Source organism: Melospiza georgiana, chromosome 1, assembly GCF_028018845.1.
Source record: "Melospiza georgiana isolate bMelGeo1 chromosome 1, bMelGeo1.pri, whole genome shotgun sequence".
Classification (NCBI taxonomy): Eukaryota; Metazoa; Chordata; class Aves; order Passeriformes; family Passerellidae; genus Melospiza; species Melospiza georgiana.
Window position 1 is genome coordinate 111,587,915 of NC_080430.1, and position 144,179 is coordinate 111,732,093.

General features: G+C 41.8%; 1 protein-coding gene across 1 annotated transcript; it reads right to left on the reverse strand.

Moving 5' to 3' along the window:
- Nucleotides 1–29,038: 29,038 nt before the first annotated feature.
- Nucleotides 29,039–85,624, reverse strand: KLHL14 (kelch like family member 14). Its single transcript, XM_058036954.1, has 8 exons — nucleotides 84,687–85,624; nucleotides 70,598–70,719; nucleotides 43,632–43,721; nucleotides 39,091–39,169; nucleotides 32,854–33,044; nucleotides 32,533–32,691; nucleotides 29,648–29,805; nucleotides 29,039–29,179 (listed from the first exon to the last, which is right to left on the reverse strand). Exons 1-8 carry the CDS (start codon nucleotides 85,622–85,624, stop codon nucleotides 29,039–29,041), a joined length of 1,878 nt encoding a protein of 625 aa, XP_057892937.1.
- Nucleotides 85,625–144,179: the final 58,555 nt, after the last annotated feature.

Sequence of the window (144,179 nt, forward strand, 5' to 3'; positions counted from 1 at the left end):
AAATGCTCAGTACTAAATCACTGCTCGTGTCAAGATTACTCACTGAATAGATTCTCTTAAGTGACCAAAGTGGAACTTTTTGCTTTCATTCTGAGTGGACAAAATTGAGGTAAATTACTCATGATAGGCCAAACAGGGTTCACTAATCCTTAAATGAAATTTCTAGGCCAACTCTAAAGTATTTTAGTTATTTAGGAGACAGGATTCTCTGTCAAACCAGTATATAATTTTTAAGATTTCATCAGAGAATAGGACATCTCTCTTTACACATCAGAATGACAAATGTGTGGTTACTGATAAAACCAGCTGAAAAGTGATTGCAATGAGTTACCCATTGTAACAGCTCATGATCCACTTTGGATTTGCCATAGGTTTTAATTTTACTTCCTTCAACAGCACTATATTCTGCCTTGGCTTATTTTCCTCAGTTCATGTATCCCTTGATATCTCTCAATTCAAAGCCATGTTTCTCAATATGTTTGAAAGAGTCAGTGCAGTGGTCACAGTAACAGGCAATTTCAGCTGACTGAAGAACAGCAAGGAGAATAAATGAAAGATGTGAGGATTTCTGTAATCAGAGGGAGAGGTAATTGAGGCTAAGAGAAATATTTTAGTTATAAAGACAGTAAGAAGGATTCTGATACATTACAGAGAAAGAAGCAGGATCACAAGTCCTGCCAGAAGCTTGCTCCAGTGCAGGCTTCCCATAGGGTCACGGCCTCCTTCAGGCATCCACCTGCTCCAATGTGGGTTCCTCCACAGTCTCTAGGTGGATTTCTGCTCCACTGTGGATGTCCATGGGCTGCAGGGACACAGCTACCTTACCATGATCTGCACCACAGGCTGCAGGGGAATCTCTCTCTGGTGCCTGGAGCTCCTTCTCCCCTTCTTCTGCACTGACCTTGGTGTCTGCAGAGTTATTGCTCTCACATATTCTCACTCCTTTCTCTGGCTGTGGTTGCCCAGGGGCTTCCTTCACCCCCTGCCTTCTTGACCTGGACAAGCTAGGGAGTACTGTGGTTGTTCAGCCTGGAAAAAAAGAAGGCTTCACAGACACTGTTCAGTACCTCAAGAGGCTTTATACAAAGGATGGGACTTTTTACATGAGCAGATAGTGACAGGACAAGGGGCAATGATTTTAAACTGATAGAAGGCTGGTTTAGTTTAGATGTTAGGAAGAAAAAGAGAATAGTGAAGCATTGAAACAGGTTGTCCAGAGAAGTTGTGGATGGCCCATGTCTGAAAGTGTTAAGGTCCAGGTTGGATTATTGCCAGGAGCAACCTGGTCTAATGAATGGCAGCCCAGCCAGGGCAGGGCTTGGAACGAGAGGATCCTTAAGGCTCCTTCCAACCCAAACCATTCTGTGGATCTGTGATTAACGCTGCTGTCCCAGTGTGCTACCACCATCGCTGATGGGCTCAGCCTTTGCCAGCTGCGGGTCCATTGCCAGCTGCAGGTCCATTTTGGAGCAAGCTGGCATTGACTCTGTTGGATATGGGAGAAGGTTGTATCAGCTTCTTATGACAGCCACCCATGTGGCCCACCCCACCTACAAAAACCTGGCTTTATGAAAACAATACAGAAGATATCTTGGTAAACGGCATCCACAGGAATTGCCACAGGTATCTCTATTATTTGAAAAAAAAAACAAACTTGGGAAGCATCCTCGCATCACAGAAAGAGCCCTGTAATAGGAAGAGGAGTGAAAAGAAATGTTATTGTTGAGATATTAGGAGTAGGAGGAAGACACTAAGTACATGTGCTTATTCTGATTTTTCTTAGCACCTGTAGTGTCAGGAGCAGTGTGGACTAAGGGAGATGATTGATCTCTAAATCAGGGGGATGGAGAGTAGAAGATTAGAGCAGATGTAGAGGTGAAGGACTGAATTCATCCTCGCAGGGGCCTTTAGGTACAATTTATGGGAATTACTTCCTACAGCAGTTTTAGAGGATCTAAATGGAGTATGTGGCTTAGAGAGGTCACAAACTAAAGGCCAAGCAGCCGTGACAGTCATCTTTGAAGGTAAGCTTTGACGTACTCTTCCAATTACTTTTTTTACCCAGTGATGGAAACAAATAGGAAACCATGGAAGCAGACTGCTTATAGATGAGCCTGAGAATACACAGGCTACATCTGTATCACCTTCAGTAGAAATATCCATATTTCAGTTCAAGTTCACCAAGCGAAGTTGCTAGAGGTGTAAACCAGTGAAAATGTCCCATCTATCCTGTAGGCATTAGCTCATTTCCCCTGGCTGTCGCTCACTGGCTTGCTCTTGTCTCCATGTGTTGGGCCACAGCTGGTCCTGCTAACTCCCATGCCACATGCTCCTCTTCTATGTTCAGATTTCCTATTCCAGCTTTGAGGTGGCTGTCAGCCCATCACAGACAGTTGAGGACACAGCCCTGCTGCCTTTGGTGGAGAGCAGGGCTTTTTGAGAGGAGGTGTTGGTAGTTGCTGATGGTGGTGTTTAATCCTCTGAACCTTGATCAACAAACTGTAAGGTAGCTGGCAGCTCTCCAGACAATTCAGCTTTCCATGTCAGGAGTCTTCATACATGTCCAAAAGCATCCAGCTACCCCAAAACTACATACAAATGGCAACATGAACTTGCATCCTCTCCTTTTCATCCTGGTGAGGAGCTCTCTCATCTGGACTGTACCATTCCCCTGTGAAATTGCCCAATTCCTTTGACCTTCCAATCTGATGGCTCCATCTCCAATCCCCACTAGTTACGGAACACAAAGCTGGGACTGGGTTGGGTGTACTCAGAACTGGGCATTTTTTAAATGCTCTTAACATTTGAAGCCTTCTTCTCCAAGTGGCCTCGTGGTTTTGGTTAGGGGAGGTTATCTGAATCACTGTCTGGAGCGGGCAATGGTTTTTAATTTATTTTTTAGTGACTGTTTTCTGATTTAATGGAGGTTGCTGGGTTTATACTTGTTGTCACTAGTCTGACTATATCTTCCTGTATATCAAAAGCATGCAGAGTTGCAAATAGACATTTTTATGTATCATATAAATCTATTTAAGTGAATAAATAAATAAACACTTCCAGAATGGAATAAGAGTGAAAGATTGCATTGATGCTATTAGGAGTAGAAATATTTTGGGAGTACCACTATCAAATCATCTGTGAAAATGCCACATAGGCACATGCACATGCATAACCCCCAGAGAGTATGTTTTCCTTGGAATAAATGTCAAAAATTCAGGCGTCCATTTTCATTTAAGAATCTGACATACTCTTCAAATCCACAGTGCTTGACAGATACCAAGAGCATCTTCCACTAATGGTAAAAAGGTTTAAATTGCATTTTATTTATATTAGCCTTCTGAAAGCAAAGTAGGGAATAGTAAGATTATTTGATGCCTAGATCCTATAGACTTTTTTTCCTGGAAAAGTTTGGTAGAAGAATAAGGCTAAATCAGTAGCACCCTAATCTGTTGTAGATAATCTAATTTATGTTGCTATGTATCATGTTAATGACTCTAAACCAATGTGCACATTATATTTCTTTTTCATTTGCAATTTGGGATTCCCAGAATAGGAGATGCAAAGACAAGCATAACCCATGTTTTCCATGAGAGATTCATGGAAACTGAAAAATAAGGTCTTTTAATATCTTTCATGATAACTGTTTTTCTTGGCTTAAGTGTAGGTTTTAAAAAATGGTGCTCATTGTTTTGCTTGTAGTTCTTTCATGCATGAACAATCATGCTGATGATGCATTTACTTCAAGTGAATTTTCCAATTGAAAAAGTGCTCTTGAGAAGTTTAAGTACTATGAATCACCAAAACCTCATCTAAGTCCCATAAAAGCACTGGCTGCAGAAAACAGCCTTGGAAAGAAGACATATTGGGATTGTACTGCATGATTCAGCTGAAGGGAAGTATATTTGGTCAACACAGAAGAAGCTGAGGAACCTGACAGTTCTGTAAAAATGAAATTATAATATTCTAGACAGACAGAAATGAACTGCTGCAGCCCCCTCTTATATGCCTCACTTGTTCCTCACAGGTTTAAAGCAGTGATTCTAAATGTGAGAACCTCAGCCCTTGAAACACGAGGGTTTTGTGGGGCATATTTCATTCCTTTCCTCTTTCTTAGCTTGTTTCACTATTATCTTTCTTTCTCCCTAGTTTCCCTTGTAGTCTGACTGCTGGAAGTATTTCTGATACAATGTTTTCTTAGTATTAGCAAATGCAGTCTATTTATTTCTTACATAATAACATGTTGACTGAAACAACTTTGAGTCCTAAGTATTTGTCAGGGAAACATTAGTGATTTTTCAGTTCTTATTCAGCTTTTATTTAAGGCTACTTTTGAAAGCAGATAAAACTATTCAGTAAACTACAGTGTTTGAAAATTGTAAACTGTTTAATGATAACTTCAAAATATTAAGCTATTGCCTTAGATTTTTTTAAAATTTATTTATGATATAACTTAAGGTTACAAGTTCTTAACAGTATCTTAAATATGTTGGGAGAAATATGTTGGGAGTTTAAAAAATTTAATGTAGCTTTCTGTATCTTGCGTAGTGATGTATTGTCTTAAGTGAGCAACACAAGTGCAGTGGGTTTCCTTATGCTTGGAATTTTTGTCAGGATCCAAGGCTTTGGGGCCCAGATCTGGTCACAGACTGATGAGCCCTCTGGTGCTCCTGTAAAGGCTGAGAGGGTCACTGTGGCCACACCACCTCTTCTGCTTGCTGCCACTTATGCAGATGCAGTTGCTTGTTGCTGGAGTAGATGGCTTCCATGTTGCCCTGGTGAAAAAAAGTATTTTTGCCCACATGAAGCCATGTAAAACATCTACATTTTGGTTGCTTTTCCAAGAAAATTTGGATACAGTTAAAGATGTTTAGTAAGAGCCTAGAGGACTTTGCACAGGAAGTCTAGCCAGCAGTTCTGACAGGCTGACCACTGATACCCAGTATCCATTTGTGATTGGCACTGCTCCTTGGGAATCTGGAACCAGAGTGCGTGAAATGCACCTTTAGGGTAGAAGATGCCTGAGAAAATTTGATGGTTTATCTCATGTGTTATTTTTTGGTTACATCATTGATGCACAAGCCTTACTTTAGAGATTAGCATTCTTGTGCTGTTCTTTGAGATAAAGCACTTGGTGAAAGTAAAATGTAATTAATGTAATCACAACCTCTGATGAATTATCAGAACAATAACTGTAAAACAAGAAAGAATAAATAAATTGCCTTTTGGTCTCTACAGCTTCCTAAGCAACAGGGATGGTATCTTCCCCTTCCTGTCTAAAAAATATTAAAAATGCCTTGAGGGTGGTATGCAAGGGAGGGAACCTATATGAAACATGAATGCTTACTACCCATTGAAGAGAAAAAAAACCAGAAGGTGCAGTTTTGCCACAAAGGTAGGAAATAATCAATGCTCACTTCTAACTCACTCTAACCCTTTTAAAGGCATGCCTCCCTTAAGTAAAAGCAACATCTAAATCAAGAACATTTTCTTTGATTTAGAGTTAAAAAAACCCCAAACTTTCATCCAGGTCCCCACACACACACAAAGGTGAAGGAGCGATTGTGCACATCATTTGAAATATTGATCAAGCAGTTGGAAGTTATTTGGAGAGAGAGTAAAAAAATGTTGAGAATAGCAAAACAGACTCTTGCAGTGGGACACACAGGTTGTACACCTGTGCATGACAAGCTCTCTTCCATTCCAACAGAAAGCATATTATCAGTTTTGCAGTTCTGTATTAATTCATGTTCACAGTTTGCCTGGAAACCTTTAATAGAGAGAACAATCCAATGAAAGTGGTGCTTTCTTGGGCAGCAACATTCTGCTCAATATTATTATTGCTAACCTCCTCTGGTTATTTGTACACCAAAAATTCTGAAGTCACTGCTAGGACTTTTTAAAGGAGCATGGCTGAGGAAGCTGATGTTGTTCTGCCCAGTGTGCCACAGACAGAGCATTTTCCCCATATGCTGCTCTTGAAAACAGGTAGTTTGGACCACTAAAAAAATCATCACCAAAGGTATTAGAAAAAGCAGGTTTTAATATTGATTTACGAAAGTATGGCTGAACAGAGTTCAATGGCAAGGGTCACTCTATTACTCACTACAGAAAAGAAGAATACAAAGGAAATTCAGTTTAGAATCAATTTAGAATGATTTACACTGAAACTGAGGATACAAAAGGGTAAGACTGCAAATAGGGTAAGGGAGACCCTTCTGTTAAGTCACAAAGTTCAAAGAGGACCCCTTTGCTTTCTAAACTCCTGAAAGATCCTAGATGTTGCTAAGTCAAATCTAAGTCCCATATCTGACCAACAATTCTAAAGGGCTTAGCAGCACATAATTATTGATTAATATTTATAAAGTGATACAACAGGATTTACTACACTCACAGCAACTACTTAATTACAGATTGAGGATGGCAACATTCATACTATGCATGTTAGAAGGAATTTGGATCAATTCACAAATGCATATACACAGATGCAGATATATATTTGTGTAGGTATATAGGTACCTGTTAAAAATCCCCCTTAAGTTCAGTGAAATGCTCCTGTTGAATGTTTATGCACTGCACTTCTCAAAGAGCTGAGCATTGGAAGAGTGGAGGGTATCAGCCCATGCCCCATCAGCTTTTTGTGATGGCCCTTCAAGTATCACAGACTTGAGAGTTTGTGGGCTCTGAGAGGCATCCCCGTCAGACAGAGGTACTGTCCACTACAGTCTGTCAGAGTTCAAAGGACTTCATTTGAGTCCCCTGTTTATAGGGTCACAAAATGAGTGACTTTATCAATATGGCCATAATCCTGGCCACAACCCAAGTCAGTAACTACTGAAGTTTTTCAAAAGTCTGATAACAATGGTGCCATTCCATTTTGGCAACAATTCAGCTAAGTAATGTTCCAATGCTGTCAGGGCATAAATGATTGTCCCTTGTTCTCCACCTTGGTCAGGAAATGGATGTCCTCTGTATGAACAGGGCCGCTCCCAGCTGTGCAATTCAAGTAATTCTGGTCTGGTCAAGGAATGCTTCACTGCCCAACTTGTACAGTCAAGGGACGCTTCACTGCCCAGCTGGTATGGTCAAGGCTTAATGGCAATTGCTGAAGTCACAGAGCAGGTCCAAGGGGACCGTGAGGGTGTGGGAAATGCACCACCACAACCCACACCACGACTTAGAGTCAATTCGTCTTGCTCCACAGAGTGGTGATGGGGTCACCTCTTGCTTCTGGGCCTATAAAGGAATTAATGCCATATTCCAGTTGTAATTTGAGGGAAACTTTTGGTTGTTACGTAATTATTTAGGTTTTATTAAACAAGATTGAGTAGTATTTCATATGTAAGGAGGACTTTGCAACTGTGCCACCCATCTAGCTATTTTCCACACTCTGTTAAATAACAAGTATAATATGAGATAAATAAATAAAATTACAATGGTATTCAATTTAGGGCTCCTGTTGGCGATGAGAACCACCCAAATAAAGTATCCTACTAGTGATGTTCTCCATCCTTCTCTGCTCTTTCTAGGGCAGAGTACATATCTTATGTGGAGTAAGGAACAGTGCTTAGATTCCTATGTCGATGGTTTTAGACATATATGTTGTGCTTTTTGACTCAGGTCATCATTTTCTAGTAGTTTCTTCACCAAGGTAAAATTCATGCCAGTGGGGGTAAATCTTGATGTGAGATGCAGTTAATTTGCAACAGTTGGTGGGTTGTGACAGGAGCTGAATGGTTAAAATTGCATTTAAATTTGGTAAAATTACAGACACAGATATTTGACTGATTGCTTGTGTCTACAGTGGTGTTGTCTGTAAGTACAGAATCACAAAGAGTTCTCAAAATACCCAAAATCAAATTCTGACATATACAAGTACAGTTTTGGGGTTTCATCAGAATACATTTCAAAATAACAATTTGTTCAGTGTCAAAAAAATGTCTTGGGTCTTAAGGGTATTACTTTCACAAATAAATCCCTGTTGTTTCTGAACAACAGAGGCACCAACATCAACAGCTTTGTGCCCATTTTGTTGGCCCCATAGTCTATGTTCTATCAGATATAGTTTCATGCTGGTTTAATCTCATCACAATGATTGACTTTATGGTGTATTCCAAAATATTGTCAAAATGATGTCTCCTTTAGGTCCATTTAAAGATGGAATTTGTTGGTTATCATTTCTATCTGTATGAATCCATTCCTGCCTACAAAAGGAGATGTTATTATGTAGTCCTACTGCTGATATATTTAGATCAGGCATAGCTACATTTAGAATTACATATGCATCAACCCACAGACACCCTCTTGAACACAAATTCCACATTTTGTGCTTAACAATAATGAAATCAAATAATAGTTCTACACTATGTTTATCCAGAGGCAAAATGTGAGTATGGGTTGTGTAAAAGTAAAATTGAACCAACGGTCTAGTTCTGACAATTTATAGAAAGATTTCTCATTATTTCTTGGTTTGAAAAAATCAGTATAGTGTGTATTAATCTTGATGGGACTTTCTGGGGTAATAATTGATTACTCAGTACCCTATTTTTATTTTTTCTCTCCTCTTCTAGTGTTACAATTTTTATTATTCCAATTATTTTCCCATGAAATGTCTTCCATCTTCACTTATCTTCTAGATATACCTCATTTCAATGTATAAACAAAGTAGCAAGGCTTAAGCTTGCCTTATCTTTTGGCAGGATCCCCCAATGTTCCAGTATAATGCAGTGCAGGATCCCAAGGCTTTTGTGTTTGATCTGGAGGGATTATATTTTCTCAATCAAGTGGAAAACCAAGACAGTATTGGGGCTATATAGCTGTTTTCATTGCTATCAATATAGATTATTTTTCTGCTGTAAAAGAAAAGAAATAGAAGGTTTTGATGAGGAAAGTAGAATTGGTTATCCCTTTTGTGATGCAGGATAAATCCACTGTGCATTGATTCTGTATTTTTCAACACTCCTATCAGTAGCTTCCCATGCAAGTAAGCCATGGGGCCTAGTCAGAGTCACAGGCACAGTTCCCATTTGTGGAAACTTTACCATATTGGGTAATGGTAAAGTTGGGTCCTGGCTGTAATGCTATCTGGTATTTTCTTTCATTGGAAGGTAAAGCATCAATTTCAGCTTTTGAGAGAGAGAATGCTTGACTCACAGATTGCCGATTATTCAATTAATGAAGCACTTTGGAAAGTCAGGTATCACACTGAACATTGTGTGTCTTTGAGCTCTTTTACAATAATCCCTTAGGTCTTTCTACCATCTCATTTTATTTGGGGTAATTTGGAGTGTGTAATATCCACTTAATTTTATCCTGTTTGGCCCATCTTTCCACCTTTGTACATGAGAAGTGTGAGCCAGTATCACATCATGGGGAGTAAGTAGACTCAAGAACCAAGATCATAACCCCTGCACTTTCATCCATCAGCCTTTCAGCACTTAGTCACTGTAGGTAAGCTGGAAGACTACTGCTACACTCTGTGAGGATAGGTTGGTATCCTAGAGAGGATTTGAGTGGCCTGATCCAATCAATTTGCCATGTAGACCATAAAGTGTTCGCTTGATTGATGCTTTAGCAGGATGATCTGGTTGTATTTTAAGCTGCATTGATGACCTTCTATAAGAGTAGCTCAACAAGTTTTTCAGCCTTTGGTCTGTGCAGCAAAATAATGTGCTGATTTGCCATTGTGACCTCATTTCTGATGTGACTGTTCCCCCAATTGATGCCACTCAGGATTTAAAGAGTTCCCTATTTTTGTCTCCATAATTTTAGTCAAATCATCCACCTTTTCATAACAGTTTGTGCCTGGTTTTTTACCCTTGGCATGAGCTTTCACCCATCCCATTTTGAATGATGTTTCCTGTATATATCAAAAAGTGATTGCCAGTCTTGAGTACTCCAAACTGAAGATCTGCCTACTTCCCAGTTCAGATATTTCCATTGACTGAACCATTGTGTGATGCCTATCTACACAGCATAGGACTCCACATATATAATTTTTCCTCCATTTTGTGCTTCCAAAATAATTGCCCTTAATTTCCCTACTTGTGCACTACCTTCACCTTCCTCTATTATTTGTTTGCCAGTGTTAATGTTTAGTGCAGCAGCCTTACATTGCCATTTACCATTTATCTTTTTTGCTGAAGCATCAGTGAAACACTTTGAAATAGGTTACTGGAAGTACCCTGTTCAGCAAATCCCCATTCTGTTATGACAGGGTCATGGAGGTATACTGGTCCTAGTGATTGATGGTTTTAATTCCTGCATTAAGGTTTTGACTACCTCTTCATGTTCCAAATTCCACCTCCACAGTTTTCCCACTCATAAAAGCGAGTATAATGTGCAAGCAGTGGTAGAAAACCCAGATACTTGTTTTCTCCCAAGTTCTCATTAACTTTAGTAACTCTTTCCTAGACTGGGACGACTGCAGCTGTTCTGTTTTTCTTAAGGTATTTTCTTACTGCGCTGCCTGCTATCCACCAAGTACCCAGAGTCTTTGCTTCTTCACTTGGCCCTTGACGTGTGTTTCTAGTGAGGTCTCACCTTCTTTATGCAGGGCTTGCACTGTTGCTGATGCTTCCCCATCTTTTGAGGCGAATCTCCTGCAATTACAATATCATCTATATTAACATAATTTCACATTTGAGGAAGTGAGACTGTCTGTAAAAGTTCAGCAAGTTCAGCAAGCACAGCATGAGCAATGGTGGATGAATGTTTATACCCCCATGGGAGTCTGCTGAAGGTACATTGGACACCTTCCCAAGTAAAAGCAAATTTCTCTTTATTGTCTTCCTGAAAGGGGACCATAAAGATCATATCTTTTCTATCCAGTGCTGCCATCCATGGATGTGTGGCTACTTGCAGTGTGGCTGCTGAGTTTGCAGCATTGGGTACTGCAGCTTTTAGTGGGGCCATGTTGGTATGTAAGCACCAATAATCCATAGAAAGTCATCATCTCCCATCTTGTTTTTGAACTGAAACCAATGGTTCTGGAGACAGTCTGTCATTTTTTCAAATAAACTATAACTTCCTAAATTCTACTTCATGCTGTAACAGAAATTGAATAGGGAGGCCGGGGTGGGGGCAGGTGGGGGTGGGCTGTGGGTGGAATGCACCACCAGAGATGTTGCACACAACTCTTCTCTTTTCACTGCTGCCTCATCCATCATCTTCCACACCCTCCTGGGTTTTCCACCTTGCATATTTCTCCAACATTGTCCTTCACAAGGCATAGATAGGGCCTGGTGAAATGGAAAGACCAAAAGGGTGAGAAGAGCCAGGATGGGAGACACAGGGTCTGGTGAGTTGTTAGAAGATTGAAGCGGACTGTGAAACTTAATCCATCTGTCCTTTACAAACCACACTTGTTTGTGCTACACTGGTGGCATGACATTTCTTAAATTAGATCAAAATCCAAGAGGTCACCTGCCTCTTCCAAGTCACCAAGATGACTTGGAAATTTGGAGTTTGTGGTTTTTAAGATGGAGGAACAAAATTACTGTGGGCTACTGCAGGCTATGGCTAAGCAAAGGAGAGCAGTCAAGTGGTGCCGTGGTTGTGGAGACTAAGGCAGCTGTGGCTGTAGTTTATCCACAAGCGTGAGCCCTGATACCTTCTGTGAAATAAGGATAGTTAGCACTGAGGGAGTGCTCCAAAGCTCTTCTGGAGCCATTGATCATGCACATTACAAAGTGCACAGGAGTGTGTCAGCTTAAAAGAGTGCTGCTTGATGACCGGTGAAGTTGACCAAATCTCACCTTCAGAGGAAGCTGGAGAAGAAAACAAGTAATGAAATGTGTGCCAGATAAGTTACACAGGATAAGCCTGGAAAATGATAAACGTAAAGCTTATCTTTAGAAAGCAGGGAAAAGAAGAGCCAGAGACTAAAGGAACAAATAATCAAACAAGCTTCAAGGACAAATGGGATTTGTCAAGTACAAATTGTATTAAACTAGCCTAATTTCTTTCTGTGACAGGATAACAGGCCTGGTGGATTAGGGAAGAAGGAATAGGAGTCTGTAAATCACAACTTCAGGGAGATTTTTTTCATGGCTACACATGGAATTCCCATAAGCAGGCAAGGAAAATACACTCTGGGTACATCAGTCCTAAGCCTCTTCAAAAACTAAAAAGAATAATTAGTAGATGGCTGTCACACTGAAGCATGTTTCAAGAGAGGATGTCCCAGAGATCTGTCATTGACCTGGTATTAGTGTTGAATATTCATTCAGGGTAAATTTCAGCGAAACATGGGTGATGAAGTAAATAACGAATTTATTAAATTTGCAGAAAACACCGAGCTAAGAGAGCTGCACACAGTTTTCAGGACAGAGCTAGGATCTAGATTATTCTTGGTGTCTTGGAGGAGATAAGAAAAAAACACTGGGTGAGTTCACAAGGAAAAACCCTACACTCAGAAATGAGAATCTGCATTTCAAACCCCACAAACCTGGAAATAGCTGCAACAGCATAAAAGCCATGGAGATCTGGAAGTTACTGTGAATATGAATTAATTATATGGCAAAAATGCAAGTATTGTACTGAAATGTATTTTTAAAAAATGCCCTTTGTCTTAAATGTAGATGAAGTTTTCTTGCTCTGCTCAGTGCAGGTATGGTGTTCAGCTGGAGAATGGTGTCCAATTTTGAACACATTTAGCACTTAAAGAAAGATGAAGGTGATGGAAGTAAGGTGGATCTGAAAATTTTCTTTATTTTCCTCTAAACAAGATTAAGGAAACAAGGCTTTTTTGATCTAAAGCTCACTTCTTCAAGAAGATGTTGCCAGTTCTGCAGAAGAGTGAAATGCCATTCCTGATAAGTGATAAATTCTTTTCTCTCTGTGACTTTCTCAGCTGCCAAAATTTGGCGATTCTTTTATTTGAGTCACCTTTATCTGATGAATACAGACATGTCAAAGGACAACCTGAGGATGTAGGGTGTCCTTCCCTGTGATCATGTGTTAAAAGCCAACAAGGATTGTGAATTGAAGATAATTGTACCCACAAATGAGCTAAAGACCCGTGTGACAATTACTAATTCTAATTAAGTAAAGCTCTAATTCAATATTTTTGGTAATGGAACACTAAATGCAATAGAAGAAAAGAATATTTTCTTTCTCAGGTTTTCACAGGTGAGTTAGACTAACCCTGCCTGCAAGCTCAGCTTGACCTCAGCAAGGCAGTTGGCAAGTATGCAAATTAAAGGGGATGGACAAGCATGGATTTACAAGAAGCACTAAATGGCACTAAACATTCCTTCTAATAAGGAAAACAACAGAAGTGGAGTAAAACCAATACATTCTTGTGCCATGTGATGTACCAGCACTCTTTTAACTGCACAGTCTCTTTGGATTCTCTCATTATGATCAGAGTTGCAGGTAGGCAATGGTGCAAGTCTTCATACATACAGTATATTTCTTTCTTGAAGTCTAAGACCACTGAACATTGAGTCTCTCTTGTCGTTACAAGTAGAGGCTTTTCAACTGGGTTCCTTCCTGTTTTCTGGAGGCAGAAACATTCTACATTTATTACAATAATATGGAACTCCCTGGGGCAGAAGTACCACAACAAGGAAGAAAAAAGCAGCTGAACCTTTGTGGCTCCACTGTGTCCCTGGTGGAATCACAAGAAAAATTTCAAACCCCAAATTGATTTCAAGTTTTTTGAAGAATCTATTTGGTGATGATTTCAGGTCTTCACTAAAGCTTTTGACAATAGTTTTAATATCAAAACTCTCTCAGAAACATGGATGTATAACATCAGCAAGAGGAATGATTTGCAGATTGCAAACCTGTTCTTTGCAGTCATAATTTAAAGGTGAAATGCAGATATTTTCTGTCAATCTTGTCAATTCTGTCAATTTTGAAGTACCTAGCCTCCAAGAAGCCAGTTATCTTTGCTGCTATCCTATCATTAGTTACATGTTATATGTAATAGTTATATGTAAAAAATATAGGTGCTTCTCTCATGTAAAAAAGAATCCCAATAGCATGTTAAGACTCTCCAGGCTTCAGTTTCAATGTTCTACCAGTTTCCATGCTGTGTAAATAAATTCTGGTGTCTGTAAAGGTCAGTTTGAGCATATACAGGTTGCAATTAAAAAATGGTTTGACATGCACTTGTGGCTCTTGGACAGCATTTCAGCAGGCACAGATCTGCAGCTCACACTGAATGGCATGTGCTAAATTCCGAATCATGATGTAGCTGTGATACATATCTACAGATATGACAGACACAGATTGCATTAAGAAATTAAACTTTTTTTTTTTTTTTTCTTGGAGCAACTGATATAGCTGGGAAGAAATACATTTTCAGGTACAAATTTCTCTGCCGATAAAAAAAGCTAGGAAGCTTTTCTGTGGTTTTACAACCAAGTAATGGGTCTAACAAAAAATATAATTTCTCCTCACAGATTTGCCCCACTGCAGCCTGGGCAGCAGGACTTGTCAGTGCTTGCTGACAGTCTGTGCTGGGGCTGAGCTGGGAACTGCTGTGGGACTTTTCATGGGAACTGTGGTCCTCCCCACCCAGTGGAAGCAGGACAAGGCAGGGATGTGGCAGCAGCCAGTGAATGAGGAGATAGAAGGAAAAACCTCATGTTTGCGTCCCCAAACCCCGTATCTATCCTGCAAACCCCATCAGGCTTTAATTTCCCCTCAGGTGCCCCAGCTTTGTCCCATGTTTAGACTATGTCCTGCCATCTCTATCCAGTCAGGCTTTAGCCCTCTTGGTCTTGTCCCATCTTTCCAGAAAGCCCACTCACCACGCCAGCAGCAGCCACCTGCTCCATCACTGCCAACAAGCAGCCATCACTTGCCACAGACACCAAAGGTGAAAAAGGAGGAATGCCACAGCTCTTCACTGAGTTCAAGCGCAAAGCATTGCTTTCCAGGGAGAGGAATTATAGCAGAATAATCCATACATATGCAAGATTGATTCAAAAGTGCTAAGAGAAGCAACACAAAATATGAATGTTCCCTCTTAAAGTTAAAATAAGCAATTTGAAATTATGAAATGGGTCTAAGGAGCCACTTCTACAAAGGGCAAATATTTTAAGTCACATGCTGCTTTTGCAGACTTGCTGACTTCAACTTCTGAATGCTTTACTGAAATCCAGAAGTACTTAATGTCCTGCATTAACTAGACTCTATTTCCACAAAATGTAGCCTAAGTACTGTTTTTTGAGCCTCTTCATATATTTACTTAGACATTAACTTGTGGTAAATGCAGAACTGCGAAATTTTTGAATGCTGAGTCAAGCTTCTAATGAGGAAAACAACAGGATTCATAAAAGGACTGGTATATACAGAGAATCTGTTTCACCCTGGAGCTGCTTCCACCTCTCTCTGTCCCTGTGTATGAGTCTGGGAAATGGTGTCTATTCAAAACCATCTATTTCTACAGCAAGCTGGTGTTGAGCGAGTGAGGCGTTCCACAAGGCAGTGCTGGTACTCCAGAGGCTGTACGCACTGGGGGCCAGTTCTTGTGGAGCAAGAAGTGTCATCCTGTGCCCAAAGTAAGAGCTTTGCCCTGCAAACAGCAGCTCTGTGCCCTAGCTGGTGCCTCCATCCCTTTATTCAAGGAAGCCAAACCAATATTGCCCTCCACTGGTCCTGAAACTAGTTTAACTGCTAATGTGAGTTGGACAAAATCTTTGTTGGTACCATCAGGGGCACTTTGAAACCAGAATTTGACTCAGATTTCTGGGGCACTGGTGTTGTCCCTTCTGTGCCAGGAGCTTTTTTGCTTTTCAGTCCCAGCTGTGGAGGCACAGTCATCACAAATGGCACTGGCTGTGCAGCAGGAGGGGGGTACAAGCAGCATCACCTCCTGTGAGGGATCTTTGGTCAGGGGATCTATGGCTCAGCTTTTGCTCAAAGCAGATAGAAACTTCACTCAGCACAACCTCTGGCACTGTCCAGACTGAGCCTGCCCAAAGATTGGATTTGCTCTTGACAGTAAACAGTGACATTGCCATCAGGTCAAACCTGCAGGTCCACAAAGCATTTCAGATTTCTGTAGTTTGTGAGGCTGTGGTGAATACCTGTGTTTTCAACTATGATGTCTGCTGCTTCTCACTGCTGGCTGAGGAGGAGGGGAGGTACAGATGTTACAAAACATTAAGGTCTTGCAAGCACCAGAACTGGCTCTAAGGCTCCCAACAAAGCCACTTAAGAAACCCAGGCAAACACCAGCATCCAACAGCTTCATGCTAACAGCAAAGGGCTTCAAATACTTCCCCTCATGCTTTGAGGATCATCTGAGGATGATGCAGGCTGCAGGTTTATTCCTTGGGTGTGAAGGTGTGTGAAGGCATTGGTGGGTTTCACCTGTGTGCTGGTGGCACAGGAGAAGTCTGTTATATTATAGGGATTTCTGGTGTGGTGAGCAGCAGTGGAAAGATTAACTGTCCTAGCATTTAAGTGACCAAAATTAGGCTTCCAGGAACAACCCTTTGAAATAAATAATAGAAATTCACACCTATCTGGGTTCTATAGCTTTTCAGACTATTTGGGGCAGACTGAAATTGCGTGTGTAAATCTCCTTGAGTACCTTGGGCACTCTGCAGTTGCCTTAAGGAGCTCTGGCAGTTGTTGGCTTTGCCTCCCTAGTTCAGTCTTTTAACCTGCTGTTCCCAGCACCACCTCCATGAATAAAAATGTTCCTGGTTTGCAAGGCATGCTTCCCAGAAAATTACTCTTCTAAGCACCCACAAATCTTACTTCTGTCTTGATACATCTAGAATAGCTGTGGGAAATAAATCCAAGACCACTGTGAATGGTTGAAGTATGAAAGATTTTAATATTGATACATTTATTGTGGCTTATCACACATCAGAAAAACTTATTTCATTTCCACCATTGATTTCTTTCAATGAAGTTAGAAGAGATGCATGGGAGCAGCTTGGATGTCAGAGAGGTTTTTGCAGACTTAAGGACTTAATTTTAGAATAATTTTCAATAAGTTGCTAGGAAAGATTATGGGCTGAGGGTTTTTGCAGGATATTAAGAATTATATCACCCCTTCCAGAGCTATCTGCAAATCCCATGCTGTTGTGATAAATAACCCCACACTTGTCAAAAGACAAGGAGCAACCAATGTCCTTGCAGACTAAAAGAGGTCTGTTTTCCAGACAGAGAGGTAGTGAGAGCTACAGTTGTTGTTCTAATGCTGTTAATGGGTGACTGTATGCTAATTAGTCAGATTAACTAAGCGGGTGAGTCATGCACTAACCCTTCTTGAGAGAAAGTGCCCATTTTGAGATGCTAAATGAGAACATAAATGCAATCAGGTAGAGAATTCTTGAAAGATAAGACGAGAGCAGACCTGCTTGTTAATGGAGTTAGTGAAATTAATTCTGCTCTGGAAAGGGGTGCACATTTTCATGTTCAGGGTTCATTTTAATTGGGAAAGTTTCAAAACCTTCAGATCTATATAAAGCATTTTGCCAAGCGGCTTTCATGACCTAACATAATCAAGGAGATTTCAAATATTCTCTGTTATGTTTGCACCTTCGGAAAGATTTCTTTCTTTTTTCTTTTTAAAATTTTTTTATAATTAGAGGCATTCAGATGTTTCAAATGAAATCAAAACCATAATATTGTGAAAAAACACAAAGCCCTCTCATCTGTGATTGATGGAAAAGTATTAAAAATGTTTATTGTGAATGCTCAAGCTATTATACAGAAAAACTACAGCCTTGCTACATTTGAGAAGTCGGCATCAATGCTGACAGGGATCACAGCTGTGGTTCTGCTGTGGTGTTGGGAATCACCACTGAGGGTAAGGGAAAGAGGGCCGGGGTGCCCTTCTTTGGAGAAGATCTTCATCCTTTCTTTGGTGTATGTGATCCCTTCCTGTCACTATGTGTGTTTGCCTAGTTTTACATTTTTTTTCTTCATTGCTCATAACACTGCAGGCATCAAGGAAGTGTGGCAGCAGTGCTAGCAGCCATCCCACACTGCGTGGGACGCTTTAGGTCCTGAGCCAAACAGGGCTCAGACAGCCAGGGAGCCCCAGTCTCTGCTCTGAAATCCCTGTCAGGGTCCCAAGTGCCTGGCCTGGTGAGAGGAGGAAGCACCAGACCTGGCTCCCAGTAGCTGTTCAGTGGCCCAGCCTGTGCATGGCATTTATTCATGGCAGCAGCTGCAGCAGCCCTTTGGGCACCGTGAGGCTTGTGGGGACACGCTGCACGTGTGCCATGGAGCCAGTGAGGAGGTCAGTCAGTGCTGCAAGGAGGCTGATGCTGGGCTGAGGTTCTGAGGGAATGATGCTCAGGAGGTTCCTGTGGTCTTCAGGACCTCCTGAAAAAAACACAGGCCTTGCCACAGACCTTGGGCACTGAATTCACCATGAAAATATTTTGCCTGAAGCTTGCCTTTGAACATATTCTGTTGACTCATTATTTGCCAGAAATGGTCTTTTTTTTCTTAAAGTTTTTTGACTCTTTTAGTCTGATAGTAAGGCAGCAGCTTGGCAGTAGATCTGCTGGAAGTGTTGCTTCCACAACCCTGCTTTCTTTTCTAACCCAAACTCTTCCCAGTGCCACTGCAGCAGCCACCAGTTTCTAGCCCAGAGGTGGCTGCACTGAGGTGATTGGTGAAGTGATCCTTATATATATTTTCAACTCTCTGAAGTGCCTTGAGGCTTGCAAAAGGCACTATATAAATCAATTAATAACAGTATCAGAGGTCAGTCAGCCAATAAGAATACAATTTAGTTTAATGAGAGATAAATAAGACAGACAGAGTGAGAGGGAAAGGGAGCTACAGTGCTACAAGCTGGCTCTAAGTACCGCAGCTCCTGGCTTTATCACAGCGATCATCAGAAACACCAAAGATAATTGTGTCATTGCCATTTCTTAGTCCAGTGTAATATCTATTACTGGTTTTGATGTCTTACTCAGCTCTGTACCAGTATGATTTTAGGAAGAGTGTACATTATTTTCATGAAAACAAATATGAGCATGAGGAAGCATTTTTCCCTTGCGTGCAATTCCTACTAAAGAATTTACATTCTTCTAATTTACTGGTTTACTGCACCACTTAGTGCACTCCTGAGATGTGCAGAATGTCCTCGCAGTTAAGAATGTGCAGATGAAATTTACCCTTTTTGCACTGAATCACTCACTCTTCCCTTGGAAGTCACCATGCTCTTTCCTCCCTCTAAATCTCCTTTAACCACTCTAATAAAAGAACAGATTATTCTGCACAGTTACAAAATGGATCCAAAACGGATGGTTGGCAGTTTATTTGGGTTTTAGGGTACTTATATATTTTTGTAACCAGTCTGGTACTAAAAAGATGAATGGAAAGACACTGTTTTACTTTGATTCTTCCATTTATAAGAGACTGTGGATGTTGGAATGAAAATTCTCCATTGTAGCCCCAGACAAAATGCTGGGCTACACCACCATCACCAAAGCACTATTTGTTAAGTTGCCAGAAGGTGCAGAGAACATGGAATAATAACCCTGAGGGGGCAGGAGAGAGGATTGGGGAGCCCTGTGTGGCTAAACAAGGAGGTGTTCCATGTTTGTGCCACAGCAGAACACAAGCAGCAGAGCCCATCGCTGTGTCTGTGTCCGCATGGAGCTGTTGGAATGCACTGAACATTCCTTGGGCCCCACTGCCTGGGACATGAAGCCTTAAAGCTGTCAGGGAAGGCAGCAGCTCCTGTCCAACCTCTGCACATGCCCTTCCTGTGGGTCTGGAGGGAGCCTGTGCATTGGTACACATTGGCACGTGGAACACTGCTAGGGAATGTTCCAAGGCTCAGTATTATAGAAACTGCCATTAGCAGCAGAGCATGAAACATGTATCTAAAGCAGATTTAAGTGCTATGAAGCACTCATGGTGAGCAAGTCCATAGCTGTAGGGCAAGGCTGACTTGGGTTCAGATTTGACACAGTTTAGTGTAGCATCATTACATGCAGAATTGTCTCACCTGGTTATTCCTAGATTCTCTTTTTTCCCCAGCTGTGTCTGCACTCGCTGTGTCTCTCTTTGTCTGGCATTTGCCTGCATTGTACTCCAGGGGGGATGGGTGCTTGTTCAGACCTCAACCTGCAGCCATGGCAAGGGGAGGCAAAGGAGGAAAACAGACCTTCCTAAAGCTCTTTCACAAGAATCCAAAGCCAAACAGTGCTGACTTCAAGCACATCAGCACTTCCAATGCTGTGCCCCCAAAAATCCCACTTGTTTTTTGAGTCCTTTCACGTGCCTCAGAACAGCAGCCTGTGGGGCTGTCGCCTTCACACTTAGGTAATCCATTTTCAGCCACTCAGACCTGGACATGAAAACATTTCTTCTGCAAGGACTGCTCTTTGTTCTCTCTCCCCCATGCCAAAAAAATCCAGCCCTGAACACCGTGACAAAGGATTAGCTCAAGCTGAGGCCAGGCTTTAATGTAAATAGCCAGACAGAGAACAGAATGGCTTCTTTTATCAAACTTAACATCCCAAAGCTCTACTGATTTCATTGTCATTATGGTGGTGATTAATTTGACCCAGAGTACTGCCACCCACTGTTAAAGCCTTCGCTGCATCCCTGTTGATAGCTCTCATGACAGAGATTACAGTCTGCCACTGCGTTGTCCATAATTAGTACTTGTCAAAATGAGATTTGCCTATGGTAGCCCACTGCTCATGAGAAACCCATTCAAAATTAAACATGCTTTAGAAAATAGAGGACAGTTCATCCTCTAATTGGAACCAACAAGTATGGAATGACAACTCTTTCTCTCATCTGTTAAATGTTGTTCAGTTCTTAAAAATTATTTTTTGAGTTATCTCCATAGCTACCAATAAGTGCCCTCTGGTAAAGTATGAAGGTGTCAATTCTGTTCTGGAGCCGGGTCCTAAAATGTTTGCACAGTTAATTCCCCAAAGCAACTTAGTTTAATTACTTCATCTGAAACAGGAACATGGTCAGGGTACAGTGGCAGACACTGACACATGGCCAATGCCAGCCCTGCTGCCCATCCATAAGTGACAGTGAGCTCTGGGAAAGGCCAGGGCTGGGCACAGCCTGGGGAATACCAGGAGGGACAGCAGGGAGAGGGCATTTGGAAAGAGCTGAAGCTTATCTGCAGGGAGTGGAGGAGAGAGGAGGGAGTGAAGCCACACAGCCCAATGGGCTGGCATGGAATGTGGTGTTTGCAGTGACTGGGGTGTGGGCAACTCCAAGGCTTCATTCACTGATGTTTTGGGTTGGACTAGGCATGGAGTATAATACACAGCTTCACTTAGCAGACCAAAGCTACAGCGCTTTGGGGTTTTGTTCCTCCACTGTAAGAGGAACGGCCAATGTTACTGCAACCCTGAATGCAAAGACTTAGTTACTACATCCAGTATCACTAAGGATTGCAACAAAACGTTTTCTGATTAAACTCTGAACTACAGGGCCAGGGATGGAGTAAGTATCCACACTGGAATCAACTGAAGTTGATGTCCAATGACATTTTTTAGAGGACAAGCAGGAGACCTGGTGTTTTTCAGAAGCACGAATCCATCAGTCTATGAAAACAATTGCCCTGAGCAACTGCCTAAAAACAAGAGCAAGCAGTCCAGAGCATGAAACCCTTGTGCTAGTCAAACAGACCATTGTTGGAGAAATATATCTTTTCAGTTCAGGTACCAGAAGTGCTCAGCAGCTCTTGAAAACACTGGAATATATTGTGGCAAAAGTGAATGCTCGGAGAATAATTCACAAGAGGTGATGATGTGCCAGACATAATTCTTCACCAATATCTTTCATTTTATTCCACCAGAAGAAGCAAAAGAACTTAAAAGATATCAGTAATTTTGTTCTGAATGCCCACTGATTAAAGTGCCACACTTTGTTACAGCAGGTTAATTAATCACAGTCCTGTATGTAAACTCCATTCACTAAAGTTTACTGGATTCCCTACTTGAACCTTGCACAGCCAGATGACAGCTTTCATCCTTATCTTCAGTGGAAGCGTTGGCAAGAGGGAGATGTTTTGTCTTGTGCCAAAATATCAGTCTGATCAGATGCAACCTGGGCAAGTTATAGGGAGGTTTCCTAGGGATGGAAGGACCTCATTGCAAAGCTTCAGTCCATTGCAATGCTGGGCTGCATTACTCCAAGTTAGACAGAAACCTCCTGGTGAGGATGTGGGCCAGGTGGAAATCAGCTAAAAGTAGAAAACCAGAACTGCTGGTGGATATAAATTCCATAGTTAGGGAGAGATTGAGTCACAGGCTTAGAGAATAGTGAAGATTGGTAGTCTTTGGGTTTGCAAAAAAAAGCTGTTGCAGAGTGAAAATAAACAGTTCTCCTGTTTATTCCACTGAAAGCAGGAGAAGAAAAAGCATCCTTAAAGATTCTGTCTGTTGTGAAAGTTTTAGATTATTCAATTACGGACTTGGACTTTTGGAAAATATTTGTTTTCTATTTTAGGTTTTTCCAGGAATCACCTCTTTAAACTAATGAGACATTGAAGCGAGCCATTAGGAGGCGTTTTGTGATGATGACGGTGACTCCATCCCGTCACACATGGCTACGAAGGTTAGGCGAGTCAGCAAATGTCTGCTGGGAGCGCGCCGGACACCGCCGGCCCCGCCGCGCTGGGGGAGGCAGCGATGACCTTGGCAAGCCCCAGCCAGTGCTGTTCCCTCTCACTCCGGCAAGTCTGAAGATTTACTTTCACCCTGAAGGTAATCAGTCAGTCGTGATTTTGACCTACAGTTTAATGTGCTCTCTTGCTATAGTTACAGACATCCTCCTTCTGGTTATGCTCCCTGCTGTGACTAATGGCATCTTCGCAGTTAAAGAGGTGGTTTTTAAAGAAAAACATCCAAGTTTCAGTGCTGTTACTGAGTTAACAGTTTTAGCAAAAAACAATGTCACAGCAGTCCTCGCTATGGCCTATGCACTTGTCATTTTTTGGGTGCAAATGTATACATGTATATTTATATACTTTTTGCAAAACCCCTACATACACAGGAAGCAACAATTTTTTTTTCTGCTAGTGATCATCAGCCTTGGTATTCTCTATTCACAGTGAAGAACCTCTTAAGTTCAGTTGCCATTCATATAAAACAGTCTTGGTCAGTCAAAGTTTTTGAAAACTGAATTATTTTGCACAAATGGCAACAAAAATGGAAATCAGTTTTTTTCAAAGATCAGGAACTGAATACCACACAACATACCAAGATATTAAGGACATTTTATAAATCTGATCCTACAAGTGTGATTTTTCTGGAAGATGTTTAAGGGTGACATGAGAAACCATTTTTTTAAAGATAAAACCATAAGGATTTTCACGATATTTTGCAAAATACCTCAACCATTCATAACTACTCCTTTTTAAAACACTGCAATGTTTGAAGGTTATTCTCCAAACTGAAGAACACATTCTTGGATTTAATGACAGGGCCCCTTTAAATAAATAAAACTTTTTTTTTTTTTTGTCTGTGTAGATGCTCATGAAAATATTGGGGAAATGTTACATTCATTTAAATCTCTTTCTCCTTTCCAAATAGGTTCCCTGTATCTGTTCACCTCTAAGCCCAATTAGATTCAAGGGCAGCAGATCACAAAAACTAATGCTACTAGACCAAAATTTCTACTCTGTGTGGCAAGAAAATCAGTAGAAAGTAGCTCAAGTTCTTTTTTTCTTTGCCATATAAAACTGCAGATGTCATTTGGATACTAATTGGAGTCATTGTACAATCATGTTGGATGCCCTGTTCTCATTCAATATGTGGCAGGTAACATAGCACCTATGTTCTTCAAGAAAAGATCAATGACAAAAAGGTAGTTTTCTGCTGCAGGGAGAAGACAGACAATTAGAAAATCACTATTTGTATTCAATCTCTGTTTACACCGGTTGACCACATCTCTCACAAGTGCACATTTCTCTCCAGCTTCAGAAATACACAAATATATCAGCACCAGAAGTCTCCTCTCGTTTTAGTTTGCAATTCAGGATTGCTTTATTAATCAACGCAAGATGCATTCATTGAACTGGATTAATCCTGCATAAGTAATTTTGAAATTTCCTGCTGAAGTTATTTTTCATTTCTGGGAACAAATCATTTATTTGGATTTTCATATATCAGGATCACAGAGATTTGCCACAGTCAGATTTTAATTTTAGTTACATCTGAGCTGGCTTATATATTAGGGTGCATAGTTTTGCATGAGAGCATCTTCTAAAATCTGTAATTGGTGTGGAACACTGACATGCACAGAATACATCTGACAAGGTCCAAAGACTTAGGTTCAGTTTTGCTGATCAACATCTATGCTGCAGATTAACTGAATCTTTTATGGCATTACAAGCCCTCCAGAATTCATTAGTGTGCTTTCCCTTCCTGCAAACCCCCCTGACCTCCAGTGCTGCTGTCACTGCTTCCTTGGACTGGAGAGGCTGAAACACTGACTCCTCTCCACTGCTGCACTAATAACAGAAATTAAATGTGCATCTTAAAACTGCCCTGGAGTGTGTGCATTGGCACTTACCTTGGGACTTTTAGCACTGCTGGGGATTTCTTTCTCCTTTGTCTGTACCAGAAAGCTCTATTTAAACTGAAATATGGCCTCTCCCTTAAAAGCAGGGGAAGTAGAGTACTTTATTGATGAGTGATTATAATACAATAGAAACCAGTATTTATAATGAGGTTTGGCATGGATTTTTTTCTCACAAATTGGCTCACAGATGTAGCTAGCAGAGGAAATCATTGTATTAAAAGCAGAAAGAGGGATAAGCGCATGAGAGAAAGCAATGCCAGCTTTTGGGAGGGGGGTGCAGAGTACCTTCAAAGACAGCACTGTAATTATTGAAAAGCATATTTTTCAAATGCCCCCTTTGGGCATTCTTAAGGGCATGGGTACAGGCTGGAAGTCACCAGCAAATCATACTTCTCACACTTGTCACCCAGTGGATGGGACCATAGCTCAAGATCAGGAAAACACCCTCAGTCACCAATCTGTTGTTTTCCAGGTCCCACTCTGCAAAAGCACCTAGGCAAGTTTGTCATGCTGAGGATGAAATGGAGAAGATTAAGGTTTGGCAGGAAGGGCAGCAGAGAAAGAGAAATAGGGAACAATCCATGTGTCCAGCTCCCAAATAGGATTCTCATCAGAGAATCAGAAATGGAAAGGGCTCTCAATGCAGCCGGGACCAGGAATTGTGGCTCATCTGCTGCTCTTGTGCTTCCCACCACCAGCATCAGCTCTCTTCCCTTGTCACAGGGGCTGGCTGTGGTTGGGTGTTTGCCACAGCCCAGGCCCTGCAGAGAGGTGTCACTGGGCAGCTCTTTGATAGGTTTTGTTGTGCTGAAGTCTGTGCATTAAAACTTGAACACTGCAACACCTAAGTACTCTGCTGATTTATCCTTCTGCTTAACAGCAGGACCACTGAAAATGATTAGCTAAATACTATCACCCAAGGGCTTTTTTAGTTAGTTTCATGTTTATCTCATATTATCTTCTATTGAATTTTCTTATGTTTCTCTTCTGCCCTTTGTATTGCCTTTCCCCTAGTTTTTTTCCAGCCTTGTTCTAATATGTGCTTCTCAAAAACCATTTTTGCTTTCCTCATTAATCCTGATTTTTTTTTCTGTGCCCTTGATTCCCAAAAACATCCCACCTTCTCCTTTCACAGTATCGTTTTCTATTTTTCCTTTTGTTTACTTTGTTCTCTTACTTTCTAAATCATATCTCTGCCAGTTTTTCCTCTTCATCCTTCTCCCAAACTACTTAAAAAAAACCCATAAATCTCCCTTCCTTCCTCTGCTGCAATAAACTCATTAATGGAACAATTCTATTCATTGTGCTATCTTAGTGCTACCCAGTACAGCCCACACCTGCTTTAAACACAGGGGCCACTTTGCTCAGGGCACCCCTCTGGTTTGCATAGGCAGATTCTGGTCTCTGATCAAGGTCTGTAGGCACGAATAAAGAATGCATGAATAGTAACTGGCATTGATGATGCTTCTGCTTCCTGGTAGAACCTTCTGCTTTTATCTTATCTTAGCCTCACAATACCTCTTGCCCTTTACAGCACACCCAAGCCAACACTTTCCCTCCAAGAACTGAAATACCCACAGTCAGAAGGGTCAATTGTCATAGGAGGAACATTTTGAAGAGGTATGAAGTTGCCACAAGCACTAAATTCCCCAAAGCAAGACTGGGCTTAACAAAGCAGGGTCCTTTTCACTTACTGTGGGACAGAGGGACAGAGGAAGCATTTCACAGGCATGCAGTGACATCTCCAGTGAGAGCAGGCACAGGGGTGGAGCTTTCCCTGCTGGAAAAAGGTGCTGCTTTCCCAGGCCAGGCACTGGGCTCTGGGGAAGACCGACTCACTACAGACCCGCCTTTTACTGCGGTCACTGCACTGACAAGCACTGAGTAATGACACTTGGAAAACAATGAGGCCATTATGTAACACCAGAAAATAAAGGAAGTTCGCACATCTACATGATAAAAAAAGTTCCAAAGAATTTAATGTAGATATTATTTATACATACACTTTATAAGTAGGAATATGGCAGACAGTTGAATTAGTACATAAAGTTTTATTTCAAGTTTCCCCCCTACAAGCAAGCTTCATTTACACAGTCTAGTACTGTACAAAATTTACATTCTTTGTGTGACTTATTTAGTTAGCATTGTTTCCTTGGTCATGCCTTCCTGATAGATAGAAAGATTTAGATACAGTCCTCATAAATCTTTAAATTATCTTGGTAAAAAAAAGGAACCATTTAAAAGGACAAGAAGTAGCCTTTAAAAATGGTACATTTTAGTAGAGACAGGTGACAGACAATGTTCAGTGGCAGACCTTTTAAATGTCATACAAGGTTTCCTCATTTAGTATCTTAACTGTTTAGTTTTTTATATATATTTATATTTATATACTTTCAACAGGAAAGAAAAAAAAGTCATGATTGCACCAAATATATTTTACAAGGGATCCCTTGGATCTGAACAATATAAATAAATACAAAACCAACTAAGATTGCACTATGTAGGAGAAATGGATTGAGATTTCAGGATATACACTCCACCTTTATGAGTTCCTTAGTGATGCTCACTGGAGAACTCCCCAAGGGCACATTCAAATATTAGCATCTTCAGATAATTATTTTGTTTAAACATTTTTTCCCAGGCGTGCAGCTACCTCATCAATTGGATTATTGCATTTGTGTGGTACCAGTCTTTACTGCATTACTCCAATTTTACAAGTTGTGTAATTCTGCTGCAAGCAAGGGAGTTGCAATAAAATTGGACAGACGCCAGAGAGAAACAGTCCCATGATATTTGCTCTCCGTTATTTATATTGCTCTCAAGCATCAATATATAGTGTAATTTCTGTGTACATTCACCCTTTTTCTATTTTGCAAAGCAAATAATGAAGTCTTTTTCCCATCTATTGCCTCTGCAGCTGAAACCAACCTCCAGGAGCTGCCTGCTCCTTGTTTAATGCACTAGCATGAAGTCCTCTCATGAAAGATATGTGCAGGGCTAAAAATGCAGGATTGCAGTGTCCTTTGCCTTTATCTGGAGCAGCCAGCTACAACTAGGCAAATTAAAGGCCAGATATTTATCTGACATAAAGTACATCCATTGGCTTGGATGGAGCAATGTCACCAGTAAAGAGGATGGTCCTGAGAGTGATGGATGCAGCACTAGTAAACCACAGTGGAAGAATTATGTACATACTTTAATGAGGTGCAGATGATTATGTCTGTTAGCTGCAAGGTGGTGAAGAATCAGGCTCAGATTTTGTCACTGCTTTTGCAAAGCCAGGACAGAAAGACATAAGCTTAACACACAGACAGTCTGATTTGTGCAAGCAGCTATGACTTCATGAAGCAAGTCCTAAATGCTGCTGGTCCCATGTGGTCCCATTCTGAACCCGCTTTGCAGTGTGTAAATAATTACACAGCCTATAAGGCAGTGGAAAGTCTAGCCTTATATTACTTTGGATCAATAGTAAAACTCTCTCAGAGTGCATCTTAAGATCAACCACACAGGACTACTTTAACTACTTACCAGTGTCTCTCCAAAAATGTGCATAAGCATTTTAGAGTCCAAAGCAATAAATTTATGATTAAATGCAGTCTTCTTGTCTTTGGAAAGAACTTGCACATATCTTGCACATAGATGCTGATATCTAACAGGTTAGTGAAAAGGAAGTAAGGTTTCTGGTGCTTCGTTAAGTGGTCATAGAAATAACTTACTTACTTTTCAAAGCCAGCTTTTAAGCTGTAGGATCCAAATTCTGTTATACTAATGTAGAACCAGTCATTCCATGTGATTTCAGCGAAATGGTTCTGACTTTACACAAGTGTGATTAGCAGAATTTGATCCTAATCCCTAAGCTGCTATTGCAAGAAGTGCTCTGTAAAGCATAGCTTTCATTGTAGTCTGCTTTCTGCTGCACTTGCACATGGGGACTTTGAAGGCAGAGTGTATTAGTTGCCAAGCTGTGCAAAAACTGAATGATATTTCTTTACCTTTTATAATCTTCTGATGCTGTGTTGCTTGCAGAGCATATGAAGTAGTTGTAGGTTAGGATTACAGAGGAGGAGACAATTCTGCAATGCAGTGTGAGCTTTTCACTATCTGAATTCTGAAACATTCATGAAAACAACATCCTCATGACTTCAACACAGATCACATGCAGGTAGATACAATGCACAATACTGATCTTGTCTCTTCAGGCTCTATTTGAACAGTTAGCCATCATTTTTTTTTTAAGTTAAATTTGATGTGAGGAGTGTCTCTGCAGCAGGAAAAGTTTAAATCAGTCTGAAATGGCAGTCTGTCAGCATGTAATGTTCGGTGTGTTTTAGCTTCTCGCTTCATAAGACACCGGCACCTATCTGAGATGGGACAACGCTTGGTTTTTCTTTTCTTTTAGTTTGCTCCTAAAGCATAAACATGGAATGAGGGGTCAATTATGGTAGCTTTGTTTTACCAGGAACTGTGTTCTAATAAAATATTTACGTCACCCGTCATTATTTTCCCAAATGCACTCAGTGTTCGTGTCAGTGCTCCTGGCCCATCACTTGTTGTACGGGACGCAGGCCGGCAACACCACAGTCGAACACGCAGGTCCTGCCAGGGGCTCCGCAACGTCACCTTCCAGCTCTGTCCAAGTCCCCTTCTCAGGACTGTAGCAAATGGTAGAAGATTTGTAGGCTCCCTGGTAGTAGAACAAAATGTCATATTAAATGTGGCTTTGGTAAAATCCAAGTCACACATCAGCCCTAATGATGTTTGAAGTGACTTGGGGTCACTCAAACTTAGAAGCTCTTCAAGAGGTTTTGGTTGTTTCAGCACCCAGCCTCTGAAAATCAGTCTCCTTTACAAGCACCTCATATGCAGAGCTGTAAGCATACAGTCCCAGCATATAGTCCCATCAACCACTTTTTCAAAATTCCTTCTGATTTTTAAATTACTCCATATCAGTGAATAGAGTGCAATAATTACTTATCTAAATAGAGAAGCACAAAGGTGAAAAAACACTCCATGTTCTCCATGAGCTGAAAACCAATCCAAGCCTGCCCCTGAAACTAATTCCCCTCTTCCCTCAATCCCATCTGCATACTATGTAGACTGGCCACAAAACTCAGAAGGAATAGGAAGGTGATTGTAGAAAGCAGGTACACACCATACTCCAGCTGTAGCCTCCTACAAGGTAAATACTGTCATCAAGGACTGCACAGCCAGGGCCACTGCGACCCTCCAGAATAGGAGTCTGCAGGATATTCCACTGGTCACCTTTTGGATCGTAACATTCCACAAGCATTACATCGAGATGGGAGAAACCTGGATGAGGGCATTCAGGAAATAGAACATGTGTTATGACATGCTGTTTTACTACTTATTTTACTGTTAAACGTATTAAATTATAGTTACAATTATACTACTACAATTATAACATAATTGTAAACATTTTAAAGAAAATATTTTCATATACATTTAAGCCAACTTCTGTAACATTAATGCTTTGTTATTTCAGTTCAAATAAATCTGTTGAAGGTTTTTACCATTAGTTCTACAATCTTCTACAAATCATGAGTGCATATAAAATCTGACCACATCAGGAAACACTCAGTAATAACTTATCAGTGACACAAGCAGATTCAAACAAAATTCCTCCTTGTCTATCAATGCTAATACAAGTTTGACCATGTAGGAAAAGATTGTCCTGGCAGTCTTTCTCAAAATTCAGCAGATCCAATCTATTCAAAATTGAACAGATTGAATTTTGCTCAGAAATCAATGTCTAACAAGTCCAGGGAGAGCTTAGACAGCTGAAGCCACTTGGTTCTAGAGGGACAAAGTGCTTAGCATGATGGACATGATGTGCAGGACCAGTTTCAATTTTCCAGCTGACTTAAGGTATACTCTAAAGCACACAGCTGGGTTAAAGTCTTTAAGGCAACAAAAAAATGTAACCACAAAAATGGCGGTCCCATCTTTCCCTGGTAAGCCAAAAAATGCTCCAAGCAACTGCTGCTGTTTGATCACCAAAGGGCAGAGGGATCTCAGCTCAAGATTCTCTAGCTGTATCAGTTAATATGAATTAAGAGAGCCAAACACAGACATTGAACACAAGAGTCCTGGTTCCTGCTCTAATTTTAGGCAATTCCCTATTTCAAACTACCTTCTTTATCAGAGCACTGCAGTAAAAGTATGGCTTTCTTAATATGCTGAAGTGCTTTTCTTAACCCATCTGTCTTCTCTTCAAGGTATGACAGCAAAGAGAAGTAAGATTTTCTGTAAAAAAGGGTATTTGGTGATATTGGCACTTCACAAGGGAGCTGTTTGCTTGAATATTATTTATGTCTGGAATGAGTATGAAATAAGAGGATATAATTCATAATAATATGAAATAATTACTTGCTGCTTTAAGGTTTTCAAGGCACCATAAAAAGGCCACTGCTGTGCACCCAGAAGCTGTCAAAAGCTCTGTAGCAAACTGCAGTATGCACATGACTGCTGTGATGTGGTAAATGCACAGCTAACACTACTACACAGTTCAGCTTCACAAAGGAGGGCTTTGCCATGGAGCCCTGCTATTCGGCTGGTGGAGAATTTGTAACATTTCATCCACATTTCAGTCCCCTCCCTGCCCTTGCAGCTCTTCCTTTTGTTTCACTGTACAGGAGAAACCATTTTTTTCCAAAAAGTTCTTTTACCAGAAAGCCACATCTTTCCAGAAGCCTGGATGTTAAATACCCCTCACAACAGTGAGCAGTTCAAGCATAACAAAGGCACTCAGACCACAGTTGCAGAGGCAAAACTGCAAGGCTTATTAGAAGTAGGTGAAACTACATGGAAAAAAAAAAAGAAAAGAAGGAGGCAGAATAGAAGCAATTCAAGCCTCTGCAAACCAAAGCATGTGCTTTAGCTTGAGAAGAGCTGTGATAGGTTTTACTTTTGTAGGAGGAAAAGTCAACACTGGGAAGCACTGAAACCTGGCAGCTGATCATGTGCAAGCAGCTTTTGCCCTCTTCACCTTATAAGGTCCAGTCCATACCCACCCATCCCAGCTGGGGTGGGGAGGAGAGCACAGCAGCACTGAGCCTGCCTGCAGGCGTTTATGCACCAGCACTATTTATCAGGGAAAATTTACATCTGGGACTGTCCCTGGCATGCTCCACAGACACTCAGCTCTCCAAAAGCAGCATGTGACTTTACAGTGTCATGGGGACCCAGGGACTGGAGTCAGACATGACCTGGTACTACTTGCAGTTAACACGTTTTTTGACTTTTTCTTCTATATTATGATTTTATCTTTTGTTGTTGGGAGTATTTTATTTTTTTGGTTTTCAACATTAAAGGAGAAAGAATTAAAAAAGTGAATATAAACTATCAAGTATTATCACAGGAGAAAGGAGCAGGAGGTGTGCTTTTTGTCTAAGTGGCTGGATTAAGAAGCATCTTTAACATCAGTGACATACAGGTATTAAGATAAAATTACCAAATGCCTAAGCAATAGTTATTTTAATAGGAGACCTTTTCAAAAGATGAAAACAAGAGACCTCTAAAAAGAATTATAATAAACAAGCTGCATTTAATACTAAAAAGGGATTTAAAGAGCCTAGTCCTATTATTTAATGGCTGGAAGTTTGCTTTTTTTTTTTCTTCATTAAATCAGGAGCTTGGGTTTTGTGTGCTGCTCTGAATAAAGCTCTCTTTAACTGCACATTTTGGAAAATGATTTACAGAGGAAAATATTGCTGGTACTTTCGGGTCAAAGAATAATCTGTTTGTTTCATTGAATTCTTGGTAATGACAAATTGTCCATGCCTTTGAGTAATGGAAGCTCCCATTTTTATTATCTAAAGCATTCATTACTCATATATTTAATGTACTGTTATAATTTTAAAATAATTTGCATAAAATGTTTTTAAAATTGCTGGCTCAAGTGTCCTGTTAAATTGTGTTGCTTGGCTTTCAATGTATTTAACAGTGACTGTCTAACAAAAATATTCTTTATCAGAGATGTGGGACACTGAGATACTTTTTTGCTATTAAAAATGTGACCTTTCAAATGGTTCCCTCCAATTGCATACAGTCGATCATTCATTACAGCCAGAGTGTGGATTGCTCGTTTTGTGTTCATGTCCTGTTTTCGGGCCCAGACGTCCATCACAGGGTCATAGCAGTACAGCCAGGGGACGTATTCTCCATTGTGAACACCTCCTGCACAGTAAATACACATCAGCTCATTAATAGAAATAAAGGCATTGTGCTGCAGCAGGAATTTAGCTCTCTGGTTTTGGGGTTCTGCCATTTGTTTATATTTTTATGGTGGTTTTGGGCTGCTTTTCTTGTCATACAGCAGGAATTACTCAAGACACTGGCCTGAAATATATATCTTGCCATTGTGGACGGCTCCTGCGTGGGCTGCCAGGGGCTGGGGTAGCGAGGACACGTAGCGCCACTCGTTTGTCTCCAGGTTGTAGCACTCCACGCTGGACAAGTAGCCAGTTTCGTTTCTTCCACCGATGACATACAAGTTCTTGTCGAGGCGGCAGGCGTAGAAACTGGCTCTCCTGGAGGACAGGGCAGAGCAAAACAAACAAGCCAACAACAAACCAATTAGCCATGTCAAACATTTCGTTCCCCTCTCCAGCTGACTCCCTGAACTAAGAGAGCTGCTCCTTCAAATGCTACATCAGGGAGAAGTAGCTTCCAGGAAGCTTCATGTGCTTACAGCTATCCTAGAGACTGTGGCTGCTTTGCTAATCAAATACACAATACTCCACATCAAAAAACACTTCATTTTTTTGTGTCAAAACAATTAGGCACACATAAAGCTGCCAGAAAATACCCCTTCTCAAAGCTGTTTGTTTCTTTTTCACACCCGTGAAAGATAAAAAGGTGCTCATTAATGTATGGGGCATTACCTTGTAAGGGATATAACAACTCAGTAAGACAAAGTGAAAAATGAGGTAGATAATGTAACAATAATAAATTATCTTGACATTCACTTTCTTTATGGTCCTTCAAGGGTCATTGTTCCCAATTTACTAAGAGAACCACATCATCAAAATTTTTCTTCAATTATCATTTTTTTCTTCCTTCTGCAGTACTGCAAATAGAACAATTTTCCTCATGCTAGCCACAACACTACATTTCCACCCTTTAACTCAAATGAGGTCTGTCTCCGTCCAACTAACCCCGATGAAAGTTTTAGCCACCTGTCTGCTTTTACATGCAGCTCAGGTGTGTAGGAAAACAATTAAGTTTTCTGGCGAGGACTGTCTGGCTTATATTAGTTTGTCTTCCTCGTGCCTCCAAAATCAATGGTGAGTGTTTGTTGCTGAAGTAAAAATTGAGCAGTAGATGATTTTGAGAGACCTTGGTTGGTGTAATCCACTCCGGGGAAAGCTCCCTGGATCATTCAGCAACAGGAAGGTTTGCTAGAGTAGAGACCTTTCATTTCAAGCTGCAATAACATGAGAAAGAAAATTGCAAAAGAGCACAGCTGGGCTTGGATGAAGAGCTGAACAAAATATTGAAGGAGAAGAGTTGTCAGTCCCCAACATAAAGTTTTCTCCTGGGTGAAACCAGAATGACATGGGAGCCCAGAAATGAGCAGGCAGGCCAGGCACAGCAAAGTGTAGCTCTGACAGCTCCTGCAAAGCAGGCACTCTGGAGTGTGGCTGTAGCTTGCCAAAACTTGCTCTGTGGCTGATTCAATGCATTCTGGTGCCTGCTCAGATGCCTTAATTTGAATCTGGGAGCAGCTGCAGATTTCACTCCTGAATCATGCACTAAATCTTGGGGCCTTGATGGTCAGCTGCACCATCAAGGACTTGAACCTGCAGACCTCCAAAGCATTTGGATGAGCAGTGGCACACACAGCATCATCAGTGAACAGCTTCCATGTCCAACTCCTTCCCAGGCTTCCTGACAGCCATCCTGTGACCAGGTGAGCTGGCAAAGTCTGGTGTGCCCTGTCCCTAACCTGGCATCTAGCCGGGCATGTTCAGGAGCCTTTTCTTCAGTGAATGCAGGAATAAGATCTTGCTCTTTTGCACAGCTAATTATTTTCACAAAATTTGTAGCATCCTTTAACCTTTTGGAGAAATTTTATCTCTTAGTTAAAAGTCTGAGACTGGCTGGTGGTTTATAAGTTGGAAGAGAAGTCAGGCAGACACCAAGGGATACAGCCATGGAAACAGCAGGGCTGGCTGGGCATCCAGGGAACAGATTTGATGCATCACTGCCAGTTTCTGGCCTTACTTTTTTGGATTTGGTGCACACCTGACAGGGCTCCTCACCAGCCAGGGTGACTGGACATCTCCTGTTCACTTCTTTGCTTTCACCCTGCTTGCACATGGGCAACTTGGATGGTGTGGGACAGAACCCCTTTCTGAGTGGGGCTGGGAGCTCCACCATAGGGAAGACGTCTGAAAAAAAACTCAGTGGAAATAGCAGGACAGGAATACTGGCAAGTGTCTCCAGATCAACTGATGAATTAAAAAAGACTATTTAATTTATCTGTCAGTGGGCAGATAGAAGCTGATGGCATATTCTGCTCTGCATGGTCGGGCAGCAAATTGTGCATCTATGTTTTTAGCCTGATATTCTATGGAAACAAAGCTAATTTGATTACACTGTACATGTACCCATGTCTGACTACTGTTGTCTCTTAAAAAAAACCCTTGCTGACTGATTTCACTCTAATTTGACAGAGGCTATAGGTGTTACAGGCAATCAAGTGTGTATAAGCTTTCTGAGAATATGTGATGGGCCAGAGGCATACAGTTGCCCCAAAAGTAGGAAAAGCTGCAAAGGTCACCTCCTATTAGATATGAGAGTGCCTGCATAGTCAGGTACCCATTTTTCCACCCTCCTGTGTCCAGCAACCACAAAGCACAAAACCAGAGGGTGCCTGTTGTCAGCGCTCCCACATCCACTCCTCTGACCTTCTCTGCTGAACCCATTAACAAACTACTCTCATCATGTTTTGCCTTTTTTTTTGGTCAGGTTTAATAAACAGAGGTAGAAACAACTTGCATGCATTATTCTCTTAACTAGGGTTTCACTGACAATATTCTGTACATGTACTCCTGGTTTCATCCACACAGTGTCACTATAAGGAGCAAAAATGAAAGCATCAGCATACTTCACTCTTCTGCTTGGATGTGAACATTCACTCAGTGGCTTCTGTCACAAATATTTTAAGCTTTTTGGCTTTTTTTAGTTTACAATGATACAGTGTGTAAGGGCATGCTGTTACAGCATGCAAAGGCATGCTGTCAAATGATGACTTTTAAACTGCTGTAAAATATGATTCAGATTAAACTGTAATACAGCAATCTTTGCATGACAATGCAAGACACTATCCATTCTAATCAGGTAACTAGAATATACCTCAGGATATGAATATGGACAATAAGACAATTATTTTGTGATTCTCCTCAGGACTTGAAAGTACTCGATGTTCACTGTTCTCCTAAATGCTTTTCCTTCACACCCAACCATCAACCCAACCAACTTCTTTCAAGTATACACATATAAAAGGGAAGATTTTCCTCATGATTTTCACACATGATGCATTTATGCCCTGAAACACCAAACAGATCTACCAGTCTGAGATTTAAATTTACCAGTGCTGCTACTGATTGTCACAATATCTAGACCTGATATCAGAGTAATTTATAGAGTGCGTGCTTTGCTTTTTAAAACATAAATAATCTTAATAGGGGTTGACATTACTATTATTAAAGTCAAAAACAAAAATAAAATGTGAAATTTTTGTATTTCTTTTTCTGTGCCTTTTCTCAGCCTCAAAGAGTATACTGACTTCCCACTTCCACCTGCGCTTCTTCAGAACTTGGTAAAATGCCATGCTTTTAGCTGGTCTTCAAACAAAAATTTTAAACTCAGAATATAAGAAAAAGCAAGATGTTTCAAATGCTGTTTTGCTCCACACACCTTGAAAAGCTCTGTGTTGAGCTGGCAAGGTGGAACAGTTCTGCCTGAGGTGTCCAGCTGAGGCTAGCACCTCAAGCTCAGATACAGCTACTACAAAGACTGCTCCTTCAGTAGCCAGCATAGTCTAACTGAACTGTTCTCCAAAAACCTTCCAGTTGTTATGGCATCATCAGGCAGATCTGTATTTCCAAAGCTTATGAGTCATTTGCTGATTCTCTAAACAACAAGCTCCTGAAAATAGTATGTATTTTTCAAAAGTGCTTATATTTGGGGTGTTCTTCAAGGGAAAAGGAACCAAACTTAGCTTTAAAGAAAATACACTGGCAACATTGAATCCATGATGGGATTAGATTTTTCTTTATAGCTCACACAGTAAAATCAATCAGATATGGATTTTGGCATGTGAGATAAAAGTTTACTTATCAAATATTTCATACAGATTTTTGACTTGAGAATATACTGCCTGTGAACGAGTCCCACATTTACCTGGCAGTCATTTCAAAGGAGCTATTATAGTCTATGCAGCCAATTATTCTCAGACTAAAATTCCTAAATAGGTTTTGACTTGATGGACCATAATGACTCACAAAAACCCATTTAACAGTCTGTCTTGTCAATGGTGCCTGCATTATGCCAGCAGAGACAGGGCATGACCCTGTACTCCTTCCAGGGGGAAAATAACCTGTTGACTTTAATGGGAACTTTATCTCACTAAAGGAGCTAGGAAAGAAAACTGCATAAAAGCTCTCTCTTATTTGCATGATCTTCTACAAACTGGGCCAGTCCATACCACTGGAAGCAGCAATAACTCTGAGGAAGTCATTAGGACTGAGCAAACAAACCATCAAAAACATTTTAGAAAGTGAGTGTAAAATCTCTTTTTTTCCAACAATAGCCCTAATGCTTAGGAGCCTTTAAAGAAAAACAAGCCCATGAGCTATGTATCCTGAACAAAAGAGGTGACAATTAAGGTTGTCATAGCAAAGCCCCTTGCAGAAGGAACTATGTATGAGTGGACCATTGTATTCCAGTCCCTCTGTAGGGAGCTGTGGTGTTCATACATTACAGTTTACTACAGGCAGGAGCGCGGGGCACAGCTGAGTTTTGGCCTCTTGGCTGAAGGCAGCACCAGAGCACAAGGCCAGCCACCTGCTGCATGGTTTTCCAGGGAAACACAACTGGCCAATGTGGAGGTGGGAAAATTCCTACTGCCTCCTTTCTCTGACCCTCAGCTCCCTACTTCTGCTTTCTGAAGTTTGTCAGCCAAATAAAGCCAACTGCTCAGCCAGCTGCCAACGCCCCTCAGGAATCTGGCTCGGAGGTACCCAGAGGGCCTGATCAGACCTCAGATTAGGCTCCACAGAAGAGCTCCAGGCTCCATACAAACACCAGCTGGTCTCCTAGTCAGTCTCCCAGCTCAGCAAGGATGACTTGCATGGTGATGCCCACTCTGATGCTCATCTCCTTCCTCCCCCATGCCAACACCTAAACTGGTGGTGACTCACTCTAGGAAGCTGAACCAGAGGGGAAGGTGTCCCTCTGTTTTAAAGTAAACAATCACAGCTGTGAAGGTTATCCCACAGTGCTGGTGGGAATGAGGGAGAAGGCTAGGTGCTGCCAAAGCAGGGACTTAGGTCAGTCAAACTGAATCTTGAACAAAGGTCCTTCAAAAATTCTGCAGACTGACATTTTACCCCTGGAAATTTGAAAAAACAGTCATATTTCCAAGCATCTCATACACCTTGAATCACAACACTGCATTTAATTCAATATATTTCTGACTGATAGACATCTGAATAGTGTAGACAGTCAACAAAAAAAAGAACTGTAATAGTGGCGTGGAATAAAGAAAGCATTTGAGGGGGACACTGTGAGATCTTTTGAACATGGGATCCATGAGAAGATGGGTGTTTAACTGAAGGAAGGACACTGAATATTTTCTTCAAATAACATTGCAATTTTGGATCTTCTGCCTTTGAGATTCTTCTTACGAAACATGAACAATTCTGTTCAGGTTTATGGAATTTTTTCCTGTGAGGGTGGCATTTGGGATCCACAGTTCAGTTTACATCATCTTTACAAGTCATTGCTCAAGTCCACATCCACCTTTGCTCTGGTACACAGCAAGATTAAAGCATGAGCTACTCTAATATGCATTTACTGACAGCAACTTCACTCAAAGACCACCTAGGACTGAGAGTCCTCTGACAAGTGGAGACATGTTCAGGAGAGCTTTTCATAGCTGGTGTGGTGAAACAGGATGGAGTCAACATGTGAAGGTTTCAGTTCCCTCTAAGATATCTGACTATAATTACTGCTTGTTTACTGCCAAACTCATCATGACACTTCAGTCAGGGAACATGACAGGACACTATGGAGACTTCAGAAAAATCCTTCAGACCGTACTCAGGCAACCAGTAATTGCATAAAGTCCATGGCTTTTGCATGAGTTAGCACTGCAGGACTTGGCAACTGGAGTTCCAAATTTGGAAAGTTTTAAAAATTAGAAGCAAATGGGACACAACTGCATGCTGCAGTTTTGTCTGTGCTTTCAATGCTTCTACAGGCCTCCTTATTCCCAGAACTAAGCCAAACCTCAGCTGCCCCTAGGATGAGAAAACAGAAATTGAAAAACACATAGCAGGTTTTTACCTCTCTTGCATGGGTGGAAGTTGTATCCAGCTGTTAAACCTGGGATCGTATCGGCTAACAAAGTTTGTACTGTGTTTCCCTGTAAAGATAGATTATTTTGACACTCAGCTGTTTGTTTCATGTATTTAACATCATGATTGTAATATATATTACATATACTTCACAAGTTGACACCTTTTATGAAGGGTTCCCCCTTTTACAACAATGTATGATTACACTGTGTGTACAGTAATAATTCAACAAATGGGGCACTGCAAGGCTTGAATTAGCAGTCACTAGCAGTAAAAGCAGATAGCGATTATTCTTGGTCTTTGTAATAAGATCTTGAAAATGTGTATTTAAATTTACTTACACAAGCTGTGGTATTTTCACAGCCACAATAAATCACAGCACTAAACAAAATTACTGCCCAAAGAGGGCATCCCCACAGTATTTTTATGACTAGAATTTTGTCAGGTAAAAAAATTAGAGAGAACACGTTCTTTTCTTTCTCCTTACATTCTCTCTGTGTGGAACGTGGCAAAAACCCATTGTGCAAATAACCAGAAGCTGCATAAGCCATCAGCATGGGGTATGCAGTGTTTGCACTAGATAGTTTATTCTACCATGTACTTTCAGTGTAAGTTAGAAGGAATTACAGATGTGCATCGAAGGGGGAATACACTCTTAAGAGTTTTATTCCAACTCTGTTAGCTAAAATATGAAGCATGAGCAACATACACCAGCTAACTAGCTTCTCCCTGCTGTCAAGCCCAAGAACTGTGTTCATGTCTTCACGATATTAAGATTTCACCTTATTTTACATGCAGATTGACACCAAAGCAAGAAAACTGAAGCAAGAGAGTGCATGGCAATTTCCTGTAACACCTGAGACTTCAATAGATGAGCATTTTGAAAACAGAAACCTTTGTTTATGTATGTGTAACTAAAAAATTGAATTAGAGGCTTCACAGGCCAGCAGAATAACCTAACTGTGTATGTCACAGTTCTATAAATGGTCACTGGGCATTCTACAAGGTGAATATTTTTGCATCAGACAAGCCTCTGCAGGATTGGCTCGCTTTGCCTGCTTCATTCCACACTTACTTCAGCATGTGTAAATACACCATCAAGACAGTAGAGAAGAATAACAATACAGCTAGAATTTATAGTCGTAAGAATTTAAGTTCATGTTCTACAAGAAAACAGAGAAAGAAACCACACTGACCTCTTTGGAAGTAAACTGATTTCCCAGCCATGTTATAAGCATGTTCTATATGAGGAGGGTAAAGCAGAACACTGATGAATAATGCAGCATTTCTCTTCAAAACCAGCATGGTGCCTAACGAGGACCATGCTGAGTGCCATTCAAAGATAAGACCATCTCAGCACCACCTCAAGACACAGGGTGAGATTCCCCTACTGTAAGGGCAACTGGTCCTTCTGCCACTGGGCTTAGTCAAGTGAGGCTTTGCTTTTGGTCCTTATCTGGATTCCTTTAGTTTACATGGACAATTTAGAAAAAGAGGCATCGAGAGCTATAGATTCAATAAGCAGCAAAACAGTAACAGCAAGCTTGAACAGGTTCTAGGTTTCATTGTCTAAGACATTTACTAATCTCTTTGTATTCCAAAAAGCGGGAATTCAAAATTATATAAATATTGATCCTAAGTTTAAAATTCTATTAATTTTTTTTTTAGGTTTTAAGGCTGTTGTATTAAACTACATCCTTCAGAGTTACTGGGACTTCAGTGCTCATTAGTTATACAGCAGCTTGTTCATTGTTGTCATACAGATCTATAGTTTGGCTGCCTCACATGTGTCATACACATACTCACTACAAACACCATGTATGTAGAAGACTGTAAAGTGCAGGGTAGAAGAAGGGTTTAGTAAGCCAAGACTGGGAGTGCAGGATACAAATCTGGGTCCTTCATAGGAAGGGAGATGAAATCAAACTAGAACAGTCACAGAGAAGAGCTACTATGGCAACAGGAAGAACAGAAAGTTTACCTTATGGCAGGAGACAAAGAACTTGGCCTGTTGCACCTAGAAATACAAAAGCTGAAATGGGATAGGAGTGCTGCCTGTAATACTTTTAGAGGAACAAATCTCCAGGAGGGGAAAAACTGTTAAACTAAAGGCCAGCCTTGGCATGAGAACAAGGTGATTTAGACAGTCAAAGAATACATTTTGTTGGGTATCAGAATAAGGCTCCTAGTCATTTAGAGCAATTGGATTCTGTAACAGCTTTCCAAGAGAAGTAGTGGGGGCTGGAAATCCAACTGCTTTTCAAATGTAGCTAAGAAAATTTACAAAATGGGATTGTATGATGCCTGTGACTGCAGGAAAAGGACTTGGTGACCTACTTAAACTGCCTGATGTAACTGGTTAAGTCTGGAGTTTAGTTTGAAAGAGAACTCTATGTTTTGCTTTGCTCATCAGCCAGGAGATTGCACATCTTAGGATGCATCCATTCTGTCAGAACACAGAACTTGGGACGAGCGAACAAAAATCAGGATTAGCATATCAGGATGATGGCACAAAAGGAGGCAGATACTGTTCTCTGCTCTGCAGCCATGCTAGAAGGTGACATCTCTAAAGGTTATGAAGGTTGGTCTTAAATCCATGCCTGTGTTGTGCACCTTGCATTCATCAGTGTTTACTCATGCAAGAAGCCCTTGTGACTGGAAAGGCATAGCTACTGGAGGATGCAAAAATGTGAAAAAAAATGTCTCCCATACTTTGTGGGTTGTCAGGAAGTGAGTGGAGCATGAAGGAGGCATGAGCACTCCTTGGGGTCCCCACAGTTTCTCAAGAACCAGATGGTCTGATGGCTAAAGCAATGCCTTACTGTTGCCACCATCTCTAATATAACTCTTTACATTGGAAAAAACACCTGGAACAGTCTAATTTGAAGCAGAAGCTTTGTAAAGCCTTGGCAAGATGAATCCAAGTAGGTCCATCTGAAGTCCCTCCTCTGCTCTGAGGATAGCACATAAGGGCCTTTACATAAATTCAAGTGGGCATGTGTGAGCTGCCCCCATGTAGCTGCACATTTAGAGCAAAATGGTTACGAGAAAGAATATGCCCAGCACAGGATGCAGTTTATGATTTCAGGTTCACTTTCAGTGACAAGATCCATTTGACAAAGAGATCAGTTCAGCAATGCTCATACCTTTGTTATGGCTATCTTCTCTATGGAAAAAATCCCAGCACTGGTATTCACAGGTCAGGGAAATTGGAAGATGTCTTCATCAACATCTTCAGTCCAGTTGACCCAGATCTAGGCAATCTCAGGCCTTGGGTACTATTCATCTCACAAACAACTGTGTTTGACTCCTATCTCCGATGCAAGATAAGCACCCCTTCTACCATCTCTCCATCACCTTGCAAGTCAGTTTCCACATCTTCAAAATGTGGGTAATTACACTTCTTTTCTTTTACCCTTCATGTGACATGGCCATTTAATTATAAACTGTCTGGAACAAGGTCTGCCTGTCCATATGCCTACCACCAAATACAACAGGGGTCCTCACTGGATGGATGTGGCCAACGATCCTAAAAGAAATTGTCATTAGTGATGCTGCACTGTCTCCTGCTTCTAATTAAAGACATTCAGCAATATTCAACAACAGAACTGAGGGGCCCTTCTCCTAGGACATATAGTGATATTCTTAACTACACCAGAAACATGCTTATAGGGTGGCCTGGATTGTTTGTCTCAGGTTTTAGGGAGTGAACAGATGTAACAATTTTCTATAATTTGGTTTGGTGCAGATGCTGAAATGGGGCATTCACAATAAAATATATGCAGTATATGTAATTTCAGCTGGATCCTCTGGTGTTTTAAAGTAAAAGTGTGTACCTGCAAGCTGTTTTATGGTTTCTCAGTCATAATTATCTCTGTTACACAGACTGCTACAACTACAACTCTTTCTTCATGTGCAAGCTTTTTAACAGTGTCTTGACAATTCTGTGAATTTTGCAAGGCATGGTATTCTCCTTTTGCTTTGCTCAGAAGCCTGTTAAATTGTTTAATTTCTCTTTGCGGTAAATTTATGAAGTAATCAAATGAAAGAAGGTAGCAGCAGATAATCTATATGAGAAGCTCTTGCACAAGACTGAAAAAAGGATCAGTTTAAGAATCTCAAAGTCTAGATAATTAACACATTAACAACTTGAGCTGCGAGTATCTTGTTTGACAACAGAAAAGAAGCATTCATCTACTGCAATTGCATTATTATATTATGACTGGAAGGAGACTGGAAATGAAGGTTAAAATTCTTAACAGCTGCTGCCTAGTGCATGCACTTGAAAGAGTCTGTTCTGCTGCCTGTGGCATTTCTCAAGGGATGTGGGAGCTGATGAATGACAGAGATGCTAATGCTAAAGTACCAAATATTTATTACATCAATACCAAAGAGTAGCCTTTACTAGGTTCAACAATTAGGCTGAAGGTCCTCAAAATCCCTTGCTAATCACTACACCAGCTGACCTGACAGCCAGGGAGGCACAGGAAAGGCAGATGCTCCCTTTGCCTTTTAGTATTCTGTACATACCATTAGGGTTCCACTGGTCTTCTCCTCCCAGCACGAACAAGAAGTTTTCCACTTCCACAACGCAGTGATGGGCACTGTTGTATGGCATAACTGCAAACAAAGCAAGAATTCCTTGTCAGCTCAGGACACTGATTTTATCAAATATTTCCTCTTCACCATCTGTACGAAATAATATGAGAATGTCACCCCAGGCATGTATGAACACTGACTTTAGCAGCAGACAAAGCCACTTATTAGTAAACTAATGCAATTCAATGTTGCAAATAAATTAAGGAAAAAATCAGGAATTTTGGTCCCTCAGTGCCCCCTCACCTGCCCAAGTACCATACATGCTGATCTAAAAATAACTTGTAAAAGGGAAGTTGCATGATATTTCCCTGAAAATAAGCAGATGCTAGAAATCCTAGTATGCTAGAAAACATTAAAAAAAACTCAGCCATGCTTTGTTCTGCTGGTAATGTTTCCACAAGAAGAGTCAGTATGTTCAGCAGCTTTCTATTACACAGCAATGAACAAGCTGCATTTCCATACAGTTTTAAGTTTTTAAATTAAGGTCCTGCTGATTTAATGCCTTTTCCAAATGTATACGCTTAATTTCCTGTACAATGTCATTAGCAGCACGATCACACATCTTCTATTCATCTAATCAGGAAGCCCTTTGTTAACAAAGATCAAAACTGTGGCATTAGGTTTGCAATATCCCTTTTTTAGGTGGGGGGAGAGGTATCATGATTACTATGGACCAGCTACAGATGCAAACATCTATTTCTTAATATTTACTTTTTCCACTGCAAATGGTAAAATGCGAAAACAAGGATTACATGTACATGGCACAGATATTACTGCAGTGTGCCATACCCACTTTAATGATATTATATACCCACTTGTGATATTATATGGAAAATGCAAACTTATACAGCATTAGTTACTATACCACATAGAGTAGTTTTGGCCCAGTGGCACCAGTAGGAAAAATGATGTCCTTGTTCAGCTCATCATATGGGCACCTTAAATCTAGGTGAGGACAAATGGGGAGGTGATGTGCATGTACAGGCAGGGAACTTATTGCTTGACACGGATCAACAGAGCACTTAGGAAACCAGTGCAGTGGGAAATCAATATGACTCAGGGCCAGCTCTTACTTTGTGCTCTTTTGCCAATGCCAAAAAAAAAAAAAAAAAAAAAAAGAGGCAGCCTATCTCACACTTGGATTATTTTGAGTGATATATCTCTCATTTCATTTGTTTTATTATCTTTTATTTTTCTCAGAATGCAGTTGTGCAGTATAGCATATGCAAATAATAATAAGAAGAAATATGCACAGCTTTGCTATTTAGGACACATTTTCTTAAAGATCAAGTGGGCTCATTTCAGCTTCTTACTGAAGTTTTTGCCTAGGCAATGATGAATAAATAAGGTATGTTTTTAGTTTCTAGTGAAGGTCGAATATCTTTTTCATAGTCTGTGCTCTTACAAGTCATGTAAGTGAAGCAGTTCTCAAATTAGGCAGCCAGATACAGTGAAAGTTCATTAATTAAGGTTATTTGTTACTGATTCAATTTATATTAACTGGGAACTAATCTCACTGCAAAAGATTTTTATACTACCTAGGGATTCCTACAGTATGATGAAAGAATGAAGTCTGTTTTTGCTATCTTTTGAGACACCATATCATCATTATCTCACTCTTTAGTCTTAGACATTTTCCTATTTTAATCTCTCTCAAAACCACAGAACTTTTCTTGATTTTGTAGATGCTTGTAGTAAATAAAGAGTTTTGTCTCTCATGAGAAATTGCTGCCTTTCTTAGATGTTTTTTGGGACCCTGTGAGGGCTTCAAGTTTTAAGTAATACAGTGCTCTATTATGGTTTCCAATTAGGTCCAAGCTGCTGGTTGCACCCTCAACATCTTCTATTGGTCAGTCTGAAGAGCTCCAGCATTTATAGGAAAAACTGTCTGCAGGTAGCACACATGCATATTTTTTTCCATTGTATTTTCACTTTTGCAAAAATTTGTGTTTATTTATCCACCATATTGACAAAAACAGAATCAGCAGAGGAAGAAATTCTGCTTTAAGCTTTTCTGCTGTTACCATGCATATAAGGTATGCAATAAGACTCCCATAATTATTATGATAATTAAACCTTGAAAACTAATGGCTTAATCCTGGCTCCTACTGAAATTGATGGCAACATTCCCACTGATACAGGATTGGGCCCAAACAAACCAAACTACCGTCCATAACTCACAGGAAAGCTAAAAGGAGGCTTGACTTGGAAAGAAGGGCAGTATTTGGCCTTCAGAAAGAAAGGTGACTGCAATAAAACACTGCAGACCTTTACTGTGACCTTTGTTTCTCTCAGAGCTTTGGAGAAAACTGTTCTTAGTCTCATGAATCTACCCATGGGACTGAAGGGAGCTGGACAAAACAGGGAGAATGGAGCAGCAGTGTGGACATCTAAGAGGGAAGGGACTCTAACTGAGAAATCAACCACCTCACAGTCTTTCTCCTTGACCCCTCAGAACTGGGAGTTATAGACAGAAATCAAAAGAACAATTTCTTTTTCTTTTTTTTTTTTTTTGTTATAAAATATCCCTTGAAAGCACAGAAAACTTGCACTAAAAACCATGATTCTTGTGCATATACACCCAGATAGGACCTAACTTTCACAGACAACAGTCAAAATTACATGGCAATGGGCATGTTAAATTCAGTATCTGGTAGTAGCAATCTTCTCAAACTCACTGGGCTTGCCAGGGTGTAACAGGAAGAATTTGGCCCATCACACAGTCTGGCCAAGCTGCTGCTTTCATTAATTTCATATGAGTCTTTGTCTGCTGTTTGGCTTTAATAGTGTGAAAATCCCATCTTCTCATTTTTTTATCTCAACTCATTGGAACACCTGCCTGCCCCACAGAAAGGGTATTTGAAGAGAAGTTTGTACGCCACGCTCAAACACAGCCCTGCATGAGTTTTTAGCGTGTCAGTCAGTGAGTTAGAGGGAAAGGGTAAGGAGAAGCTAATCAGGATGAAATGAGATTAAAGGCTGTCTAATTTTACAGCAACTGTGATCCATCAGCCACTGTGAAAGTGACAGTGGAAATGAATGATGGAGACAGACAGGTGGGGCTGTACATTTCACTGATTTATCCTCAAATGCACTGGGCCTTATTTTATTGAGTGAACATGACCGCATTTATCATGACTGTCATCTAAACCCACTTCCCTCCATTTAAAAAGGTCACTTTACTAGGAGGGAGTAGGATAGAGGCACTTTCAAAACAGATTTAAAATTTAATAACACATGTTTATAAAACCCTGGGCAAAAATTCTTAACTTTATTAAAGACCGATTTAAAAAGAAGGCGAAAACACTGTTAAAAGGAGGAGAAGATAAAAAAAGCCATGGTCATCTGAGAAATATGCCAAGGTGATGGGTGCCAGGGAAATATGTGAGATACACAGATATAAATGGAGTAGTTGCAGTGGGCAGAAACCACCTCTCCTAAGTCCCTGCCCCTCACACACATTTCCCAAAGCTCAGGATGCCCATGCTTTCCTGCACCAAGAGCACAAACAGGTGCAAACAGCCCTGCTGAAGACAGCATTCCCTCCAGCCTCCTTCCCTTTCACTGATGTATGATTGGTAGGAGACACCTGGTAAGGTGGGAGGAAATTTCTCAGGTACAGATCCGTAACATGCAAAGCTGTCTAGGTCAAAACCAAATGGAAGACTTATACTTGAGAATGATCTGGAAGGCAGTGGAGTCCAAGACTGCAGTGGTGTTTGCTAAGAAATACTTCACTACACAAACATCTGTGACATTGTGCAGGAGGTGACACTCAGTTGTTCTTCAGATACAGATGAGGAGGAAGACACAGCAGCGCTGCATATCAGGATAGATATCCCAAGAAGAAATTCCTCACATATGCCAAAGCTCAGCTAACAAAAAGTACCAGACAATGTTCTGGGACCTACTGTCAAAATCAGAGACTACAGGTTATAGCCAAATGCTCATGAAATTAAACACTCTCAACTATGAAGCCTGAGAGGTCAACCAGATGCAATGATGCTTCAAAGGCACCTCCATGATACACCTCATGCACCTAACAAGCAACAATGTGTGCTCTTTGTCTTACCCAGTTTTGCTTAGTTTCTGCCAATTATTGCACATTTAGGAAACAGCATCTGGTTGTTCTCCACAAATTAATCAAAGGGTCATCAGTTCCTCCTCCTCCTCCTTACACCTTTCCCCATCTATTGTCGCTTCAACACTAACTACCAGGGAAAAAGGGAAAACCAGAATAGCACTTCTCAAGACAGAAGGAGAATGAGCTCAGGTCCCAGGAGATCTGAAATCTGTGATACAGGCTAAACTGATTCCTCTGCTCCGCTAAAAACTCCTTCCAGAAATTCTACTTGATTCCTCTACTCAAAAAAAAAACCCCCCCAAAATCCAATACCAAAACAAACCAAAAAACCAACCAAAAAACCCACAAAACCCCCCCAATCCCTAACCAACCAAAAAAAACCCCAAAACCAAACCACAACAACAAAAACCCCCAACACCATAGATTTTTCACTGCCCTGAAGCAGTCAGCTGCTTGAGATACAGGAGGTACTGTAAGGAAAACCAAGAAATCTCTTCCTCAACTACTGCACAGCTTGAGCATAGCCCCTTCAAGACTCAGTACACACCAAGAAGTCATGCTCAGCATCTCTAATGACCTGTGCAGATGACGCAAGAGAGTGTTTCCAGAACAAAGATGTCATTATCAGAGGACATATGGATTCAATAATGACCTTCCACACTATTAACAGCCTATCCTATTGACTACATAATATTCAACTACAGCTTCTTGAAAACTGGTTATTTCCCAGCTCTGAAGAGGGCAGTGGAATGGGAGATGTCTCTTTCCAGCACAGAAGGCACCCACAGACTCACTTTAGGAGACTGTGATTTGCTCGTGGCAGAGACACAATAGTCATGCAGAGACACAATATTCATTTCATTCCCAAGCTATCAGCAAAATGCTGGGCAGACCACAGCTGGTCCAATTATTTCCTGAGAACAAAATATCAGATACTGTTCACCTTTCCACATTTCATACATCATTTGCAGAAAGACTACGCATTTATTACAGAATGCTACTTGCTATTTCTTACCAAGGAGGTTATATAAATAAACACTACGATTCCTCTGTGAATTGTTCTCTTCAATTGTTTGTTATTTAATAACTGTGGGGAAAGACTGACCACAACAAGTATGAAATTCTAGCCTCAGAGAACATGGTGGTAGTTTTAAAGACATCAGATATTCATCCATGGGTATTTTCTGTTCAAAAGATAATGAAAGAAAGTTAAGAGAATGATCAACATAGATGGAAAATACCCCTGTTAATATTCCTGGCCAAACTTCATTCTGTCACCTCAAATTCAGAGAAATACATGCAAAATGTTTTTTCTAGTAACATACCAATGCCAGCCTTGAGTCAGAGCTCAACTCCTTGTGGAAAGGCTGGGACCATCCAGCACACTTACCATAAGCAGAAAGTCTTATGATGAAGCACTGTGCCTCAAAGTCACCTTTGAGGGATTATAACTGATACAGCTCTGGTCCAGCTGCATCACTGAGAACATTTTTAGCTCAGCTGGAAACCTCACCACCTCTTCCTTCCCATGCCGGCTTTGTGGCAACTTCATCCAAGCCATCACAAACAGGATGGGCACAGAGCTGCTGAGCCCATCTAGGATACAGTCCATACTTCTACTGAGGCTACAGGATAGCATAAGCATCAAGAAAGAGTTACCTAAACAGATCAAAGTCCATTCACAACACAGTGAATGACAGTTCATGTCAATTACGGTATTTCTCATTGTGAAGATATTTCTTAACATTTTTTTTTTTCCATTCAACTGTCAAGAGTTATTCTTTTATACATTCAGCCAGGATTTTTTAAAACCTGGAGTTTTAAAAAACTCAGGGAGTTCCTTGGTTTAGTCAAGGAGTTCCTTGGTTTAGTTGTTTTAGTGAGCTAAAATTTTCATATGTGAGCCTCTAAAACAAGACACTTAAAGTCTGACACAACTGCTGACACAACAGATCAGGCAAACATAACATCAGGAATAGCCGGCATGCTCAGCTCTCTCCTGAGATAAACTGTTTAAAGTTACTTGGACACAAGTTCTGAGTACAGACCTGTCTGTTTCAGCAGATGAAATTCATCCTATGGGAGAATGTTCTATTGGGTTTTCAGCAACATATACATTTGACTGCTTGCATGGACCAATTTTATCCACACATTTTCCAAGCTGCAGGCACCCATTTGGATTTCCTTTGAATAAAGCTGTCTACTTGGATCAACAGTGTTTAAATAAGGTAGATAAATACTGCACTCCCTCCTTGAAAACTGATATTCCTGTATCAAAAACTTGACACAATCTTCCCCATGAAGTGCATAGAAAACCTATGCACACTCTGCTGTGTTCCCTGCTGCTTCCCCCATGGGAATGACTCTGTGCAGCTGAGCTGCTGATGCAGGTCTGAGAAGCTCTTGTAAGTGAATACACCAAAAATCTTGGCACAACTTGGAGCAGAGGATGCATGCATGGTCCTGCAGAAAGGTTCAAAGTGACAATTTTTCTTGTTTTATTACCCCCTGCTTACCCACCTACCTGCTGAAGGTTGCCCCTCACCATCCAGATGCCCCACGGATTTCCAGAGAGCATTTATCAAGAGACACTTGTCCACCACCATGAGTTATGCAATGCTACCCCAGTGATGGCTGCCCCCCAGTAGAATATCTTGTGTACCTACCCAGGCCTGGGTTTGCAGTCGCTGAAGTGGAGCCCAACATGTATTCCTGGGAAATGACATCTCGTCACATCATAACAGTCTCATGATGTGACATTTTGCACAACAAAAGCTTCTCATGGACGAAATGATGAACAGTCCCTGATGGGAGAAAACCACTGCAGAGTTGCCAGAATGCTCTGGGAAGAAATACTATTTTGTCCCAGCGGGGGCTTTCAGATTCTCCAAGATGTCAGCTCAAGGACACGCATTCCCTTCTCCAACAGTGCCACGGGGCAGAACACTGTACCCAGGAGTGGTGTGCTAATGCCCAACTGCTTGTGACTGGTCAGGTATTCATTTATGGCCCAACTTCTATCTGACCTTGAGATGCACACATTCTCCTGGTCTCCTCTGAAGGCAACCTTCCAAGCTCAGAACAACCACAGCCCCTCTTTGTGTTTCCCTGGCTGGATCCTGTTGATGCTCCTTGGGGACCCATGTCTTTAAAGGCATTCATCACATGCAGCAATATCTTACTTGGCCCATACCACCCCAAGTCTTCCACAGTCTTCTCTCTCAGTCTCACTACTCTGCTCTCAGCTCTTGACTGACATACAATTTTAGAGTTATTTAGGGTTTTGTTTCTTCCCACTAACTCTCGAAGTCATTCCTGGGAAATAAAAATGCGATTTTCCGTTAGGAAATCTCTACATGGAGGAAGGATACACCCATATTTCACCCTATTAAAAAAGAAGTTTTGATACACCTAAGTTCATTCATAACAGATGAAATGGAATTCACTGCTAAAATTCACTGCTACAGATTTTTCAAGTTTTCATTTTAAATACTTCAATATTTGCAAATGAAAGGTTTTGTTTACAAGAAAGTCCAGCCTATACCTAAAGCACTAGACCTAAAGCAGAAGATGATGGAAGGAACTGTCCCATGCCTACCTCCTGGAAAAAAAAAAATCTTCCTTTCCCAGAAGACATCTACTTCATATGGGTATCTGAAGAAAAGCCTGAAAGTCCAATATGCCTAACTTCCAGCATGCCCAATCACCACATGCAGAAGCAGGACTGTCCACAGTTGTCTATCAGTAGCTCGACAAATACAAATACAGAAGGAAGCACAGGAATTGAACCACATAAATTAGGTAGCACCCAAGACTGCTTTCTCCAATACAAACAAGGTAGAAATGTTTTTCTCCTAAACCTTTCTCCACATCTGAGCTTCTAAGGAAGGGAGAGACAGACTCACAGAAAATTTTCAAATTCAGGGCAGGAAATTACCTAGGCAGCAAAACCTCAAACGTAAATCTATACACAGAAGACAAGATCAGAATGTATAGCTGGAAAAAAAATCCATTAAAAGATGTGGACTAAAATTATGTTAATTCTCTTCTGCTTTGTATGAAAACGGTAGTGTTTAATATTTTTATAAAAAAACAGCAGTGAAAAATGTGTTGTGATGCCTACTCATAACAATCCCAAAACTCCACTCCATGTAAGTACTCATATCCCTGTGTTTTCAAAAACCTTTTGTGGAATTATGAAGCAACCAGTCAGGAAACAGACTGAAAACCACGTTTCTCAAAACTGAATACCACGGTGAGTATCACAGCACAAGCGGCTGCTATTTAAATCAAGAGGTGTCAAAATTCATGGGCTGAACCACATTCACACAGAATCACAAATAATTCACAAATCACACACTAGTGCATGACTGTGGGCTGCTGACAAACAGGATAAAAGGTCATGGTAATTCAAATCACTGGCCATGCTGGCACTGCTGGATTCAACACAGACAGCAGACTAAAGTAAAGCTGTTGTGATCAATCCCTAAGACTTAAAATATACCTAACTGTGTATTTTATAATATAATAATATATTTAATATAAGTATCCTCAAACAGCTTGCATCTTTTGTTGAAGACATTTATTTTGCAAACAGAATTGTTCAGGAAGGTATAATTTTCAGTTAGTTAGGTGAAGGAAAGTGAAGACTGAAACACAAAGTCTGCATGAACTAAACTGGGACTCGCTGTGCTAGTAACCATGGCTTGGAGCAGGTTCTGGTGGAGACTGAACTGAAGAAGGAGTGAAATGGAAAAGGGCAGGGATGGATCAGGACAGGTCAGAGGGGACACAGCAAAAGTACTGGGTGTGAAGGAAGAGACAGCAAAATCTGCAAATACAGCAGCTCATACTGATCCAGAACTCTGAGTCCTGCAGTCTTCACATTCCTCTGCTGTCAGCACATCTGGGTGGAACCCAGTCATGTTTACACCTCTTGGCTTCCAGGAGAACCTTCCTGGAGGTCCAGGCCCATGCACACCAGAGGTCTGTGGAAATTGCCACTGCAAAAAACACTTCAGCCCCTTCTTGTCTCATGATCCATCATTCTTTGTGATAGCCTGTGCACACATGAAGCCAAGAAATAAACAATTGAGAAAACACATTATTTTTTAAGGTGCATTGAATTTAATCCTGATCTGTTCCCCACCAGGCTTCCCTGCCTGGCCCCACAAATTGGAGTGAGCAGGAGTGTGAAGCCACAAGAAGAAGTGAAGGACTGATGTATTAACAGCAGCACCAGTTTGGATCAGCTTGTAATGGTTGTGAAACTACAACCTCAGCACATAATACCAAGCCATTGAAATGGGTTTAACCCAGGGTTGCTGTGGCCCTGTCCCTCTTGCAGCCCAGGCAATCCAGAGCCCCCCTGTGAGTCCATTCAAAGCAAGAACCTGGCAGAAAAATGATCCTGAAAAGAAGAAAGTGTATTTTCATTTCAGTTTAAGCTGTTCATTTTCTACAGCTACCCATTTCTCCTGTTCTGAGAACACTGGTTACCTGTGCCTCATTTTCAGAGCCTGATTTGATGCCTGATACGCAGGAGCACTCTGTACTCACTGCTGTAACACAAGTAGGTGGGAGAGGCCAACTGGAAACCATGGTGTGAGTGGTCTTAAAACAGGCACCCCAAAATAAAGGACACCTTTTACTTTAATCACATTGCACCTCTGTTCCTCATCTGCAAAATGGGAACAATGATAGACCATGCTCCTCACAAAGAGGATGGTACAAAAATATCACAATGAATGCCCACGAAGCAGTTGTTGTGAAGTCTGTGAAGAAAACCTTGTGAAAAGATTCCATCTTCTGAAGAGTATTTCAGAAGCATGTGACAGACAGGATATACTTGCCGAACACCAGCGGAGAAATGCTGTGAGCAGAAATTCAGCACAGTCCCTTCTGTGCACCGATGTGTGACAAAGAATAGCGTGTGATATCATTGGAGATTTTATCTTAGTGCTTATGCAAACAGAGGCCGAATTAAGGTTGCAGAGGCAGCTTAATTCTCACATTTCTTAACTCCAGAGGGCTTAGTATCGCCGTGTGTCTAACACTCTTTCCGAGCTGGCTGCGAGTCCCTCGGTGCGTGCTTCACCCGGCTCTGACAGACACTAACACCTTCCTGCTGCTTCGGCATCTCCGCATCATCCTCGCAGGTGTCGCGGAGTCCGAAGCCTACGAAGCCCATGGCCGGAGCTGCAGGAGCCTTCCTCCTCCTCCTCCTCCTCCTGCTGCTGGTGCTGCTGCTCTCCCTCCCCGACTGCCGCATTTCCCTGCCGCCGGCAGTGCGAGGCTAGGCCGCTAGATGGGGTGCGGCGTGCCCGGCTCCCCCTCCCCGCGGAGAGGCGCTTCAGTCATCTTTTGGCTTCGGGTTTTGCAGCCAACCGAAAAACAAAAGAGGTGAAACGCAGCACAAAAAAAAAGGCATAGCCAGCTTCCTCCCAAGCAGTTCACTTCTGCTTGTTCCTCGTGTTCGGCGTGAAAGGGAAGAAATCAAACGGAGTACACAAACGCCCGGGAATGCTCGGCGCGCCGATGCCGGCGGATGCGGAGCCGCCGCCGCCTGCAATGGGCACGGCAGGGGCTCAGGCTTTGGCACGGCTATCACTCACACCTGCCTTGCCTCGTCTTGTCTCAGCTCCTCGAACCCAGACTGCGCAAGGATCAGTCAGCGATTTCCCTGGCAGTCCGCACACATCTGCTTTTCTACTCCAGTCCCAGTGAAACACAGCAGGCACGGTTCCCGTCCCCGCCAATACTCCGCCAAATCTCTCTCCCTCTCGCTCTCAATAATGACCTCGAAGCTGGGTGAAAACAACGTGCTCGCTTTTAGCGGAGAGCATGCTTCCTCACTACAGGGGTAAGGAAGAGGAAAGAGGACATGAGGAAACTGTGACACAAAAAGATAACTACAGAATTGAAGGAAAAAAGTCCTTTCCAAAAGAGTCAGTCCTTTCCAATGGGAAGACAGCACTTTTCTCAGTTAGTCCCCAAGTGAACTGCATAATGGTGGCCAGATTACAGCTCTCTTCTCATCTTCCCAAAGAATGATCTTTTGGAGAAGGTGTGATGAAGCTGAAACTGTCTAGTCCATCCACGAAGGAGAGAAGGGACTTGTATTTACCTGCATAACCATCCACCACTGCTGAATTATGCCTTCTCTCACTCTTCCCCAACAGCCTACAAGATGAATTGTCCCTCTGAAGGCATCATCCATCCCAATAACAATACTTATATTAAACCTGTATATAAAATACAACCAAACACTACTTCCCAACATCCAGCTTCTTCCAGCTTCCCCCAAAAATACCAGCACCCGAGATCCCCTACACAGTACTCTCTCATGACCTGGCCTGGCCTTGTAAGCTCCTACAGACTCCTTCTCCATGGCCAAGAGAAGGAGAGCAAAAAGCCAGGATGATTTTGAAGTCAGTCTTTTCTTTTTTTTTTTTTTTGTATGGTACAAATGGGGAAAGTCCCTCTGCTCAGCAGAGGAAGACTGTCTGAGAGCAGCTGCTGGGGATGCTCCTAACACAGGGCAGCAGTACAGGCAGGGGTAACGCACCCTCCATTCTCCTCTTTACCCCAGCAATGGAACAACTTGAATTTTGCAGTCAGTCACAGACAATACTGCACAGACTGATTTCCCTGCAAGTGAAAAACCACCTTGAAAGAGCCTTATGCAGGGGTATACCCAAGTGGGAGTGCAGCACTTGGATTTGGCAGGATTGCACTTGAGTTGTGAACAGGGAGAGGAGCACAGGCAGACAGATGTGTGCCTGCCCAACAGTGAGTCCTGTCACATACCCTGCAGGTGAAAACTCAATCTAACTCTCATTCCCGATGAATTTGGACTTCCACAAAGAGAAGCAGATGAAAAAAATGTGGCAGAAAAAGAAACACAAAGGAAATAAAATAAGGCAGTGCATTTGAGCTGTTGTTTTTTTTAATTCATTGCAAAAATGCTGATAGAATGTGCAGTGCATCACTCCTGGACATTAACGCAGACTGATCCTGCCTAAGGAGTTTGCAGTCTTTATATAAATTAATAGACAGAATATAATCCCAAGTGCAGTGCATTTGATCATATATATTAATATGGAGACTGCTGATCCACATCTCGTTAAAATAAATGTGTTTTTACACAAATGAGGTTACCACTGATACAAACACTCATACTACAGAGCACGAACAGATGATCAACACTATTGCTTTGGTGCAGCACGGTGCTTGAGGAAGCCACCACTTATCAGCTGGGCTGTGGTAATTGCTCCTAGCCTTTCACAATTAGAAGAAGCCACTAGCTTAAACTACCTTAAGCACTGATTACATTGTTTAAATGAGCACAGTTTACCTTACATTTGTAACCACTTAGGAACAGAGCACTAGCAGGCATTGTGGCTCAGCGACTGGATGCTACCTGGGGAAAAGCAGATCGACTGGATCTCTTGCAACCCTTTGGCCACAACAGAATTACACAAGATCCAAACTCAATAAACTTCCACAGGTGACAAGCAAACAAGAATAGCAACCACCTGCAAAATGAGCTGATGAAAGCAACCTACTCTATATGCCCTATTTATACACTACTAAAACTCTGAAATTTTGCACTGACTCTGCATATCCCAAGAAGCAGTATGGAATATTTATTGCAGAAATAACTTTGTTAAAATTCTATAGAGTCCTTAAAGCCAAATTTTAGCCATTAAGTCTGCAAAGACAGCTCCACATGATCAGCTGTATGTAAGCTTTCAAATGGTAACTCTTCTGATTTATTTTGTTTTCTATATAAAGTACTTACTGGTGTTCTGCAATATGTGGAACATCTGACCAACTGCAAAAATGTGTTTGGGGCACTTGCTGAGATCCATTTCACTAGATCTTCACAAATAAATTCATTCCTATTGCAGCACCAGGGTGCATAAACATAGTTTTGATAAAATGAATACTAAGCAAGTTTACAAAATTTTTGCCTTCAAATCATATTACCATGAAGATTTAGTTGTTTGTTCTCTGCTCTACAGTACAAGTGCTGATAACCCAAAACATTTTCAAAAATTACAAGCCACACCACTAAATCCTAGACACTACATATGCTTGATGCCCCTTCAATTTACTTTCCTCAATTTGCTTTCAATTGTCTTTTAATTTTCAACCATAAGATCAAAACCTCCCATTTGAAAACAATCAGTTGAATCACACAGCTTTGTCTTAATATACTAAATGTGCAAGATCAGAGATAAAGTTGTTGGCAACACAGCTAATGTAACTCTGCAGCAAGTTCCCTGAAGTAATCAGAATTAGGTACTCAGTTACGCTTTACTTGGGCCCATGACAAAGGGCAGCATTATTGTTGTGCTCTCAGGGGACAGTCCCAGGGGAGAACTGTGAGTACCAAAATTGTTATGGTGTGGTGTAGTGATAACTGAACTAACTTCACGTTACTGACCCAGCCCCAACTGGTGTGCTCTCGAGTTCTCCTTTGTTTTAAAGGTCCCAGCTGGTCAAGGGCCTGAATTCAGTACTGTATCCACCAGTGCCAGGAAAAAATGCATTAAAAAGGCATATTAAATGATCAAAAATGGGTAAATTGAATATTTCTTCCCAGTTTTTAGTATCTGTCTGTTGGTTTCTCTACTGGATAACCACAAGTTATTTACAAGTAGAACAGACATTAAATTCTTAATACACTTCACTCATAGTTTTCACAGAGTGATATGAATTTGGTGCACACCATTCTCTTTTCTTGCCTCTAATAGCCCAGACTTTCCTTTTCTCGTGTGTGTGGATTTTTTTTCCTGCTACACTTGCCTGACATTTTTGCACCAGCCTCTGGAGGCCACCCAAGAAGGATTCCAGCTCTGGTGTCTGCCCCCATTGTCCAACCCAACCAACCAAAACCAGTCACTCCTCAACCCCAGCTGCACCCTCTGTAGGGCTCCTGACACCCAAAACTGGTGTGTAATTATTCACTCCCCACTTTGGTGCTACTTTTGCTGCCTTGCTTTTGTGAAGAGGAAGAGGATTCCCATCCCTGGCTTTGCATCCCTGGGCCACTCCAGCCGCCACAGAAGCCTAATCCTGCAGCACCCTGCAAAACCTCTGAACCTCAAGGGAAACACAGAGCTCTCAAAAACATTTTTTGCATACTGCTAAAATGTAATTAGGGACTTCAGAAGAAGAGGTAAAAAAACATGGTGTCAAGATGTAGCTTCATTCCCACTGAACAGCACTGCTTTGTGCCATGTGAAGCCAAAACACTCTTCCCTCCATTATTTTCTCCAATGACAATGAATTATTTTCCAACACTGAAAGTTTCAATCAAAGCCCTGAAGTGACTGCAACTACTTCAGGTGGGCTTTACCTGGGGGGGAACCTCTTTCCATGGCAGCCTTGCCTCTCTGAGGAAAGCCAGGCTGCTAAAATAAAGCTGCTGGAGTGAAGCCAAATCATGGCTTCAGGAAAACGGATGCTATGTCAGGGCTTTATTGATGTTGTAAATCTTTGCAGTTAAGAAAAATCAAATTTCTGAGTGCTGAAGTGATCATTTCTCGGAGCAGTGCTAGAGACAGCATGGGAGCTGACAAAAAAAAAAGGACAGTGGCTCCAATCGTGCTGGGTGAAATATGTCCTGGTGCAGAAAACCCCTAAAACATCCTGCACATTAGCAGGACTTAAGCTGGAGGCTTGAGCACTGGATAAACCCTTACTTGGGACATCTCTGCCCTGAACATGTCTCTTTTTCCTGGAGCTGCAGTTGATGGGAGCCAGTAAATGCCCAGCTGATTCCAGCAGTGGCGATTCTGCTGAATAAAACAAAGTTTAAACGAGCTGGTGCGGACATCGGTGGTAACACAGCTGGGAGACAAGGGCTGCAGGGGGAGCAGCCAGAAGGCTGGGACTGGGGCACCACAGATCATCCAGCTCTGTGCTACTGGCTGCCACAGTGCTTAAAGTAATTGCAGTCCTCTGGAGAGAGTCGATAGATAAACTCCGTCCTATGTTAATGCACCACCATATAGAGCTGTTTACAGGCAGTACTTAGTAAAGTACTTAAGCATGTATTTAAACAGGCTGCTGAACATCAGTGTGATTAATACTTTGCTGAATTAGAGATATAATATGAATACATTTTTCTGCTGTTGCAGTTTTTCATTATATACACTTATAAACTGGACATAAGGATTTTCTTTCAGTTTTGCATCCAGCAAATGAGTTAATTTGGGAGTCAAATTCTGCCTTAGTTATGCCTGCACAATGCCTTTCATATGCATGAGGGCAGAACACTTCTTTTTAATTGGACTTATTTTTTATTAGTCTATAATCAAGAAAAAAACCAAATCTGGTTCTTTCTTTCTGATCCTGCAGCTCTTTGACATTCCTTTCATGTCACTTCAATCAGAAAAGTATCTTTTACATATGGTGTGTATGTTGGTTAAGGCCATGCACATACAGCAGCTGCAATTCTTGACCAACAAGCAAGCAGCTGCTGCTGAGTAGAGATTGGAGCCACACACTTTGTTATTCTGCATGTAAAACTGGGTGGGGGGGAGGGAGGAGAAGAGAAGAAACATGGCTCATACATCACTCATCATGGTAATTCTATTTAAATATATTTTAATGATTTCTAACAACATAATTTGCCAAGCCTCCCCACCTCAAAGTGGTGCAAGCACATTTCTCTCTCAATTTTTCCTTTGCTGCTTAGCCCAGGAGGAACATTTACAATCTTCTAGTAAGTTCTGGAGTCAAACCTTTTTTTCAATCCACATATATATATATATATATGTGTGTGTGTGTGTGTGTGTGTGTGCGTGTGTGATTACTGCAAAATAATTGCAGTCCTCTAGAGAGAGTCTATAGATAAACTCTTTTACCATCTTCTAGTAAGTTTTGGAGTCAAACCTTGTTTTCAATCCACACACACATGTATATATGTATGTGTGTGTGTGTGTGTGTGTGTGGTGTGTGTTTTGTAAGAAATGTAAAAGATACTTTTCTGATTGAAGTGACATGAAAGGAAGGTCAAAGAGCTGCAGGATCAGAAAGAAAGAACCAGATTTGGTTTTTTTCTTGATTATAGACTAACAAATATATATATATGTATATAATATATACACATATACATACATATATATGTATGTGTATATATTTTTTTTTAAATAATCAGAACTGATATACATTAATTTCATCACTGCAGAACCATCACTTGCATTTACTTGCAGTTTCTGCTCACAAGGAAACAAGCTTGATTTAATAGTTTGAGCCACAGCCATCTCAAGAGTTGAAGACTTCCTCCCCCCTCCAAATTAAAGCTAAATAGTGTGCATTAAATACATTATCTACTTGTAATAAAATGGGAATTTTTAAGATGATTCAGTCACAGATAATTTGTTGCTGCAAACGACAGGCTTGCATCAGCCACTGGCCGCTCTGAGCGTTTGCTGAGCCCAGGGAACGCTCGGGTAGCTTACCCACTCCATGGAAAACATATGTTTGCACTGTGGAAAAGATTCCTATTCCCTTTTGTGGCCTTAAGGATCCTGGGTGGGATCTCCCATGCCATACAGCCGGGGTGCTGGGCTTGCTCACCCACCAGAGCCCTCACATGCCGGTTAGCCCAGAGCAATGCAGCAGGAAACCAGCCACCATTCCATGCCAAAAACACAGCCCCGTGTATTTCACACTCAGCCCCCAAGAAGCCATCAGAGCAATTCTCCAGAACAGCTCTGGAGGGGGCTCAAAGGCACCCTTTTTATCAGCCTGGGGTGATCTATTCACAAGCAGAGGCAGCACAGCTGTGGGGCTGCCTTTGTTGCTCTTGCCTGGCAAATACCAGAAAAGACCACTTGTCTGGACTGATGGGAAGGCACATGTTAAAGCAATTAATTAATTTGCCCTAAAAGATTGAGGCCAGGCCAGGATTTGCCCCTTTCCCAGTGTTCAGTCTGATTGTAAGCAATGGGACTTCCACCACTTCCCATGGGAGATTATTCCACAACCTAATAGATCTCAATGTCAGGAAGTTTTTTCCTGATATTCAGCCATAATTCATATCCATGAATTATGAGCTACTGTCGACATCACATCCATTGAGGCATTCCTAGAGCCTGCTTCATTTAAAATTATATGCTCTAGTTATGCAGGGTTTCTGTGTACTAGGGCAAAATGCTTTTTCTGCAGGTTAATTCATTACTATTCAATTTGTTAACACTTTTTTTCTCGGTGTGAACAGTCATTCTGCAGTTGCATACTCTGTATAGTAGCACAATCCCCATTTGGGAGCAGAATCACAATATATAAATATGACAAAACAACACACCAAAACCCATCCCTGTAAAGACATATTAGTCTGCTCCTGCAGATACTCCAGCATTCAGTTAAATCAAAGCAGTAGCTCACACAACACCTGGTATGAGACAGAAAGCTCAGAGAAAACCTTTCTCAAGTACATAATAAATTTTATTTCTGTCTTAAAAAGGGGGAAGGTAGGGGAATGGGGGGGGGAAGTAGGGAAGGGGAAAGGGATGGGAAGGGAAGGGAGAAAGGAACTTAAGCTGTGAGAAAACAGAGGAAAATTGAAAAGAGAATGACTTCCTATAAACAATGAGCCTGTACAACACAGTAAGAACATACAACAGCAAATTAAGTCAAGGATGCAAAATTTTCACTTCTTACCATTAAAGCACTTAGAAAAATGGAGAAAGCTAAAGCAGGCTTCAAAAATCTGTATTGCAAATAATTGTGTACACTTATGAGAAGGAAACTGCCTTTTAATAACATTTGAGAGGAGGAAATTCATAGAATGTACCAATCTCTCAAAGAAATCGGAGGATTTCAATGAGAGTTTTTTATTGTTACATTTTACCCAGCTAGAAGAGTTCTGCCATCCTGTTTTCAACCCATTTTACATAAATGCCACATTAGCCACTGGAAAAGGGAATGCTTTCCAAAGTAAGAATCTAAAAACACACCTGAGTTCATTTTCATCTCCATACATGCCTAGTTCCCATTAATGCTACCTAAATCCCAGAGCAAGTAGGTAAGAATATACACATAAATTTTACCTGGAATTAACTAAAAACCAGAAAGCAAGGAGCACTGAATTTGCAGACTGACATATAATTTAGCGTTAAAGTTATTCCAGATGGTTGACTTTTTTAGAGACAGTGGCCATTTAGTATTGAAGGACCTACACAAACAGGTCTGGTGAGAACATTTTGGCAAGGTATAAAGGATGTGACTTTATTGAAATCTGTATCTAGCCAGGTGGGACACTTGCTTTGGACACAAGACAGGACAAGGCAGCTGCCAGTTCCTGCTGGACCAGATGTGTGTACATAGCAGACAGACAATGCCCATAGGCTGAGATGGACCCAAAATGTTGCAGAGCCTCTAGGGCAGCATTAAGCCCATATATCTACATTCTGTAGATCACCTGGTGAAGTTAAAGCAACCTGTCACTTGTAGCTAGGCAGTTTCTGGTTTGCAGTTAGCCTTGCAAAGCTTGACAAAACTTTGTTTTGTGGAGCTGTGAAATCCCCCTTGGGTCATACGTGAAGAATTCACAAGCTAAAAAATTGTGCTCTAACTGCAACCCTCTTTCACAAGAGATGTTGAGAAGAGAAGGGATGTTCTGATGTGACTATAGTTTTGCCAAAACATTTGAAATATTTTTTTCATTTTGCCTTGGAACTAAGCAGTAGAAGTTGCTGCAAAATGGAACTGTCATCCTCAAGCCATCTGTAAAGATATGTAACTCAAGTAGAAAGATGACTTGGAAAAAGGTAAGCTCTGTGATCCAGGAAGAAGGCTTTGAGTCAAAGGTTCTGATGTCCTTGCAAGGGTGTAGCAAGGAGTGGCATCTCCAGGAGCCAGCACCTTTCTTTGTAAGATGTCCCCACAGCAGCCTGACATCGGCATCTGCTGTGAAAATGGCACCAATCATGGGGTAACTCACATGTCTTACCCCTGCTGCCTTCTCACTCAGCTCTCCACTGCCTCAGTGCCCTGCCTGAGGAAGGGGCACTCCTCAGTGTTTTGGAAGGGGGTTGTGCCCTGTTCTCTCATCCCCCTCAGGTTTTCAACCACAAAGGGTCGTGCTGAGCACAGGCAGGGAACAGGACATTGAGGTAACACTTATGGACTCTCCCTGGAAGTAGCTGTTTGCCAATGGCATTTTTGAGGATGAAGATGAGCAGGTATCTTCAGGCATCTTTGTATATGCAAGAGGAAATGAACAGCCTGGTTTCCACACAAGTGGGTGTTCACAAGTTCATAACCAAAGACAGAGAGCAGCCAAGAGAAGCTGAAAGACTGTTGAGAGCTTTAGCACAAACAGACTGAATGCAGTGAAAAGAGTTGTTTCAAAGATACACCACAGCAAGATGTGTAGGCACTGGGAACACAGGAATAGAACATTATCCAGAATTTACAACACACCACATTTACAAGGCACAGGGAACAGAAGAAACAATCTAGTAACACTTGTGTAAATGGAGAAGCTGACAACATTATAATCAAAAACAAAAACGCGCTGAAAGAGGGCTGACATTTCTTGAAAGTTATCTCAAATGGCAATGCAGAAGAAAATAATATTTAACACATCAATAAAGCAATAATTGTGAGAACCTGCTACGTTTTCACCCACTATATTTTACTCATTCTCAGACTTGTGCCTTGCTCTTAGACACGCAGGCGTGCGCCATGAATGGCGCTTGCACAGCTGAACTCCCACGCATCATCCTCAGAACAGGAGCTGTGGTTAACCTCTGCTATGTCACATGTAGAAAAATACTCTTCACTCTATTTCTGTTCCTCACTTCTATATTCTTACTTCCCTGTAGGTGTAAAGCATGTGGTTTATTGGCAGTGTGTATGACCACCTTGAATTAATCTCCTAAATCCAGGCTTAAAGCTGGATAGTCATACCAACCAGCCAAGTTTTCTGTGTGTGAATCTTTCTTCCTTTGTGACTGTATTTTCCTGCTTCTGAACCTTTTAAAAGGGTCTAAGGATGAAAAATATAGATGGAATTTATGTTTTAAAATTAGCTTTCAGTGCAATCTATGTGTTTCTTTAAGGAGGATGCATAGAAACATGTACATATGTGCACATGTACATCTTCTACATACATCTACACATTTACTAAACCTGTCTAGTGGGTAATATAAAGACTACTGGCGTAGCAATATGCTAATGCTTGCTCAAGCTTTTCAATGCAGTGCTGAAACCATCCTTGACACAGCACTGAAGCAGAAGCTGCAGCATGCCCAACTGCTGGATAAATGGAATAAGAGAGATGAAATTTATCAGGGCTGCCAAGAAGTGCTCATCAAGACACATTTTTTGACTAACATAAGTGTGCAGTATTCTCACAACTACAATAAAAGAAAAAGAAGGAGGGGGAGGAAGAAATTAGAACAAGCATTTATCAAGACAACCTGTCCATCTGATTTAATACATTTTTTGCAAATATCACTTCCTTTATTCAGTTACCAACTGTTTTGGAGTAAATTGAAGGAGAAAACCTTTGCTTCTAATATCATTCTTCAAAAAAGTAAAAGCTTTACAGTGATTGAACGTATTTACTTGAAAGACACCACATTTCCAAAGGCACAATGTGTGCTAGGCATCTAGTAGTACTCAAGCTGACACTTAAGCCTTTGAAAATTTCTTCCAAGAGCCTCTGATGTGAGCTATAATCATACTGTTTGTCTTATAAGTAGCCAACCTGGAAAATAGAAAACTGGATTAAACACTCCAACAAATGAAGGATTGAGAAGTTCTCAGAGACTCCAAAGGCATTTCAGAAAAGGAGGAACATGAGTTTTGTTATTAATTTCCTCAGGAAAGACAAAGTATCATTCAGTATAGGAAAGGCTGATACAACTGAGCACAGAACTGCCAAAGAAAACATGGAAGAAAGAAATATGACCTATTCCAGCAGAAACAATGCAGGCTGGGGACTGGAGTGACCTGGGTTCTCTATTGCTGACTTTGAAGTAAACCACTCTACCTTCCTTTCACTTGACTTCCCTTTGGATAAAGTACATAAATAATGATGTTCAAAGGGTTTTGAGAACCATCAGTATGGCTTAATGCTGGCTAACATGCAAAAATGTTGGTACTGAAGACAGAGGACTGCTGCACTGTCACAGAACATATTCAAGGGAAATTTAAAAAGTCAAAATGACAGAAATAACATATGTTGTATTCAGACCAGACTACCTGCAGGGCACTGCTTCATGTAAAAATGAAAGCACAGCCAGCCTGGGGAAGGAAGGAAAAGATGGACTGCCTTTATCAGAGCATCAAGGGTGGAAAGGTTTCTGACTGCTCATTATGGTCAGAGAATCAGATGAAGACGACAACTCTTTAACATTGTGTGATTGCTGCTGGCAGGAAGAAGGGGGATTGGGAAGGAAATCAAGGTGCCTGCTTCATTGCTTGTCTTTACACATGGACCAAACACAGCTGACTTAAACATACCTAGCAAAGGGCAGGAAGGCCAAGACAAACAGAAAAAAAGACTAAGGGATAACTAGGGAGAAGAAGAAACCTGAAAATAGGTGCTGATCATCCTGACTAAATTCTCCACTCTGTCAAATTTCTGGACATTTCCCTGTCTTTCCCCAAAAAATATGAGACAGTTCTCATTGGACAATGATGTTGGCTTTTATGTTGGATTAAAATCCAAACCTAGTGCAATCCCTAAGCATAAATGCATTATGGCCCTTAGATATATTTGCTATTATTGTGAAGTTCACTGAATTCTCTCCATGGTTCACCAACATGATGTGGTGAACTAGGGAAGTTAACCAATTTTACAATTAACATCTTATTGAAAAACAAAGTACTGATATGAAAACAGTATCTGCTGCAGCTGCAGCTTCACATGGATGGAACATGCCATGTAGGAGTTCAGTAATGCTTCCAGCACTTTACCTTTTGTGCTTCAGAGAAAAAGGAATTTTAGATTGAAGCAAGGAATCTCTGTATATCTAGAAACCTATAAGACCCAATTTCTCTTCTAGTCATCACTTCCAATCAGACAGATGGATAAATTGCTATAGAAATAAACACAAAAGAACCTCAACTAAAACAATGACTGCATCATTTTTATTTATTTCTTGCATTCTCTGTTCACACAGCAAGAAATTTAATTCCAGTTAGATCATTCTCTTGTGATACTTTTTTCTTTCATTTAATATATTTTTAAATGCTTAGAAGCATTATGACAGAAAAGCATGTATTTTTTTGCCCTGGTTTATACCCATCATCCTTACCATTACAACAAGACAAAAGCATTAAAGTAAAATTAATCATGTCAAAAGATTTTAGCAAAAAACAAGGGAGACCATGCATAAAGCATCGCTTTGTCTAGTGTGAAGTCACGCTCTGATTAAAAACATATAATGAAAGTGAAAGTAATACATCATTGCCTTAGCAGTAGGGTTTTTGGGAAAGCTATGCAATTCTGAACACAAAAAATCTTTATAGGCTCTGGATTTTGCAATTATTATAGAATAACTCTAACAAACACAACATTGTTTCACTTCCTTAAAGTTTAATTAATCTTAAACGTTGCAGTTAAAACAAACAACCAAAGGAGTTATAGAATTAAACACAATTAGACTCCTGGCAGGACCATAACTGGTAATTAAAACCAAGCAGCAGTGGCTGGTTCTGAGCAGTGAGGTATGAGGTGGTGACACAGAGATCCCCCCTCTCCCAAAGCCCCACATCCAGTAAGTAGTTATAAAGACTACAAAATATCACAGAATAATGAAAACCCATTAACAGAGCAGAACTTTTGCTGTTACTGAGGTCTGTCACACCCCCTTCAGCAGTTCCATTTGTGTCACTGGGCAATGGTAGCCTGTTGCTGCTACGTGACCTATGTAGTACCCAGCTAAAAAGTGAACAGTGTTTGGGCAGATGTAGGCTGGCCTGAAAAGAAACCATGCAGTGAAGGTATTTGCTGCACTTTATCATAAAGTCTATAAAAGCTTCAACTTTGTTCAGGCACAACTGTGCAATAAGTGTTTCAAATTAAACACCAACATGCACATTATGATGTGCCTAATATTATTTATAATCTCAGATTAAGATTGTGGCCGTATCAAGCAAAATTAGATGGTAAAAAATGTTTGTAGAATGCCACTAACTTACTCCTTTCTTTTCCTCTTTATTCTGCCTCTATGTTGTCAACATATAAACAATAACTCTCTGAGAAATACCAGATAGGAAAAATACACAGTAATACTAGACTGTGAAAAATCTACCGATCCCCTGAGCCATAGCATTCTTGCCTATAGATGATGACATTAAAAAATTGGAAATGGGTGCACGCTTCCCCTCCTCTCCCGGGTCTATGAACAAGGCAAGTTGTTTTCCTGATACCTTTCGAATTACTCCCATTAGTACTGATGCATTTGGTGCTTTGGCTATCCAGGCAGAGAGAGGTGGGCAGGATCCCCTGCCAATAGATCTAGTCTTGTCTAGGGAACAAAATGAGATTGCTCCTGTGCTGAGCTGTCAAACTCGATAGCTCGTGCTGTTCCACCTGCACCCACCCTCTCAGCTCCAGCTGCAGTGCCATGGAGCCAGTAGTTCCTGATGGCTGATCTTCTCCTGCTCCTTATGCATCACACAAGGCAGGACACAGAGCCCTAAGCAACTGAGTGCTGAGAGTGAGCCACTCTCCCTGCTGAGAAGGCAAAAGGAAACAGGCCAGCAGCTCCCTCTCAAAGGGGTCTGCAAGCCCTGAGAGTAACTGCTGGGGCTCCTCTCAGCAGACAGTGACAAGACGAGATTCGGGCTCCTCTCATCCACCTCCTCCTCTATGGCCCTGCCGCTGCACCCAGGATTGAGTGTTTGCTCCTTTCCCACCATCCCTACCCCCAAATGCCACTGGCACAGAGAGCAGAAAATGAGGAATGCAAATGGGTTTGGAGGAAGGGAGGGGGACTTTGTGTGCACACTTACATTGGGTCAGTAAGCCTCTCAGTGCGAAATGTGGCATTTTGTTGGTGTGTGGGGGAGCCTATTGGCAGCCAGAAGGTTAAAGAAAAAACTATGTAACAGGAGAAAATCAAATACACCTAAGGCAATAATAAAATAGAACATCTTGAAATACCAGACTACAGGAACTGAAATTCTTCCCATCACAGAACCTCATGAGCAGGACATAGCTTTTGCTCTGTCCCTATTCACTGAGGAGCAAACCCATCATTTGCACTGACAAGTTGAGAATGAACTGCAACATTGGGACTGAAAGTACTATCTAAATAAGAAAAAAAAAACCAAAGAAGAAAAAATCTTCTGCCTTTGCTGCTGATTGTATATTTCTGATAAGACAACAGTGGATTGAGAGAGAGGTAAAAAGGTAAAGAAAGAAAACTCCTTCCTAAATTGCAAAAAAAATACATTATAAATAAAGACAGAACTATGTCCTTAAATTTACACCCCCCATAAATGTCACAGTATGTTGATAGTACACCATGGCTGCACTGAGCTACCACTATGTTTTAAGCTTGTACAGTTTGTTGTGTTCCCTAAGACTTCTCAGTCACAGCTCTTCAAGTCCCTGCACTCCTATGCTATAGTTCTTCAATGTTTCACAGAAAGGACAGAAGATCTACTTGGACTTACCTCCCATTCTCTCATAAGTCTGAAAAAAAAGGTGATACTTGAAACTCTTATTTCAACTTGTATTTTTTTAAAAATAGTTACTGTTACCATTTTGTAACAATTACAATCTTAGTAAAATATTTTCTAAGAAAGTATGCTTGTTAACATTTTGTCTTTTTCAGTATGAAAAGACAGGTGTTCTCCTCTGTGTTCTTCAAACTTTAGCCCAGGCCAAGAGGACATCCTTTTCTGGCAGGATTTGCAAGAACAGGGTTACTCACGTCAAGAGAGGGCTCTGTATTTGGCAGCTGTTGCCTCAGCCAGCACTGGGACAGATCCTGGGACCTCCAGGGTTTCCAGTGCTGAGCAGTATATGCTTGAGCCCAAACTTCCAGGACTGTAACAAATGCCTTGGTTTTAACCACAGGTTTTAACCACAGCGCAGAATGTTACATGCACTGCCATAGTGGAAAGAGAACTTTTCTTCCCTGTTTCTAAAGGTAACACGGAAAAGACTAAATTCTCTACATAAAATTATCCTGAAACATCTCTCAACACCACCACAAACAGTTGGTCCAACACTAGAGATGCTGGACATTTAACCACAGCATTAACGTATCCTGCCTCTGGGTAGTTTCCCACATTCTTGGAAACTGCAACACAATGTAAATAACCAGGAGCTGAGTAAATTCCATTCTCACAAAATCTGACAATCTACAGCTAGTTAAGACTCAAGAAAAAAGCTTTTTACTTTAATTCAGTAGAGAGTTCAGATCTTGAAGCAAGAGATCCATTCCTCCTGCCTCTCCTGTTGAGCCACTGGATTAGACACAGCAAATGAAAAAAACACCTGCCTTAGGCAGTATCATTGATTTTTCAATGACTTACCATCTTCAGGATTTTCTTAGAAGTATTTTACAGAGGTGGGTATTGTAACTCATTATTCTGAAAAATGTGAGGCATAATATATTCCCTAGCACAGATGCTATAAACTTTTATAATGTACACTTCATATAACCTTTTTTAATTGGCATTCTTTTACAACACCCTCAACTATTAGTCCAGGTCATCTATATGTAAACAGTCTTTATGTGGCACACCACTTTGTAAAAGGCTCCTTAATCTACCATGGGAGAAAATCAGTCTACAAGGGCATTATTTCAAGTCCTGCATCATAGTAATTAAAAAAAAAATTTATCCTAATTTTTCATGTAATATTAATGTGGATGTATGCCATTACAGAGCTTTGTATAAGGGAGGAGAAAAACATTCTGTAAAATGTATTTTACTGGGGGAAAAAAAGAAGCAGGTCTAATAGGAAATCCAGGTTTTACCAGTTGTCCAGTTTTAGAAGTATGGTTTTGATTTATGGATCAAAATTGCTCATTTATTATTTTATCTATACTGCTTTGGGCAATTTTGACAGTTAAAATTTAGTTTTATTGACCAATGCAGCCAGTTTAGCCACAAGGGGACTAATGCACACACAGCCTGCTGCACTTAAGAAGCTATGATTTGATTCCATGACCAAGTCAGACTGGGAATCACAACCAACATAACAATAAGTTCCAAATCTCGATGCTCGAGGCAAAATACTTACTCTAAAACCAATCCACTATTAAAAGAAGGTGGGAAAGAATTTTGTGATAGCAGCCTCCATGCACTGTTTATTGTAGCTGATATATTCCACCAATGCTTCTGTCAGCAATGGACGCAGGGTAGTACAGAGGAAACCTTTCTTTAATGATTGTGGACAACAGATAAAGCTGGAAGAAGGAAATGAAAATGCAAAACAGAATCAAAGGTGTGCTCTAGTACTACGGCTTACCAGGGATCTGACTCTTGAGAAAAATGTCTTGAAAAAAATGCCTTTTTTTTTTCCTAAACCAGATTTTATTCATATATACATAAATATGCATGGGTTCATGTTGCAGCTTGAAAGACTTACAAGTTTACTTAAAAAAAAACTTACTGGAATGATTTTAAGCCAATGTTAATTTAGGCCTATCCTATTATAAAATTAGCATCTTCTGCAATCTCAATTTATTGCTCCATTGTGAAGCCCCTTGTGATACATAAACAAATCTCTGAAGAGAAACAAATCAATAAAGTGTCTAATTTGATTAACCATGTTTTTAAATTCATCAAGACAACTGTACAAAAATAAACCACTTACTTGTCAGTATTTTCCACGTCTTCTTTTCATCATCATAATACTGAACCAAATTGCTGGGTAGCCGGTCAGGTCCGGGAGGCAATCCTCCAACCAATAACAGCATTTTCTTATTGGAACGAATTCTTCACCCAAAACAAGAGGAAAGATGAACAACCACATTACTGAGGAGTATTTTTAGTGGCAACAAAATCATAACCATCAAAAGAATGTTCATTGCTTGCAGTTTTCTATTTCATTTTTTTGTGTTTCTTTTCCCAATCATGTCTCAACAATTTCTTGAACCAAGCAGAAAAATGATCAGAAAAGCTGCGTATCTCTCTACTCATGGAATAATAAGCTTCCTTTATGCAATTTGTTAGAGGTTCATTCTAGAACGACCTTTTTCTTATATTATCCCTTTAAATCATCACTCTTTACAGCTGAATACACATGAAATGCTCTGGAGTTGTACTAAGGTTAAGCATTAAAGTTGCATGTCAAAAATCGTATTAGTCAAAATCATTATTATAAGCCATTCTACACTCAAAGAACCTTGAAAAAATTAAGGTTATGCAGAGAGTTTGTGAGCCAACTCTTTAATCACACACTGAACTTCAGATATATAGTTTAGTACAATTAGCAGCACTGGGCTAATGGTTATGGGTTAAATGCTACTTACAAGCACTTTTGTTTGTTTAATTTAGTCCAGACTCTTGCTTTCATTCTCCCCCCCGGCTCCCCCCCTCTTCTCTGCTCTCCCCCTGTGCACCACTGGCTATAGCAACACCAATTGGTAAAAATGAGACTGTGATGTTGTTGTGAGCCTCCCCAGAGTGGAGCCCTGCCAATGCTTGCCACTGATCCAGCGGCATGAACCTGCTCAACTGTGCAAAGTCACTCTAATTCCCTCCCTCTGTTTTTCTACCTTCTCCCCCAGGGGGCAACCACTGAAAGGAGTGACTACCCACCCATCAAGAGCTGGCAATTCGCTGCTATTAACCGTGACCGTGATTCCCAATCTGCCTGGCAGTTCTTAAGAACAGGACTGCAATGTCTCATCTGCAGTAAAAGTGGTTATCTGCACCCTGGCCTCCGATGCCCCACCTGATGAACGTACAATTTCTCTGCAGCATGGAGGGATTTAGCACAATTGTAAGTGAAAACTGGAGGGGAGGCACAGACCCCCAGATGAGCCCTGATGCTTTAATAGTCACTTTGCATATAATTGAACTTTCACCAGTTATACTCCGCTTGGGTGAGATAGCACTGAAATAAAGGTCTAGGCTCAAAATGTTCCTGTAAGGTAGGAAGGTGATGTAGCCTGGAAAACAGCCATCCATGTGAATGACTGTGCAGTGGGACCATGCATTTGATGGAAAGCACCCTTGTCAAACACCATTTTTCCAGGCATGACAACACCTGTGTAGCACTCTGTGTGTCAGTCTGCAGCAAACACCACGGCCAATAAAGGCACAGAACACCAGGAACCAAAGCCTAGCACCAGAGATGCTTGTGGTGGGGTCAAAGCACCACCCAGGAGCTCCAAGCTCAGCAGTGAATTCCAGCAATGGGAGCTTTGCAACTGAGGCACACTCTTGGCTTCACTCCAGCTGCTACCTAGAATGTGTGCTGGTGACCCAGTGATTCACATTTGTAGCAGAACTGCATCTTCTTTTGAGAAGAATGGGCAAAACCAAACTAGATTGTGCTGTAGACATGCACCAACCACAAGGACCATCCCTCAGGAAGGGAACACACAGCTGAGGGCTTGATCCACACAATGCTCCAGAATAAAATCTGTCAAATGGCTGTCCCAAAGACAACTATAGACTACAGATACATCTATGACAAGGATGGCCAGGGAACAATCTGGCATATGGCCTTATCTGTTTTTTAAACAGATCTAGCGCTCAGAGAAGATCATGAATTCACAGTGGATGAAACAAAACCCTCAGTGCCGGAGCAGGAGTTAAACCATGGGGGCAGTGACACTGTCCCACACTGTCCTACCCCTTGATTCTCTCCCGACTTGGGGAGAGCCCCTGCAGTCCCTCAGTCTTTCTGACAAGCCAGCCCTGGATGCCTGCACTGCACCTGCTATGTGCTGTCAATGAGCACTGTTACCTGCCCAGCAGACTGTGGCTCTGTAGGATATCAGGAACCATCTCATGATCACTGTCAGCACAGATTCCATAGTGCTCCAGGGAAAGCTTACTAAAGCACTGCCAGCATCTTATAACGTTCAGTCTCCCCAGTAAAGTTTTTAATGAGAGAACATTTGATGTGTTCTGTGCAACATGGGAGTATGATAAACCGGTTTTGGTATGAGTTAGGGATGACTGCACATGTAACAAGTGGCAGAGCAAACCAGAGCCATAAGTCAGTTATGCATGACCATCCCTAACAATAGAGAATAAATTGTTTATTCCAGCCCTCCTGTGTTGTATGTTATATCACAATCAACTCCCTGTGCATTGTAAAATTCAGAATGCCCTTGCAAGGTTTACTTGATAAAGGAGTTTATTTTGATTTTCATCTTTCATCTGTAAAACTCCCTTCTAACTCCAAAGCACTGTGAAAATCCAATGAATGGCCAAGGCTCAATAGTTAAGGTGAAGAATGAAATGTCAGATATAACTCTGAGTTTCCAGACTTTGGCAGTTGCAACTATCCTTAACATTACTTTTTCAGCCAAACAGCCCAAGAATCTACTGTTTCCTGAGAAGGAGCAGTGCTGCTATATTGGTATGCTTAAAAAATACTAATTTTTGAAATATGTTTAAAATGGGAAGTAGCAAGAACAGAGACTTTTGGTAAAAGTTCAGTAAGAAGTGAATAGTCAGCAGTCTCTACCAAAAGCACAGGGAAATTTCACATGGCAAAGAAGAGATGGGTACTTATACCCAAAATATCTAATTCATCTGCATTGAGAGCTCTTCCAATGAACTAAGTAAAGATAACACAGTGGCTAATGACAGGCAGGTTATAAACTGATATGTCTCCTTGGAGCCAGATCTGGTTTTAAGTTTTAATGTGAAATGCTGCAATTTAGGTTTTGAGAAATATTTTCTTTATTATGTTATATTTATGCTTCATATTGCACTAAGAAGTACTGTTAGAATCTTATAATACATTCTAAAATATGAAAAAGATGTAAATGGCCACTTATATGCAGAAGACTTTTCCAAATATTAATAAAAATGTTATTCAGTGAAACACTGTGATGAAGACAGGATTCAAAAATATGTGTAATACATTGAGCAAGATAAAGCTTCCCCCTCTCATGTGTTATTACATGTTTGCTATTTGGATAAGTCAAGATTACAATGTGAAATGTTCTTCATTATATATGACACACACTTTTTTTTTTTACAGTCTAATATTCTTTTCAGTTAATGCTGTGGTTCACAGTGTCTCCAGCAAGGATTTTATGATCACCTTGTGTTCCATTAACAGTAGTAGGTCTTGGTCAGGGAAGGCTAAGCTGTGGACAGGCAGGCTGTCATGGCAAAAAAGTTGAGATAAATTTATCCACATGTTATCTTGAAAGCATTACTTAGATTTAGACTCCAAAACTCTAGTTCTTACTGATGAACATGCATGTGTTGTTATTATTCTGCACACACTTTGCAGTTTCTGTTCGGCTAAGATTTTAAAACACTTAATTCACCTTAATTAAGTTCCTGGGTACCTCATGTGGTGTGAAATTTATTTTGTCTACTTACAAGACTGGAAACCAAAGTATATTTCAAAGTCAACATTTTCAAACTTGTGTAGTTTCCCTCGAGCACACAAACCCAGGAATCTGAGCACTCACAGAAGTGGCTTCATTTTCAGAGATAGCCATCAACATAACTAAATCCTACTCACTTCAAAGGCAGCAGCAGATGCCCGTCAGCTCTAAAACTCAGATCACCAGTCCATGGTCTAAACTAACCATGAGTATTCATGGCAAGAGACTGAGCCCAAGAGAGTTTACAGATTCACAAGAAATTGGTAGAAAAGGCTGTTGGAGACCTCAGCACTCCTGAAACCACTCCTAATCTTTTGCAACCTTGATGGCCTCATGTTAATGGAAAACGCATGAATGGGAAATACTCTTCTTGTACATTGTTTTTCTTTATTAACATATCCATCAATCTTGCACTGGTGGGTTTTCCTTATCTGGGCAATTAGTAGAAGTTCATTCTACAAAAGCTGGCAAGAAAACAAGCCTCAACAACAGGTTTGCTCCAGACTCTTCCAGTTTTTAAACAATGCTCTGCCCTCTGTATTAGGGAATGCAAATAAATGGCAAGAATACAACCATGAAGTGGCAATCCTGTGGTTCTTAATGCATCCAGTGTAGTGTTACACATCAGAAAGAGAAAGGCATCCTAAGACATACAAGTGATCATGGTCATCGGTGAAAAAAAAGAAAAAAGAAAAAGAGTATTCAACTATACTTTTCTCTTAACTCAGGGCTATAGTAAACCCAGAAGTCTGGATCATTAATTATCTTTTCATATAGGCTATCACCATGGCTTTGAGTATGGGTAGCTCTTCAGAGCAGGGACCTGACAGTGCTGACCTTAAACACAGCCAAACAGAACTCCAGGTGCTCGCCCACTGAACTCAAGCACAAACAAAATCAGCCATAAGAGCAGCACAGCCTCAGCAAGGGCAGGTGAATGCATGGTGCATTTATCTACATCCTCATATCTCACTACATCAAAAGATTTGAGAAACCCGAGTCTGACAGTGACACTGTCAAAATAAGTAGCAAGAATCTCAGAAAAGGGGGCTGGGTTAACCTGCAGCAGAAACAAATTATTTCAGAGTGGTTTAAATACTAACCTCCAGGTAATACAAAAAGAGATACATACTATCCCAAGCAACATTTCAGTTGCCGACCTTTTGTTTGTAAACACCAAAAACTTAATTTCATCTTCAGAAACCAGGATGGTCTTTAGCAACCCTTTTCTTCTCAAAAGGGATCTGAAGGGATGCTGTGTTCAACAAAAAGTGTAGTGGACAATCTAGTTTCAGTCTGCAAAACTGAACAAATGTTGCAAGCATCCATTTGCCCGTGACTGAAAAAAATGTTTTGCTATCGAGAACATGGGATGTGATCTTCAACAATTACCTTCCCAGCTCCTGGATGGGCATTTCAGTGCAACAAAAGTGTCATATGAAAACTGCTTATTTCAATGGATTTTGGCTTCCATAGCTGACTGCAAAGATAGCCATGATTAGTAACACATGTTTAATAGAGAGGAAATCTAATTATCCGGGAGTTTAACTATGAACTCAATGAAAGCCATAAGATTCAATGTAAAATTTATTTTGGACAAAGGAATTTTATGAGGTTTTGTCACTGTATAAAATGAATTAACAAACATCATAACCTATAGGTGAATAGGCATCTAGAATCTCTACCTAACCCTACAGCAGTGCTAGGGGAAGACCTGAGTTCTCACAGTCAACAGACCAAATCCTGCTTAATGACTTTCCCCTTATGGATAAAGTACAGACATTAAAAACATCCTGATTTTGTCAAAATGTAAGGCATGATAAAGTCTCTTGCAAATGATGACCAATAATATTTTTAGTTCTTCAGTTCAAATAATTTTCAAAAAATTCCTGAATGTATGGAAGTTGCTTTATGAATGGATTTTTTTGCCTCTTCTAATTTGCACCTATTGCCCCAGGCACACTAGAATGAATGTGAAAAAGCTTTCTAGAAATACTAAAAACCTGGAAACCAGTCTTATCATGAAGATTTTGGTTTTCATCTTTTCATTCTCCATGTAGGCAGGCTTGGCAGAAGACCCCAGTTTTCATTGCAGCAGAGCTCACAGTAATGTTCACTGAGGAGGATGCTCATTTAATACATGTTGCTGACCACTGACAGAATGAAGTTTAAGAAGACAAATACTAAGCTGAGAATGATTCGCTACAGACATTGATTGTTGGTTTCCTCCTCTGAATCTACTCGAATTTTTTTTTTAATTTTGTCCAATACTTTAAAAAAAGCATAGAAAAGAATAAGTTAATGTTTGCTTTAACAATAATCATTCCTTTACCTTCTAAAAGCAGAAGTCTAAGGGTAAGTGAATATTTTACCTGGCAGGCCACACTTAACTGTTACAGAGTTACCTTACAAGCTAAAGGTTCCTTCATTTCTAAAGTTGCCAGGTAATTTTCCATCTCCTGTACTGAAATAACTTAGAATCTGTTTGAAGCTCTGAAAATCCCATTTTTCTTTATGAAACCAAGCCCACTACTGTTGATCTCTAAGTTAATACTTAAGAGTTACCTTCCAGCTCTTAGCTGGAAGATTTTTTGAAGTCAATGTCCCTTCCTTTTTGGGGTAAAAGCCTCTGATGTAACAGGTAGCTTAGCAGTAACAACCATCCTGGTAGAGTGACACCTATCCAGGGCTCCTTTGGAAAAAACACAGAGGAGAGTCCTTCTCATCTTTGCCTCCTTGCACTACCAGATCTGAATGCTGAAGATATCCTTACTACTTACACACTGAATATCTGGAGCATTGCAAGGGAGGTGAATCCAAAGGAATGTTACTAGCAAAGCAAACTGGTGAATGAGACACAAAATCTCCTGTTTCATGAATCTTCTAAAAAACCTTTAAGTAATTATCTTTATCCTGAATTAAAAAAAAAAAAAGGAAAAGGAAAATGTCAAAGCTAAATGCTTTTGCAAATTGCTTCCCCTCCTCACATCATTTTGCTTGGCCTTTTTTTGGGTTTGGTTTGTTGGCTGGTTCCCTTTTTTGGTTATTTTGGGTATTGGGTATTTTTCGGTGTTTTGTTTTGTTTGGTTGGTTTTTAAAAAATTTTTCTGACAGAGGTTGTAAAATGGAAATGCTTTATAGAATACTTCCAAATAATCAAATCATCTTTTTAATTTTTTGTTCCCGAGGAAATTTCAACTAATTGTTATTTTTTGATGTTTAGACTGTAAAGTTAAGAAAGTCCTTTTTTATTTGATTCTGTGTCTGATGTCCACATCAACAGAAGGTTGACACAGCATCATAGGCTGTGTTCTTTCCAGCTGAGGCTCCTTTTCCTTAGGAAGCCAAAGGAAAGGAACACACCTTGCTGCCAGCTCACTCAGGGTATGACTTGTTACCTTTTCCACTGGTTTGTTTGGGTTTGTTTTTTTTTACTGAAAGGCACCAGTTGGGGAATACAGGAAGAACCAACTGTGGCACCAACTTCTATTTACTTCCAGCTTCACTGCAAACCGTCTGCTTCCATTGAACTTGGCAGCTGACAATATTTGCTCAGTTTATTGTCTGCTTTCCAAGAATACAGCAAGTGTTGACTACTAAGTACTAGGCATGACAGTCTTTAAAGAAAATTTCAGGGAGGCAGCAAATATGAAAAATGATGCCAGGAAGTATCTACCAATAGTTTTCAACTTTCCATAGTCTTCAATTTCTTTAGATGATCTTTGGTAAATGTGTAATACCAGACAGAATCTGTTTCAACAAAACCAACATGAGAGATGCTTACAGAGCAGGGGAGTCCAGCTCAAACCCTTCTTTTAGGATTCCTACTCCCTGCTCAATCTTTCCAGGCCACACTGAGCAAAGGATAATTACAAACCTTGCTCTGATTTAGAAAACATATTGGATTTTTAAAACATAGGAGTTGTTTGAAAAGATGAAACAGTGTTTTTTACAGATTATATCAATTTTTTCATAACATGAGTTTATCAGAACCAAAGCTTTTTCCCGGCAAACTATTTTCTGTTGATTTTATGTTCTACATTACCTCTCCCCACTTCCCTTGCCCTCCAGGCTCCCTGTGCTTTCTCTTCAAGTACAAATCCAAACAATTACACCATCCCAGCTCTGTTCCATTTACTGCTCAGCAGTTACAGACTCAGAACCTCCACATTCTTGTGCTATAAAGAAAAAACTACAGTGACCCTAGGCCACAACATGCCCTCTAAGACCCTCTCCTTTCTATCTCTTCTCTCCACACAAAGGGGATGCACATCAGGCAAAGAGTGAACAGAGAAGTCTCAGACCAGTAGCAGACATACATGTCTGATGCTCACTATGATCCTACAGCACTCCAGTTGTAAAAGGCACACTTTAAGCAGAAATCATTCCAGGAGGATTTTGTCTGAAATGGGACTCCCTTGTCTAGAAGGCTCTGCAACACTTGTGACCTACGTACTTCCCAACAGGACAGAGAGGGATTGTGTTGCCAAAGGATGGGCAAGAACAGCACAGGAACTCATGGCTGACAGCTCTGCTTTTAGGAACCTGCAGGACTTGTAAAGCTGCTATATAGACTGGCATGGGTGGTGGAGAGGGGCATTTTTGCTCCAGCATTTGAAGAAGAAGTTTCCATTTTCAAAGGCACTTTGTCATCAGTGTCATCAGAGTGGCTTACTAAGATTACTTGTTTTTAAACTTAGTTTAATTTTCCCTCTAGAACAAGCTGTTATGAAATACAGTGAAATATTTCTCCTCAGAAAAAGAGTTTGGAGATGCAGATGCAGGTATTTGAGGCTGCTTCAAGTGCTAAAAAGGCAGGGTGACAAAGCCAAAGAGGAGCACAGTTCAGCAAACTGCAATGGCCTGTAAAGATCCAAGCACAGAGGTCTGGAGCAGTGGGGATTGTGTGTGTGACATTGGGAGCCTGGTGGGAGGGACACTCAGTAGCTGGGGTAACAGAGGATTCCAGAGAGGAGACAGATAATGTTCAGTAGATGGGATCTGGGGAAGAGCCCTACCACCTAAGGACATGAATCAGGAGGGACTGCCAGTTCACAGAGGACACAATTCCAAGGTAGTGCCTCTGACTGGGAAACTGGCTGGCAGGGCAAGGACCTGCACAACGTGCCTGGCAACCCCTCTTCACCTGCAGCTGTTGGAAAGATGGCTGTCCATAAAAAAGGCTGTTAATGCTCTTCATCAATTATGTTTCTCCTAACAAATACTATAACTGATCCAAAAAAAATGGCTATCATCTCAGGGATGATATCACCTTGCAGCTCTCAAGGATTTTACCAGCCAGGACACATGGGTCTTTAAAAAAGGCTTCCAAGGACTTTCCTGACCCACAGCAGTCCTTTTAGGACAGCGGTGCTCCCTCTGTCCATAATGTGAGCTCCAGGGCTCCCACCCTTTTGGAAACTCCACATCTCTCCACTAATACTTCAGCATGAGCTGGTCTCCAATGGCAAATGAATGCACATGAGGCAGGTAAGGAAAGTAGGTGAGACTAACTAGGATAAAACTGACTACAGGTCTGTGGTTCACTACCCCACAGCCTCTAATGTGTCAGTCTCCCTTCTGCAGCTCAGCTGAGAGAGTCCTGGCACATGTACAATTTCCTGATATTAATTCAGGCACATAAAAACTGATCCAAAGCTCACTAAAATAAACCAGAGCCTCACATCCACTTCATCCATACTGCAATGCAAAACTCAATAATTCATATATATTTTAGGATGTGTTTTTCTTATCAGATGTAAATTCAGGATCTGTAGTATTTCTCACTTGCAATTAAACGTGAATATTTGTTAAAAATCCAAATATTGCTGTTATGATCCCAAAGGGACAGGTAGGTGGTTGTAACCAGAAGACAGAGTGCATTTCAATGAAAAAAACCACACTTTTCTTACAACCACCAAACATGTCCTGCTGAGATTCTACAAAAATCTCAGTAGAAAAAGAAGTCAAATTGAACTACGGTCTGTGAGATTTGGAGACAAATAGTGTATGCAAAAAGGAAATTATTTAATTGCCACGGGATATAGCTGGTTTCTTCAAATTTTTAATCTCCTCTGTAGAAAGTAAAACAGACCAGGCATATATGCCTTCCACACAAATGGCACTGTCTCACGCTGTTCAGCACCTTACATTTTCCTTCTTCATCTTCCTTCTGAATGAAAACTGCTCATATCATCTTCATCACCTGTCACTGTTTAATTTGCTATCACTTTCACTAATATTGCCTACCTTCAAACAGTCTGGATGACACCCTCTCTCCACTGAAATGAAATTTAAAAAAAACAAACAAACAGCAAACCAAACCACCTCTACAAGTAGCTTTAGCAGGACCAGAATTTGCACTTTTAATCTCCCTAAGGTCTAGTAGTCCAGGGAACAAAAGTATAAAAAAACAGCTGGGTCTGTACATGCTGGGACTTTGCTGAAACCATAAAACAGCATGGGTAGGCTTAGCCTTCTTATCTCTTTGTCTCCTTATTTCCCCTCTTTCCTCTTGTGCTCTTTAATTCTGTATTTTCTGCCTAGGACTATTCCTATCTTATGTCAGCTGGTTGATCTCCATCCATTTTTCCTCCCCCAAATCGGAAAAAGCTTTTCCAGAAACTGCAATACTCAGCTGCCATTGACAACAAATGCTGTTTCTGCCAAGAATTAGTGTTCCCCCTTTTGTTTCATTCCCCATCTTCTCTTTATCTGCCAGGGTCTTTTTTCTTTTGCTAGTTTCCTTTCCTGTCTGGTATCCTGTCTGGTATGTATTTTTACATTTTTCTCCCTTCAAAACTATTCTTCTCTCATGTCTTCCCTGATTTGCACTGTCCTGTTTCCACTACTTATATCCCATTTCTCCCCTGGGGTATCTCAACTCCTTTTTTTTTCTGCATTTCCCCCTCTCTCCCAGTTTTACTTCCCTCAGTGCCCTCTGCCTTCAGGTATGCAGCTGTATTTGCAGCTGCTCTGCCCGCAGATCGTGGGAGGGACAGACCAGCCCAAACACCCTTTGCTGGTGAGAGGAGCTGCAGGTGGTAATGCTCTGTCCCCAGACTTTTAAAAATTTGAAAATACATATATTATATAAAGTACATACTATATATTATATAAAGTACATTATATTACACAATAAAGCACAGTGACATTTTAATCAACTCAATACTCTGGTGAAGATCCGAGAGTCAAATGAATGTCGGGAATATGAACTTTGCTCTATCTAAATAGATTTTCTTCCCAGAACTACAGAAGGTGATACAGCACAGAGCTACGTGTCTCTTTCAGGGACAGACAAACATAATTTAAGCCTAATGTTCAGGGTCACTCACCCCACTCCAAGCTGAAATCAACTATGATATTTCCTAGCGACACCAAAACTGACTGTGTCTCCAGAGGTTTAGCAGCAGCTTGCATGCTGAGGCCCTGCTGAGGTGAGGATCACTGAGCCAGCAGTATTTCTAACTTTGCTTAGAGTTGAGCACCTGATGAGATGCCAAATCAAACCCAAAACACTTCATACCCTGTGTGAAGCTCTTAACCTCAGAGTGCACAGCAAGGCTCACAACTCAGGAACATAATTCCTCAACTTTTTAAATTCTGATAATTAAATTGTTGCACCTTGAAAGTTAATTTTACAAAATTCATCAGGACATTGAAGCATTACCTTCTCTTAGGAAATTTCATTAAAAAGCCCTAGTCTTTCTGTAGGTAAACAGTGTATTTCACTGCAGCACAAAACTCAGGTACTTCTTAAACCCAGCATCACTTGCACTGCAGGATCTGCATTTGTGGCACAAACATTATAAATACCTTTGCTCACAGAGCATAGACTGGCTCTTGTTAGCCCAAATCTGTTTTTCCTCCAGGCCTGACCACAGGACTAACTTTATAGTTACATTTCAGAGGGAAATCAGTATATTTTGAGCTTCCCATTACATTTATTTCCATTAAGAAATAGAAGTAGCCCTGATGCCAATGTACTCCAAAGTGTGCATATGGATACATAACATAGGTGTTTTTTTCTGAAGCAGCTTGTTTTAAAAAAGAAAAAAGTTGTTTTTAAAAAGGTAGAAAAGTTATTGGCAAATTCTAACACTGAGTGAAATTCTCATTTCTTGAACATGCAGGAAGCAGGTGGTTATAGCACTGGGCTGCTTGCATTTCTCACCAACCCTTACTGTACTGTGCAGGAGCTATTACACTGCACAAGAGGAACAGTTAATCTCTTTATAAAGACATGTGCATCTTTGGTGAATGACCTTTCATTAAATTCCAAATTACCAAAGTCACCATTACTCACAGAAAAAAGTAATCAGAGTTTTGAAGTCTTTTTCTGTGTAATAATTTTTATGTATTTGCACATGTACTTCACTGTTAGTTACTTTTAAGATTTCCTTCTGGAAATTAGTAGCTTAAGGAACTCTTTGCAGATTTTCTTCCTTAAAATTTTACTGAATGAATGTTAACCTGTTAAAATTGCTACTTTAGAAAAACTATGAGTAACAGAGAAGACAAATCTGGAAATCTCTGTAGTCTTGAATGTTTCTTTTTTTTTCACTCCTTCATGTTTAAGAAGGCATTTGTACACCTAGGCAGCCTGGCAAAATCCTAAAATGATTAAGATTCAAAGATGGGCCTTTGTGACCTTTATGAATTTCCAGGAATATCGTCCAAGACCGAAAATGAAAATAGAACAATTTCATTCTGCATTACTAAGCATTTCAACATCTCCAACACTTTAACATTTGGAGTAAGTTCTAATGCCTGCTTATAAATAAATCTGAACGGTTTTGCTCCCATTTCACTGCCTCTAAAGAACCCAATCAACAGAAGCTAGTTATTAGACACACAGTAAAGTTTGGAAGGTGACAGCATGTTTTCACCCACTGTGGTTAAGGGTCTCTGAAATACCACTGTCTGCACAGACATGCAGACCTATTACAAATAAAAAGAGCAGCATTTGTGGTATTTGGAGTCTCCTGTAAGTCATTAAGTGCAACTAAGACTCTCACCTAGGACTACCTAAAGTGCACTCCCTTTGTGTATGCTCCTGCTTAAGGGGAAAGCAGCTCCCAGCACCAGCAGAATCAGATTCTTGCAGCATCCATGACATTTGTAAGCATTCAGTGGTCAGAACACCACTACATATCCTTCAAATGACATGGACCACTGAAGCTGGAAAGGTATCTCCACTGAACCACGCCGGCTGGTATCTCAGCAATCCACCAGGACACGAGCATCAGCTTGCCCCCGGTGGCGTGCAGAATCTTGCCGGAGGAGTTCCTGGGGTTTGCATTTTTGAAAGTCATCACTTTTGAGTGTTGAAATGCAAAGGGTAGGCACCAACTTACAGCAGTGGCATCTCAGAAATACTTTATGCTGCAAAATAGTTGTATTTGATGTTTTTGATTTCAGAGTGAGAATCAGTTAGACAACAAGGTGATAAGCATGACAGAACACTAACATAGTGAGCTAGCTAGAAATAATAAGAGGGCACACCATCTCCAAAGTTAAACCATCTGAGTAGTGCCCATTACATAGAGTATAAGAATCCTGTGCATTAATGCTAATAGAGTGTATTATTTAAAATATTTATTAATGTACCAGTTTCTTTCTTGCTGCTGTCAAATCATTAGTAATATGCACCCATTAGTTGAAAAGCTTATAATAAGCTGAATAATGTGAAGTGTGGTTTGATTTCTGTGCTACCACACCACTGTATTATGCCAACACGAGAAGATGGCATTATCTTTCCATCTGTGAATGAAGTACAAGCATATTTTAGAAGAAGATAAACAAATTTTGGATATGTTTAGTCCTTGTTAAACTATGTGATGTGCACTCACTTCCTAACACCAACCTCATATTGTCAATCTTTGACATCATGATTCATTACCTTATTAAATGAAAATAACTGACATGTTGTAGGTGTAAGGACTATGAAGTCACAAGTTTCCACGCACAAACAGGGACATCACCCCACCACCAGCAACATCAGGGTGTGCACAGATGATGCAGTTATTTATGAAAATAACAGATATAGGACTTGGCTATTACAATTTAAAGACCTAACTCCTTGTTAAGGAATAACATTGTGGGAGAAAAGAATTATTAATTATAGTAAAAAAAAAAAAATAAAATCCAGATTCCCAACGCGCGGGTGGCCAGAGGGCCGAGGGGAGGGGACGGAAAGTTTGGCGGTGCAGGGGGCGGGCGGCTCGGCCCCGCCGCCGCCCCCCTCCCGCCGCTGCGGCCGCCCCCGGCCCCGGCCCCGCGGGGTCCGAGCCCGCCGGGCCCCCCCGATCCCGCAGGAGGTGCGAGCCCGCTCCCGGAGCCCCCGCGGGGCCCGAGCCCCCTGCCCGCCCCGCTCACCTGCTGGCCAGGCTCTGCCGGCAGTGCTGCCTGAAGGGCATCAGGTGGTAGTTCATGGCGTCCAGCAGCAGCTTCTGGCAGACGGGGTCGGTGCGCATGAAATCCACCGACTGGACCCGCTCCACCAGCTCCGGCGCCGGGATGAGGGCGAAGCGGAGGCGCTTCATCAGGTCCGGGGCGTACTGCATGCGGGTCTCCCGGTCGTGCTCCAGCCAGAGCACGGACATCTGGAAGAGCGCCAGCTCCGACTCGACGGGGGGGGGCAGCGAGTCGAGGAGGGCGCGCATCTCCTCGAAGTTGAGCAGCAGCACGTCCTCCACCAGGTACTTGTTGGCCAGCTTCTTGGTCTCCTCCAGGCCGTGCAGGGCGGCAATCTTGCACACCTGCTTGTAGTTCTGCACCGAGATCTGGTCGTTGAGGAACTGCACGCACAGCTTGGTGACCTGCGGGATGTGCAGGATCTTGCTGACCGACAGCACCTCCTCCACCGTGTCCAGCGAGAGGGTCACGTTGGCCGTGTACAGGTACTCCAGCACCAGCCGCAGCCCGATGGACGAGCAGCCCTGCAGCACCAGGTTGTTGATGGCCCGCGGGCTGGCCAGCAGCTTGTCCTCGGGGGAGGAGGATGGGGTGCCGGGCTCCTCCTGCGTCTGCGGCGGCGGCGGCTCCTTCGGCGGCCCTCCCAGCCCGTCCTGGGCGCCGGGCCCCAGCCCCAGGGCGTGCGGGTGCCCGCCGCTCCCGCCGCCGCTGGAGAACAGGGATCGGAAGTACTGGGAGCAGGAGGCCAGCACGGCCTTGTGGCAGTGGAACTGCTGGCCCTGGGCCGTCAGGGTCACGTCGCAGAAGAGCTGCTTCCTCCACAGCAGGTTGAGGCCGTGCAGCAGGTTGTCGCTGTGGCTGGGGTCGAAGGTGGAGGTCCTGTCCCCGGATCTGGACATGGCGAGCGGCCTCCGGCACACCTGCCTTTTAAACCCTCCTCCAACCTGGGCAGAGGGGTGGGGAGGAGAGTGGGGTGGGGGACACACGGGACGACACAACAATAAACACAAAGCTTTAGAGGCCCGGAGGGCGCATCCCGGCGGTGTGCGCAAGGGTGGCGAGGGGCGCAGCCGGGGGACGGACTCCCCTCTGCCCGCCGAGCCGAGCCGAGCCGCCCCCCCGCCCGGGACACGGACGGGCTCGCTCCGAGGGGCCGCAACTTGGGAGGGCGAGAGGAGATCTGGGCTTTTTTTGCCTCTCCCCTCTTCACCCCCGCCCCCGTTTTCCTCCCTCCTCGGTGCAAACCGGGCAGTTCTCTAGGGGAGGAGCAAGGAAGCCGGGGACATTTTCAAAGCTGAGCCACCCCTCCCCAGGTTCCCCCCTCCCAAACACCTAAGCAATCAAACACACCCCAAATAACACCACCACCCACCCCCCAACTCCGCGACGCCCAGAGAAACTACCAAGTGACTGAAACTCTGCCGGGCAGGCGGGTAGCCCTGCCCGCCCCGCTCCCCTCCGGCCGCTTTGGCAACTCGGCGGCGCCAGGACCCGCTTCCCCCGGGGGCGCCGTGCCCGGAGCGGGGGCTCCGGCCCCGAAGTTGGGCCGCGCTGCTCGGCCCAGCGCGGGGCTGCGATACTCGGCACCCCGGAGCGGGCACGGGGGATGGAAGCGGCAGCCCCGGGCCCGGCGAGGGGCCGCCCGGCGCTGTCCTGCCCGGCTCGCTTCTCCTCGCAGCGACGGCGCCGCGGCCGTAACTCCGGTAACTGCGTGAAGTTCAAGTTCGGGGAAGGACGGGGGAGGCGGGAGCGGGGAGCGGGGCCGTGCCCGGCAGCCCCCGGTCCGGCCGGACCCGCCGCCCCCCAGCCCCGGCCCCGAGGGGAGAGGGGTGGGCGAGGCTGCCCCGAGCCGCGGCCGCACCTGCGGAGGCTGCGCAGCCACCGACCCGCGCTGACCGCATCCCGCCCCGCGGAGCGCCGCCGCCGCTCTTCCTCCTCCTCCTCCTCCTCCTCAGCGGGATCCCGCCGAGACCTGCTCCTGCCATTGCAGCGCGCTCAGTCGCTTCTCGCCAGTACTGGGCTTCCTGTGCCTCCCTTCACCCCCGCCTCGCCCCATTTATAGGCACAGCGAGGGGCTCCCTCCAGCCGCTTCCCCTGCCCCGGCGCCGCTCAGCCCCGCTCCGCGCCCGCCGCCGGCTACAGAAACCTCCCGGAGCCTCTCCCTTTAAGTGGACCCGGTCAATCCCCCCCTCCCCACCGCACACACACACACACACACACGCACACATACATGCACACACATACACAGACACACACACTCCTCCTCTTCTCCCTCCCCTTCTTTCTTTCTCGTTTTGGCCATTTCTTGCAATCGGAGTTTATTCCGCAAACGCGTTCGTTACACAACTGCCCCCCACCCCGCACACACAGACACCCCTTTCCTCTCCCCCAGTAACAAACAAATCAGGAGGCACTAGCAAATGCACGGAGACGGATAGACACAAGGCCAGAAACTTACCTGCTCCACCACCAGCTGCCAAAGTAAAGGTTCACTTAAGCTCCCCCCCAAAAAAATCAATTGTCCTTCCTTTTTAAAGGTTTGCTCGCTCCTTCCAAAAAAAAAAAAAAAAAAAAAAAAAAAAAAAGGAGAGAAGAGAAAGAAAGAAAAAAAAAAAAACCTTCTGGTTCCCAAGTCGGAGCAGTCACTCTTTACAATTTATTTTGTCGTACATCATTTGATCACCATGAATTAGCAACAGCAAGAAAATGTACGAGAGAGAGAGAAGGAGAGAGAGAGAAAGAGAGAGAGAGAGCGCAGAGCTTTCTGCAAGAGAAGAAGAAGAAAAAATGTACGTGTGACAAATTATGCTACCAAGAAACAACACATCATTATCCTTGGGCCTGGGGCTCAGTGAGTCGTAACGAGAGTAATAGGAAATCCACGGTTGGGGAGAGAAACGGTCGTGCATGGCCAGTGGAGAGAGACCATACAGGGGGATGGATGCTGGAGAGACTCGCAAAATTATGGCTCAAGGCTATTGTAAAAATTGTCGAGCGTAAATGACTGCGATTTCAAACATCTTTGGAAGAAAGAAGGGGAAAAAGCGAGCCCCCCCCCCCCCCCCCCGCCTCCCTCCCTCTCGCTCTCCCTCTCTCTTCTCTCTCTCTATAAAGAACCGTCAAGTTTTAGTGCGCATTGCTAATTAGTCAATTTCTCTCTGCCTTCACAGGCTGGCGACTTTGCTGCTGAGCTGAAACTGCTAATTTCTGTGACCAGCTTTTTTCTTAGCTGTGATCTGGATGAATGAGTAGCTGTCTCACAGAGATGACAAAAATAAACTCTAATCCCCCCAAAAATTTCCACTACATCTTTCTCATGCATAGATTTATGATCTTCAAGGGCCCTGTGCAATATGCAAACTTTTGTGTGTATGTGTTGCTGGGGGGGGGGGGATGGACGGGGAGGGGGGAGTAAGTCTTGTATTCAGGTTGCACAGTATTTGTTTTGTATGTCTGCTCTCCCCCCACACCCCAGGAGTGATGAAAATAATGTCTGGTTTCAGTAGCCAATACATTGTCACCCCCCATCCCCTTGTATTCGTATTATTGCTTTGACAGGATACATCCTCCTTCCTGGCGAGTATGATGAGGCTGGAGGGGTGGAAGGGAGAGAAAGTGAGGCTACTAAATGGTGTTAGTGGTAAAATGTTCCTTTTACATTTGTTCCCCTGCACTGTTCAAGATTTATGATCTTGTTTGAAGGCATATTTTCTCTATCGTTTTTTCTGGTTAGACAACCGTCTCTGAACTTCACTGTCAGCTCTTCAACAGATAAGGGTTCAGAAGTCACATTTTTTTATTGGAAGATTAGCATATTGTCAGATTTGTCTTTCGGTTTCGAGACTTTGCAAAGCAGAAGCCTGAACCAAATGGCAGGAAAGCAGCTGCTATTTCACAAACATAACCTTTCAACTTTCTGCCAGAGCTGATACCCTAGAAACGTGCATAGCACAGCCCATGGGCTGGGGCTTTGTTTTGGGTTATGCTCCTTTATAGCTGTAAGAAGCAGAGGGAATTCTTATTCTAGGCATTTTGGGCTTTTTCTTTCCACCAAAGGACATTTTGGTCGAGGGCATGTTCTCCCCACTTTATCTCATGATATATTGTACCCTCACATTTATAGCTCTGTTCTTCTGTTGTCAAACCTCCAATTGTAGGAAAAAAAAAAAAAAAAAGTGGAATGTATGCCCTTGAATGAAATGCACATGAAAGGAGACTGGAACAAGCACTCACAGAAAGTTTTACCTGGTGTGAAAGCCTCGAGCCCCATCCCCTTACACAGAAGATGCTCAGGCTCCCATTAATTAAAACACACACCAGGAGTGGGACTTCGAATGCCAGGTCTCATGGTCTTTCTCTTTGACTTGGCCAAGGATGCCAATGCATTTACAGAGCTGGAGTCAGATTGCTCAGGAATGCAAAGGACTGGAACTGAAAGGCATCAAGGCAGTTTTTGCTTTTATTTATTTTCTGGTGACCTTAGTAAAGAAGTTCTGCCATACCTCTCTCTTTTTCCTTGCCAGATAGATCTCTTCCCCCTCCCTTGGATGTCAATTATTTCTGCAAGAAATTTCCAAGAGAGGTAAGGCAGCTGGTGTTGTGGGGCACGGTATTCCTCCCAAAATGACACCAACCTATGCTGTTTGTAAAACCATGTTTTTTTGATTTGCTCTAGTTGTGGCCTCCTACCTGCTGTAGCCTGTTGTATCCTGTTGGCCGCACAGATTTTGACCCTGCTGAGATGAAGAGAAATGTGAATTACAAGATGCCTCCGTTTTGATTGTAGCTGGTGTCTTCAGTGATGTGAGTTGTCTCACAACTGTAGTAGATGGGAAGAATGATTTTTATATCATGCTTTTTGTGCTGAACTTTGCTGCCATAATGGCTGTAAATAAACCCCATGGGGTTTTTTATCAGTTTGCACTGTCTGATGTGTCACACACACACCACTGTAAGCTGCCAAAATACATCCTAGTAGCAAGTTTCTTGGACTAGCATTCTGGTATGTTTTGCTCTTTAGTGAAAAGACCTGGTTAATTTTTATTTAACTTTGCTACACTAACTTGGGTTGAAATAAAGTTTGGTCTTAACTTATGTGTGTGATTTGTGGTGACCTATGAATTACATTGGAAAAATATTTCCAAAAGTTCTGGATATGATATTTTCTAAACAGTCTTAAATATTTTGAAGGGAAACTTCAAAGTTTCTAAGTTGGGTGCTTGATTTCAAAGTGGAAAATTGAAGTTCATCTCTTACAGATGGCAGCTGTTGACAGAATGTGCTTGCTTTCTTCTGTTACTCCTAGGCCTGCACCATGTAAAAATTATCTATTTTTTCTCTTTGGAGCAAAAGTAGATGTACTTGACACTTGGTTTAAGCAGGGACTTCACATCTCTAATTTATATATCTAAAACAGTCACAGACTTCAGGGGAACCACTGGGAGCAAAGACCCTCTCCCCTGAGGCACTAAATACATAAGAACCCTGAAACCTTCTCTATCATAGCTATAGGGATCTGTTCCTCAGCTGGATTTCCAAAGAACAGTGGGCAGTGGCCCATGCTTTCATCTTTTCAAAGCCAGAGATTTTGAGATGTTGTGCCTTTAGTCATCATCCTTTTCCTCAGCTCTTCCCATCCCTGCAGATTCCTCAGTTTAGCAAAGTCTGGTTGTAGAGGGTCGTGATGGGGAGGTAAATACTAAAAGATCCAAATCGCATCTTGCCATTAAAGGAAGAGGTCCTGGTGCAGAAGAAGCTTTTATGAAGACAGGATAATAGTTGAAATCCTAGAGAACAAACTCAGTAAATATACAAGAAAAATACATTTCAGTAAGATTAATTTTATAAAAAAGAGGAAATTTTGAATGCTTTTATTGTCTCTTCTTGTAATAAAAAATATATCTCTGCACAACTGATGATTTATGGGGGATTTTTTGCATGTTGCATACTGGTATCCGTATACATGTCGAAATCAAGTTACATGCACAGTATCTTTATTATTAAGAACTGAAATAAGTGTCAATTCTGAACACCTGCCCTTTTGTCATTGAGATTGCTGTCAGAAACAGAGCTTCAGCTGCCTCCCCTCTCTGGGGCACAGAATTTGTCTTTTGTGCAAGTCATCTGGCTTGCTGAACTCTCTCAACAGCAGCCTGCATTTCTGCCACTGTTGCATTTCAAATGGTAGAACAAAGATTCTGGCACTCACCAGAGCCACCTGGATGTGGATGGGATCTACTAGCACAGGGAAAGAAAGTTCTTCTGAGGGCCCTTCCAGAAGGGTAAAGGCTACAGATGGGCTGGGTTGTTTTTGTTGGACAACCAGCTGTGCTGTTTGCACAGATCTGAGCACACAAGTCCTTTTTGAAGTACAAGTGCTGCACAAGCAGATGAACAGGAGCAGTAGTGGCAGTTCCCAATGGCATTGCTACTCTTGCTGAACCTTGTTGTATAATCCACCCTGGAGCTTCTGACGTGGCAGTCTGTAATCTCACACTTCTGAAGGCAGACCTGGCATCCCAGTGCACTGCTCCTGGAGTACAGATTAGCTACTCACTTCATCCCTGGCAGTGCCGGTGTAGGAGTAGGGCAGGAGTGGAGGATTTCAGGAGGCCGTGGTGGTTGTTAGACCCACGAGTATGGACAGCTGGATTCCCACCACTGGCACACAGGGACTGTACTTACGCTGGCTTGCACACTTTAGTTTAGCATCTGGGAACCATCCAAAGCTCCTGAGTACCTTGTTGTTCTCTGAGGAAACCTTTCCCTGAAACCAAGGAGATGTGAGGCGCTGCAAGGAGCTGGGAGAGCAAGAGAATAAAAAATTGTCCTGAGTCTAATAATATAGATGTAACAACCTTGACCCAGGTGCATTCTTTAATATCTCTGTGCTTGAGTTAACAAATGCTAAAAAGGGTTTTCATTAGTGCAGTCCCAGTCTCCCCCAGCTTGTGGTTCCTCAGCCCTGCTGAGCACATCTGGCCAGCTTCACACCCAGCTGGGTGTTTCTGAATGTTTACTATCACAATTGTGATACCAGTGGCTACTGCCACTGTGTGACTGTAGAGACTGGCACAACTGGGTCCTGAGGTGTCACAGACATCCTCTTTGCCTGTGAGGCGCCCTGGTTAATCCATGCTTGCCTAGTGCTTTGAGATTCCTCCAGGACTACTGACTGGTTCTATTTCCATTTACAGATATATAGTGAAGTATTGTTTCTGTGCCTGAATGTATAAAACCCAGAAATTTTATTGTAATAAAGAGTCATAACACCATTAAGTATTCAGACTTTTGCCCTGTTTATCCAAAACTCTAATGGGGGTGGACTGGGTGCTGCTACATAGTACCCTAAATGAGTGCTCCTAAGAGGACTGAAAGGCAAGTTGTTCCCTCTCCCACAAAAAGGCAATAGAGTAAACGACATTAAAAAAAAAGTCATTTAATGCAATGCTGTGCAATCAAGATTATGTGAATAAAGTTTGTAGAAAACCAGCTTCTGAGATATCGAAATATAAGGTATTTCCTCTGAAAGAGTTATTAAAATAACTTGGGGGGGGGAGGCAGAACTCAGAACTGTTAAAAGAAGCAGCTAAGCTTGGGGAAATTGCAATCTAAAAGCAAGGTGGATTAAGCAAATCCTTCTGTACAGAACCATGCTACAACTAGGAACCCTCTAACCATCACTTGGAAAAGCTTACGCTCTGGGACTCGATTTTCAGGCATATAATACGAGCTTTAGTGATTGTGTCTGCACTGTACTCCCAATTAAGGGATACTCTCTCGTGCTTAAGTCCATTTCTGTTCAGGAAAGCATTTAAGCATTTCTTAAACCATATTCTTAAGTATTCTCTTGAAAGGGAACGCCTTCCTGTTGTGAGATATGTGTCTGCATTTGCCAGTCAGTTTGACTGAGTTTTCCCAGCTTGGTGCATGCAGGACTCATTGCAAAGCTAAGAGGAGGATTCACTGGTGGCAAGTGACACTGCTGACTTCTTGAAAGTCACAGTCAGGCACTGCAAGTGTTACATCCCTGTTGCTTGGTTTCTAAAGGCAGCATTTTGAGACACATGGGGGAATGGGCAAGCTTCAGAGCAACAGGAGCTAACTGGATTGCAGTGGCTAGAGTACATTTTTCTACTGAAGAAATATATAATCCCTAGGTTTATTGTGACTCTCATAAGCCCCAAGAGAGCACTATCAGTTTTTAAGGGAGAGAGGAGTTGCAAAAAAATTTTTTAATCCCTTTCAAGCAAAATCTGCTGACAAAGAGTCTTGTTCTTCATCAGTCTAAGTGCTCTGGGGACAGAAATCTTTCCTGTAGTGCTCCATTTTAACTGTCCCAGGATTGTCTTCTCCCTTTGGATGTGGCAGAGAGGACTCACTGGGTGTCCAGTCCTTCATGTGGAATAATGACATGAAATAAATTGTGGCATTAGCTTTGACCACCAAGATGCTTATTCGTTAACAATTTTGGGGGCATATGTGTAAAAAGTAAAAGGAAAGGTGAGTTAAGACTTATGGCTTCCATTTTGTTTTCTCCACCTTTCTAAGACAACAGAGAGCACCTTGTGACCTGGCTGCTTGTAGACCAGGGCTGTGGTTCAACAGTACAGTCCTGTTCTGCTGCAGAGGGGAAGAAGGTGATCTCTCTTGCTCTCTCTGTGGAGATTATGTGTCGTTGCTTTCTCAGGAACCAGACTTAGCACCACTGGGAAACAGTGAATGGGCTGCTTCTCCCCTTCCCCAAATTGTATTCTTAAACTCAAGACCTCATAATTCAAATTAGTTTGCTGAGGGAAACAACACAAACACAAAACATAGAGACAGGGCTCCATGAGATTAAAACCAGGTAATCTTTAACTTTATATAGTCAGTGAAGGTCAAGCCTTCTTCCCCTAACTGGTGCTGACACTCACTAGCTGGTGAGGGTGATTTTGGTGAAATCCAGCAGTGGCTCCAACTTAACCCAACTAGCTACCCGGATAAACAAGCTGTTCCAACTGCAGAACAGCTACCTGAGACTGGTGTAGCATTGTAAAAAACACCACTTTTTTTTTTTTTTTTTTTTTTTTTTTTTTTTTTTTTTAATCTGGGACTATATAAATTTGGTATCAGATAATCGGGCAGGGGGTGGGGGGATGGTGGGGTGGGAATTATGAGAAGGAAAAGAATGCCTTTCCTTTGCTGAAGTGTTCCTCTGCTTCTCAGCAAAGTGGGAAGTTGTGTCCCGCTCTCTCTGGTTCAAACCTGGCCCAAGCAGTAGGAACCAAAAAGAAGTCATCACTGAAAGGCTGGCAGGGCTCTGTGTGTCACCAGCCAGCTCGTTCAGCCCAGCATTTAGCTCACATAATAAAAATATCCTTTTATTTGGCTCTGAGTGACGTTGCCTTGGAATACCAGCAGATCATCTGCTTTCTTCTTTGTCAGGAAGGTTATGCCAGCCATTCACAGCTGGAAATTGTTCTCCTGCACCTTTTCAAAGGTTTTCATAGCGTCAAATGGGAAAAGTGAGGAAATCAAGAGCAGCTCTATTTCTGTTGCACCAGAGGATGAAGAGGAGACTGTAGTTTTTTCAGATATCAACAAGCTCATTCATGAGCCCTGTATGGAAGGTTTAAAAAGTGGGTGTGAAGAGAGATATCATTAATTCTAAAAAATGGTGATGAAATAGAACAAAGCAATATTTGATGTTGGAGCCCAGTCATGAGATTAGAATCTTTTTTTTTTTCCCTTAGGCTCAAGTTGCCTGGATGATTTTCAGGTACCTATTGCTCACAAGGTAACATCTTCCTGTCTGCCCAATGCCTCCTATTCATTCACACCAAGATATAAATAAGCATTCCAAAAATTCTAGGGCTGAGAAATAACACCAGAAAAAAAAAACAATAAAAGGCTTCCATTTTAACTTCATTTGGATACAGCTCTTCAGCAGACATTGTTCATTGCTGATATAAAGGGACAGTCCTGGTGGACCCAGAAACTGCTCACACAAGCTGTGAATCTGGCCCACTACTATTTTTACCTATGATAAAACTGGGAGACAAGCAGAATTAATAGCATCCTTTTGCTGAGAAATTAATTCTTTTTCCAAATGAGACATATTTTAGTTACAAAATATTGCAAAACTATTCAAAATAATAAAAACTTGGGATTTCTGTGCTGCTTGTCTCAAGAATAGCTATGCTGATGATTAAAAAAGAACCAGATTAAAAGGAAATTTATTTATTGCTCCTTGGCTTTGGTTTCAGAGCTGAATGGATTTTAAGTGCCAAGTGACAAACCCTTTAAAATCTGGTTAACAATGGAAATTTTGTCTTTTTTAAGGCAGTGTGGCACTACTGTAACATCCAGGCTTTTTCACAGCCTCATGTCCACTGTCAAGGACTCCCAGTGACAGACACCCAGACTAAAACTAGGGCAGTGACCTGAGTTATTTTGGAAGTTACAGCTCAACATACAAGATTTCATGCAGTAGCTCTGATGACAAAAATGAATTTACCACATGGAATCTCACAACATATTGTGCGGTAACTCAGAAAATAACTTGGCTTACCATTGCAAATATATATATATATATATATATATATATATATATATATATATAATGCACATTAACAGCATTTATAGACACTGATCTATTAAGTCATTTTCCTACACTACCTTCAGACCTTTTGTCTGAAGCAGAAAAACCATCATTAAAGCTATGGTTTGCCAGACAATTACTTTGTCAAATCTCAAGAAATTGCATAATAAATTGTATACATGCATCAAACATGAACAGCAGAGGGGTATAACAAGCTGTGTATTTCCAGTCCACTTGTTCTTTCATCTAAACAGTAGCTGTTGTTTTGAAGAGTAATCCTATGTTCTTTTCAAGGCACAAAACGTACATATACATTTATCTATCAAACTAAGTAGAAATAATTGAAACACTTAATATGCACAGTAATAAAGAAATGCATGAACAACTTCATTATTAATGTCTATTGATTATTTATGTTTTCAAATAGGCAAATGTAGCTACTAATATTTTATCATGTTAGTCTATATGTGCATTTTGGCTTTACCTGTTTATTGGCAAGTTTACTGTCCACATTATGGGTATTTTTATTGCTGTACACTCATTTGCTATGCGCATAACTGAGGTCAGTTTACGAACTGACTAGTGTTTACTCAATTTGATTACTATGTAACATTGCTGAGACTATTCTCCCTTTGGAAAATTAACTGTACAAGGAAGCCCAGTAAATCTTTACTTAAAAATTCCAAACTTTAGATTGATTTCAGCAGTGGGTCTGTATTGATCTAAAAAGCTTTGCGTTCCTAACTAAAAACTAATCTTTATTTCACCCTTTAGTGACTGCAGCCATAAATATGTTCACTCATACTGGAGTTTAGTGGATTAATGGTTATTGGAGATTGTGGCTTCCAACTGGGGTTGGTAAACCTTAACCTTTGGAGGACAACATGAAGGCATTTACCCCTTGTCATCTGTAATAGCTGGGTCCCCTTCTGACAGTTACCTGGGTGTTAAAGAGGAGGCAGAGCCGGGGATAGGAATTAAAGTACCAGTGGCTCACTTTATCTATCCAGTCACTCATCATGCTGACCACTGTATCCTGATGCAAAGGCATGGAAGTGCAACAATTTGTTTCATCTGTGGTAACAGAACTCTGAAGTTTCCAAGCAATAGAATTAGTTGCTCCTCAAAATTAATGGACAAGTCTTGTGCCTCCTTTCGTTTCACCATATTTGTGGGAGATGTTCTATGTGACTCAGGACACATCTTTCTCACTGTCTCTGACAGTGAGATTTTCAAAGGCAGCTGGTAGGAGATACTGCCTTACATTCCACTGCAGTGACTTACTAGTTACTATCCCAAACATAATTACACTAATTGTTATAAAAACCGTAATTGCAATAATGTCTTGCAGTAGGGTTTATTCCAGAATGTCATGTTCTGAAATAGATGTCAATTAGCACTTAAGTTATGAACAAGCCATCCCTACAAAACTTTAATTCACTCAAGTCAGTTTAAGCAACTCAAGAAAGCGATGTGAGGGTAGAAATTATTCCCACATGTAAGGACTGAAAGATCTGCCCTAACTTTTCATTAAAGAGAATAATGATTATTGAGAACATAAAAAAATTATTTCATTAGCAATACAGAGAAGGTTTCATTGGAACACGAAATATACAAAATGGTAGATGTCAAGTGATTATATTAACAGACACAATTCAATATCCATTGTTCCAGAAAATATACTGAGCTTAAAAGAGAGATTTCTTCTGCAAGAAATATTGACTCGAGCCTGCCTAAATTTAAGGGAGAGATTTATTTTTCATAAGCAGGTACCATCTTGTGACAGTCATTTCTATAATTATTCCCATTTGAGAGCATAAGGGATACTTGTGTCAAAAAGGGTGCCTGGTTTTGGAAACTGATTTAAAAACCTTTCTTTCTATTTCTATTAATTCTTCTATTTTTGCAAATCAAATTCCCAGGAAGGGAGATAGCTTTTGTAATAACACAGAATTGCAGTTGCTGGCAGCTGTTGCAAATGATTCCAGGCAATTTACGTCCCTTGAGACATTTTCCCAACATCAAGGTAATCAGGGCCAGTGGGATATAATCTGGGAACAGTTTTAACAACAATTCTCCCATTCTGGACCAAAACACACAGTCCCAGTGGAGATGGAGGTTGCCTGTTGTGCCTTGACATACACTCCTAACACTTAGCTGCAGATTTTGCATCTGTTTTGTTTATTAAACTAAAAGTGATTACTCAAATATTTAAACAAAAGTAACAACACTGTGGGAATACCAGACATCTGCTAATCAAAATGCTGCCCTTATTCTAACATTTCATTTGTTTTACCTTTCCCATCTTCCTTCAGCGTTCTCTGACCCATTTCCCAGCTTCAGATTGTTTCAGATTTTACTCAAGAAGGTCAAAATACCCAGGGGTGCACAGGGTGTGGCCCCACTGCTTGCTGTCCTCATATCAGATGGAAACAGGATTTCTGGGGGTCTTGTGCAAGCTTTGGCTATCAGCAACAACCACTGGGGCTTTGTGAAGATAAGCCCAATTTTAATAACAAAGCATTGGCTTTCTGAAGTGTGTAGGTTTCTAGAAATCTTTGATGATCTGGACTGAAGTTTGTTATCCCTTAGTTGGCAAAACAAGGCTTAAAATTTAAACTTTAAACTGGAGACAATGAAAAGAGCAGAGGGTCCTTCTGCTGCAGGAGACTGAGGGGAAAAAAAATCCATCTTTGTTCCCCCTTCAAACGTGCAAGGACAGTGTACAAAAAATTATGGCAGTTAAAATTATCCTAAAAACATTCGCTCATTAACGGTCCCTGAAAGCTTTGTGCCATATAAATAAAGTCACAGGAATTGCAGGTATTTTCTGATTGCCCTTGAGGTGGAAACAAGAAGGAATGGTCAAATGCTAAAGCTGATCTCTCTGGTTTACATTGAAAGCCTCCTCTGAATGCACGTGTATTTGATGCCACATAGACAGCAGCAGCAAGAAGAATGAAATTGGTCTTTTTGGCCCAGCATGAAGCAAGAAAAGCATCCTGTGCTGTGCATCAGCTAGAAGAGATTCTCCCTCCCTTCAGCACCAGCTGTAGAGATTTTCCAGCATGTGGGAAATACCTTAATCTGCCTGCCTGGGAGGAACAGAAGGAAAATGGGTGTGCCTCTTGACTGCCTATTCCTCTGGAGGTGCAGACCCAGTGGTTGTGTGAGCCAGGGCTGTAGAGTCAGCGCTGGCAGGAGAACAGTGTCCCAAGGAACAGTGGTGACAGGAGACCGCCAAGCTCATTTCTACTGAGTCAGTTTAGTGAAACAGCTGCAGGGCAGGGAGACCAGATCTGGGTGCTACCAGGCTATTGGGGTGAACAAGTCTGGGTGATGGCACAAACCAAGGGAAATGAGAGTGCACACTTGATGGTTTTGGCTGGGAAAGGAGTATATGGAATTGACATGGGGTTTTTTGTGCAAAGGAGGCATCACAGGCATCATCAGGTGAGATGTAAAATATTCCTAGGAATCTTTTTTAAACCTATGGCAACTCATCATTCACGGCCATCTAGCTGAGATCAAAGTAGAGCCACCTAGAGTAAGGCTGCTGTTCTCCGCTGGGAATGCCAGGCTGCTTAGAATATTACACGAAAAAAAATCAAAGGAATTAAAAATGACCACCTCATTTCACACAGCAGTAAATATGTCATAAGGATTTTTTATCACATGGACTTGATGCACATTGGGCAGTAAGAAAATAGATTTGATCAACAGGAATAACTGCCCTAGAGCTAATATGATCTACTGAGTCACAAATCCTCTTTTTCATAATGCTTAAATACGGATTTACATGATGGACTATAACAACTCCAAATGCACCGTTTATATTTATCATGTAAATAATGATGAGATTTCAAATTAGAATGCAGATCAAAATAGCACACTAGTTATTCAAATTGCTTCTTGGTTCAGAAACTCACTTTTTTGAATAGTTCAAAAGTATCAACTATTTCACCTGTGAGTGTGCATTCCTGGGGCCCATGTGAGTCATGTGCCCATGAAAGTGGTCCTGCTGAACTCAGTAGGTTTCCTCAGCTGTATAAAGTTGCTTAAGGCTGAATTTACCTGCAAGAGAGACATCAAAGTCAGTAAGCAGACTTTATTTTTCCTTGTCAACTTCCAAGGATTCTGTGAGCTGAGCACAAAGACCATGTTAGCACTCACTGTTTGCTGCCAGGGGAATAATTTCTGTGTCCAAAGCATATATGATCACTAGTATGCTATTTTTTCTATCCTTTTATTCTTCCACAGTTCAGTACTCTAAGAAATACAAGAAACTTTGCTAGGCACCTTTATTTGTGCACGCACCTTCAGAAATCTTGTGCTACCTTCTCTCAGCCTGCCTTTGCACCCCTGGGCTGCCTACAAGCCCTTCAGCTGGAGCATGCCTAGTGTAGGTCCTGCAATTTGGTGTTTAACTATCTTTAATAGTTAATCAGTAAAGTGTTCTCCGGACTGTCCAGCATTGCTGGAAAATGGGAACATTTTCACCTTTGATACTAAGATCCCAGCCAGGGGTGGCTTCTGTGTTTCTCCAATGCTAAAAGCTACTCTTGTGCTAAAGGCCAGTGCAAAGGTCTCGCAAGGCAAGTGATTCGAGTCCTCCCTCAGCCCTGAAAATCGTTGCTGATTGCTGTAGTTTGCAGCAGACAACAGGCTTTTTTTGGCTGTCTCAGTAGAAAGGTGAGGTCTAAAACTAATTGAGGTTCAGGGGATACCAGAAAGCTCAAGGGTTATTTGGCATTGTCTTTTCCCAATCTGTACCCATCTCCCCCTAAACAGACAGAGTCCATCCCCTTCTACTTTCTCTGAGTTAATTATAACTTGCACTGAGTAGTGTCATGGAGAGAGACATAAAGCAGCAACACTAATAGTACTCAAGGGGAATTTAGCAGCTCTACAGCAGAACAAAAATCTCCCAGCAAAGAGTTGTGGCAATAAATGAGCCAGTTTGATACCAGTCAAAGTCCACATGCAGATAGATTTATTTGCTCTATATTGGCCATGCTTTTCCAATTTCACGAGATAGGGATATTTCTGCAGGAAGGATTCCACGTTCAGTGTGAGAGGCAGCATGTCCCTGTAAAATAAAGCATTCACTGGCCACTGCACCAACACAGGGACACTGGAGTTCAAATAAGCTTTACAAATCCCCAAAAGGGGAAGAAAAAAATGACTTGGCGACTTCTTGGAAAGAAATATTTGAAATTACACTTCAGCACAGTTGAGGGAGAGTAGATGGGGGTGTCTTGCTGCCTCTGTGCCCTCTTGAGACAAATCAGAGACAACCAGAACCAACCATGTTATGGGCAGAGCTGTGTGGGGGCTCCCCCAGCCTGGATTCTCCTGAGCTGTGTGCTTGATCTCAGATCAGGGGCAGAGGACAGCATGGAGGTGATGCAGGGAGCAATACAAAACAGCCAACATTCAGCTGCTTGCTTCTGTTTAATCTGTTTGTGCTGTTTTATATGTTAGGCAAATTCTGAAGATCACTGGTATCTTACTCAAGTCAACAGCTAGAGGGGACAATGTTAAGAGGGGACAATGTTAAGATACTCCTAGCTGGAATCCCAACTATCCCATCCCCTTCCTTCCCTTGCATTACTACTGGCTTATCCAAAGTATCATGCTCTTCCATCTGAAATTCAGCTGCAGTCCTTCCTTCCCTCTCCTTCTCCCTCTCTGGTGACCTCTCTTTGTCTATTCTCATCAAGTAGTTATCAGGCTTTTCATTAATGATCTGAGCAGCCTTTTGATTTCTGGCCTTTTCCTCCTTCGAGGAGGAAAATGGTTGTTTTTAATCAAGAGGGTCAACAAAGTAGCAGAGATATAGCAAGAATCCACTAGGTTAATTTAACTATATTTTGCTGCAGAATTGTCCCTTATGATGGCCAAATTCCTACTTGTAAAGTGTGTTGACCACCATGATCCTTGGTAAAATGTGAACAGAATGAAGCCAGTGTTGTGAACACCATCCCAGTTCAGAATCCATATCTCAGAGATCTCCATTTCCTATGGAATATCTTCACATAGTGGAGGGCTTGAATTCATGCTGTGAACTCATGCCCATGACTTGGATCACACAAAACTGACAAAAGCAAAAAAAGTGTTTTTGAATCTGCACATAGCTGTTCCCAATACCAAAACAGCCTTTAAAATTTAATGCTTAAAGGTCTGAAAACATAACAATGATCTCTAAGGTCTGGAATTTGTAGCTTATATTTGTTTTTGGGCTGCCTGAGACATGCTGCCTCTGCAGTACTGTTGATGGGGAAGTGTTGTCTGTCTAAAGAAGCTGCAAACCTTTTCCTCTGACTAGGGCAAAGGTAGCAGAGAGCTTTGAGAGCCATGGATCTGTGGGGAGCCTGACTTCATTTTTACTTGTTTCCCTTCTTTGCAAAAAGATAAAGATTTTTTTTTTTGTTGGTACTTCTAGCCAATTTCTACAGCAGTGAAGACATCCAAATGTCTGCTCCAAGTCTTCCAGGCACTCCATAGACTTTTCTCCAGATGGAAAAGACCAATAAAGTGCTGAAAACTCTGATGGAGAGGAGAAAATGGAAAGAGAAAAAAAAGTCCTAAATGCTGATTAAACACAGAAAAGTAGAAGCATTTCCCATGATTTCCTGTCCCAGTGTTCAAGTGAAACTGAGTTTGTTGGCTACCATTTGGTCTTTTTCTAAGGTTTATGAAAAATAAACAGTCTTCCTGTAAAATTACATTGAACAAGCACCAGATACAGAGCTCCCCTCCCCCATCACCTTTCTGCACTGTTTCAAAGACTTACTTAATGATTTACATTGTTCACAGAGTCACTCAAGCAGGCAAAGTGGAATTCCACCTGATCAGTAACATGGGGTACTTCCCATCTGAGCTGGAGTGCGAGCTCTTTGTCAGGTCTCCTAACGTGCCAAGAGCTATATGGGAACTGCCAAGGTGACTATAGATTACAAGGGCAAAAAAATCTGCTTTTATTTTTGCAATGGCATAAAGAAAAACACCCCAAAAACCCATAGAGAATGTCATTAGGACAAGGGACAAAGTGAACGTCTGCACATCAACACATTATCCAGCCTCAATAGCACATGGTACATTGTCTCCATTATCAGACAAAAAAACCTCACAAGAGACAGAGATCAAAGGGTTAGCTTTTCAGTGATCTTGTCATGCGGCTTCTTAAATGATAATGTAAAGGTTTTAAAAAACATTTACCGTAATTTCTGCTAAGTGTCACAGCCTAGTGAACCATTAAAAGTGAAGCAGTTCACTGAACCGCACGGAAGTGAACAGATGGAATTCCACCCTCCCTCTGCTCCAGAGCCTCCTCGAACAATGCAAAGTCTTCTTTCAAATCTCCTCCTCTGAGCTCATTACCCAGGGCAAATATGTGGCAGGTTCTACTGCCACAAAGGCTGGGGCTTGCTCTTCTTCATGGTCAGGCTGTATGGTAGAATTTTTCAAAAATTAAAATATTAATTCAGTTTGGTTTCTGCACTTATGAAACCCTTTCTTTGTTCCTAATTTATATGGATGCTTTGATAAAAGGAGGACATCCTGTTTTGAGCTTTCCAGGGTCTCATGGATCACTGCCATTCTTGTTTTCTCCAGATTTATAAACAAAGGTATCCATTTTCTTTGGGAACAGTAGTTTGTACATCCACAGTTCTGAATTTTTTAGAGAGAGAAATGTAGCCCTGCTATTGCACTAACCTCCTCCTTTAACATCCTCCTCTCTGCTTGCCTGCCTGGATGACAAGTAATTCTGCACAGGTATGCATGATCTTGCACTCTCCCTGCTAATTTTTTAGATTGCTTTATGGGCTCATGGAAATTTGGATCATTATCTCAGGGCTGAAATTTCCACCGAGTTTTGTGGGTTTTGTGAGCACAGTGTGAACCATCTCCTCAGGCCAGCTTACTGTAGAGGCTAGTAGGGGTCCTGCAAGCTCCAGTGAGGCATTTGAATCAGTGGTGCAGCAGCTGCAGGGAGAGGAGGCTGTGGGGAGAGGTGGGGGATGCTCAATGCTTGATAGGTGCCAAAGGGCTTAGGGGGAGAGGATTCATGCAATAAACTTGTTCCACACTGTGCCATCCTCTCTCTCCAAGGAGATGGGTGAAGGGTATCACACAAAGGAATGATCTTTGCTCATATCTGGACACATTTCACACACCAACACAAAAATAATAGGTCCCCATCTGCTTGGGGACGTGGTAAGCTTAATTTGTGTTTGTTTCACTACTACAATGTGTAACTGGACAAAATCAACTACTTCTCATCTTTATATTTGAAACAACATGGCAGTCTTTTGTTCTGGAGTCTCTTGGAGAGCATGGAGGCCAGAATTTGTAGGTGATGGAAAAACCCTACAATTAAATTGTTTTTGTTTTTAGATTCTGAGTCTGTTTGATAGGTATCAGTGCAGCAGAGGAAAAGTCACCATTTTGTCCTCAGCTTAAGCATGCTGTAAAATCAGAAGAGTTGTCTTGGAGCTTGGGTGCTATCCATGAGTCTTGCTTTGAAATCTGGGATATAATATGCACCTTGGCATCTTGAGCTCTCCACTTTGCAAGCTTGAACTGAAAGAAGTAATTCCAGCCTTTCTGGATACTGGAGAAGGTTGGAGTTTAACTTCAGGGTGTGGCTGGCTGGTGGTGTGGGCTGAGAAATCCATGACTGTGGACAGAAGGCTCTGGTACCTCCTTCCCAGGGAGAAGCAGCAGCCCCTGTGACAGGCTGTGTGCAGAAGCAGGAGATGCTGCCAGCTGAACATCACATCCCTACAGGGGCACAAAGTGCTGCTTAGCCAGGCACGACCAGCCGGGCTCTGCCTGGCCACGCTCTCTGCTGACTGCAGCATGCTCTCACCAAGGGCACCCTGCTTCTTTCTCCTCAGGAGGAGTCAGCACATTCCCCTCAGCACATTCCCCTTTACCCACCACACAGCCTCCTGTTTTCACATTCACCTGCTGTCTGCCCATTTCTCTGCTGGGTCTCTTATAGGACAACATCTTCCTGTTCCTCCCCAGAGTAACACTTAGCCATATGACTCTGACCCTCCCACCACTAGCTGAGCAGAAGGAAAAGGGATCTTTCTGGTGTGAGAAACTGTGGTGTTCAGGAGAAGATCCAGTTTGCTCAGAAAAGGCAGCTGAAAGCTTAGGTAAACTGGGAAGGGCTGTGTTGGCTTACTGGGAAAGGTTACAGCACCCATCACCTGGATGCAGCAGCCATCTGAGGAGAGGCACAGTACCTGGCTGCACCTCTGGGAAAGGAAATGTGTGTGCTTGGACCACATCTCTCACCATTCAACCACTTGGAGTAATTTGCATGGCTCAAGATGCACTTCTTCCTCTTGACTCTTCCATGATGTCACGGCAAGTGAGAATAGCCACCCTATCACCAGGGTAGACCCTGTGCCAACTCATGCATCCACTTTTGAGTGGTCTTGAGCACCACAGGAGTGGGATCAGACCCTTCTGTATGAAAGCAGTAAACCTGGTTTCCCACTGCCAGCAGCTTCATTAAGGATGTGCTCCCTGAATAGCCCCAACTCCTGTCCTCTTTCTGCCACAGTCATGGGAGCTGCTCTCAGAAAGGAAGGCTGAGACCTGGTCCTTCTGTTTGTGGAAATAGATACAAATGAGTGCTCCATGTTTCACTATCCTATTTCTTATTTTTCTTCTTCTTCTTTGCCATTTACATTGCATGCATTCAGTTGAACAACTTGGCTTCAGTCTTGATTGAAATATTTAATGGATATTATTCATTGTTGGTATTCTCCTGATGTTGTTCTCATTCATTTTAAAACTGCCAAACCTTCCCATTTTTCAAGGATGCCTGGCCTTTTAAATAAAGAAAGCATTTTGATACCTTTATTACATTTTTTTGAGGCCACATTAGCTTGTTTTTGCTATCATTTTGACTTTGATTTTAATAAACTGAATAGAAATAGCAGTCTCTCCATTTCTTAAATACTGCATGCTTTTCCATTATTGTCCACAAACAGTTGATTCCAATCAACTTTCTACAACTCATTCTGTCCTCAGAATTATTGTACTTTTATAACCATTCACAAATATTTTCAGAAGTGCTTCCAATGTGATGATATTATAACCTAGCCCTAAGGGTTTATTATCTTCCACATTATTCATTTCACCTAGTCTCATTTCCTTGGACTAAGTCCAAAATAGCCCCTGGTCTTGTTGATTGCTCCTCAAACCGAAAAAAACCTCTTTGGTACTGCACTCAGAAGCACGCATCCATCCTTAATGACTCCACTACTGCTATGCCCATCAATGTCAGTATAATTGAAATTCCACTGTACTCACTGCCTCTGCCTTTTTGCAGCTTACCCCTTATCTATGTAAGTGTTTCCTGATCTACTACTTTGTTTTAACCACTTCTCACATGCATGTCAGTTTCCTTTTTGGATTGTTTCATACCTTGAAGAGGTCCTTATTCATGCTTCACATTTTTCAATTATTTGACAAGATGAATGGAAAAGAAATAGCATTTTAAGGAGCACTTTACCTATTTTTGGATTTCCCCTCAATGTGGGCATGTCTCAGAGAATTTGCCAATGATGGTTACTCACGTGCAAAAGAAAGTGGTGAATGTAAATAGAGGGAAAACACCTCCATATTTAAGCCACATATATTCTTTTAGACAGGCAGTTTTTATTGGAAAATTCTGGCGGTAAAATAAAGCAGAACATTTAGGATGCTTCAAATAATACAACCCTCCTCCTGGTGAGCAAACCATGAGGGGGCTTCCTGACCCTAGCAGTGCTGCAGTGCCAGCAGAGAGAAACCACTCTTCCATTGCTTAGGCATACACTCAGCCTTTGAGAGCCTAATTTGGCTTTTTATATAAGCAGATCTTCCTTAAACAGAATTTCAAGGTAGCAATCAGCCCTTTACACTGTAATTCTGAGAAAGAGAGAGCCTTTCCCCTCATTTATTAAAAAAGAGAAAGTTTTACTCTTACATGGCATGCTGAGATCTTGGATTATTGAGGTGGGTGGGTAGAATAGTTTACTTCCAAAACTGCATAATCTCACTGCTGATATTGCTAAACTGTGTGCGATTTTAAATGGAGCCTGGTGCTGCTGAGACTCAGTGAAACGAAACCTGCACAGGTCTCAAGGTCTCCTGAGCTTTACTGGGGGGGGACTAAGGGGCCGGTTGCTTAAAACAGTTAAGGATGCAGGTAAAATAAATACCAAATAAAGCTTAAGGGCTTGGGAGCCCTTGCTAGGTGTTGCTGCCTGTGAGCAGAAAGACTGTGGTGTATCACTAAGGTGCCCAGCTCACTGCCGTGCTGACATCCAAACACACCCAGGGAGGAGCTCATCTGTGTTTCAAACGAGGATCCTGCTTCCTCAGGGGGCTAAATCTGCTGAGCCCCTCACTCAGTCCCTCCAGTGGGGGGCCAGCAGTGTCACGCAGGGCCAGGCTGACACAGACCGTGGCATTCCTTTTGTCCAGGCACCCCTGCTCACACAGGGATGCTGCACCTGGCAGGTGTTTCCAGTGAGCAGCTCACACCAGGGTGCTGCCTTCTCACTATCTCAGTGCCTCGGGAAGTTTTACAATCCTCGGGAAGGATTACAAGGTCCCTTCGTTTTTCATACGCCTGCCAGTGTAATATTGTGCCTAACCTCACATTTGGGCATCGCCCATTCTGCAGTGCATGTCTAGTGTTTATTTCAGTATCTGTCAGAGACCCAGGGTTAAAACTATTGGAGGTCCAGATGACATCTGGCTTCTCAGCTCCTCCAGAATATTGGCTGCAGTGTTTATCAGTGCATTATTCATCAAAACTGATGATGCAAAGTACAACATGCTGTCTGCAGCTCAGCGTAAGAGTGGAAAGAAGTTGGCAGAAATGCCTAGTGTTCTGTGAGCAGCATGTAATCAATAGTCTGGGTGCTTGTTCACTTTATGTTGATGACTATTCCCTCTGGTACGTCTTTGTATATTTTTGGGTTCTCTGTATTACCAGCTGTGCGATTTTTCTCTCTCTTTTCTTGATACCAGCTTTGATAGAACAGAAGGGGCAACCTTTTGTGCAGTAGGTGTCAAATCAAATAAACTATTTGCACAAAGCCTGGAAATGAGAGTCAGAGAAAAATAAGATTTAGTTGAGATTTTCCATGACAGACTGGTATTTTTTCCTTCTTACCTTGTTTCTATTTTTTTTTTCAAGGAAAGGGGGAGAGATTAAATGTAGTAGAGCTAAAGACTGTTTTAACTGGCATTAAAATTTTGAACTGAATTCTGCTTTTCAGGTAAGGTACATGTAACAAGACTCCAGAGTCTTCAGTGAAGTTACTCCCATTTACACCAGTGTAACAGAGCAGAGTGTGAATGCTTATCTTTAATGCAAGAACTTGCAAAACAATAATCAGATTCTCAGCTGGGGTAAGTTGGCAAGTTTCCATTAAAGTCAATGGACCTAGGCTGATTTACACCAGCTGACGATCTGCCCCAGTATCTGCTACACTACACACACCACACGCACACACAAGCCACACAAGCTTATTTAATTCAGTGTTAGACCTGCATGTAAATTTGGTGCAACAACAACAAAAGAACAGTGGTAGGTGAGTCTTTTTAAAAATCCATATCGCAGATAAGAGCAGCATTATTCTTACAGATCTCTCCTTAGCATGTGGGTATCCGTGTGCAAAGTCTTACTGGCCCTGTCCAGTGCAGAAATTATAAAGAACAGTGGAACTGAAAATGGCTGTTTCACTTGTGGCCCAAAGCAAAAGAGCAATCTCCAAAATTCTGAAATGGAGACTTAGCACTAGACTAAGCAAAACATAAGGGAAGCAAAGCAAAACAAAATCTTGCTATGTCATGTAATGGCTCTTCTTAGAAGAGCTGTGTAATTTATTTTTTCCAAAGGGGCTCACACATGTGTAAACCAACAGTATGTAGATCAGTATGCACCATAGCAGAGGGGGCTGCTATTCATCAGGCCTGTGCCATTTTCCCAAAGCCACACAAGACCAGACCATGCACAGAACGGGTATGACCACTGCTAGATCTGAACCGTGGGTCAGTCCCACAGCACCATCTGGCCCATGTGATGTGGTTTTTATATTTGAACAGGACTACTGATAAACAGTAAGCATTGTATCGTTGTCTAGGTAAGACAAGCTCAGATTTGAAAACACGGGAGTGTAAATCAGCAGTTTATTTGCTCTTTCAACAGAGATCTGTTGTGCTTTCAAGACTGAGAAATGCACCATAGGGTGATTAAGGAAAAAAATAGAGAGAGGAACGATGAGTTTCAGGCTTCAGAATGTTTGTCTAGGTAATGTTACTGGAATTGAAGTTGGAATGATGTTCATGAGGCTGTATAGACTCAATAGGTGCCGTCTGCAGCTCTTCTGTCACAGCATGTGCTCTTCCTGCCTGAGACTGGGAAGTAATAACTTCAGTTCTATTGCCATAGCTAAGCAACCTCCCAAGACTCACTGGGGTCACAAATGCAGGCCTTGTGGGCTCACATGGAGAACTGAGGAATATCAAAGGGCCTGTCTGGTACTTACTCTGCTTTGGGGACTTGGAGATACTTTTTTTTTTGCAGCTGCAGAATCCCCCGTGTTTGGACCAGAGAAAATGGTGGGATGAGAAACACTCCCTCACTGAGAAGGAAGAGAAGATATTTAATATTTCTAAAGGTTTGTAGTTTTAGGTCAAAAGATGAACTGTCCTTGAGGATGTGCAAGACTGAGGGAACGTGGGTTATGCTGGAGTTGGTATCTCTGCCTTGGCACCATTCCACATGCTTTCTGCAATATGTGGAGTATGTCCTGGAAGCATAATCTTTCCTAGAGGAGAGTTCTGATTAGCTCGTCAGACTGACCTGCTCATCTTATTTGTCTCAGTTCAGTAGGCATGCTGCTAAGCTCAGGCTTTTTGGATCTCTCTGAGTCATGGGGTGCTCTGGCACAGCAGATCTCCTAGGCTAGGAGTTAAAGAAGTGGCAATGCTAGAGGCAAGTGATTTTTGAGAACCACAGAGGAGAGAGAAAATAAAGAGTGAAAGTGGGTCACCACTGCTATACACTGGTGTTAGATTTGATTTTGATCACAGCCTGTTGCCATCGTGGCACATTTAGCCTTGTCCCTCAGGGGACTGTGGTACCAGAAGATCTTGCTGTGGGCAAGAGGAAGGAAAGAGTGTTGTTGTGGTTATCCATAAAACATTCAGCAGGACAGGATTTTATTGCAAGGACTGTTTCGCCTGGATGCAGACTGCAGGATCTGGACTGGAACAGTTCAAGAATTTGCTTGCAGTTGTATAACAGGTCAGGAGATGGGTCAGACCAAGGACCAAGAACATGTGACCTGGTTGTACCATCCTGTAATCGTTAAACCACTTGTCACCCCTTGCTCCTGTACTTTTCAGGCTTTCAAAGGCTGGGCACACCTTCAGCAAAATCAGACAGCAGGAACCCATCATGAATGTTGCAGCCTGTAACTAATGGTGTATATTTGTACAGTCTCCTCCCTGCCCTGTTCTCTGCCCTTCAGTGAACCCCGAGATCTGTGTGATGATACTCCTCCTCATACCCACTCCTCTTCCTTCCTAAGAACATAAACATTACAGAAATGTTAAGAATAGAAACATCATGGTTTGCCTGCTTACATATTTAAAATATTTCTTAATCAAAATGAAAATTTCCAAACTAGGGTGCTTGCTGGGGTGTAGGATTGTGTTGTTTCATTTCACAGGGAAGAGAAATTTGTTAAAAATTCTGGTTTAGCAAAGTGCTTTGCAAATGTTTTGCTTGGTAGACTGAGAGAACATGGGCAAATGGGTAGCTTTGGGAGGATCTGGGTTCACACATTCAGAAAATAAAGTAGGAAAGCTAGTGAAGACCTCTGGGATATTTTTTGCAGGAAGATATCAAGTCATGGAAGTAATATATTCCAGTGAAAACCTTTTCTGGCATATGTTCTGGTCAGGTTTATTTCAATATAACTCTTTTCAGGACTCTTCAGGGGAAGAATAAGACTCCAGCTGACTGGAACCTTGTTCTCTAGTGTTAAGTTGACTGGATACCTGCACTGGCCCAATGTGGAGAGCCAAGATTTATTTTCATTCTCTTTTTGTGTGTGTCTTGAATAGCTCACCAATGCAACACTTTATACCTGGCATTGCTCTCCTATTCAGTGGGAAGCTGGAGCTCCCTCAGGATCACAGATGATCAAAGCTTCCCAAATCTTCTCACTTCCCAGCCTGGATGTCCTGGTATGCACTGACATGCCCTGCTTGGCTGCTGAGCCTGATTGACTGGCAGGAGAAAAAGACACCACACTGAAGCTTGCATGGATTATTTGCACCTCCCAGCAGTTGCACCATCCTCTCTGAAAGGTGCAATGCCTGCTTCTGTGAGGGCAAGAATACATAAGACACACACTTAAGCTACTGGAAACATGCTCATAAAGACAACTGAAACATTTGCCTTCATATCTGTGACATCCTGCCTAAACCTCTCTGCTCCCTGAAAGGGTCTCTCTGCACCATGCCCAAAGAAGTATTTCCTCTACTTCACAGATTTCAGAGTTGGTCAGCAAAGAAATCTTGGGCTGGTGCTTCATACTCTCACATACCTTTTATGGAGACACAGATCCTCCAAGTCAGGAACATCTGGAATGACTGGTAGGGCCATAGCCACTGTTGTATGAGGATTGGTTAGTCAGAAAATGCATAGTCCTTTTCATACAGGTCTAGTTTCTAATCAAATATAAATTTGAGATAAATTTAAAGACCAGAGGAAAGGAAATGTTTAGCTTTCTGGGACTCTTTCTGTCAACTTCTATCTCAGATCCCCCAACAGGGAGAGATTTTACTGTAGCATATCATTTAAGCAAAATGTCCCAGTGTCAGGATTTCCCAATTTTCACTTTTTGCCCCTTGCAATGTGACTCCATTTCATGCTGTGCTCTATCCATAGCTGTTCACCACCTCCCTAATAATTCCTGCCACTTGCTAGGAAATGCTGCTCCACCTCCTGCAGGTGAGGGATGCCCTTGTTCGCTCACAGAGCTGAGCAGGACACAGTGACTGAGGTGCACAGCACCACTCACAGCCACATCCCTTTCCTGTCACTCGTGGCACTTTCCATCACGCCTGGCCCAGGACTGCACACCTGCAGCTTGGTCTCTGGACCAGGCTCTCTGCCCAGGTGGGGACTCCAGCAGCTCCCCAGCACCTCTCCCATCCTGTCCCTGCCCTCCCAGCCTCCACAACATAAACCCATCCATGCCATCTTGACTTCCCTTGTGTTTTACAACATCTCCAGAATGAAAACGTCTGAATTAAAAGAAAAAGGGAGAAATGATTTGGTTCTTTTACACTTGTAAAATTGTGTATGATGCCAAGTTTTAAGTTTTAAGTATGATGTCAAGTTCAGAGCATCTCCTGCATGGAATAATCCAATTGCCTTACCACTAAAAAGACCCTAATCTGGCTCCAGGTGAGCTGAGCATTGGTTTCCAAAGGTGTGTTTGTCACACATGCTCTAAAATGAAAATGTATCTATTATTCTTCCTAGACCTAAACAAGATTTTAACATTATAACCAGGAATCATTCACTAGCTAAATATCCACAAGGATTTTATTTGTGGAAAAAGATGGCAAAATTATTCATCAGTATTTTGGCATCCACGACCTTGGGTCAAATCCTGTGGTGCTGTAGGGAAAGTGACTCCCATTAACTTCAAAGTGGGAATGTGACTTAATGAATTGAACATACATGAAACAAGGCCCTTAGAAATCCACCCTTTGGATATTCTGTGCCTAATTATTTTCTAATTATCTAAAAGATCATCTAAGCTTCTTTTTAAGCTTCTTATAAACCTACCAAAGTTCATTATGCTACTATTAGCATTAGTATGACTTACTATAAATAATAATGTGAATATTTATCTGTCACAGGGATATATTAAAAAGAACCTCAGGGAAATGAGGCCATATAGAGAATTTCGCTGCAGCACCAATATTTTTTAGGGGAATAGTGATTTTGAGAGACTCAGGTTTAAAAACTTCAGAGCACTTTTCATTTAAAATATCAACTAATTCAAGACTAATCTAATTATTACACAGTCCAGAAAATATTAGTCTATTTCTCACAAGAAGGGAGGACATAGATTCCACATCTACCTTTTCAGGAACTTTCTCTCTGATTAAATAATCTTATAAGAATATTTCTTATGTAGGAGTGAAATGGTGTAAAAACGATTCACTCAGTCAAAACAAGCAAACAAACAAGACCCCAAAGCCATTTGAAATGCTTTTGGTTTTAGTGGCATAGCAATGGAATGAATCAGCATTAAAAACAAAGAAAACAGAGCTTCTTTCCTTTTTTTTTCCTTTGTAAACCATTCAGTTTGGATGATCCAGTTTTTTAAAAAAAGCATGTGCACATCAATTACCCAAGCACTTTAGAATGCCATAATCTCATTTTGTGACCAGGATGTGAAATTCAAATGTCATCCAATTCTATCAGTAAATGACATTTTGGTGCCTTGTACTAGATATTGCACTATATCAAAAACTCCCCATCTTTTTATTTTTTTTTTGGCTGTTTTTAAACACAAGAATATGTAAGACAAAACAGGAATAATATTTATTTTCTAGATTCATCAGAGAGATAGATAGGATTGGTTTTATCAGACACTGGGTAAATAGAAAGGGACTTTTAATTCACAGTATAAACTCAGGGCTGGGCTATAAGTGCTGCAAGTGTATTATTTCCCATGTACATTTTTGACACATGCACTCAGGTATTTTACCAGCAGACCTGTAGACACAGTTCTGAATGGGCAAAAATGGGATCTGCTAAAAGCATAGTAGAAAATTTTCCCCTAAAATACTGATTATTTTCTTCATTGTTAAATCATTATTAAAGCAGGTTGAAAAATCATTTGCAGTCTCTTCTGATACTACTACTGTCACAAATGACATCACTTTTTAACAAGATGGATGCTTCCAGTGCTGGGCTCAGAAATGCCAAAGTGGAATTAACAACTTTAAAAAAAATACATTTCGATATTTATTCATGGTGACAAGCGCTTCTCACGCTGTACCTACACATTGTTGGCCCCCATGATAGGGCTACAGTTTTGTTTTAGCAGCTCCAAGGAGGCCAGGCAGGAGAAAGCTTGGCAGGGCACAGCCTGGTGAAGCGTGCTGGGGGCTGAATTCCACCCTCCCCGTCGCTCCAGTCCAGTGAGCTGCATCCTTCTGAATGCACCCTATGCTGTGGCCACCAGAATTACAATAAAAAAATATTTGCAAAGTATTCTTGAGTTGTCTGAAGAAAGGGACTTCACGCAGAGAAGATGTCGAGCATAAAACTTAAAGCCTTTAAAAAATATTAGCGTAGGGCAGACATGCACATTCAGAAGCATCTCTTCTGCTGCTAAGAAAGGAACAACAAACAGGCACAAGCTTTGCATAGAAGATGATTTGCTGAAATGGAATCGATGGTGATATGACCCTTTCAGACACTGGATTTAAGCAGTGAGCTGTTATTCCCCAGCTCTAGTGTGTTACCACTGCTGTTGTCACATTTCTGTCTTTTCTGTCATGGGCAAAGTGGCCTCTTTGAAAAATGCTTCAGAACCTTTTCAAATCCTTCATCCCTTTCTCAGGAACATTGTCAGCACTATGTTGTCTGTTTCATTTTTATCATTATTATTGTCTTTCATCACAATAAGTAAGTTGGCCACGGCTCCGAAGAGGGAGATTTTCCTCTCAAGCCATGCCTGGCCCTATGCTTGTTTTGCTCTCCCCACTCCACAAGTAACCAGCAAGAGGTGCAGTCAATACTGTGTTCTCTCAACTGACAAGTGTAAGGGATATGTAATTCCAGTTTGCCAAGCTAAGAGAGACAGGGAGGAACCCCTGAGGAACCAGTGAAAAATGCACACCACCACATGCACATGAGATATTGTTATTTGATTAAAGAACCATGAAACACTGAAGAATACTCTGTCACGTGAAATATAAAAGGGTCCTTTGGGAATTATTCTGCATTCAGGACTCCAATGGTCTTTACATGCTGAGTTTTGGGCGGACTCTCCTTAACTGGCACTACCCTTAAAATGCCTTCCAACATGCTTCCAGCAGGAAAAGTGTTTGTAGGACATGGCAACCAGCTGTTAGGCACACATCTCTACTGCAGACCCCCGTGCTGCCCCTGAAACGAACCAAGTTTTATAGGTCTACCTTGAAGTCATATTTTCTCCTTCATTTGACCCTTAGCTTTTATTGCCCTGGGAAGTAACTGCAAGTCTGTTTAGTGTTCTGTGGTTTATCTAAGATCTTGGGGAAAGAATCATAGGAAAACACAATGAAAATATTACATAATATAAAGAAGAGCAGAAGCCAGACGAATGCAAGCAAAGTACCTTTTAAAGGGACTTTTTCTCATGGCTGAGGACAAAGAGGTGTGAGATGATGCCTTGGAGCATGTATTGTTGCTCTTTATGCGTTGCACTGGGAAATCAAATTTAACTGAACAGTAGGAAGGGTGGAAACAGTGAAACCCCAAGCAACATTAGTATATACAGCTGAGCCACAGCACCCAAGAGAAAAGAATCTGGGTCACAGTCTTGTCTTACCTTACAACATGATGAAATGGCCTCTGAAGAGCACAACCAATGACCAAAAAGCAAGGAGAGAGGAGTTTGGATACTCTAAAGCCTCAGCAACAAGACTGCTGTTTCTTTCTCTATAAGTGGCATTTGAAACATAAATCAAATTCCTAAAAGGAGTTCCTAAAATCAAATTCCTAAAAGGAATTCATGAAAGAAACTGTGCCAGGAAGCAAACATTCAGACCTTTCCTGATAGTTTTCTTTCTTATCACTGTTTTTTGGCTTTTCAGTGTGTATTGCATCAGGTGTGAAGCTTTATGCCTTATCTTACTTGTCTGAGTGTTAAAGGTACCTGCATTTTGCCAAAGCATGAGCTGAGACACAGGCCATAGTAAGTCTGTCTTTAGTGGTTATGTTTAATTCAGCTTGCATTTCAGAATCAAGACCCATAGGGCAGTTGCTTCCAAGCAGCATTTTAAGGATTGAGCTCACATGGTGAGTATGATACAACACAATTTTCAAAGCAACTAAATGTCTGCACCTACCTTAAACTTCCAGGGGAACTAGAATTGCTCAGCGCATCTAGAAGAAAAAAGGGTATTACTGCTGTAATATAATCTCTGAAAGAGACAGGTTAATAGCTCTGACTAAGTAAATTTGTCCTCATTAACACTTTCCTCCCTTACCAGTGCGGGGAACCCTATATTTTCTCAGACACAGCTAGCATTTCTCTTTGCTCCAGACAAAGCCAACAAGAGAGCAACAAAGTCTATAATCCTTTATGTATTGCTGTGCACATAAACTCAAAGCTGACCTATTCTTTCAGTTCAGCTTTACAGCTATTTTGGTTAGCAGCAATAAAGCATCAGGTTTGCACAAGGCTCTACCCATGCTGCTAATGAGCAAAATATATTCCCAGTTTCTCACTTAAACTTTATCTAGCTTTGTATCACACCTAAACTGTCCCACAGAAGTTGAGAGACCAGGATATCGTGTATATAATGGCAAAGATGACATTGGAAGATAGCTGTGATTTTGGTTCAAACTCACATCAAGGAAATCTGCACAAATTGTGATGTTGCCCGCATCAGGTGTGTCTGGAAAACTCAGGACAACTCAGAAGAAGCTTGTGGCTTATTCAGTTTGTCACACAGAGGATGGCCAGCTTTGCATGGTCTCTGCTGACCCTCCAGATGGGCCTTTGGCAATTCTTCCATACCAGTTTATTTCTTTTCTGCCAGCCTCATCCTCACAGAAGGAAACAACAGCTTTGTTCTGCCCTGAGAGCAGTGCTGGAAAGGGTTAATTTCGCACTGTCTGACTTCTGTGTAAACACTGCTGACATTTCATCACCGGGATTTGTCACTAGCCAAAATAAGATCACATTCACCACTTTAAAGGCACCGAAGAAGTGTCACTGCCATCTCGGTGCTTAGGGCTGCATTACTGTCTCTGCTGCAGATCTTGTTTTCCCAGATTAAGAACATCCACAGAAAGTTCTGTATGCACGGCTGAAGCTATTTAAGAACTGTGTTGCAGAGGAAATGTGAGGACAGACAGAGAAATGCAGAGAAACACATGAGACAAAATAACAACAGTCAGAAGGAATACATTATTTAAAATACTCTCCTAGAAAAAGGAATGGCCTTCCTTAGGCTTAGATGGGAACTCAGAAAAACCTATTGCCAAAACGAAGGTGGGGCTTTTTGGTCCCTCATCCACTTTTTAATAACTGCATCCAAACAGAAGACAAGAATTTAGGGTGGGCGTGAAAGGAAATGCTTCTTTCTAAGGCACTTTGCCTGGTTTGGTACCTGTGTTTACAAACTGAAATCTCTGGAAATGAAACAGCTCAAGGCTGTGTTAAAACTCTCTGGACACTCTCTCTGACTTCTGCAGCACAGCTAAAATGAGGTGAGGACAACTGTGCAGCAGCTTCTCTTATGAGCTGCTGGGGAGAGGGGCTGTAAACTGAGGGCAAACCTTGCCCTAATAATTTTAATGGGTGACATTTAAAGCACAATATAAATTTAAGGCAAACAATATGAGCTAAACCAATACAATATAATCTATGATTTGCAAGTGCTGTTGCTAGTTACTCTTTTTGTGCAAGTACTGTAAAATGACAGCCAGCCCAGGATAAGTTAATGCCAAAAGATGGGTTTCTGCTCTGAGCTCTGCTATGCCTGAGCTAATCTTCTGGGTAGGAAAAGCATAAAAATTACAAGTATCCAAGAATAAGTAACGCTTGTAAGTTTTCGGCAAGGAGATAATGAGACAAGTTCACCAGTTGGCTCAGCCTTACTGATCCAGACACAGTGATGACTCCTGGCAAGCACAAGGATGAGAGATATAAGAAGCAGGTCACAACTTTTAATCTGATAGGTTAGAAAAGTGGGATTCAAGGTGGAAAAGTCTGGGGTTTGGGTGTCCAATCATCTGCCCCAATATAATGTAGCCTGTCCTGAGCCACAGGGAGGACTTGGCTCCCATTCTGGGTACCCCCAGGCTTCATCCTGCAGGCAGCACCACCACTGGGGAGGAGAGCTTATTCTGGAAAGTCATTAGTTTTTTCTTCCTGTGATGGACATTAGGACCGCCACTTGGTCTTTGCTTTTGGGAAGAAAACCTGTGTTCCTTACAAGGCAACAGTCACAGTCTGTGGTGGTCTATATAGGTGCCTATAAACTGTTAAAATGAAAGGTTTGAGTCCATATTCTGCTTAAATAATCCCAGGAGGAAGATACTTCAGAATCAGATAATTTTAGCTCCAAGGGGAAAATTTTTGTCTCAGTGCCCAAAGTGAACCAGTCCTGTAACACCTTAAAACTGCAACCCCTGCTCCCCACAATGCTGTGCAAGGCAGTCCGTGACCTCATGGGTAGATGGAACAGCTGGCTGTGGGGCCAGGAGGCACCAGCACAATCCAGCAAGGCTGTTGGTGGAAGGGGCAGGAAGGGCCTCTGTACAGCCACACACCACACAGGGGACACCCACCTGGAAGGAAGCAGAGATGCTGGCACTGGCCATGATGGTGTGCAATCCATAGTGGGGGCTAGAGCAGGAGTTAGGCAGCCGCACATCTCCCTCATGCCCATCTTGGATAAGGAACCAGTGCTTCCTTGTCCGCCCAACTTCCATGCACAGTGCTTTCCTTGCCTGTAGATCCTGGTGTAGACACATGAGCTGCACACTGCATGCAACCCTAGCACTAGAGGTGCAGCACACACTCTCTGCCGGGGAGGGAGATCACCTTCTTCTGCCAGGAGAGAGGCAGTGGGTAACACCATGCACAGAAGTCATGTGTGCCTTGTGAAAGTGCTGCAGCTGCAGCATTGCAAGGGAGACCTTGCAGGAGAGGATGCTGTGGGAAGGAGGAGGTCTGTAGAGGCCTGATCTGGAAAGTACAAGACAGGAGCTTGGAGAATTTAATCTCTCAAACTGGGTCTCAAAGAGCCAGTTTGGGGCTTGGGGCTTTGATGAGATCATAGAATCATAGAACCATTAAGGCCGGAAAAGATCTCCAACGTCAAGTCCAGCCTTCGATTGAGCACAACTGTAGTTGTGTGCACAGGGGTCCCAGGATGAGGGAAAAGATGAGAATCTTGACTGAGAATGTTTCAGAAGGCTGATTTATTATTTTATGATCTATATGATATTAAAAGAAAATTATATACTAAAACTATACTAAAATAGTAGAAGAAAGGATTTTATCAGAAGGCTAGCAAGGAAAGGAATGGAATGATAATAAAATCTTGTGACTGACCAGAGAGTCCAAGACAGCCAGCCTGTGATTGGCCATTAATTAAAAACAACAAGCATGGACCAATCAAAGATGCACCTGTTGCATTCCACAGCAGCAGATAATTCTTGTCTACATTTCATTTCTGAGGCCTCTCAGCTTCTCAGGAGAAAAATCCTGGCAAAGGGATTTTTCAGAAAATATCATGGCGACACACAACTATGCCAACTAAACCACAGCACTAAGCACCACATCCAGTCATTTCTAGACAGCTTCCAGGGATCATGACTCCAGCTTCCTACACTGCTCATTCCAGTGCTTAACCACCCTTTCCTGATGTTGAACCTGAACCCACCCTGGTCCAGTGGGAAGCTATGTTCTCTCATCCTGTTGCTTGCAGTGGAAGAGACTGACCCCACCTGGCTACAGCCTCCTTTCAGGCAGTGCTAGAGAGTGATAAGGTCTCCCTGAGAGTCCTTTTCTCCAGGATAAACAACCCCATCTCTCTCACGTGAAGCTCTCTAGACCCTTCACCAGCTTCACTGCCCTTATCTGGACATGCACATCACTGCCTTTCCTGCAGTGAGCACCCAGATCTGGACAGAGCCCCCAAGGTGCAGCCTCACCAGTGCTGAGGTGTGGCCTCACCAGAGCTTCTGGCACATCTTCTGGATGTGGAAGACAGGACAGAAGACAGAGCCTTTCTTCTCTGGTCCATGAGTTCACACTTGGCTCATGGTGGCAGTCACTAATTATAATTTCTGCATGATGGGTGTTTGCAACGCCCATATTTCTGCATGGAGGTTCAGGATGACCAAAGCAGCTGGAAATCTGCAGTGACACAAAGCTGCCAATAAAACTACTGGAGGAGCCCGTGCTAGAGTGTTGGGAGAAGACGTCCTAGGTCCTGACTCAGCCCTGCTAGGTAGATGTGAGAGGTCCTTGCAGGGATTTTCTGCGGCTCGTGCGACATGCACAGCAGCCAGAGCAGCATATCCCTGTACAAAATGAGGTGACATGATTGCCCTCCCATCAATTTGGTAAATGTCACCTGTACAACAATCAGCCAGCACCCCACCCTCTAGGAAAACACCACCATTTTAACAGTAAACAGGCACCTCCCCTTCATGGATCTCAGTGGCACTCAGAGGCTGAAATGGAGATGGTGTGATGAGGGAAGGAAGACACTGCAGAAATTTAATACTTGGCTGGTGTGGCTGTGGGGCACATCAACTAGGCAGATGAATAGGAAAACATGGTCAAGTCTTTAAGATTACACTCTTCAGGCAGAACAGAAGGAGCTGCCTCCTGGTCCAGGTCACACCAAGTTACAGCTGATAATAACATGGGTTAATATGTATGTTCTTAGTCAGCCTTGTAATTTGGGCAGAAAGAATGAGTGTTGGTTGATTTTTATTCTTGTTTTTTTCTGGGAGCTAGTAACAAAGAGGACACAATAGGCTAGTGTGAGATGTCACCCTATAAATTCACAAGGCTTTGTCCTTAAACAGAAAAGATTTTTTTATCACTACTGACACCTCAATATATAGCAAAGGACACCCTGAAATGGTCATTGCTATTTCAAATGAATGAACATCAGTACACCACATTGTCAAAAGGAATTATCCACAAAACCAAGCCATTTGAAAGCTGAACTTCCACATAGTTATGGGATTTTATGCAGCTGAGAAACTGGTAGCAATAGGAAATAACTCCATGCGGTGTTTTACATGGACATGTTTGAATTACACATACAACAGGAGCCTTCCATTGTTCACTCAGCTAGTGTGAGTATATAATTTTCCCGCTGTCTTTTTCCCCCTTTTGTTCTTTTCAGCTATTTTGTGATTAACACCGTCTAGGGAAGAATTTCAGTATTTTCTCTGGTTTAGCAGGATGTGAGCGAGGTGGTGCTGCTGCATGAATCTTTTAAAAGCAGCCTAAGAAATATTTAAGACCTTAGTCTAGGAGGAACAGCTCTCCCAGGCATAATTTTTGGTGCTGGTTGCAGCAGGGAGCGTATGCTGTGAGGAAAGTATTATTTTTCTAAATGGAAGGTGTCAGATGGTCACGCAATGTGACTGCATGTTCGAGATCACTGCCTCCCATCTGCAATTTGTGACGTGTGAAAGATTCTGCCCAAATGTGCTCACCAACTGGAAACCCTCGGCACTTTTTTTTTCTTATCAGGAGAGACCAAGATAACCAATGGTTTTACAGATCAGGGATCCTATCAAATTAATATCATTCTAGGATAAAATCTGCTTTAAATACAACCACTAAACTCCAGCAAAGTTAACTAGTACATACAAGTTCATTCAACTGATTAAAAAATCCCTACTAGTAAAACAAGAAAATATACATGGAATTTTTTTCAAGAAAAGTATTCTGCTCCTATCTTTTAGCTGAAGGTTTGGTATAAAACATGACAGTCTTTTCCAGCACTAATTAATGCCACCTAATTATAACACTTACTAGGCTCAAGCCAGGCATTAATATATTGTGAATAGTTTCTCCTTGTCCAGCTTCCCGCTGGATCACACAAGATGATTGCTTTTTGCCTCTCTCTATTGGTTAAATGGATGCCACTGTGGCTAGGGCAGTCACTTAACAAAGATTATTTGCCTTCAGCAGAGAATATTCAGCCTTCCAAGAGGGGAAGGTGCTCCAGAGCAGGGTGGTTGGCAGTGCCTGCCCTGCCCTCTGCGCAGTGAGGGCAGCCCTTCAAAGGGGTCATGAGCCAGCGAGCCAAACCCCATCTGTGCTGATGGTGGGGGCCAGGGGATGGCTGCCCTGGACTCCAGGGTGCCTGCTGCAAGCTTCAGGGGCTGCATGGAGCCAGGAGAGCCTGCTGGCTATTGCCTCGGTGGAACAGGACAGAAAATGGTTTTGTGAGGCAGCAGTCAGGCTACCCCAGCATCCCATCTGGCCAGTGTATGGTTACAAACCTGTGTGACCTTTGCCTACCACAGGGCTATGGTGCGGCTTACCCAGTGTTAGTAAATCCCAGAGTACCCAAACTCCAAGTTTGGGGGTTCCTGGGATTCTCCAAAGAGTGCTTGGAGAATTCAGGGCATGGATATAAACCTCACCCAGCCCCTGGAGCATCCCCAAGTGTTTTATAGAGTGAGCTGATAGCTACCAGAGGAGAGCTCCTCTCATGTGAGTTACTGTTTTTGATGATCAGTAAGTTCTTTGCGTTTTATTTCCCTTCTTGGTTCACCCAGGAGGTAAAGCAGCAGGTATCTGTGCCAGCTCCCTGGAAAGGAGCAGATGTGCTCATGACTCAGCACTGGATGCCTGTCTGAGGAGGGGCTGCTGACCAAGGCTGGGATGAACAGGGCCATGACAGGTGTGGCTGCAGCTGTTTGCATGCAGCAGAGCTGGCTGTGACCTGGCTGGTGTACATACACAGAGGAACACAAGAGGGAGGCCCTTGTACAAATTGGTTAAAACCTTTCCAGGAAGATAGGGACTTGCCCACATGGCAAGGACACTGTTATCACCACTGTTGTTGTGCTGGGGTTAATGGATTACAGTACCTCTACTGTCCCTCACTGCCACACAGGCTTCAGGAATGAGTTCCTAAAGAAAAGACAGTGAACGAGGTGCAGGTGGAAAGCATTTGAATAACATCACTTCATTTGTAAAATGGGTATAGCAAAGGTAGATGACAAACCTGGCTGCATTGCCTTGGGAGAGGGCCATCACACCAACCTGGAAAGAGGAAAGATTTCGTCTTTACACCTGATAGAGGTCTCTCCTAGGATAAATACCAAGTTACAGGTGCAGGAATCTTTACTTGGGAAATGACCCTTGGGCCATGGAGCCCCTCCTTACGTGAGGCCATGCCAGATATACCCACTGAGCTCTGCTTGGTCATGCTCACCCCAGTTTAGCAGGACCCCAGTGAGCTTTCTTCAAGTGCTTCAGAGCCACCTTCTAGCTGAGTAGAAGCCCTCCTAATCAGGCTATACCCATTCTGCTTACTCTGTTTTGTACACTCTTCTCCATCCCTGTTTATCTTTTACTTGCCTTATGGATGCACACAGCCAGAGGGGAAATATCTCTTCAGAGCCTTTGTTTTTTACACAAAATAAAAACCCTATGGTCTCATATACAAAAAGATCTTTATTCCCCTGAGCCTTCCAGCCATTCTCTGTGCCTGCCCAGACCATGCTGCTTTTCTTGTGTTTTAGTCACCTCTCTATTTCAGATGATGCCTTGTCCTTGCACAGTGGATGAGTATTTCCCTCTTCGTGCCACAGTTATATGATCTGACACAGCCCAGGCAGAATGGCCTCAGCAGGTTGTTTTCTTCTTACTTACTCTTTGAGGTACTAGCAGGAGTCCTTCTTTTCCCAAGTGTCACTGTTTAACCCCAACTGGCAAATAAGTGCTCAAGGTAAGCAGTACTTAGCAACAACTAAACATCAGTGTGTTATCAGCATTATTCTCATACTGAATTCAAAACAGAGCACTGTACCAGCCACTGAGAAAAAAGAAACTCTATCCCAGAAAAAACCAGGACACCAAGCAGTATCTCTTCAATCAACTCCCAGTTCACTAAAACAGAAACAAACACTGAGATTCTACTTTTTTTTTGAGTAAGACGAGTGGGGAGCTTGCTAAAGGTACTCCAAAATGAATTTGGAATGGAGATCTTTTCCCAAGGTGTTCAGGCATGGTGGAAGATTTATACCCTATCTGAGCACAGATCCCTGCATGTAGCTTGAAGCCCACCTCTACCAGGGTTGCCCATTGCTGTCGATGAGCACCAGAGCCCTGGGCAATTGGCTCTTAGGCAAACATACAGTGCTCAGGCTCTAAGAGAAGGTCTCTGCCACGCTCAGCACTGATTTAGCAAATCAATACCTTACTCTAAGCCTTCCATCCTTCATCTTTCTCTGCTCTTGCCCCACAGGAAGTGATGGCAGCCTACTGACTGTATTTATGCTTACTTTTGCCATAAGTGCTCTATCTTCTCCCTCATTTCCCTGCTGCTGCAGGCAGCTCACAAGTGGTACTGAGGGTTTCTCTTTGGTGGCCACAGGGCCACCATGTCCTTTAGAGCTGCTGAGCAAGGAGCTTGCTGTAAATCACAAAAGTGCAGTAAATATGTTTTGTCAGCATTCAGTGGTAGGAAAGTCAAATGAAAAAAAAGGAAAAATAGCCACTAAATTTCAGGGACCAGAGCCTTTTCCAACAAAGACCATACTATAGGATCCTTTTTTTGTTTTGTTTTGTTTTTGCTTGTTTTTAAAGCCTGAAGCAAAACAGCCAAAGTTTTAGAAGCTGTAGGGAAAAAACCCCTAACAATAGACCAATAATTTGCCACATATTGTATCCCAAGACATGGTGATCTGAACTGACAAGTGACCAAAATGTACCCAAATATTGTGTGCATGAGGCAGGAAGTTTGGTGGAGACAGATTTGAAGGAAGATTTTGTATTGTTCAGAGAGTCACCCAAGCATGGCAAGGCTGGAATTCCATCTGTTTGGCTGTGTTCAATGAACTGGGTCATTTTCAATGGTTCACTAAGCTCTGACTATCTAAAAAGTAAAGTTATTATGCTTTTAAAATCTGGGCTGCACAGCAAGTTCACCTTACTGGTTTTCATCATTATCCATGGGTTTAGCATCTCTGAAAGAGGGGTAAAATGTGGTTCACAACCTAGAAAATGAGTCGTGTGTCATACAAAACACCTGGGTTTCTGGAAAAGAGATGTGAGCAAATTTACTCACATAATAAACTCACATAATGTTTATTATGTGAGTAAATGTTTATTCTCTTCTTGTGTCAGAGAAATCCTTGGCAGGACTTTGTTTCCTGAAGAGCTAATCTCTAACATTTGGAAAAGCTGACTTCCAAGACTGGTCTTTTTGCTTTAGACCTCATGAAGGTTTCTGCACTCTTGAGACTGATCTCTGGGTGCACTGAAAGACAGTAAACTTCTGGGTGGACTTTTTTGTACTGTTCCTGTTTATTGTAAGAACAGCTACAAAAGAAGTTGGAAGACATGGAAAGACAGTGTCTTTGGGGGCAAAAAGCTCAACTTGCTCAAAGGTGGAAAGAGAGATGAGAGAAAGAAATGCATCTACCTTTGCCAAAATATGAACAGTGGGGTTAAGAAGATGATCTTCACTTCAAAGTATGGAATTCACTTCTCATTTCTATATTGAGTTATATTTTATCCCTACACAGATTGCACTGGGGCACATGTATATTACTATTTTTAGTGTCATAACTTGTTTTTCCTTTGTACAAAGGGGCTAGTAACAGTTAGCTGCCCTCCAAAGGTGATTTATAGTGTTATAAAAAATATAATGTCAACAAAACCAAGAGAGTTAAAGAATGAGCACAGTTCACCAACAAAACTATATGGACCTCTAAACAGAATCCACTGAAATCAGCACTTTGGAATTTAATGTGAAGAACACATTATGGAGCCTGCAATTAAAGACTTTTTCCCCCTAGATGGTCACATAAATAAATGAACCATTCAGAGTGAATCAGTCCACTGAGGAGCAGGAAAGTGCACAGCATCAGCTTTCTGATCACCTCCTGACATGAGTACTGAAACTTCCACACCCTGACCTCCTCCATGCCCAAGTTCCTCCTCTTCAGTCCATTTGGGTCACCGGCAGATAAGTACCCAGGATGAAACTCCTTGTGGAGATATTTGAGCTGCTAAGCACTAAATGTACCTATTGAGTCACTGCAGATGCTGTATATTTAATCTTCCCACCTGGCAGACAAAAAAGGTTCAGTTTTGGTGCAAAGCAGCAGCAGAAAACAATGGTACCTCCCACTCAGGTATGGACAGTTGGTGGAGAAGCTGTGGTCTCACATGTTTGGCAGGAGGAGGAGGTCTCTCTGAAGTTGAGATAGTCCTGCTGTTGAGGTGCAGTGAACAAACGGTGCAGTGAGACAGTTTAGGTTTTTCTAACAGGAAAAAAGTTTGCTATTTATATTGTTAAGGAAAGAACACACACTGCAAACTGCTTGAGTTCTTGGAGGTTTGGGGTTTTTTAGAAAAAAGAGTTTCAAGGGAAGTAAAATATACACCAATGCAAGTTATTTTTTTAGGAAATGAAAGTGATTTTAAATATTATTGGCTGATTCTCATGTGATTCTCTTTTATCTTCATTTCCATTTTGTGAATAATTGTATTCAGTTTTGCCTTACTTTCTTGCATACATTTCTTCAGTCTCTGACCCACATAACCAAGAAAATAAAAATATATGGAAGACCTTTTCAGTTAGTTTGGTTTACCTTCAAAACAAACCTTCAGACACATCTCAAGAAGTGACCACTACCTCTGTTTGTTGATTTTATTCTCTCCTGTGTCTAGACTGATCTTATACAACTGCCCTGCTGCTTTTCCTTATTCTCTATTATTTCCTTATTTCCTTATTCTCTATTATTGTTCCTATTTCTCCTGTGGTTGCTGGTGAGGTGAGCCTTGTGGTGCAGGATACTACACCAGCCCATCAACCTGCTCTTTAGTTTTGCATTTAACAACTGCAGTAGGGATGCAAATCTAAGATCTGGGTAGTGAGCAGGAGTCACAAATTTGCTGTAACCCAATATCTGATGCCTTGCAGAGTAGTTTCTGCAACCCTTATTTAAAGATACATGGATTATTTCTCTGATTGAAGAGGTGCATGTTTTTTCTGTCTGCCCGTGCAGCCAACCCAGTCATTATGGGGGGTGACAGGACATAAAGCTGCTGAACCTGCTTAGCTGTGGGGATGGTTGGAAATCCCAAGGCTGCCCAAACAAACTCCAAGATTCAGGCAACTAGAAAAGTGGCAGAGGAAGTATAGGTTTTATTTAGAGCTGAACTAACTAAGAAACAAACATGACTCATCTGAAAGGCAAGGGGAAGGGAGGGAAACGAGGGAAACGAGGGAAACGAGGGAGGAAGGGAGGGAGGGAGGGAGGGAGGGAGGGAGGGAGGGAGGAAGGAAGGAAGGAAGGAAGGAAGGAAGGAAGGAAGGAAGGAAGGAAGGAAGGAAGGAAGGAAGGAAGGAAGGAAGGAAGGAAGGAAGGAAGGAAGGAAGGAAGGAAGGAAGGAAGGAAGGAAGGAAGGAAGGAAGGAAGGAAGGAAGGAAGGAAGGAAGGAAGGAAGGAAGGAAGGAAGGAAGGAAGGAAGGAAGGAAGGAAGGAAGGAAGGAAGGAAGGAAGGAAGGAAGGAAGGAAGGAAGGAAGGAAGGAAGGAAGGAAGGGTAATATTTGACAATCGATCAGTGCTTATAAGATGCAAAGTTTCATCAGTACTCCTGACCTTCACAGAAGGCAACATGGTACATTTTTCAGAAGGTACCACTGGACTTGCAGAAGCATCTTCCACAATAACATTTTTACAGTTCATAGGTTGCCAGAGCCTCTACAGAATTCTCTCTCCACACCCACTATTCTCACCATTTCTGCTTCATAGAAGCAGGTGCATTGGAGTGTAGGGAAGCAAAACAATGTCTAACTGGAGCTCATGAGTAGGAGCTGAAGGAGCAGCCCACATGGCCAGTGCTTGACTTCTACCTCAGTGGCACCTAAGGTTGAGAGAGGAGGGAATGAACTCCAGATAAGAGATCTTATTAAGTTACAGTGGGAATGGGAAGTGTGGTGCCTCTGATAGTGCAGATGCTCTTACACTGCTAAGATGCCAGAGACTAAGGCACTTGGAGAAGGAACCACTTTTGAAAACAACAGGGTGTATAATTTACTCTCATTTTAGCCTGATTCTGCATTGTCTTGTATTTTGCTACTGCTTATGTATTTCTGCAATGAAATGAAAGCACACGTTGGACAGTCCCCCTGGCTTGGGAATGTCCTGAGTCTATAAGCAATGCTATGTAGAAAATGTTTCTGTGAATCAATAAGGCAACTGTGATTTTCAAACCCAAATAACTCCTTTATTTGACTGAGTGGTTATTATGAAATAAAAATAATTTCATGCCTGGTTTGATAAGAGATTTTTCAGTTTTGTTGTTTTTTCTTGTCATTGCTTTTGTTTGTGTGGGGGTTTTGTTTGTTCGTTTGTTTTTGTTGTTTTTGTCCAAATTTTTGGGTGTATTTTTTGTGGGGTTCTCAGTTGGTGGTTGGTTGGGTTTTTTTTCTTGGTTTGTTTTGGTTTTTTTTTTTTTTTTTTTTTTTTTTAGGAAGAGCCAGATGAGCAAAGGAAGAGGAAGAAAAAGCACCCTGATCAACTACACCACTACTTGCTTCTCAGTTATTGGCAGCTCTGAAGGAAATTATCTCAAATGCTGTGATCAAAAGCAGATATGGAGTAAGATAAAGTCACAAATGACAACTTCTCTGGGTGTCCAAATCACACAAGAGAACAGGATGGCCATTCATTTAAACATCTTTCTTTATATAAGATGTAGGAGGAAAAAAGCTATATTACATGAACAGACTTCAGTGTGATTGACATGTGCAGGAAGTGTCTGGCTGGTAGAACTAAAATGTCCTTGGAATTTTTTAAAAGAATGGATGACAGCTTCGTAACTTACAGAACAACAAAAAACCCCATGTTGGTTGTATCCAACATGGTGAGACTTATACAGGAACTCTTTATCTAATAGAAGAAGAGAAATTTATGTCTGACATAAAATCTGGCAACTGCTCAGAACTGTAAATTGGCTGTGTTTGTTATGTGAAAACAGAATACAGTCCAACCCCCAGATACATCTGTTTGTTGCTTTAGGAAAGGTGTATTTTACACAGCCTAAAATATCTGAGCTGCATAATTTAAGCAGAAAATATGAATGGTAGCTGCAAACTGTTTGAGAAATTGTTGTCTCACCAAATTCACATAAGTCCAGAAAGAAAGGCTATATGAGTTAAGAAAGCATGGACATAAAAGCACGATAAACACTGAAACAAAAAGGAAAAAGTTATTAAATGAGATGCCAATATTAATGAACACATTAAGCAGAAAATGAGAAAAACTCTGGAATCCAATCTAGTGAGCAAGAGGAAATTTATGGATAAAAAATTAAAAGAAAAATAAAAGAAGAATCTTTTTAGACTTAAGAGAATAAAAAATTTTACTTGAAAGGGGTTTATAATGAAGAAGATGAAGCTATTAGGATAAACACTTACAATACAAAATGGTGGAAACATTCAAAACTTGTGTCTTTTTCATTTAGGGTAAAAAAATAGATCTATATCCAAGCGATAAGAAACTGTTGCTGAACAGTTTTTCAGCATTCCCAGCAATGTGTAATGCTGAAGATAGACAGACATTCTGAATGCTAAATATTTAAAATCATCAGATGTAGAGATGTTTTACTTAGATTTGTTCCTTTAGACTGATTTTCAGTAATTTTTGAAACAAGTCACATGTTGCAAAGGAGAAACAAAAAGACAGCATTGTGCCAGTGTTTAAAGAAGAGAAAATACTATGGCCTTATTAGCTCCAGGCCTCTCAGTCTGATGTTAGTCCTGAGCTCTGAAATGGGACTATTGACAGAGAATTTGATTGATAAAAAATGCAGTTTAATAGTGACAATTAACATGGTTTTATAGAAAACTGTTCTTGTAAAACTAACTTCCTAAGATGTTTATGGGATTGCTAATTTAATTGATAATTACGTTGAGGTAGTATACATGTAGTTCTGTAAAGTATTCTACTTGTTTATTCAAAGTATTTTTATTAACACAGTACAGCAACAGAAAACCAGTGTGGCTCATGTTAAATGCATTAAAGTTAGTTAAAAGATGTCCCTCAAGTTGTAGTTATAAGGAACAATCACCACTGCCTGTGTTTGTGGTTGCTGCTGGGGTTCTGCAGGTATTGGTTCTTGGCTATCATTTAACATTATCAGTGACATGGAAGAAAAGATAAAATCATTACGAAAGAGTTTGCAGATGGCATGACATTTGTGGCCATGTTAAATAATGACCTGCAGAGATCTCTGCTGCAGGAGGGTCTGATTGATGGGACAGTGGGTGCAAAACACCAGCAATTTCATCAAAGCCATATATGCGGTACCTAGGGGGAAAATACTTGAAAGGGAGGGAATATCTTCCTTACAGAGACAGGGGAAAAGATGGGAATTGTGATGAGAAGTCAGCTGGGTCTGATCCTGAACGCTGTGTCACGTCTGAGCACACAAACAGGAGACTGCAGTGTCAGCCATAAGGATGCCAGAGGCCTTTGCCCTGTCTGTGTGCCCACAGCTCACACAGGCTGGGGCCAAGCTGTAGGTGGAATGTGGAACAGCATCAGACATAATTACATTAGAATTACATGAGAAAACTTCTACTTACCCCATCAGGATGGAGGATAAAGATGTTTCTGAATGATGGAACATTGATGCTAAATGGGTCTTCAGATTTCTAGGCAGAAATACAACAGCTGCAGGGGCCGAAGTGGGAACCTTACCATTCATGAACTGTGAATGAATGACTTTGCACTAACGAGCAAATGGTCAGTCTGTCCCAAATAAAACCCACCTTTTTCTGTCATCTTGATATTGAATGCTGTTGATTTTCTTGTTTGGAGCAATAGAATCATTGGAAAGCTAGGTCCAGAGTTAAAGGGAGAATGTTCAGAAATCGAAAGTTTAACAAATGCTACTAATAAATCCATTATTTCCATTCCCTAAACAGAGTACTGTAGATCTTACTCTACCTGGGAGCTGGGTAAAAACAGCCAGTTAATGTACTAAAGGTCAGAGTTTCAGAAGTGCTCTACAAATGCATTACAACCAACTGCTAATAATTCTGTCCTTTTTTTAAGGGGTCTGGTCATGTCCAAGGGAATGCCAGCTACATTTTTCTTAATGTATGAGCACAAGTTACACATAACAACCTAACAACACAATACTGCCTCTTTAATGCTAATCTATTCCTTGCAATCTACTAGATACATGTAGAATCATTGGTGTGTATCAAGAGAGCAAAATCAGATTCTGAAAATATCTGAAAGGATGCACTAGAGTGTACATAATAATGTATTTTAATCTGCCAGGCCTTAAAATTAATCATGAATTCCCACAGAGATTTTAATAATTTTGAGATGATGGGGTTTTTTTCATATAGTGATATTCTTGGACAGAGTTCTTGAAATGCTACATGGAAATGGGTGGGGGAGGGAGAAATTTGGGCTATTTTTCAATTACCAGGTTAGCTAAGTTACAGACACAAGAGCTACTGTTTAATTGGTTGTTTTATTCTTTTTCTTCCACCTAATAGATAATCAGTAAGGTACCTCAAACACAAACTTTTATCACATCATAAAGTTGGCATATAGCATAAAGTTTATCTCTTTGGGCATATACTTATGGGAACGATTCTTGTCAGCAAATGCCATAGAGAATGACTTGAAACTTCCTGGGGAACATTGCAGTTTTAGGATCTCATCTTGCGTTTTGTCCTAAACATTTTGTCTCTTTATGAAAAAAAAATATGTTGTGGTTCCTCATGGCATCAAGCCACACAGGGCAATTTTTGTCCAAATACCTGCAGCTCCCTCTATTAAATATATTTTACTAGAACTACTTTGCACTGTCACAACAGAAGCATTATAACTACCCCAAATCCAAACTATCTTATTTTTTTGTTAAATACTCTGACGTGTGACCATGCATGATGTGCCGTAAACAGCATCAGCGCTGCTGAAAATATATGATTTTCAGGGCCAAAACAAAGGTATTATTCCAAAAACCACTGTTGAATTCACCAAAAAAGGTGTTTTTAATACACATGGAATTAAACCAAGAGGTAAATTATTGCTGTGCATCCTGCTACTGGTCCCTGGGAGATACAAATGTCAAAAGGGATCAAGCACAACAAGCAAAATGCATTTAACTCATTTAAAAGAAACACAAACCCTTGTAATTTTTTTAATTAAAGAGTATTGCTTATTTTCCACCACTTATATGAATTTTACACAGCTGTTTGCACTAATATGCGTTGAAATGGGTGATTACCATAGCAATCATGGTGTAAGAAAACACTCTCACTCCATTTTAAATATATAGCCCTGCTTTCATCTCTCTCTTGCCCACAGACACACCTGATTTTATGCTATTTGCTTTCTTGTTTGTTCCTTTCTACTAGTTGGAGCCAAGAAATATTTCAAACACCAAATATTTGACACATTTCTGGATCTTATGTTAACAGCCTATGGGCTGTGGTTTTGGTTCCCTATTTTAATGGTTAGGAGAAGCAAGAGGCAAACAGAATAGTGATGTTTATGATGAGAGGGTAGATGAAGGGGCGAGGAAAGCTGGGAAGAGCTGAAGTGTGTCTGACACAGCAGTTTCTCTTCTGTATCACTATTTTATTTTTATGAGGCTGCAGCAAATTGATAGCTTCTGATACCATAGTCAATAAAACGTTGTGTAAATTCCAGCGATGGGCTGGAAAAAGATTGAATTAAAAGGGAGGTATTGGGTCACATCCATATTTCAAGTCATTTGTGTGCTGCCTTATCTCAGTACCTGAGGGAAACAGTTTCTTCACAACTAACCACCCAATTAGTACCTGCTGAGCACCCGATGTTTGATTTTCTTCTAGCTGTCCCCCTCTTTCCATGCAAACCAATTTCCTAATAGTTTCTTTTTCAGCCCATAGGAAAACTTTCTTTTCCTTTGCAAGTTTGAACAAGTTGCAAAAAGGGATTATAGAAAGAAAATTATTCAGAAATCTTCCCAATCCCAGAAAATATTTTTTGTAAACATGATGTGGCAGTCTGTTTAGCCATAACTACTGATGCAGTTGTTACTGCTTCCGCCAGGAACATTTCTACAGAAATTTTCTACAGAGTCACAGCATAATTCAGGTTAGAAGAGACCTCAGCATGATCCTCACCCAACCATCTTCAAGCAGGCTCAGCCATGAGGTCAAATCAGCTGTTTGGGGATTTCTCTTGTCAAGCCTTGCAAAGCTCCAAGGATGGGTGCTGCACAAGCTCCCTGGGCAGCCTGTGGCACTCCCTCAGTGTGGGGAAATTCTCCTCCTTGTATCAGAGTGACAATGTCATATTTTCAACTTGTCCCTGTTGTCTCTCAACCTCTCACTATGCCCTGATAGAAGAGACCAGCTCCATCTTCTTCATGAATGAATGATTAAGTCTTTTTTTATCCAAATCATATAGACTTGAATACATCCAGTTTACAAATACATCCCTCCTCCCTCAGCACCACATCTCCACCTTTGAAAATTGTACTGAGGAATTCCAGAGGTGACTTTTTCTGCCATAACCTGGCCATAGTGTAAATCTAGTACACTACCTGTCTTTTCATACTTTGTAAGGAAAAGAACAAGAGCAAAAAAATCTTAGAAGGAGAGATCTTAGGGAGACTAAAATGGAGCTTTTTGGACTATCACTGCATATGGATTTATTCCTTTCTCTAAGAATTTGAGAAAAAAAAATTACATCCTACAGCTCAAAGGCCTTAATGTTCATCATTACATTAATTTGATAGGCTACAACGAGTGTGAAATATATTTAGAGCTTCCTCTGCAAGTGATGGTGCTCATAATACTAAAATATAGTTTACACTTTATGCAGCACCTTTTATAGAGAGGGACCTCCAAGCATTTACAAACACAAAGAAACACAAACCAATAGGACTCTTCTTACCACTGAAATGTAACCTGGAGCTGGAGGTAAGTACTCAGCAGTGCAGAACAGAAGAGGAGTTTATGACAGAACATAAAGAAAAATTTTGCACCTACCAGAAACTGCAAGGGGAATTTAGCTAAGCGAGATGAAATTCCCTAACTCAGCATCTGGAAAGGACATCCTGCTTATGTACTTTTCCTCCTGGAAAAATGTCTCATTTCTGGCTCTTCGCACTCAGCCTTTTAGACCATGCTGACTCACCATGAGCAGTGGAACTTGGAGAAATAATAGGGGTGAAACCGATAGGATTCAAAGAGATTGCTCTGAATAACAGATGGGATTTACTAGAGAATTATTTAAATTTTGGAGAACTGAAGAGCTAACCTATTGAACCAAGCAGCATTTATAGCTCACACTTCTTCTAGGATGTCATAGGATGGTGCAAACTCCCTGTGGAAAGAGGCATCACTGTGTCAGATTTTTCCAGGAGAGCAGCACTAAGGAACCCATACATAAGTGCCTCACACTCATTATGATGCCACTGTTAGCACCTGCAGGATCCTCTCCTCACCAGCAGCCATTTCCACTGCTCACAGCCCTGCTGGGAGCACTGGGAATGCTTGGAAGGGTCCTGCGGGCAGCCTGGGGGATGCTGCAGGCAACAGGGCACATTGCAGTGCCAGGGTGTAAATGGTGGAGGGGCTGCTGAGCCCCAGATGCTGCAATGTGATGGCTGCTGATGAGCAGGACAGCCTCTGCAAAATAAGACAAACTGTAACCCCTGCATAATCATTCAAAAGAGCTAAGCAATCTTTAAAATAACGACTATGAGTGCAATTTATGAATCTTTCATTAATGCACATTTAGATATGACATGATTCTAAATTAATGTGATATTTACTGAATTGCTAACATTTTGTCCTTTTAATTAAACACCTCTTTAACCAAAGCAAGGTTGGATCCAACATACCAAATGAAGCACATAGCACTGCACAACTCACTTGAAAAATCTCAGTTGTTTATTAGTGAGGATTGGTGTCTAATGTTGGGAGAATGTTTTGCTTTCACACCTTGTATGGATGATGTGTCACTATTGCCCAGAAAAAGACAAGTATAAATGACATCAGAATAAAAGCAGATCAAGTAATGGTGAAAGAAGAAGAAATTTTAACAGAGATCTCCAAGTGATTTTATTTCTGGCCCCAGCATGCATCCCAAAGAAATCCATGAATGGAGGTCATGTCACACAGAGTATTTTCTATCACCACTTTGCAACTTAATTCATTATTTTTGCTTGTTTAAAAGTGAGGGGTCTAGCTTCTACATTACCTGCCCTTTTGCATTCACACCTTCAGTGTCACATTCATGCTGTTTTGCATGTTGTCCTTCTTATATAGGCAATACCAGTCATCCTTCTCCATTTCATGCCTGCTTTTTTGGCCCAAACCTTACCCCTTTTTCACAAGGAGACATTGGCCTAGCATCAGACTCTGTAAATCTAAGATGTCATATTGCTGAGAGAGATGGAGGCAGCAGTCATGGCCATCTCATCGTTGAAAGCCATGGATAAAAGCAAGATAGTGAATGTCAAAGTGGGATGGGGCATGTCTCTGGCAAGGGAGATTCCCATGGGGTTGGCATTGCTGCAGAGCAGACAGGACAGGCAGGTACTTCCAGTGCTTTCCTGGAGGGAGGACAGTGGTGGGGCTTCTGCTGTACTTGGTGACCCCCATGGCATTTGTGCATCCCGTGCGATTTTGTGCCGTGATTGTGGTGGAAGGCAGAGTCCTGCAGACAAGCTGGTGAGCTGGGAGGTGCTGGCAGACCCATTCCCAACTGGCCCATGGAACACAGCCCATGGAAGGACGTGGGGCTACCGCATCCTGTACAACACATCGTGTTATGTCACTCTTTTCGCCTTGTAAGCGCATGGAGGATCTTTGCCTGTGGTTCTACGGAGCCCAGAGGCAAACCTGAGATGCTGCAACCTCCAAGCAGCAGGAGACATTTACAAGAGTGAAGTACTTTGTGGCCAGAACAAGAGCATTTACTGCTAAGGTGGTACAGAGGAAAACATGGTCTTTGTCTGGTATTTTACATGTGTATATCAACTTGGCAGGGCAGAATTCCCTCCTGCCTGACAGTGGTGAAAAGTCAGAGTACCTCTGGGGCAGAGAAAGGCTGCAGAAAAATGGCATTTTCTCCCTCACACCTCAGCTCTTTCCTGCAGTGAGGTAATCAGGGGAGCAGATGATCAGCATAGTATGGTTTCCAGTCTAATTGTCAGGAAAGTGAAGAGCTCAGCCCAAGCTCCACTGCAGCAGATTCAGCGTGTCCTGCAGCCACCATCAGTGCTGCACAAAGGGGAGGGCACTAGTCAGTCCTTCTAATTCCTTGGCCTCAGTGATACATTTAACCCCATCCATAGCTAAGGGCTGTGGTATTTTTGCCTGATGGGAACCCCCTGGAGCTGCAGGAGAGTAGTGAGGTGCTTTTGTGCCATGATGCTGCTCTGAGAAACAAATAGCATAGTCTGTTCATGAGCTGTCTCAGGCTCAGACACACGCACACACATCTCAGTGCACCAGCACAGACACACTCTGAAACTCAGGGAAAGGCACTTTGCCTTTTGCCTGGTGCCCTTGGCTGCCTGAGAGCTGAGGCTGAGCAGAACAGAGCAGCTCCTCAGCACAGGAGCTGCTGCAGCTGCCCATCCTTAAAGTGGAGAAAACAACACTGACCACATGCTCTCACCTCACAAACCTGAGGAGCTTGGGACAGATCTGGCACTTTGCTGCATGCTGTGGTGTTGTCCCTCCTTGTTGGCAAAGGTTTCTCCTGCATTTGAAACCAGAAAAGCAAAAAGCAGCAGAAACACAAGTTTCTGTGCTGGCAGACTCCTTCACTGGGTTGAACCTTTGAGTTACATCCCAAGCTCTGCATAAGCCAGCCTTTGGATCAACTGTTCTTTGACCTTTCTAGCAATTTTCCAACCCGAGGGTCTGCATTTCCTGAGGAGTCACTGCGCCCACTCCAAGGATAATCAGGGCTCTTTTCAAGTACCTCCCTGCTGTTCTCCAGGATTTTATTCTCCCCTGCAGAGTTTAACACTTATATCCTCATGTTAGGAGCAAGGGTTACCCCTCATCTAATCTCGCAACTATTCATAGCATCTGTCACAAAATTATGAATTGAACAAATTTCACCAGCATTAAGAACCTAGGATTCTCAGGAAATTTAAAATTTCTGATCAGATTTTAACAAACAATAATAAATAGACCATTCAGTCAGTGCAATTTCATTATAGAACAGTAGTATTCAATAATAGAATAGCAATAGAATGATTTTATAATAACTTCTCTCAGCAACACCCCTAAGTAGTCTGAATATTTCTTAATTAAAACACATGGAATGGGCAAAATATTGCATATTTCTAAATCAAACACTTTGAAGTGCTAATTTGAAGTTATGTGTGTCTTGGTCAAACAAGTCTTTATTAATTTATTTTTAAAATTTTTCACTGTAATTTTCAATTACTATGAAACAATACTTAAAACCTCTACTAGATAATATTTATATAAAATATTTTAGGGGTACAAACACTTTGTAAGTTATTTTTGCATATGCTATCCTGGATATAACAATATGGTTTGTCAAGAAAATATCACCATTATAATAATTTTGGTGTAGCCATAAGCCAGTTCCTGACTTTTAAAGGCAGTGAATGTCAATAATGACTTCTCAGCACTTCTAATTTTAAGGACTTCCTATGACCTGAGATAACTGAATTCCAGGACTGAAATTAGAGGATTTTTATGGAACAACATGGTTACTACCATATCCTGACTCTGCAAAACTATAAGTACGTGCTCAGCTGTAAATCCACAAGTGTCATCGTCTTTAATGGCACCATTTGTGTGTCTAAAAATCAATCATGTATACACATGCAGAATTGGAATCACAATAACAGAAAACAGAGGCAATGATTAATTACCCAATTGAAAGCTGTTCACGAATACCATGTCTGACAACTCTATAAATCCATTGAAATCTCTGTCAACAATAAATGATCAAAGCCTAATGCTAAGGGTACAACCTAATTGGTAGGACAGGAAGTGCTACATTCAAAAGGTATTAATGAAAATTATATTTAAACATTGGGGAAAACCTTTCTGGAAACAAGAGCAGTGAAATGTGCTCACAAATTTTTCAAGTAAATTATGGAGTTGCCACCACTGAGGAATTTTAAAGGAGATGTTGGGAAAATTTTCCATTTTTTTTCTTGGTTTTGCTCCTGTGTCTTGTGGCAGGGGAGCAGGCAAGGTGATCTCTGCAGCTGTGCTCCTACAGACCTGGTCTGCATGTAGAAAAGGACCTTGATCTAGCAAATTTGGAGGGAGCTGGGCATCATCAACACTTGGATAGCACTAGAGTCTTAGGTGGACTGTGCAGCCTTCTGCTGCTGATGTAGTAATCATCCAGTATTTACCCAGTATATATCCAGGATATGTATTTATCCAATATATACTAAGAAAAGTACTTCCAGCCTGTGAGGCAAAGATCCCCAGCATGCCTAAATCCAGCACAAGTGAAAAGATCTGAGCACTTTGTCCTGGATCTTCAACTATGCTAGAAAAGAAACACACTGTCCTTAATGCACATTGCTTCTAGAGATCTGCACGGAGTAACAAAGGTCTCATGCCATGTTTTTAATATATTTATATAAGAATTTGCTAGACTGTTGTATTTCTGTCCCTGGGAATCCGTGCAGATGGTGCAAATTATTTTTTCTGTATCTTCATCCCACGCAAAGCCATTCAATAAGGCAGAACGCATGTAAGAGGTGGACCTTGTTGAGGAAGCTTGCAAGACAATGAGAGGGGACAGTGAAAGGGTGGTTGGCTAAGCAGGAACACACTGGAGCAACTTCAGATAAACCTGAAAATAGCACATTCAGTCTGCTGTGTGTTTATATTGTTTAGTCTTTCCTTGTGCAATCTAGTTTTACTGACAGCTGTGCTCTATTACTTATACTTTCACATACTTTATACTATATTAATTGTAGTTATTATTTATAACTGAAAGAAGTAACTTGTTTAAGCTGTTTAAGGTCTGTTCTTTCTCTCCTCCTTTATTCTCTAGCCCCACACCTCACCTTTGTGGGCTGACGTAACCTGGGTGCCACAGTGAGGGCAGCAGGAGTGCACAAAGGGTGAAAGCCCTCTCTGTTTCCCAGCCAGCATGACAGTCTTTTGGAGGTGGGGAGAGAAGAGTATTTTGGCTAAGGAGTAACAAAAATAATAAATAAGTAAGGAGATTTGAAGCCCATTTTCAGGCAGTAGTTTTCATTGCACTATCCTGAAATTTCCTGCAGCTCCTCTGCTTTCATTGTAGCTTCCTTTGCTCTCTTTCTTCTTCTTTGAGATATCATCTAGAAGTTCCTTGTCCCCCTCAGATGATCTCTTGTTCATCTTTCTTGGCCAAACAAATTTGTCTTTTAGTCCTTCACACATCTCTATGCCAGATCCTTCATACTGTCTGCTTTTCTGACGTCTCCTTAAGGATAACTAGCCACTACTTCAAGGCTCAGATGACAAAAACAGAGATCTTGTTTTTTCCTTCAAGTGTCTCCCTGCTTGCTTTGTTTTTTATCTACACCATCACCGAGATGTTGGTCACTGTGGCCTGGGCCAGCTCTGACTTGCTCTTTTTATATGTGCCAATACCATATCTAAAGCCATGTTCATGTTATTTTCTCAAAATTTTTGCTTTCCAAAAAATACCATGGTATCCTATATGTCCTTGGCCCTGGGAGAGGTTGACTGCTCCCTGGCCCACCCAAGGAGCTCCCACCCACCCAGCTGCCATATCCAAGCAAGCACTGCCTCATTTTCTCCATTGCTATTCCTCAAAAGTGGGAAGAACACTATGCCAACATCAACAGATTCACTTCTTTGTTTTCTTTAAGTTCTGGGGGGGCTTTTTTAACCTCTCAGGTAACTATAAAAATCGGCATCAGTTCTGTGCTGAGTGCTCTGCCATGCCTTTATCTGAAAGTCTCCCTTGTAGGGGTGTGTTTCTTGTTGACAGAGTGACAAAACTATCTTTTGTCTCCTTAAAAGGCAAGAAGTCTAGAAGTTTCTCTCTTTGGTTAAGTCAAAAGACACCTCTTAGGACTTAGGAGACTTCACTTCAAACTTAAGGATATCTAATTGGACAGAAGCTAAAAACTCTTGCTTGAGCAATTAACTAGAAAAAGATGTGAACAAAGAAACTAACTGCTTTACTAAGAGCAAGAACTTCTGGCACTTAGCTCAGTTTTTCTGTTTGCTATTTTGCCTTTTATTAAACCTTTTTGTTTCTAACACTGCAACAGAAGTTATCTTGCTGATTTTTATGCTTCTAAAAGTAGCTGAGCTATCTTAGGTGTGTTATAAGTCTCTTACAGCTCATTAGATCTAGCTCAAAGAAGTTAATATAAAACGTGGCATCCCAAACTGATTTTTATGCCTCCAAAAGTAGCTGAGCTATCTTAGGTGTGTTATAAGCCTCCTAGAGCTCATTAGACCTAGCTCAAAGAAGTTGATATGACACTCCCTCTATGCATCCTCCAGCCATGTGCTGCCTCTCTCCTGGCTTGCAGGCTCTCTGGGCTGTGATTCACTCGTGGCTCTGTGTTGGGGCAGCATCTAACACCCTGGGGTCAGGACACATACGGCCTGTAGGGCTGCCAGCACTGCTGAGATCTGATGGAAATGTATGAAGTAAGTAGCAATGCAAAGTAGTGTCTCCAACACTGCCATCTGGATCATCTTAAGGTTTAACAAGCTGTATAAGTGCCTTGTAGCAGCTACTTGTAGCAAGAACAAAAATTCCTCAGTGCCCTGTATTAGGGACCAAAACCAGAGAAGGGGGTGTCCAACAGCTACTGCTACGACCTTCTTTTACGTTGGTTTTGTTCTCTTGCCAGAGAAATCCTGAAGTCATGGAAGAACTGAGGACGTCATCATGCAGGTTCATATGATGTTTCTGACTGTGCTGTGCAAGATATTTCTTCTGTAACAGTGCCACTGTGTGCTGGCATGGAATTTTGGATTTCACTGTCTGCACAGAGATTTCATGGTCAAATTACCCCAGGAGATAGAAATATGTGTAAATGGGAATGTGATGTACAAACTTTTTGCAACTAAAGTTTATGGATGGTCTTCAAATCTTTAATAATTTTGTAAGGAAGGAAGCAGAAAGCATTTTTCTCACTCCAGTCAGAAATGTGCCAGATTGCTGTTTATCTGTGATCTTCCCAGCAATCTATGAAATTTGAAGCCTGGATTGATGCATATTTAGGTCTTGGAATCAGCAATTTCAGTTTGATGCCACTTTCTCATCAAGTGTAGAGTTTGGTGTACGTCTCCAGATGGCCTATACAAATGCTCTGCCGTACTTCACTCACTTTTTGAATGTCAAGCATCTCTGGGATTCAGCATATCACCAATTAGCATCTTATATCCATTTGACAGAAATGATTCCTCATTATTTCATACATTTCTTCTTTAATAATATTTGCACACTGAATTCCCCTTCTGATAAGAGAAAGGAAGATAACTCTAGGGTGAGGGACTGTTTGTAAAACATTTGTTTTTTCTGTGCTGTCCTGAGTTTTCACTTGTTTAAGCTAGTGTCCATCTCTGTGTTGAAGCTCTCTCAGTGAAGGGCAGTCATATTTTGGTCTTAAACAGCACTGAGCAAACTCTCAGCACTTTTAAAATTTATTATCAACATAGGACATTATTAACAGTATTCTACACCCAGATCCTCTCACCCAAGAAGCGATGAAGTGCAGGGTACAAGAAATTGCCTTCCCACCTAAGGCTGCCCTGTATCCCCTATTGTCACTGATTGCTTCCCTGAAATCCACATTTACCCACAGTCTCTGAAACGCTTAGAGCTGCCATTGCTCTACAGGCTGTTCTGAAATACACCTTTGTTTGTGTGTTTGAAGAGCTGCCTTTACCAGCCAGCTTTGTCCACTGTATACACTTGGCTTCCATATGTCCCTTAAAGTGTGCACTTGCATCCCTCCACATGACTCCAGATAAAAGCACTACAACTACAAACATAGCTAAGCAGATCTGACTCCAAATACTGCAATGCCAGAGCCTTTCAGCTACATGTTTTCAAACCATAGATGCATGTGACAGAAACCTGCTTTTGTTCAGAAACCCAAACTGCTCACATCATCACCCAAATCCAGAAATGAATGCTTTCAGGGAAGATCTACGAGCAAGATTTGCCGCAGAGCTGGCAAGGTTGGTGACATTGCAGTCCAAATCCTCACTATATGGGTAAGCTATAGTTAGCCTCAAAACTTCATCCACCTCCGTGGATAAATAGGGGTAATTAATAAGGTATTCTCCTCTATGGATTGCACTCTTTAGTTCTTTCATGTACGTGTGTGAATGTCAGAGCTCTGTAAAGGTGTAAAGGAGGAAGCCAAAGAGGGCTGCAAGGGTGAGAGAGGAGAACGCTTCCTGGGGACAAAGAGTGCCTGCAAGTCCCCAGGAATTCTCAGACTTAAGTCCTGCTCTGCATAAGCTTGGTGAGAGTAGGTGGATGCCTATGCATGCAGATACAGGTGAAAAGGGAATCAGGCTGCTTGCTTGTATTTTTATTACATAAACATTTGCATGATAGTGATAAAAGCAAAGGTCACTTTTCAAAAATAGCAATGCGTAGGTGTCTTTTCTCTGTGCGCCTCCCTTCCAGTCAGTGTCTCGCGGTGAGGAGGGCTGAACTTGTGTGTCCTCTGCTCACAGCACACAGGACAGGTCAGGCAGGCCAGCAGCTGCAGGGGGAGCTGCAGCAGGTTCAGGAGAGCTGGGGCTGTTCAGTGCCTCCCACAAGCAATGTCTGCCAAACTGAGGGGAAACCTCCAGTGGCCCTGTGCTCAAACCCAGACCCCAGCCTGGGCTGATGCTTGTGGCATCCTAACATCACCTCCCCAGGTCAGTTTGCTCCTACCCCATGAATGCAGGGCCATGGCTTCATTTGCTCTGTCTGCAAAACCATGGGGTATGATCTCATTCAAGAGAGAGAGATGTACCCACCAGGACTCTACAGCTGAGGTCCCCTCCCTGTGACCCTGTCCCTGTACAGCTCAGGTGGCCTGTGAGTGCTGGTGGCATCTCAACACGCTCTGCTGTCAGTGCACGTGTTTGGGGGTGCATGCAGCACAGGCAGCTCACCCTGGGCTGGGGGTGCAGCCAGCAGCTGCAGTGGTGTAAAACAGCAGAGGCTCAGTGATGCTCTGCTGAGATGCTCTCTCCTCACACCTGCTCAAACAGCAAATGTACCCACAGGGACATGGAGCAAAAGCTGCTGGAGAGAGATGCAAAGGGAATGGGGACACTGGAGGTGCCACTATGAGGCAACAGAGCCCGATCTTCATCAGCTTTTCCACTTGTTTTTGTTTTGTTTTGAAACAAACATGTCATGGGTGGACGCAGAAAATAAAATATATTCCTGCATTCAGCTTCTCAGGTAAAAACCTAAAATGTATGCGAGCAGTTTTTTAAAATGCATATTATGTTTCTGATAGACCAGAACTGCTGGAGCAGATCAGATCTCTCAGTTAAATATTCATTCATACATTTTTAAAAAATGTATAATATTGACTACATCAGATGTAATGGCTCCTGTAGAGTCATTACAGTGCACAGTGCAGGCTCTTTATTTGGTATTGTATCAATTTGTAGGGTGGACTGTCATAGTGTTAATACAGATGTATGTTAATAACAGTATGGAGGCAAAGGAAATGCTGCATGCCGGTAGCTGGATTCTAATTCCAGCATTTTAGTCTGTTAAAAATATATCCAAGCTTAAACCCTCCCTGCTCTCTGCCCAGTGCGCAGGGTCTGAGGCTCAGTCCTGGGCTGGTGTTTCGTGTGGGTCACACAGCTGGGGGCAGGTACATGCTGGGTGTGCAACAGGGAGCTGCAATGCAGGGTGGAAGAGAGGGAATTTGGCCTGGAAAGATCAGGTGGTTCATGTCTTCATTGGCAAATGAAGGCTACAACACAGGATGTGTGAAAAGATCAGAAAATGGCTTGATTTGTGTACGCTTTGACGTGAGATAAAAATGTCAAATGTAATTTCAGCTAAAGTATGAAAGGAAAAATATGTTTACTGAGCTCAGATACAATATTGCGCGTCTTGAGTGTGTGAACAATTTTTAAAACCAATTTATAAATACTTAAAAAAACAGTTTTTCTGAAGAAAAACAAACAGCTAAAGAGAAATAAACAGCATCCCTGCAATAATTCTGTAACTTCATACTGATGTAACCCAACAGCTCACAGAAGAAACCCTCCATGTAAAGGAAACCAGAGAAACTATAATGATTTTCAGATACAGTTGACAAGAGACCATTTAGTAAACTTTTATTTTTTTTAACTAACAGTATGCAGGGATGTTGTATTCTAGGCTGCTACTAATAATCTCATCAGAATGCAAAAGCAGTGACTGTGTTATAAAATCAATGATCTGTTATATTCTGCAAGAATTTACAAAAGCCTAATGTCATTTACTACACCATGAGAACCATACTTGGATTAAAAAAACAAAAAAACCCCAACAAAAAACAGAATTAAAAAAAAATTATTACAGCAGATGAAAAAAACCCTGTTTGCTAATGCCAAGTTTTAAAGATATGATACATCTTAGGGTTAAAAAAACATATATTCTGAGTGCAGGAAAGGGAAAGGCATTTATGTTTGGGCGAGTGTCAGACACCAAGTCGATCTGAACCCCACTCACATCACAGCTTTGCTGTGGCTGGTCAGTCTCCATCACCCTGCAGTGGCAACTGGCTTTGTGCCACAGGCTCAGGCTCTGGGGAGCCTTGCACAAGAAGTT

Coding starts and splice junctions, on each gene's coding strand:
- KLHL14 (XM_058036954.1), bottom strand. CDS start 85,624: ATGTCCAGATCCGGGGACAGGACCTCCACCTTCGACCCCAGCCACAGC. Junction 43,722..70,597: donor GACGTGGAAAATACTGACAA/GTAAGTGGTTTA, acceptor CTTTGTTTGCAG/TTATGCCATACAACAGTGCC. Junction 32,692..32,853: donor TGGCAAGATATATATTTCAG/GCCAGTGTCTTG, acceptor TTTACTGTGCAG/GAGGTGTTCACAATGGAGAA.